Source organism: Boleophthalmus pectinirostris, unplaced genomic scaffold, assembly GCF_026225935.1.
Source record: "Boleophthalmus pectinirostris isolate CB_2022bp ecotype Guang Dong unplaced genomic scaffold, ASM2622593v1 HiC_scaffold_23, whole genome shotgun sequence".
Lineage (NCBI taxonomy): Eukaryota > Metazoa > Chordata > Actinopteri > Gobiiformes > Gobiidae > Boleophthalmus > Boleophthalmus pectinirostris.
In genome coordinates, this window is record NW_026571207.1 from 31,910,953 (window position 1) to 32,055,131 (window position 144,179).

Consider the following 144,179-nt stretch of genomic DNA (forward strand, 5'->3'; position numbering starts at 1 on the left):
ATTCCATTTATTCCAACAAAGTAACTGTAATCCAATTACCACTCACTGAAACAGTAACTGTAAGATAATACAGTTACTCATAATTTGTACTCTGATTATGTAACTCCGGTACATGTAATCTGTTACTCCCCACCACTGGAGTTAGTGCATACTTTTGATATGTCCTTAGGCAAGACACTTCACCTACATTGCTTTGTATGAATGTGGTGTCTGTCTTGCATCAGTAAGTCTGTCCCAGGGCAGATGTGTGCGAAATTAACTCTAGTGACTTTGAAGACATGTCATAATGTTGTTATCTCCTGAAAAACAGACCTGGAGTTGTGTTTTGTTTCCATCACACATGTTTGAGTAACTCTTTATTATTCCTTCGTCTACATCCGCAAGGCTCAAAATGCTCTGCCCCACCTTGTGATGTCATGAAGCGGTAGTTTTCAAGTTTTCAAGTTAAGTTCAAGTTTTTGTTTTTTGTTTTAAACGGAGCATTGACAAAAAGAGGGAATCAAGCCTCTGAATGTACGATGTATTTCAGAACATGTTTGTACAGAGCTAAACTACAGGGTTAGCAAAATGTATGGAGAAAACGACTTTGCTATTTTGTCGTTTGTAGAGTAAATTATGGTACTTCTAAAAAATTGCAGCCTTTGCGGTTTGCTAATTGCGTCCGTACATCCAAATTGCGTTTTTTTTATTCCATTACAATTCATCTTACAGGCCTAGTTCACAGTGTATGCCCATTACATCTTTACTGTTATTCACTCACTTCTTTAATCCATAATATTATTTACAGGTATAGATTTAGTTCATTTGATGGTACCTTGTGTGTGCCCATGACCTGAGGGATGTAAGTAACAGTGTAGGTTTTCTTCCCTTCGTTCAGCTCTGGCTTCAGCTAAAAACAAAACATATTTCTCAGTTAATCCTTCAAATGAATCAAGCACATTTGACCCCAGTGTAAAGCCCTTTTGCCCCCTCACCTCCTCCCTGGTGCCGTCTGGGTGGTGGAGGTAAACAGTCACATGACCCTGCCCGGCGCTGAACGTGTCCACAGTGAAGACGGCAGGACGCAGCACTCTGTTTCCAGTCGGCTCGATGCCTAAAAGAAGTTAGATTTAGAATTAAAAGGGCCCATATTACACTATTTTCTGATCTGTGTTATAATGTTGTTTCTTCATCAAAAACATACTTGGAGTTTGTTTTATTCACACATGTTTAACGCACAAATCCTGCATATTTAGGCTGAGTTCTGAAACTGAAAACACTCTGTTCCACCTTGTGATCTCATGCAGTAAATACAGAAAGTGCTTCATTTGCAGGAGTCTCTGCATCAGGAGCGGGGGTCGGCTGCGGCTGCCGGGGTCTGTCCTGTGGGCTCCTGGTGGAGGGTTGGTGCTCTTGGGCTTCATCTCTCCCCTGGACCCTGTGGTGGTTCCTGGTGGTGGTGGACGGCTCCTCTGATGGTGCTTTCTCAACCCGTTCGTCTGTATTCAGCCTCACATTCTACTTGGTGGAGTTTTGTGTATTTTACCATGTTAGTGTGTGTGTGCATGTGTGTGTTTGGGTTGTTTGGTTGTGTGGGGTCGGGCAGCTGTGGGGGTTGGGTTGGGCTGGTGGGTGGATGGAAATGTGGGATTGTTTTTTAATCACTGTAAAGCACTTTGGGTTACATTTTGTATGAGAAGCGCTTTATAAATAAAGTTTGATTTGATTTGATTTGTCACTTTTACATGAGAGTTTTAATTCTGACAAAAAATAATTTAATTCTTTATAAAAACTAATTCTGCCAACATAAACACTTAATTCCTAATGTAAATGATTATTCAGAATTAAAATGTATTCCAAAGTGGGTGGCGAGAAGAAAATTCAGTTTGTCGACTGGACAAAAGTTAGTTTGGTTCAAGAACTGTCAGTGTCAGAACTAAAGAAGCAGCTTGGATGAGCTGCGAAACGTCTTCAACCAAACTAACTTTTGTCCAGTCGACAAACTGAATTTTCTTCTCACCATGGATTCTACCTGGACGACTGAGGGATTCTTCACACATCTCTCCATAGTGGGTGGTTTATTCCAGTTTTAAAGATGAATTAATTTATTCCTCAATCATGTAAAAGTCTATTCTTAAAAATAATTCCACGCATGTTCGTTGGGTCGCCCTTCTGACGCAATCCGGGCGATCCGGCTCCAGCAGTCCTGGCTTCGGACTTTCATCCACAGCTTTTTGGATTTGTGAGCGGGATGTGGGAGTGGGCTGTGGTAGAGCAGCCTTTTGACTCATTTTGTCTTCTTCCTCCCTTCTCCGACACTCTTCCCTTCTCCTCCTCAGCTGACAGACGTAAAGTGTAATGATGTAATTCACGATTGCAAAAAAAGTTCGGATCATGTTTGGGTCCATGGCGTAACAACAAACTAAGATGACAAAAAAGCCGGTAGCAGCTGAAGTGTGTGGTTTCTTCTAGTCGATGTAAATACGTTCGTGTCTCTGTCCAATCAGAACCCTTCCCCACCCCACATGTTGAGCAGAATTAAATAAAGACAATTTAACCTGTTTTCCATGTAAACCTCAATTCAGAATTATTATTTCCATGTAAACTTGAAGAATATTTTACTTCTGAACTATTTAATTCAGAACAATTCATTACGAATTAAAAAGCATGATGTAAAATGTGGCTATTGTGTTTTTAAACTCAATGCACCTTCACTAGAATCATTTGGATAATTTCAGTCCTGGACTTGTTATTCGCTACTGAACTAAAAGGTAAAAAGACAAGACGTTAACTTGAAAACTGCCACCACATGACATCACAAGGTGGAACAGAGCATTTTGATCTTTGGAGATGAGGACAAACTAATTATAGTACTCAACCATGTGTGTATATCAATAATTATTTAGGCTTTAAAAGGAATTATTTAAAGTGCACTGTAACTTTTCTGGTGAACAGTCCATCACTTTCTTGTCTCTTGGAGATTTTTTTTTACTTTGCCTTTGATGTTTCACACCTTGGCATTAAACTCAATTACAGGTGTTGCCATAAACTCCAGAGCTGGCTTTGTATATATTTTTTTTCCCCCATGTGTTTGAGGAAAATAAGTCTTGCCCTAGTACAGATATATTGTATAAGCAGCTCTTGAGGTCAAAATAAGTCCGCTGAATGCTGTCTGGATATAATCATATAGTATGGCAGTTGTTGTTAGCATTACAGTGACGGCAAAACTCTGATCAGAAATGTTTAAGTTGTGAACAGCACTAATAAACTCAGTGGTGAATAATTAGGATGCACTGAAGGAATAAGGTAAGAGGCATAACAAACTTTAGTTAAAAAAAGTTAAAACTAAGTATAGTTTGGTTTTTCACCTGCCTGTCTCCATGGAAATATATAATGCTTTGTCTAAAATGTTCCATAGTATATATTAAACCTATCTATTATGAGGGAGACAAGCAGGTTACAGCACTACACACAGAAAGAATTATTGTATTTTTGAGCGATAGAAATACCTGTAATTAATAAATGCTAGATGGAAAAGGTTAAACTCATATCACGGAAAATTCCAGGCAAAGCAATAACATCTCCATGAAGACAAGCAGAGTGGAGTCTCCACAAGAAAAGCTGCACAGTGCACCTTTAACATAAGTTTTTTGTAACGCCCTGCTCAATATGATGCCACTGTGTTCGATTCTGTCAGGAGCTGACCTCTGCACACGGCCCTCTGCTCACTATTGTTCTCATTTCCTGCTTTTGTCACTAATGAACTTTCCAACAGGAAGCAAAAAACATCACACACCAATATTTCCTGAAAACTTGATCATTATTACACCTTTGGAAATGCGGACAGAGCAATAATAAACATTGACACTGAATCAGGAGTGCGTGATTTAGTATTGATCAGGGATGCACTCATCCAGCTTTCTCAGTCCTGATACGATATCAAGACATCTATTTATTTGGACTTTTATTTATGTACAATTTTATATTATTTATTAGTTTTAGTCTTAACTCATTCATTTATTTCCACTTTTATTTATTTTTGCACTTATTTATTTCCACATCTCTACTTTTCCACTTCTTTTTCTTGCTGAAATGCAAATGAGAGGGCGGAGCTTCCTCCTTGTGTAGCTGCTTTTATTTGGGACTCTACCTGGTCTTTCACACTCATCGGAACAGTCTTAGATTCATAGAGATAAAAGAAAGATGGTGCCGTGTTTGGCTGTTACCTGGCCCGTAAGCGCGTGCCTTCTTGGGGTTGAGTTTGGGTTTGAGAGGAGCTCCAGGTTTGAGTTTGGCTTTTGGAAACTGGGACAGGTAGGTCATCACAGACTGTTCGTCTACACTGGGGTCGATGATCTCCTCTGGAGCAATCACCTGAAAAACACACAATTATAACAATGTACAATGTTGTTGTAATTAAGAATAAATCATTATAATACTTATGACTAAAAGCTGTATTTGATTTGAACATGTTTACCTCGTGTCTGGGGACAGGTCAGTTTGACTAAAGCAGGCCTATTCTACAAAATCAACTTTCTACAGCTTTTAACCATGTTTTAGTTGTTTCCCCTCATTATTTACCCTCCTAGAGTTGTGATTTAAAATGTCCAAATTATAATAATGTACAGGTGTCCTACTTATAACTATATAGCAGACACAAGCACACTATGTCTCCTTTAAATATGAACTAAAAACGCATAGACTCCATATGTGAGACATGTCGCTCAGAAGCACATTTGCAGGTGTTGCAATACAGTCTTTGTAACAACGTAATGCTGAAATGAACAAACAAGAAAAGGAAGAGCTCAGGTTTACAGTGCGTATGTTAATACTATGGGGCACATCAGACTTCGGCTTAGCTCCTCTAAATGACCATACCACCACTTTAACGCAAGTTTTAAACATAAGGAAATAAACTGCAACTCCCAACTTCCTCTGCAGCAAAAACAGGAAACTCTGAACTATGACCTTTGACCTTTAGGTAAATTTTACAAATTACTGAGCGGAGCTTTTCCTTTTCCTGGTTGTACCTGTGCATTCTTAACACATTGTTCAGTGGCATATTTGGTTTTGCATTAGAACAGGTCCTAGTCACTTATTCACTATAACTGCCTCTGTGTGGGGCTGCGTTTGACTTTCCCTCTCAGGACAAAAACAAACAGGCCTGTTTTATCTCTCAATTGTTACAAGTCCTGAACAGTGAAGGCCAGTTCATACATTATAAGATGTTTGCTCTTACATCTGCATACTGGCCGAGCTGTGATCAGATGGATTTTCAAAGTGGGAGTGGCTTCTTGCAAATTTATTTGTCTTTTGTGAAATTAAGATACAAAATTCATCCATTGTGATGAAAGTGTATACTACGACAATCGCCACAGCAGCAACATAGGAACCGTTGTGGGGGAAAGGGAGCAGAACTGAACTGTATGAACTGGTGTTTAGAAGCACAGACCTGGGGGATGCCGAGCCAGTCGTCTGCCAGCTGCATGGCCTCTGTGGCGTTCTGCACTGGTTTCACTGAGTCCCAGGTCTCCCAGTCCGGACACAGGCCTGAAACAGGACACAGGACGAATGGAAAAGTTATAATAATGAAAGTGATAAAATACCACATACACAATACCATATCATTATAGCATTTACCATATCATCAGTTCAGTTCACGTCATTTCTGTAACTGTACAATTATTTCATTGCACAATTTCTGCTATTTTAAATGTTAATAAAAGTACAGGTCTATTAATGTTGTACAAATTATAAAGTAAAAATAGAAAGAATCAGATTTTTCTGAACAATTTTGCAATTAGACTTACAATGTGTTACTAAAAATCCTGATTAAATCACTATAAACATGTTCTGGGAACTAACAGACAACCAGCTCATTTCAGAATCTGTTTGTGGAGGACTAATATCATCAGGTTCGTACAGTAGACCCCTGACCCACAATGCATTTCTCAGTATATTTTACACATATGCGGAGGTTACCTGGAGCACAGCTGTCCACCAGAGCTCCCAGGGCCCTTCCATCTCTCCAGTCCTGACTGAAGTTGGTGATGGGGAGGTCGGGCACTTTGTTCTGGATCCAGCCCAAAAGACGCTGCTTTGGGGTCTTGGACTCAGACTGTGAATAAAACACAGACAGTTTACGATAAAGTGGTTTATAATGACCATGATGCAGGAGGATTAAAGGTGCACTCAATAGAAGGAATAAAATCACAAATATTGTTTTGGGGATATGGAAAATTAGAACCATCAAGACTATAATTAAAACTAGTTAAGATTTTAAGAAAAAGAGTCAAAGCCTAGTCTGATCTGTAAAAAGGTGTGGTGGCTCATTTTATGGTCCATTTGTGTTTTATTTTAGACTTAACCCTCAACCAAGACAAGCACAGGCACATTTCAGCTCATTGTTGTCTCTGAAGCCTGGGTGCACCAAATCACTTTTTGGTAGAAGGAACTACACCTTAGGACAAAGTTACTGCACCATTTTGGATCTCCCATAGTATGACAATAAAGTGGAATTTATTAAAAGGTGCATTGTGTAACTTTTCAGGTTTGGAGTCAGCCCCCCATTGCCTCGTTGCAGATCTCACCTGTAAACTGGCCTGGTGGCATCTGCTTGTCTTTATGGAGATTGATAAAGTTTAATGCCATACTTTGGAACACTGCAGGCAAAGCAATAACGTATCCATGGAAACAAGCAAATGGCAGGCCTCTACCAGAAAGTTTACATAATGCACCTTTAACCTTCAGGAGTGTTTGTTTAAAAAATACAATTGACAAGGCTCACATGTCCACAGATCTGACCTGTAACCTGACCTGCATTTCTCAAGAGAAAATGTACAAGATTAATGCTATACTGGGGGAAATTCTATGGCTATAAGCAAAGCAATAACATCTCTATGGGGACCAGAAAAGTTACACAGTGCACCTTTAGTAAAATGTAATAATGTGAGAGCACAGACCTCCTCCTCCCCCTCCCACACAGGCATAGAGATGGAATAGTGCAGGATCAGGGTCCAGACCAGACCCAGGATCAGCTTCAGGTTCCCATCCACGATGGCCTTCGAGTCTGAAACGCAAACGCAAAATATGAGGAAACAAGAAATTATGTTGTCCAACAGAACTTTTTTTTTTTTTTTTCAGTACTTCAAACCCCAGATACAAACAAAAAGGCACCACACAAAGATCACATCCAAACCTAGCAAAAAAACATCAAATCACAGTTGTGAAAAAAAAAAAAAAACATTCATGAAAGAACTATGGGGGCAAATTCTAAAGCATGTAATCAATGGAACAAATTGACATCGCCCCAAAAAGGATACAAGAAACCCGGCTTCTCTTTTTTGAATCAGGTTCAGTGAGTCAACAAAAATTCTTAGGTCATTTCTAAAGTGCGTTATATTTGGTTTTACCTTAAAAAATAAAATTAATTACATTTGTGAATAAAAAATTTACCTAAAATAAATTATTAATTCCAAATTCCTTCCCTGTCGTCCAACAGAACTAGAACTAAACTTTACATTTTTGTAATTTCATTTCTTACAATAAACAATATTTAAAGGGCCCATATTGCGCTATTTTCTGATCTATGTTCTAATGTTTTTCATCCCAAACAGACCTGGAGTTGTTTTTTGTTTCATTCACACAGGTTTAGCACACAAAACCTGCAGATTTAGGCTGAGTTCTTCTCTCAAATGTAAAACACTTTGTTCCACATTGTGATGTCATGTGGTAATGCAGGAAGTGTTGTGTTTTTAAACTCCATGCACCTTCACCTTGAATCATTTGGATAATTTCAGCCCTGGAATTGCCAATCTGTCAAAAAGTGGCTGTTAATTTGAACACTACCACTTAATGACATCACAAGGGGGAACAGAGCATTTTGAGCTTTGCAGATGTAGAAAGCCCAATCCAGGATTACTCAAACATGTGTGAATGAAACAAAACATAACTCCAAGAATGTTTTTGAGGAGGCTACATTATTCCAAACATGGCTTAAAGCTCACAAGAGTCATCTTTGTGTAATATAGGCCATTTCTAAACTTTCAGAGATGGATTTAAAATTGCATGTCTTATGGTCATTGCTGTTGAAGAAAGATTTCAAATTATTGTTTTTATTAAAACGATGCACAATGCAAGTTTACTGGTGGACTCTTTGTCACCCGCTTATCTCCATGGAAAATTTTAAACCTGTTACGCGTTTAAAGGTGCACTGTGAAACTTTTCTCGAGCATGGTTTGCCACCTGCTTGTCTCCACGGAGATGCTTTGCCTGGAATGTTCCATGGTATGACTTTAAACATTTCCATCTCGCATTTATTCATTATAGGTGTTTCTATTGCTCAAAAACACAATAATTCCTTTTGCGAGTAGGGGCGACTCTCCACAGATCTGAGCTGTAATGTAGTAGTGCTGTAACCTGCTCGTCTTGTGATAGATTTAAAGTTTAATTTGTACTGTGGAACATTCTAGACAAAGCAATGGCATTTCCATGGAGACGAGCTGGGGGCGGAAAGTCAATGAGAATTGTTACACAGTGCACCTTTAAAATGAGATCAGATTTTTAGATCAGCACATTTTTGCAAACTCCCAAACAGTGAGTAAAAAGACCAGTCCAGTACATTTGAATCCACCCCCAGATAACAGCCATTTGAAGAAAGAACACAGTGACACCATTAAAAAAAATAAAATAAAAATCACAAAATAACTAAAGTGTGGACTCACAAGACTACACCTGCACAAAAAACAACTATTTACACAGGAAAAGTACTTGTAAACAATGTATTTATATTAAGAGTTTAATCTGGCTTTTTTTACACACATATACCCAAAAAATTAATAATAATAATAAAGGACTGCGGCCCTGAGAATAAGACTGTAGGGTTGTCAAAAATACTGAGAAAAATAAATTAGATCGACACTAAAACTAGAATTAAAACTAGATACAAATTTGAGCAGGTATCGATACTAAAAAGTCTCATTTACAAGACAGAAATGAACTTTTCCTGAATAGCTTTAGAATGATCCTGTATTTTCCAGGCTATTGGGCACACTCTTAAGCCTCCAACCCCATCAAAAAACGAGTGTGCTCCCCACAATCCAGAGCACCCTGTACATGAATCCACTCGGGTGTCCCAGCACGACTTCAGTAAACTACAAAGCCGCACCACCCGCAGATCACGCAAACACACACGGAGCAGACAGCGACCGCACAGCGAAACACACCCACAGACACACTCATCACTCCACACCGACGAGGAACGGAACGGAGGAACGAACCGAAAAAGCGACTGCAATGTGCCACTTCTAGACACGACTGAACAACTGAGTCACTGCGAACACGCCGACAATCCAGCGGTCCCAGACAGCACCCTCCCTACACGCCACAACTGAACACAGCCCAGAGTCACCGTGAATGCGACAAAACTAAGTCCGACTGACCCATCCAACTGTTGTGTTTCGTTTAAAGTCCAGTGCAGTTTATTTGTGAAAAAAGTTCGAAAATAGACCATTCAATGACAGTGCGCCTTATAATCCAGAGCGCCTAATAGCCCGTAAAATATGGTACGTAGACTGGAATAATTCAACACACTTCAGCTGCTACCGGCTTTTTTGTCATCACGGTTTGTTGTTACACCACAGACACGAACATGATATGAACTTTTTTTGCAATCGTGAATTACATCACTACACTTTACGCCTGTCAGCTGAGGAGGAGAAGGGAAGAGTGTCGGAGAAGGGAGGAAGAAGACAAAATGAGTCAACTGCTGCTTTACCTCAGCCCACTCCCACATCCTGCTCACAAATCCAAAGAGACGTGGATGAAAGTCCGAAGCCAGGACCGGTGGAGCCGGATCGCCCAGATCGCGTCAACGAACATGCGCGGAATTATTTTTAAGAATAAAGTTTTACATCGAACACGCCAACAATCCAGCGGTCCCAGACAGCACCCTCAAAGTCAAAACAAAGTCACACTGACCCATCTAACTGTTATGTTTTGTTTAAAGTCTGGTGCGGTTTATGTGTGAAGTAAGTTCGAAAATAGACCATTCAATGACAGTGCGCCTTATAATCCAGTGCGTCTAATAGTGCAGAAAATACGGTATAAGAGCACATTGATTAGTATACACCCATGGACCACTATGGAACACAGATATGAGGCCACATGATAAAATAAAAGAATATACTATTATTTAATGAATAATAATCACATTCTATTGTCTAAATAAAGAGTGTTTTTATTATCATTGCAGTATCAGAATCAGTATTGAGTATCAAGTCTAGTACTTAGTATCAAAATAGAGTTATTATTAAATTATTAACACTGCAGAAACAGGATTTTATTTTTTTTTTTTTATTTTTTTTAAAGGTGCACTTTGTATCTTTCTGGCTGTACCTGTTTGTTTCTATGGAGATGTCCTGGCCTGAATGTTCCACAGCACAGGTGTCAAACATAAGGCCCGGGGGCCAGATCCGGCCCTCCAAGACCTTTAATCTGGCCCTCAGCTGATTTTCTACTAAAATATTGTAATTATATTTTCTATTAAAATCTTGTTAATTTTCTGTGGTGTTTATCACAGCAGCGTCTCCAGCGTCTCTGTACGTGGCCCCTCCCACCAGAGCAGCACAAATGAAGACTTGTCTCTTTCCAAACGCTCTTAAAGGACGATCGTTTTGACTGTTGACCGTGACACCCTCATCAGAAAAATGTCCAAAATGAGAAAAGTGGAGCCGAGTGCAGGATTTTACAAGAAAAACTGACTTATTCCTATTTACATACAAGTTCATGTTAAAACATTGTGTTGAAATTGTATTTTTCTTAAAGTTTCCGGTTGTTCATAATATTATAATATTTTGTAAAAGAGTTCATCAGTTAAAAAAGATTTCTGTAATAGATTTGTGTTTCTCTGCACAAATATTTAAACCTATTGTTATTTTTGGGGTTTATATGTCATGAGTTTTCTGATCCGGCCCCTTTGAGATCAAAGTAGGTTGGATACGGCCCCCGGACCAAAATGAGTTTGACACCCCTGTTCTACAGTATGGCATTAAACTGCTCTACACTGCAAAAATCAATATCTAGGCAAGTTAAACTGACTTAAATTAAGAACATTTTACTTTATTTGAGTCGATTCAGCTTGACAAGTAACATTATCTACCAAAGGAATAAATGTGTTTTTCTTAATTCAAGCAACATTCAATTTTGTTTCTTATATTAAGTGCAAAAAGTTGTTGTTTTTCTTATCTTAAGTGCAGCAAGATGTATTTTCATATTTTAAGTACAAAAAGTCTTGCCTTTCACCTTACATTTATTCAATTACAGCTGGTTTTATATCTCCAAAATACCTAGAAAAGCAGGTGTTCTGACTCTGGGCGGGGTTTGCCTCTCCACAGATCTGACCTGTAAGTAACTTGGTCTGGTTTGGTCTCCATGATGATAGAAAAGGTTGAATGCCATACTGTGAAACATTCCAGACAAAGCAATAACATGTCCATGGGGAAAAGCATTTGACAGACCCTCCCCCAGAAAAGTTACACAATGCACCTTTATCTTAACCTTGCAGTCCTATTACAAAAGTCACAGACCCTCTCTCCAGTCCGCATGAACGGGCCTAGAGCTTACGTAACGCACTCGGAGATGAGGGAGTGGTTGAAGTGTACTGTTGAGTGTAGATTTCCTCAAGTGTTTGTGTCAACCCCGTCTCCGTGGAAACCATTGTACCCTGAAGGTCAAAGGGCATTCCAGTGTTAGAAATACAAAAACATTTAATGATAAGAAAACTAAATTCCGCTAAGACCTGCAAGATTAATCTCAAATCTTGCAGGTCTCAAATGTAACTTTTTTTACAGGAGCCCACCATCTATTTGTTACCACGGAAAAGTCAGTGCTTCATCCGGAATGTTCCACAGTACTGCATTAAACTTCAACGAAACCATCTTGCATTAGTTCATATGATGTTTTTTTTGTTTGTTTGTTTGGTTTTTTTGTTTTGTCGTCGCCTCTCCGCAGGTCTGACCTCTAACCTGGCCAGGTGGCGTCACATGCTCGTCTCTATGGAGGTAGGTAAGTTTAATGCCATACTGTGGAATATTCCAGACACGGAGACAAGCAGGGGGCAGATCACAGTGATTTCAGGTCTTGTTTTTGATGAGGAAACAGCATTAAATCTAGGGCTGGGTATCATTTAGAAGTTGCCGATACGATACAGACCGCGATACATAGGCCACGACACGATACATATGCAATACAATGCACTTTCGATTCGATACGGTATATTTCAAATCAAGTCAATACGGTTTCCTTCCTCTACGTAAGCAACAAAACTACAGTGCTGTAAGAATATAATTTATTAAAATATACTAGGGGTTTAACGATATCCAAGTCTCACGATACAATATCGTCACGGTATGAACCTCACGGGACGATATTTATTGCGATATTGTGGGAAAGCTCACGATATGGTGGGGAGGCTCACGATTAGGGATGTAACAATATCCAAATCTCTCTGTACGATATTTTCACGATATACATCTCACAGTACGATATTTATTGCGATATTTTGTGAAGGCAAACAAAACTGCGAATATGCTACTTTTCTCCTCTTAAAATGCCTTGACAAGACTTAACCCAAAGAACTAAGACTTAAAAATGATTAAAACTGTTATTTCTTTATGAGGTCTGCACTGATTTGGAGCAAAGGATCATGGTCTATGTAGTTCTGTCTTTTTTTTTTCTTTTTTTTTTTAGCTTTTGCTGCACCATAACTCAATTTAAGCAAAGAGACTTGTAATTCGATACACTGTGATGGTCCACGATATTATTGTGAGAACTTTGACAATACGATATCACGATATTTCGGTTATTGTTAAATCCCTAAAATCTACCAAAACATACGATATATCGATACTTTGATATTTTTGCACACCCCTAATTAAAATATAGATCAGAAAACAAAGTAATATGGGCCCTTTAATCAATATTGTACATTTAGAATAGTTTTTAGAGATAATTCTGCTTTAAGGTTTGGTTTTAATGTTATATTTACTTCATAATGTGTGATCATGACAGAGAGAGGGAGAGGGAAAGAGGATCGGACAAAGAAAGGAGCTAGGAAAAAGACAGTGAGGAAAGGAAAGAGAGGGGGTAGATAAAGACTAATAGCCAAATAAATGTAAGTACAACAGTATTAAATATACACATTCGTACTTCATAATCTGTTATCACGGCAGACCTACAGTATGTTACCGTACTGAAATTGGTATCAAGTATCAAGCCTTCCTCATAACAAACCTTTTAGTATCAATACAACAGGGCTGGAAGATGAGTATTGTATTGAATCAGTCTTCAATACAGTATGTTATTAAAAAAATAATAATAAAGCTATCAGACTTTTATTTAATTTTTATTTAATTTTTTTTTTTTTTTTTATTTATTGTTATTTTTTTTATTATTTTTTATTATTTATTTTATTTTATTTTAAGGGCCTATAGTACACTGTTATTATGTTGTTTCCTCATCGCAAACAGACCTGGAGCTGTTTGTTTTGTTTCGCTCACTGTCGAAAACACTCTATTCCACCTTGTGACGTCATGTTGTAATACAGGAAGTGCTCCGCTGCGTTTTTAAAATCCACGCACCTTCACTAGAATCATTTTGATCATTTCAGACCTGCAATTTCCAATCTCTACTGACCTAAAGGTTACGGTTGGCGCCAGCTAGTGCCTCCGATCAATTTCATTTCTCTCCAGCAACTAGGTTAGGAATTGGAATACACTAGACGGTTCGTAAAAACCCAAGGAAGTGTGAGTTCAGGCACCAGCCAATCAGTGTATATCCAATGTTGTCAATGATTCCAGAGATCGAGGATTTAAAGCTGGAACAAAGACACTGTTTGGTGAATTTTATCAAGGGGAAAGACATTATTGCCCTTCTTCCTACGGGATTTGGGAAAAGCTTAAGTTAGCCCAGTTAGCGGCACATAACATACGTCATAACCAAATAGCAACGATTGGTTAAATGATAAAAAGTACCTGCCTACCGTCGAGCGAATTCTAACACTGTGAGGTCAGACGGTTTCTACGAAGTGAAACCAGTTGATGAATCAGGCTACCTAAAAGTAAGAGTAGCTGTTAACTTGAAAACTACAACTTCATGACATCACAAAGTAGAACAGAGCACTTTGAGCTTTGGAAATGTAGACAGACTAATAATAAAAGGTTACTCAAACATGTATGAATGAAACGGTATGTTTTTGACGAGGTAACAGCATTATAACAAGACAAAAAGCTCACAAGAGTCAATTTAGTGTAATTCAGGACCTGTTATTGCCATTTAACACAAAAATAGACACATTTCTGCCTTCAAAGTCTAAACTCATGCTTCAAACCACGTGTTTTTAATACAAAGGATTGATTGTAGATCCCTTAATTAAATAAACCTTAAACTGATCCTTGAAAATATGACTAAGTTGGATACACACCACACATGGGCTCTAATCACAAAATAGTATTAGCTCACTGTGGGCAACTCCCATAGAAAAAGGGAACAACCAAAATGTGAACAAAGGGTCATATATTTAAAGCTGCATTGCGTAACATTTCTAGGGGAGGGTCTGCCACCTTCTTGTCTTCTTGGAAACGCTATTGCTTCGTCTAGAATGTTCCACAGTATAGATTAAACCAATCAATCACAAGAGAGACAACAGTACAGATTACAGTTCTGATCTATTCACTGAAGGAATTCTTGTATTTTTGAGCAATAGAAAAAATGTATAAATGCTAGATGGAAATGTTTAATGTCATATCATGGAACATTTCAGGCAAAGCAATGACATCTCCATGGAGACAAGAAAAGTTACGCAGTACACCTACAACCTGCACATAATTATTAGATTTGTGACTCATGTCTATCAAATGTAGAAAGCGTAAAAAGCGTTGCGTAATGTAAGTTTAGACAGCTAGGCTCCAGGTGCATTGTGGGAGTGGTAGTCTTTCCGGGGGCGGGGCTGTTATTCAGCGGCAGGATGTTTGAGGAGCGGAGCAGATGAAAGAGAAGAGGGAAATGTGTTTAAACAACGACAGAAAGACCGAGCGCTAAAAAGGTAAATGGGCCGTGACAACGTAGTGAAGAAAGATACAGGTGGAGAGGAAGAGAGCGAGTGATAAGAGGAGGAGAGAGAGAAAGGGAGAGAAAAAGAGAGGGAGAGAGAGCGCGACAGAAAGAGAGGGAGAGGGAGAGAGGAGGGGCTGAGGGAGGAGAGTGGAAAACACAGAGGGAGAAGGAGAAAGAGAGAAAGAGGGGAAGGACTGAAGGAGAAAAATAGAGAGAATAAGAGAGAGTAGCCTAAGAGAAAAGGGTTGAGAGAGGGAGATAGAGGGAGAGAGAGAGACAGAGCAAAGAAAGGACCTTGGAAAAAAAGACAGTGGGAAAAGGAGTGAGAGGGGGGCAGATAAAGAATAATAACAAAGTAAAAGAAAGTACCACAGTATGGTATTAAACATATGTACTAGTATCTCCACTCATAGTAAGAACTCATGTTTTCAAGGTATTCTGATAGCAAAAAAAAACACCAATAAATATTACAATCTTCTCTCCAACACAGAACACTTTGTTGCTACGTTCAGACTGCAGCCTCAAGTGACCCAAATCCAATTTTTGGCCCCTATGCTCCTGTATCTGATCTTTTAATGACAGTCTGAACGACACAGATCCGATTTTTTCAAATGCGACCCAGGACACTTGGATATGTGCTCCTGAAACCGATACATATCCGATCTTTTGACATGCGACTTCAGTCTGAACGGCCAAAGTGCATTCATCCACCTACACGTTATCAACAAGCCACAAACGTCACTATTCTGCACTGAAGTAGGTGAAAATTGTTAATGAACTCCGTGTCACTGAAGCAAAGCACATCACCACTCACCACTCTTGGCTCCGTCTCCACATCCACACGTTCCTTTCAATGGACGTTGCTGCTGCTGTCCCACAAAACGCCACGACCAAAAACCTCGTCCTTCTCCTTCTCAATCGCTTCCTTAAAACAAGTAAGTTGTTCATGTTCTGGCTCCGGTACGAGAGGAACTTTAAAATCTCCAGGTGCTCAATGCTGCGTCAATGTTTGGACAACTTCCGTAAACACAGAGCACGCTCAGTGCGGTTGACATCGTCGTGTCCTCCAGTGTGAGACACTTTTGGGCCCTTTAATGTTCACACTGGAGATCACATACAAGTCGCATTTAATTGGAAATGTAAACAACCTCGCAAAAACTTCGGATTTCACAAAAAATTTTGAATTGAGCATTAAGCCCTGCAGTCTGAACGTAGCTTTAGAGCTGGAATTCATCGTCTCTATTGAAGGGAGATAAAAGGCAGCTGTTAACTTAAAAAACAGCCTTTCATGACATCACAAGGTGGAACAGGCATGTTTTTTGGTAGGTAATATCATTATAACATGACTTCAAGCTCACAAGAGTCAATTTTGTGTAATATAGGGCCTTTAAGCAGCCTTAGCTTCAATTATATCATTAACACAAATTGTCTCTTTTATATTGTGTTGAAAGTTTGATTATCCTGCCCTGCCCTATAACCCTGCTTTTCCAACCTACAGCCCCAAATTACTGAAATGTGGAGGTAAATTATCAAACAAATGTGTTTGCCTGTGTGTGTGTGTGCGTGTGTGTGTTTGTAAATTACACAGTGTTGAATGAAGCGGCGTGTTTCAACTGTTTAACATGAAGTCACTTTGGGCGAGGCCTGCTCCACCTACAACCAGGCCCAGGCAAGTCTAATGACAGGACTGAGCCAGAACTCAACCGGGACTCAACCGGGACTCAGCCGGGACTCAGCCGGGACTCAGCCGGGACTCAGCCGGGACTCAGCCGGGACTCAGCCGGGACTCAGCCGGGACTCAGCCGGGACTCAGCCGGGACTCAGCCGGGACTCAGCCGGGACCCAATTAGGACTGAAAAAATGACTAAAACAGGACTAAATAAAGACTGAAACAGGAGACAACTGACATTTGTGACAGCCCCATTATTGTACAGAAAAAGTCACAGTTGAGTGGCTGCATCTTCTTTTATCGTCCAGTGAAATCTGTTCAACTAATTCTGAGCTGACGCATGGTTTTCCCGACCATCACTGAGGCAACTGAGACAACAGCATGAAAAATAACAAGACCACTCCACATGAGATCACACGACCCGTGAACGTGTCAACAAAAGTACAAAGTTTAATATTGTCACAACAGTAATAGCCCATAGTTGTCCCCGTCTCTGTGCACCGTCCCCGTCTGCAGTCTGACCCCCTCGTCTGTGGGCTGTTCCTGTCTGTAGTTTAACCTCCTCCTCTGTAGTCCTCGTCATTTCACTTCTGGTTCAAAGCAGATCTGTTCCATTGTTACCTGTGCTATTCTTTCCGTTGCCATGGAGACACTAAACAACACAACATAAGGAGAGAGGAGGCGAGGAGAGAGCACCGTGCACGGGACAATACTTAAACGCTGTGTCACAAATCTCACGGCCAAAAATGATTAAAATAGACAGCTCAAAAATGTTACGGATTTTTTTTTGGGCTGCAGGTCTTTAGTTGTTTAGTAAATTAATCTGTTGATGGAGTCTTATAGTTAACCAAAATTTGTATTGGTTAACAAATTATTTATATTATGAGGATGAGACAACAGCAGAAAGGAGACGTAAATGAGTTTAAAAGTTCAGTATTACATGAAATTGACTCTTGTGCACTTTAAGTCATGTTATAATGTTGTTTCCTCCTCAAAAACAAACCTGGAGTTGTGTTTTGTTTCATTCACACACATTTGAATAACTCTTTATTATTAGTCTGTCTACATCAGGCTTCTCCAAACTACGGCCCATGGGCCAAATGCGGCCTTCAAACAAATTTTTCTTGGCCCTCAGGCTTCCAGGTGAACTGGCCCAAATTACCTTGCATCAATTTAAAATGTACTTTTTACTGCAAGTTTGTTGAAAATCTACCTTGATAAAGCTAATATTTAATATTTAGTTTGTGGTTTTAAGGATCTTGGCATGAATAAAGTCTGATAGCTCATTCTAATGTGATAAACTTGCACATATTTCAATTATTCACTGTATTGAGCACCAGTCTACGTCCCTCAATCAGCCCTCTGCTTCATCTATGTTTAGATATTTGGCCCTTGATAAAAAATTTTTGGACACTCCTGGTCTACATCTCCAAAGACCAAAATGCTCTGTTCCACCTTGTGATGTCATGTTGTAAAGACAGCTGTTAACTTGAAAAGCTATCTTTTAGTTTTTGCTCTGCAGAGATTGCTAATTCCAGGTCTGAAATCATTCAAGTGATTCAAGTGAAGGTGTATGGAGTTTAAAAACACAGCGGAGCCGTTCCTGTATTACCACATGACATCACAAGGTGTTTTCAGTTTGAGAAAAGAACTCGGCCTAAATATGCAGGGTGTGTGTTAAACATGTGTGAATGAAACAAAACAAACACAACTCCAGGTCTGTTTGTGGTGAGGAAACAACCTTATAACATTATATCACGGAAACAAGCAACTGGCGAGCTCTCAGAAAAGTTACACAGTGCACCTTTAAATCTGATCAGCTGAATTAATTGGAGGAAAGAGGAGAGGGAAGCAAAATACTGTTGAAACAAGCAGAATTGAAACTTAATCCAGATCAGAGCCGAGGTGTGGTCGAATCAAAAGTGAAACAAAAACAGAAGATGTTTGAAAACTGTTATGAGTGAAGAGTTTTGACAACAACAGTAACAATATCCATAACAGTCCACAGACCTGAATGCCAGTGTGCAGATAATGATTTTGAGAGTTATTCATTACACTATTTTCTGATCTACTATGTTATACTGTAATGTTGTTTCCTCATCACAAACAGACCTGGAGTTGTGTTTTGTTGCACCTTTACTAGAATCGTTTGGATGATTTCAGCGCTTGGAATTCCCGATCTCTACTGAACTAAAAGTAAAAAGATAGCTGTTAACTTGAAAACTACCACTACATGACATCACAAGGTGGTAAAGGGTTACTCAAACATGTGTGAATGAAACAAAACACAACTCTAGGTCTGGTTTAAACGAGGTAACAGCATTATCACATGACTTAAAGCTCGCAAGACGCAATTTTGTGTGATAAAGGGCCATGCGATTTGCAATTTTACTGACAAGCATCATGTCGGTGATTAGACTTGCAATTTATGTTTTGATAAAAGGATTCTGTTCAAAATTCACAGAAGAATTGACAGAAATACTGATACATACAACTAATACACAAATGGCACATGTTCGTAGAGCTCTAAAATACAGCGTTAGAACTTTTTATGCAGAATAAGATCAGAATATTTTGTTGTTGGTAGAGGAAATTACTTAAAATTTTGAGTCTTTGCAATGAATGTGTTTAAATGCACATCAGTATCCCGGTTATGATCGGGTTTTTTGAGTATCCCGGTTTCTAACATACATGAACATTCACACTAGGGATGGGCATTTGATTAAATTTTTTTAATCGATCATCGGGAATTAACAATCGATTATTGATTAATCATTAACTTTTTTTATATTAAAATTTATCATCATTATTATTACTATCTGCACTACCAATCTGCATAAATAAATTCAACTTTACGACATATAAACCGTAACGACTCTAGAGCCACATCAGCCCGTTTGACATTATAATGTGTTTAATGCAGATTTGTTCAACTCTCACAGAAAAAAACAGCTATTGTGCGCTGATGCGAAACGACTCAGGTGAATACAGGTTAGTGTGACCATATTTGCGTTTGTCAAAACCAGGACACCGTACGGGAGGAGGGAGGTGGGGACTCGTCATCGACATTGAGCGACTCTCACCTGGCAAAACTTTTCCCACTGGACACCGAAACATATGTGCTGCTTTGTACACTGTGCACATGACCTCCCACTTGTCTCAACCGCAACGGAAAGCGTGGAATTTCTCGTAAAAGTCATTGTTAAATAGGCATTTGTGCTTCGACACGTTGCAGGCTGACTGACTGTTTGTGTCTCGCTCCGTCTCAGTGCAGAGAGACACATGTACGGACCCCTGTTTGGTTACGTTACACACAGCAACCTGCATTCGGTTTGTCGATTAAAATTAACATAATCGTTGAAATTCTTAATGATCAATTATCGATTAATCGACTAATCATGCCCATCCCTAGTTCACACAGACAGTGGCTCCCTCTTTTCTGCTTCACTCGAGGAAAAACTAAAACTAAAACACAACACTACCCACGCCAGCTAATCTTTCCGCAATCCCGGTTATATGGCAGTATCCCGGTTATTAAAAACCACGTATACACACTCAATTTGTTATTTTTGTGTTTTTGGTAAGTTTTTGTCTTCTCTCTTGTCTCTCATTGAACACAGTAGAATAGTGCTGTCTAAAATGTGGAAAAATCAGATACCAGTCGATGCTAAAACTAGTATCAGAACTAGATCCTCATTTGAGCAGGTATAGATATTAAAAAGTTCACATTCACAAGACAGAAATGAACCTTTCCTGAATAGTTTTAGAATGATCTTGAGCTGTATCAGAGCAAGCATAAGAGCACATAGACTAGTTTACGCCCATGGACCACTATGGAACCTACTTGGACCACTGGAGAAAAGAAAGTACTATGATTTAATGTTGAAAATCACATTCTGTTGCCTAAAGAAAGAGTCTTTTTTATCATCATGGTATCAGAATCAGTATTGAGAATCGAGTCTATTCCTTAATATCAAAAGAGTTTGAAATTTTAGTGTCATAACCAAACTTCAATCCATCAGGAGCAGACAGGAGCAAACACGAGTCCCTTTATTACGACGGAAAGTCTATCAATCACATTCCTGAACAAACAATGCACATAATTCTGAGTTTGGCGTCAGTAAAAACATTGGCTACAGCTGACTGCCACCGCACAATCACTCCAGACGAGCCCTTAAGTACCTCTGGAACTCTAGATACAACAACTCTGCCTCGTTTTAGTAACAATTTACCTTTAAAGGAGCTGTACCTGATTTTTACTGTCTTACAAACGTGAAAACAGAACATTTCTGATCATTTTAAACAGTCTGCAGTGGTCCAGTTATTTGACTGATTCGTTATGCATTCTGAGCAACCCAATTATTCACCATGATGAGTTTATAAGTGATATTCAGAGTTTTCAGAGCAACTAGCATGCTAACTTAAACTTCCTGATTATATGATCAAATAAAGCTTAATGCAGACAGCACACAGCAGACTTATTTAGACCTCAAGAGCTGCTTATATAATACAGTATATCTGTACTGGGGCAAGATAAGAGCACATTTTGCTCAAATACTAGAGATAGACAGATATATTGATATTTAGGATTTTTTTTGTAATCAGCCATCGGCCAAAAGTCTCGTATTGACCAACTCGCAGCCTAAAAATTCACACAAAGCTTTATTTTAACACTTAACCACTTAACACTTTAACATGAAAATATAATTGCACAAAATGTGATTACTCGGCTTTTTTTAGGCTTAAAATTTCACTTCCTGATTGAAAATTATGACATCACAATAGGGAACTGTTGCCTAGCAAAGATCTTTTACGCTGGCACGAAAGTCCTCCAATGCAGACAGAAATTATTAGTTGACAAATAAAAACACCTTTGTTTTGTTGAAATCATGTTCAAAGTATCAGAAAAACATGTTTTTCCTGTAAATTATGACAAACTTTTGGACAGATTTTTTTTTTTACTTTTTCCACAAACTGCTTCTTGATTTGTGTAAAACTTTTATTTATATTTACAACAGGTAAAATCCCACCAAATTAGTCCAAACTAGAGAATCATTAAAACCATCACGCGCACTTTAAAGGTGCATTGTGCAACTTTTCTGATGGAGGTCCGTCAAATGCTTTGCTCCACATAGATGTTATTGCTTTGTCTGGAATGTTTCATAATATTGTATTAAACCTATTTTCATTTAGACCAAACCACACCAAGTTACAGGTCAGATCTGTGGAGAGGTGACCCCGCTCACAGTCAGAATGCCTGTTTTTTCAATTATTTTGAGCTATAAAACTACCTGCGATTGAACAAATGTAAGCTAGAGCTGTTTAATGCCATAATGTGGGACATTCAGGGCAGAGCAATAACATATCCATAGAAACAATCAGGCGATGGACCTGCAACCAAAAAGTTACACAGTGCACCTTTGACAAAACCCTTTTTGGCACAGGAGACCAGGCTTATCAAAAAAAAAAATCCCAAGCAAGTAATAATAAAAGTGTAACTGACAGGATCACGATTCAACCACAGTCAAAATAAATCATGACATGTAGCGGGTTGGGCTGGTGAGTTTTGGTTTTATCTGCTCCTCTGCTCTAGTTACAGATCTGCTGTTGACTGAGTGGATTCTTCTGTTATCACAAACACACCCAAATATTACACAACTCCACCTGCGCCCGCTGCACCATTACTCAACACATCAGCTCAGGCAGTTGGAAACACAGAGGAGGAGCTGGGTCCCCACTGCTCCCGACAGAACGGGTCAAATGCAGACGAACTGTGAAAGATTTAGATTTTAAAGGACCCATTTTAAGTTGTTTTCTAATCTACACTATGTTATAATGTTGTTTCCTCATCACAAACATACCCCAAGTTGTGCACAAACTCTGTTCTTCTCTCAAACTGAAAACACTCTGTTCCACTTTGTGATGTCATGTAATAATGCAGAAGTGCACCATTGTGTTTTTAAACTCCATACACCTTCACTAGAATCATTTGGGTATTTACAGCCCTGGAATTTCTATTGAACAAAAAGGAAGCGTTACTCAAACAAAACACAAGTCCAGGTCTGTTTGTGATGAGTAAACAACATTATAACATAGATCAGAAAATAGTGTTTATATGGGACATTTAAATTCAAATCAAATCACTTTTGCTAGTATTCTAAAGCTGATTTATTTTTAGTGACAAAAACATTACACTAGACGGCCAAATTGTTTGTTATAATTTGGTTGATGCTGAAATCCCGCTGCTTTAAACCTAAAAGAACTCTTTGATCTGAATCCTCACTAAACCTCAGCACCTGCTGCCAGTCATGAGTCAGTGCTAGTGCAGCCTCTGCAGCTCAGGGAGGGAATTCTGGAGGTTCTGAGCTTTCACATGAGACCTGTCCGTATACTGAGGAAAACTCTTGTATGCGTCCTCTATCTGCAGGTAAGACTCTGGCAAGCAGGTTCTTATTGTGGTACAGTTCTGAAAACGGTAAGAGTGCAGCCACACATGAGTTCACACTGATTTTGATACTACACTGCAAAAACTGGAGGGTTAAAATGTCAGGGTAAAATATTTCAGAGTTGTTTTTAACACAAAAAGTGTTATTTTAAATATTTGAAAGTTAAATGAGGATTCAAGTTGGGGTTATTTGCCAGAGTTGATATGGTTGCTGTTAATTCAACTTCCACTAGTGTTAATTCAACTTCCACTAGTGTTAATTCAACTTCCACTAGTGTTAATTCAACTTCCACTAGTGTTAATTCAACTTCCACTAGTGTTAATTCAACTTCCACTATGTGTTAATTCAATTTCCCTTAGTGCTAATTTGGCACCTGTCACCCACCACTCTAAATTCCCACAAGACAAGACCAGTTTGAACCAGTTTTGTATGTAATTTCATATTAAATTAAGTCAAATAAAGTGTTAAAATAAAACACTTCTGTGTGTTAAATCAGGATAACTCTACAAAGTGTTATCTGTTTACTCTCAAAATGTTAATATAACTCTTGATTTCGGGTTAAACAGGAACTTTGACCCAGTGTTACTTAATTAACATTTCCAAAAAATGTTAAATTAACTCTAGAACAGATTGGACTCATATAAACTCTGAGAAAATGTTAAAATTGATTCTGTCAGAGTTTTAACACTCCACTTTTTGCTGTGTATGGTTTTAAGTATTTGCCGATAGCGATATCAACAGATACCAGCACAGAGACTGAAAACAGCATTTATTTCATTTAAACTAAAATAAAATAAGACAGGAGTGATGAATTATGTACCTGTTATTTGATCTGAGACATGAAAAAAACAAATCTGATTGGATGATGGTGTCTGACCAGGTCTGAGACGCAGCGGAAGCCGTGGGAACCAGACTGATATCAATCTGGATAAAACACACACAGATCATTCTGGATTTGGCAAATGGTTTGAGTCACCAACCTCAGAGATAACCGCTGAGACTGAGACTGTGTGTATCTGTGTGTACGTGCGTGTGTGCTCGTCTGTGTGTACCGTGTGTGAGTGCGTGTGTGAGTGCGTGTGTGTGAGTAAACAGGTGTGTGGTGCCGCAGGTGGAGGCAGAGCCAGAACAGGAGAGGCCTGAGGCAGACTCCAGTCACACAGATCAGATCTGACTCACCACTGAGCAACTTCACTTACAGGTGTCAAAATGAAACCAGGAGCTGAAGCCATGACACGAAAAGGACCAAATCTGAGGAGGGGAGTCAGGACTGAACCAGAACCTACACCAGGACTTGAACCAGGACTAAACCACGACTTAATGATACCCAGTATTACTTGGTTTAAGACGTTGCAGATATGATACACACTAGGGCTGGGCGATATGGATCAAAAAATATATCTCGATATATTTTGCTATATCTCGATATACGATATATATCTTGATATATGTTCAAGAAAAAATAACCCCCTAAAACTGAAAACTGCAAAAACAAATCTGCCAAATTCCACAAGGTCCTTTTTTTTTTAATTGAAGTGTAAGAGGTCTACAGTTCATATAGGAACATTTAAGATTACAAAAAACCTAATTACATAAATAATAATTTAACTGTAAAATAAAAGAAATAATACATATTTCCTTCTTTTCATTCATAAATAAACCAACTCAACACAAGTTCATCTTTGTATTAACTCTGTTATCCAAACCAGAACCAGAACCATGAGCTCATTTAGCAGAAGAAGCTCAGGATGTTCCTTATTTCAATAGATCCAAGTTATTATCCAGTAGTAAGGAGCTCTGAGGTTTAATCCCACAATCCACTGCAGATCAAACCCAACGTTTCCAAACACTATTGTACAAGTGACACTGCAGCAGATTATTAATTAAAATCTTCTGCATAAATAAACTTTACATTACTAAACTTTACAATATATAAAGCATAACGACTCTAGAGCCACATCAGCCCGTTTGAGATAATAATGTGTTTAATGCAGTTTTGCGCACGTGTGTTTACATTTTACAGAAACGAAACTTAAGCGCATGACTCATTTGAATAAACAGCACTTCTCATGCAGCTCAGCTCGTTTAGCTTCTTTCGGGCTAAAGGACGCGACTCGGTGGAATATGAGGATGTGCTGCTGATGGTTTTGTCTGTAAATGGTGGAAAAGGTTCATGGTGCTTGAAGCTTTTCACTGGCACCAACTTTCGGCGTTCACGGCGATAGTGACGAGTGAAAGAGACACGAGCGAACAAAATCAGGGAGGCGGAGGCGACGAGAGAGAAGGTAAACAAGCGAAACAGCAAAATCAGAATTGAATATAAGCATTATATCGATATATACGATATGTCAGAATTCATATCGAGTTTAAAAACTATCTCGATATATTTAAAATATCGATATATCGCCCACCCCTAATACACACCTCAATACATGGGCCACGATATGACACATATCTCGATACAGTGAGCTTTTGATTCGATACGATTCGATACAATATATTTTAAATCAATTCAATAAAAAATAAAAGGCTAAATCCTGCCTGTGTTACTAAAGTGTCTGTTAAAGCACTTCCTGTGCAAAGTTCATAGGAAACACACCCATTTTAATCATCAAAACAGTGAAAATGTCAATTGTGTTGCATAAAAGAGTTTCCTTCCTCTGAAGAAGCAACAAAACTGTAGCTCTGTACCAAAATAATTACTATTAATAATAATAATAATAATAACAATTAGTAAAATATACCAAAAATACTCTTGGCGATATATTGATCAGTACATTAAGCGATACGATATATTGATATTTTGATATTTTTGCACACCCCTAACCAGGACTGAGCCAGGACTTAAACCAGAACCTAAACCAGGACTATTACAAGCCTGTAAAGTTCATTCTAAGTGTAAGGTATTAGGATTAATATAAAGGTATACTAGTAACTATATTTAAAGCTGCTATATATGGTGAATTTAAGCCAGGTTAGGCTTGTGTTGTTACCTCGTCAAAAACAAATCGAGACTTTACTAAAATGAGGATACAGCACCTATGTACTCGTGTGAATGACACAACTCTGAGTATGATTATTTGCATTTTAAAAGATTAAAAGCTCAAAATATTAAGTCTCATATTACACAAAACTGACTCTTGTGAGCTTTAAGTCATGTTATAATGCTGTTACCTCATCAAAAACATAATTGGAGTTATGTTTTGTTTCATTCACACATTTGAGTAATTCTTTATTATTAGTCTGTCTACATCTCCAAATCTCAAAATGCTCTGTTCCACCTTGTGATGTCATGAAGCCATAGTTTTCCAGTTTAGCAGCTACATTTTACATTCAGTTCAGTCGAGATTGGCAATTCCAGGTCTGAAATCATCCAAATGATTCCAGCAAAGGCATATGGAGTTTAAAAACACTGTGAACTTCCTATACTTCCTATATCGCCATTAAATACATGGGGTTTGTGTGTTAAATGAAACAAAACACAACTCCAGGTATGTTTTGGTTGAGGAAACAACATTAAAACAGATCAGAGAATAACGTAACATGAGCTCTTTAATCTCTCGTCATTCACACATACAGTAGATCACTTATGCCTCTATGGACGGAGTATAAGCTCGTGGGAAACTCTAAGATGATTTTCCACATGTGCGCTCCAATCCTGCGGCAGTTATCTTGTCCCATCCCACATAACTGCCGCCCTGCACGTCTGAGTCAACAGCTCAAAATGTTAATCCTTATAATCCGTACAAATACGCATGTGATGTTGTCCCTGAAATCTTTAAACTCAAGTGATTCCAGTGTTTAGGATGCTGAGGTCACACCGTGTAATTGCAAACTTCAGCCAAGGATTAAAGTGCTGGTTTGTAAATGACGTCACAACTTTACGAGCTCCTGTTTGGTTTCATGGAGATGGGGTCTTTAAAATCGCAGGGGAAAAACAGAAGCACTTGGATTAAAAGGGCCCATCTGTGTTATAATATCATTTTGTCGTCGCAAACTTACTTGGAGTTGTGTTTTGTTTCATTCACACATTTAACACACAAATCCTGCAGATTTAGACCGAGCTCTTCTCTCAAATGGGAAACCCTCTGTTTGACCTTGTGCTCCACTGTGTTTTTAAACTCCATACACTTTCACAAGAATCATTTGGTTGATTTCTTAGACTTAGACAAACTTTATTGAAGTAGCTCACAGATCATACTATATTATAATAACAAGAAGTAAAAAAAATATATATAAATGGTAATAATAAATTCTAAAGCAGCAATATAAGGCATAATTATATAAATGCATATGTTGAAGTCAAAATAAAATAGCAAAATAAGTAATAAAATATAAAATTTCAGCTATATCCAAGAAGTCACAGGAAGGCAGTGCAAAAATGATCAATTTCGGACCTGGATTCGCCAATCTCTACTGAACTAAAAGTAAAAGGAGCTGTTAACTTGAAAACAAAAACACACTTCATGACATCACGAGGTGGAACAGAGCATTTTGAACTTTGAGTAATCCTTTTATTATTAATCTGTCTACATCTCCAAACATGTGTGATTGAAACAGAACACAACTCCAGGTCTGTTTTTGATGAGCTATCAACATTATAACATGACTTAAAGTCCACAAGAGTCAGTTTTGCGTCATATAGGACCTTTAATCTATAATGTAACATCCTAGAGCAGAGGTCTTCAGCCTTTTTCCTCTGGTGAGCTCCCTCTACAAAATGTCAACCTGAGAGAGCTACTAATTTATCGATCAAAAGAAACTGAGTAAATTTAAAAGCTACAGCCTTAGATGTCTATAAAACATAAACCATTATTTATTAGGGCACAAAGTCAGGCATTAGAATGAGACAGTTACAATGGTAAATAAAATTTTACTCATTCAGGACAATATGTATGATTCAGAAATCCCTTGGCGAGTTACTTGGAAGCGGGTGAAGAGCTCCTGAGCTACAGGTTGAAGACCCATGTCCTGGAGCAGACATGTCAAACTCTCAATATCATATCAAATCTGTATTAGAGCTGCCCGCCGGCTACAGATAAACTATAGAGACATTATTTATTTAAAATGTTATTATTTTAGATTCTGTTTGTTCTGGATTCAATGTTGAAGCAAAACAATTATTAAATATTTATTTTAATAAGAAAAGGTTTAACATTACAAACTGCGAAAGAAGAGAAAACATGCAGATGTTGTTGAAATTTTTCAATAAATATTTAGTTTGGCCCAAGACTTAGTCCCAGTTTTTAAATTGTGGCCCTCTGTGAATTTGAGTTAGATTCCCCTGTTCTAGAGGAATGGTGAAAACAGTAAAACTGTGACCAAAACAGAACACATGAGCTGATCCAAATGGGACATATACTGAAAAATATATATTGCAAAATCAGAATATAAAGTAAATCACAGAAGGCTGTAAAATATGTGATATGTAAAGAAAAAAAAAAAAAAAGTTTCAGTGTAATCTTTCAAAATGCGATTTCTACATTTCATTCATTTATTAACCACTAACTCACCATTACTCAACAAAGGCGACGCACTTTTTAGCACATTTCTGAAAGACTGTCAAAACATTATCTTCATGAAGACAAACCACACCAAGTCAGATCTGTGGAGAGTCGAGTTTTTCTAGGCATTTTTGAGCTATAAAACCACCTGTAATTAAATAAATGTAAGGTAGAGCTGTTTAATGTCACACTGTGGAACATTCCAGGCAGTCTCCATAGAAACAGGTGACTGATCATTCACCAGGAAAGCTTCGCAATGCACCTTTCATCATTTTAAAAAACTATTCAAATCAAAATCTCCTTTTCAAGAGCTGGATGTGTGACATTTGGAGACGACATCCTTCTGGACCGTGTGCATTAGACGGATCGTGTTCCCGCTGAACTTTCCTCCGCTCCATTTACCCCAGTGTCTGTTAGCTGTTAGCGGTTCGCGGTCGGGTGCGCGGCGGTGATGTCACGGTAAACTGAGACACATGTAAACAGGAAGTGATCGGGCGAAAGGGGGCGGGGCCTGAGCTCAGAGCGAGAGAATGGGCCTCAGGTGAATGACATCATCAGACACCGACGGCATTACATCATCGAGAATGAATCAAGCCTGAGGAGAGAGAGAGGCCGAGGGTGTGTGATCAGGAACAAGGACTAGACTAAGCCAGGACTAAGCCAGGACCAGACTAAGCCAGGACCTAGACTAAGCCAGGACTAGACTAAGCCAGGACCAGACTAAGCCAGGACCAGACTAAGCCAGGACCAGACTAAGCCAGGACCAGACTAAGCCAGGACCAGACTAAGCCAGGACCAGACTAAGCCAGGACCAGACTAAGCCAGGACTAAGCCAGGACAAGACTAAACTAGGACTAGACTAAACCAGGACTAGACTAAACCAGGTCTAGACTAAACCGGGACTACACTAAACCAGGTCTAGACTAAGCCAAGACGAGACTAAACCAAGACTAGACTAAACCAAGACTAGACTAAGCCAGGACCAGACTAAGCCAAGACTAGACTAAACCAGGTCTAGACTAAACCAGGTCTAGACTAAACCAAGACTAGACTAAGCCAGGACTAGACTAAACCAGGACCAGACTAAGCCAAGACTAGACTAAACCAAGACTAGACTAAAGACTAGACTAAACCAGGACTAAGCCAGGACTAAAACTGGACTAAGACAGGAAGGATTAAATCAGGACTAAACTAGGATTAAACTTTGACTAAACCAGTTGTAAATTAGGACTAAACCAGGACTAAGGCAGGACTAAGGCAGAACTAAGGCAGGAATAAACCAGGACTGAGATTTGACTAAATCAGGAGTAAATTAGGACTAAACCAGGACTAAACCAAGACTAAGCCAGGACTAAGCCAGGACTAAGCCAGGACTAAGCCAGGACTAAGCCAGGACCAAGGCAGGACTAAACAGGACTAAACCGGGACTAAACCGGGACTAAACCAGGACTAAACCAGGACTAAACCAGGACTAAACTAGGATTAAGCCTTGACTAAACCAGAAGTGAGTTAGGACTAAACCAGGACTAAAACAATACTAAACCAGGACTAAACCAGGACCAAGCCAGGATTAAGCCAGGACTAAAATTGGACTAAACCAGTATTAAACCAGGACTAATCCAAGACTAGACCAGGACTAAACCAGTACTAATCCACCCAGACTAGACCAGGATACACTTGGACTACACCAGGACTTAGATTACTTTTCTCTCACTTTAATTAGAATTAAAACACCCAAACTAAACCCGAACTTCTGCATGATGAGAAATTAGGACTGTTGCCATAGCGATTACAAATGTACAACTAAATATTATATCTCTGGAACGTGAAAAAGCTCTCTGAATGTTGCATATAACAGAAAGCCAAAACCACACACAGTAAATATTTGGCAATGGAAAATCCCATACCAAATCCCTGATCCCTTTGTCCTGAGCGGAGCCGGAGCGGGGCCAGCGGAGGTTCTGTTTCAGGGAACAGCGCGAGTGTGACAGTAGCTCACAGACAGCTAAGACTCTGAACACGTCGCTAAGTACAGGACCATAAAATAAAATGAGACTAATTTAAAGGTTTGTGGAGTTAATAACAGGGAAGAGGGACACGTCACCCTCGGGTTCACTCCGCTCGAACTCACAACTCAAACGGAACAGAAACGCGATCAACAACGAGCAAATCTCAAACACATCACTTTTATCCAAACGTAATATAATGCACTGGTGTATTGTGTAACTTCTCTGGTGCTCTTCTTTATGGAGATGTTATTGAATGTTTCACAGTATGGCATTAAATCTTTTTATCTCCATGGAGACAAAACCAGACCAAATTAAACTAGTCTATTCCTGCGTGAATTCAAGCACAAGTTTAAAGGTCCTATATTACACAAAATTGTTTCCCGTGCGTTTTGAGGCATGTTAGGATGATGCCGACTCCTCAAAAACAGGGGCTGAAGTGGGTCTAAACCGAGGCTGAACGGGGGACTCGACCGGGGCCGAAGCGGGACTCGACCGGGGCCGAAGCGGGACTCGACCGGGGCCGAAGCGGGACTCGACCGGGGCCGAAGCGGGACTCGACCGGGGCCGAAGCAGGTCTGAAGCAGGACTGAAGCAGGACTAAACTAGGGCTGAACCGGGACTAAACCTGGTCTAAACCGGGTCTAAACCAGGACTGAAGTAGGACTGAAGCGGGACTGAAGCAGGTCTAAACCGAGGCTGAACCGGGACTCAACCAGGACAGAAGCGGGACTAAACCAGGGCTGAAGCAGGACACAACCAGGGCTGAACCAGGTCTAAACTGAGGCTGAACCAGGTCTAAACTGGGTCTGAAGCAGGACTAAAGCAGGACTAAAGCAGGACTAAACTAGGGCTGAACCGGGACTAAACCTGGTCTAAACCTGGTCTAAACCAGGACTCAACCGGGACTGAAGTGGGACTCAACCGGGACTGAAGTGGGACTGAAGCGGGACTGAAGCAGGTCTAAACCGAGGCTCAACCGGGACTCAACCAGGACTCAACCAGGACTCAACCAGGACTCAACCAGGACTCAACCAGGACTCAACCAGGACTCAACCAGGACTGAACCAGGACAAACTGTAATACAGTAACATCTGAGCTGTGACAGGTTAGATAAGTGATTGGCTAATAATTGACCAACAGCAGAAGATCATTTGTTGCTTCTCAGGCCTTTTAATGACCTTGTTTATTGAAATGGTTTACTAGGATTATCCTGTCTTGCTTTATTGTTATTGCGAGATACGTCTTCAAAAATGTCCAAACACTGACTATTAAAAAAGTGTGGTGTGTAACTTTTCTGGCAGAGGGTCCATCAGATGCTTTTCTTCATGCGGATGTTCTTTTATCTAAACGTAATATAATGCACTGGTGTATTGTGTAACTTTTCTGGTGCTCTTCTTTATGGAGATGTTCTTGCTTTGTCTGGAATGTTTCACAGTGTAGCATTAAACCTTTCTATCACCATGGAGACCAAACCAGACCAAATTAAACTAGTCTATTCCTGCATGAATTCAAGCAGGTCCTGTATTATTACACAAAATTGATTCCCGTGAGTTTTGAGGCATGTTAGGACGATGCCGACTCCTCAAAAACAGACCTGGATTTGTGTTTTGATATTAGTCCATTTACGTACATCTCCAAAGATCAAAAAGCTTTGTTCCACCTTCTGATGTCATGTAGTGGTAGTTTTCAAGTTAACAGCTACATTTACTGCTATCATGTCAGCGGCATAAAAGCAGTTTCAGATGTGCACATATAGAACGTACTAACAGGCCTGGCACGATAAAGAGTATAACGGATCATCCTTCAGTATATGATCGCTGGAACGGTGTATTTTCAATATTTATCATGTGTACAGCTTCAACAACTTACAGCTGAACCAGGACTGAACCAGGACTAAACCAGCCAGGACTGAACCTAGGCTAAACCAGGACTGAACCTAGGCTAAACCAGGACTGAACCTAGGCTAAACCAGGACTGAACCTAGGCTAAACCAGGACTGAAGCAGGACGGAAGCAGGACTGAACCGGGTCTAAACCAGGGCTAAAAAAGGGCTGAACCAGGGCTGAACCAGGGCTGAAGCAGGACCGAACCGGGTCTAAACCAGGACTGAACCGGGTATAAACCGGGTCTAAACCGGGACTAAACCAGGACTAAACCGGGACTAAACCAGGACTAAACCAGGACTGAAACCAGGACTGAACCAGGACTGAACCAGGACGGAACCAGGACGGAACCAGGGCTAAACCAGGTCTAAATCGAGTCTGTACCAGGACTGAAGCAGGGCCGAACCAGGTATAAACTGGGGCTGAAGCAGGACTGAAGCAGGACTAAATTAGGGCTGAACCAATTAGGGCTGAACCGGGACTAAACCGTGTCTAAACCGGGACTAACCCGTGTCTAAACCGGGACTGAAGCGGGACTGAAGCAGGTCTAAACAGAGGCTGAACCGGGACTCAACCGGGACTGAACCAGGACAAACTGTAATACCGTAACATCTGAGCTGTGACAGGTTAGATAAGTGATTGGCTACTAATTGACCAACAGCAGTAGATCATTTGTTGCATCTCAGGCCTTTTAATGATCTTGTTTATTGAAATGGAAACCAGGATTACCCTGTCTTGCTTTATTGTTATTGCGAGAAATGTTTTCAAAAATGTCCAAACATTGACTATTAAAAGGTGCGGTGTGTAACTTTTCCGTCAGATGCTTTCACAGTCAGAATGCTTGTATTTGTAGGTATTTTTGAGCTATAATAAAACCACCTGTAATTGAATAAACACGAGGTAGAGCTGTTTAATGCCATACTGTGGAACATTCCAGGCAGAGCAATGACGTAACCCTAGAAACAAAGAAGGTAGGAAGGAACCCCCAACCAAAAAGTGACACAGTGCACTTTTCAATTGTGATTTTTTTGTTGCAAACACTGGATGATAAATGAATCCTAAGAAAACGCCGGCTGATGTGACTCCACAAAACGTCCTGGTCCAGTGAGAGACGGCGGGCAGCGAGCGCGTGCGAGGTCTGCTCCAAATATTTTCAGAAAAAACATAAAACAAAAGTCTGCTAAATTTATCCATCGATTTGTCTCCACCAAAAACCGCCGAAGCCGAAGGAACAGAGGCAGATCACACAACTGTCAAGCAACATCTGCGGAGCATGAGACTCATGACATCACTCACCGCCGCACATCTGGAGAGGAGGAGGAGGGGGAGAGAGAAAAGGAGGGAGAAAAAGAGGAGGCTAGTGAGAGAGAAAGGGAGGGAGTGAGAGACAGAGGGAGAGAGAGACAGAGTTTGAGGAGGGGAGAAAGAAAGATGGCAGAATAGAGAGAGGGGAAAAGAGAAAGGGAGTGAGAGGAGAGTGAAAGAGGGTAAAGGGAGAGGGGGATAGTGAGAGAGAGAGAGGGAGAGGGAGAGAGAGAGCGAGGGAAAGAGAGAGGGGAGGGAGAGAGAGAGAGGGTTTGAGGGGGGAGAAAGAGCAGAATAGGGAGAAGGGAGTGAGAGGAGAGTGAAAGGGAGAGAGAGAAAGATTTGGGGAGGTACTGAGAGAGAGTGGGAGAGTGAAAGAGAGAAGAGAGAAAGAGAGAGAGAGTTGGGTGGGTAGTGAGAGAGAGCGGGAGAGTGGAAGAGGAGAGAGAGAGAGAGAGAGAGACGGAATGAGGGAGTGAGATAGAGAGGGAGGAGAGAGGGGGGAGAAAGAGGGTAGAGGAAAGGAAGAGAGAAGGGGAGTGAGAGAGGAGAGGGAGTTTGGGAGGGTAGAAGGAGAGGGGGATAGTGAGAGAGAAGGAGAGTGACAGAGAGAGAGAGAGAGAGTTGGGGGGCAGAGAGAAAGGGGAGAGAGCGCATAAGAGAGGGAGAGAGAAGAGTGGGAAAGAGAAAAAGAGAGACGGAACAAGGGAGTGAGGTAGAGGCAGGAGAAAAGGGAGGAGAGGGTAGGGAGAGAGGTGGTTAGTGAGAGGGAGTGAGTTGACGGAGGTAGAGAGTGAGGGGGATAGTGAGAGAGAAGGAGAGTGAAAGGGAGAGAGAGTTGGGGGGGCAGAGAGAGAAAGGAGAGAGAGCAAAAGAGAGGGAGAGAAGAGGGGCCAAGAGAAAGGGATGGAGTGACTGAGGGAGCGAGCTAGAGGGGGGGAGGAAAGAGGGTAGAGCGGGAGAAAGAGAGAGAGAGGAAATTTGGTGGGGTAGAGGGAGAGTTGGGGGGCAGAGAAAGCAAAAGAGAGGGAGAGAAGAGGGGGCAAGAGAGGAAAAAGAGACGGCATAAGGGAGCGAGATAGAGAGGGAGGAGAAAAAAAAGGTGCAGAGGGAGGGGGGAAGTGAAAGGAAGAGAGAAAAGAGGGAGCAAGAGAGAGGAAAAAGAGACGGAGAAAGGGAGGGAGACAGAGAGGGAGGAGAGAGACAGAGAGCAAGAGAGAGAGGGAGGAGAGAGAGGGGGAGACAAAGTGAGAGACAGAGAGGAAGAAAAGGACGGAGAGACAGGGAGAGAGAGAGTTAGAAAGAGAGAGCGGTAGAGCTGGAGAGAAGGAGAAAAGAGGAGGAGGAGAGAAAGAGATAGAGTGAGTGAGAAAGAGAGAAGGAGAGGAGGTGGAGGAGAGAGAGGAGGTGGTGTGTGTACAGATGTGGTCCACGGCGTTGAGTCTCATCCATCTCCGTCCTCCGCTCTCTCACTTTGAAGTGGGTTCGAGCTCATCGCGCTCAAATCCTTTCCACTACAAACAACTCACGACCACAAGATCTAAGCCAGCATCAAGAAGAGGTAAAGAGACACTGTGGAACTTTTCTGGTGATGGTGATAGGGGAAGTGGGGGGGGGGCTGCGTGTTCCAGAGTATAGCATTAAACTAATCTGTTCCTGCATGAATCCAAGTACAAACACAATATTGCCACAACAGTCCCCTGAAACACACGCATTCTTTCTTACTGCGAGAAGGGTTACCTCTCCACAGATCTGACTTGTAACGTGGTCGTCGCCATAGAGATAATCAACCTAGGCCCCATCCACACTAGTATGTATTCAAGTCGATTTCGTTGTGGATGCAGTGTTTGTTCACACTAATCCGACTGAAAACGGCTCCAGAGACGGAACGATCTGGTGCCAGCAGCTCCCACAAATTCATCCGAGTACAGGCACTGTGTGGACGCCTGAAAACATTGATACGCTGATGTAGGTCTATGCACCGCGAAGTAATTCACCGCCACAACACTAAGGCTAGAATATATGTCCATTCATATATACGGTCTGTGTGTACGACCTGCAGACGTATAATCTCTGAAAAGTTTCACATGAACCATCTCCAACGCGACAGAAGCACAGAACAGACTCACCATCAGCAGGACTCCCCTCTGTCAGTTTATGCAAAATAGCCATGTGGTTTTAAGTTTAGTTTCTGTAAACGTGAAATTGTTGGTTCCCTCTGGCAATGAAAGAAAAATCAACAATCATCACTGAAATAACTTGAAACTGATAAAAGCAATAATAAATAAAAATGTACTGAAAATTGTCCAACAAAAATCAAACATTGCTTTTCAACTGTGGTTCAAAAGAATTATTAGAAAAAACAAAATAATGAAACTGGCCTGAACAAAAATGATGGTACCCTTAACTTTATATTTTGTTACACAACCTTTTGCTTGTCTATAATTTTCTTTCTAGTCTCCTGACACAGTTCTCTTCTTCTCTTTCTCTGCTCCATGTTCAGTGTTGTATCCATCATGTCTCCAAACAGCACAACGACACATGTCGCCCTTTAAACAGACACAATGACTGAGGACAAGTTTGAAGACACCTGTGATGCAGATTAGAGACACACCTACGTTTAACATGTCCCTATTGTTCAGTTACTTACAATCTTTTCTAGAGGTACCATCATTTTTGTTCAGGCCAGCTTCATTAATTTGTTTTTTAAAATAATTCTTTTGAACAACAATTCAAAAACAGTGTCTGCTTTTCATTGGTTATTTGTCAGGAAAATTTTATTTATTATTGCTTTTCTCAGTTTCAAGTTATTTCAGTGATTATTGTTGATTTTTCTTTCATTTACCAGAGGGGTACCAACAATTTTATCCACGACTGTATATGCTCAAAGCTGTGTGGATAGGGAAGGCATGCAGGCGGAGAAACAACGTGTCTGGACGCAGATCATTTCCGATGCGGTGATACGATGATACGGTGATTCGTTTCAGTGTAAACGTAGCCCTACTTTAACGCCATACAGTGGAACATTCCAGAAAAAGCAATAGCATCTCCGTGGTACCAGAAACCTTTCCTTACTTGATCAAAAGCAGATTATTGGTCTATCAGCTACACCTCAGCCTTTTTGAGTTTAACTAATACAGTAATACAAACCATGTGCTTGAGATTCTCTTTTTGCCAGTTTCCAAAACTACCACTTTTCTCCCACTTCTCCCACAGTTTGATCTGTGCACATTCACACAGAAATTTCAAATTGCCCAATGTTAAAACTATCCGGAAAATGTCTGTCTGTATGTCGTGTAAAACTCTGGAACATTCTGGATACACATCTCAAACAACACCAGAATATCAATAAATTCAAGATGATCATATGGTCTGGTCACAGTATATATAGAGAGGGTCTTCATATTAGAACTAGGGATGGGCATGATTAGTCGATTAATCGATAATTGATCATTAAGAATTTCATCAATTAAGTTAATTTTAATCGACAAACCGAATGTAGATTGCTGTGCATAGTGTGACCAAACAGGTCTGTACATGTGTCTCTCTGCACTCAGAAGGAGCGAGACACAAACAGTCGGTCTGCAGCGTGCCGAAGAGCAAATGAGTATTTAATGATGACTTGTACAAGAAATTCCACGCTTTCTGTTGCGTTCGGGACAAGTGTGAGGCCATGTGCACAGTGAACAAAGCAGCACATATGTGTCGGTGTCCAGTGGGAAAAAGCTTTGCCAGGTGAGAGAAGCGCAATGTCGATGACGAGTCCCCACCTCCCTCCCCCCGTACGGTGTCCTGGTTTTGACAAATGCAAATATGGTCACACTAACCTGTATTCCACTGAGTCGTGCCCTTTAATCTGACAGAAATTGAATCGCATCAGTGCACAAGAGCTGTAGTTTTATCTTTGCTTAGTTTATGCAAATGAGCCATGTGGTTTTAAGTTTCGTTTCTGTGAGAGTTACGAAAAGCTGCATTAAACACATTATAATGTCAAACGGGCTGATGTGGCTCTAGAGTGGTTACGGTTTATGTCGTAAAGTTGAATTTATTTATGCAGATTGGTAGTGCAGATAGTAATAATAATGATGATAATTTTAATATAAAAACATTAATGATTAATCGATAATCGTTAATTCTCCCAACGATTGATTAAGAAAATTTTATCGAATGCCCATCCCTAATTAGAACATACTGCATTTGTAGTGCTGGTTTATGCTTGTCGTTTCCTTACCATTACTTGTATCTGCTGTCTGTTACCATTAGGGTTGGGTATCATTAAGAAGTTGCCGATACAATACATAGACCACGATACAAAACACATATCTCAATACAGTACACTTTCAATTCAATACGATATATTTCAAATCAATTTGATACGGCTCAGTAAAAATAAAGGCTAAATCATGGCTGTGATCCTAAAAGTAATCGTTAAACCACTACTTGTACAAAATGAATATGACACACAAACATTTGAATCATCGAAACATCAAAAATGTCAAATGTGTCGCATAAATGAGTTTCCTTCTGCTAAACAAGCAACAAAACTGTAGCTGTAACAAAAAATTCAACAATATACCAAAAAATACAGCAGCCCTAGATATCGATACTGTATCATCACATTAAACAATACGATACATTGATATTTTGATATTTTTGCACACCACTAGTGAGTGCATATTGTCCTCTCATGTTCATACGGTGTCAAGCAAAATGTCTGAAGAATGCAAAAAAAAGCTCATTATGTTAAATTAGAGGAGGGGGGTGGGAATAAGGTTTTCTTCTTTCCACTCCTTTTTGTTGTTGTTTTGTTTCGGTTCGAGTCCTGGTTCGAGTCCTGGTTCGAGTCCTGGTTCGAGTCCTGGTTCGAGTCCTGGTTCGAGTCCTGGTTCGAGTCCTGGCTCCACTCCTGGCTCCACTCCTGGCTCCACTCCTGGCTCCACTCCTGGCTCCACTCCTGGCTCCACTCCTGGCTCCACTCCTGGCTCCAGATTTGGTTCCAGTCCCTCGAGATCTGGTTCGAGATCTGGTTCGAGATCTGGTTCGAGATCTGGTTCGAGATCTGGTTCGAGATCTGGTTCGAGATCTGGTTCGAGTCCTGGTTTTGGCCCTGGTTCAGTCGGATTTGACACTGGTCTGATGACTCCTGAAGACTCCAGGAGAGAGACCAGAGTCGTCATCACAGACTGGCCCAAATGACAGCCTCCTCACTGCACCACAAACCCACAGAGACACTGATATCCCTCCATCGGTTTCATATGAGCTGCACAGGGCAAAATCTTACTGCAACATGTTAAAACTTAATATTCCATATTGTTTCTACGTTATATTTGGAGTGATCTGTGCATGTTTGAGTAATCTTTAAGTGCTTATTTTCAAGAAGCCATTTTGCCAATCAACTCCCGTTTTCACCACCACCAGTACACGCCCACTGCTCTGTACTTCATTAGTTCTTCAGTTGTTTTTTTTAAATGCTTTAAGTGCTCCATGTAGGATTCGTAGGTTGCGTAGTCATTTTGGTACAGATAAAAAAAAAGATCTGCTGCTCATTAGCTGGATGTGCAGCTATCCATCAAAGGTGCCGACTCTTTGTTGTGATGAGGTTTATGGCAACGTCACCTCTCCCCTAAACCAAGTCTAAACCAAGTCTAAACCAAGTCTAAACCAAGTCTAAACCAAGTCTAAACCAGGTCTAAACCAAGTCTAAACCAAGTCTAAACCAGGTCTCAACCAAGTCTCAACCAAGTCTCAACCAGGTCTAAACTAAGTCTAAACCAGGTCTAAACCAGGACTGAACCAGGACTAAACCAGGTCTAAACCAGGTCTAAACCAGGACTGAACTAGTTTAATCCAGGGTCAAACCAGATCCAAACAGAAGCTAAACTAGGTCTTAAGTCTATGATTTAAAGTTGCACTTGTGCTTTTGGGTTTTCTGGTGGAGGATCTGTCAACAGCTTGTCTCCATGGGGATATTCTAGCACTGCTTGGAATGTTCCACAGTATGGCATTAAAGAGCTGGAGACAACAGATGACACCTGGTGATGAAGTTACAGGACAGATCTGTGGAGAGGCGATCCAGCTCAACCTAAGAACACATCTTTACACCAACCAACATTAAACCAAGACTAAAATCAGTAGGGATGTGCAAAAATATCAAAACATCGATATATCGTATCTTTTAATGTCATGATTCACTATCAATATTGTGGGCTGCTGTATCGATATATCGCCAAGAGTATTTCTGGTATAATTTACAAATTTATTTTGTTACAGCGCTACAGTTTTGTTGCTTGTTTAAACGAAGGAAACTTGTTTATGCAACACATTTGACATATTTTGATGATTGAAATTGGTGTGTTTCATATTCACTTTGCACAAGAAGTAGTTTAACAAAGACTCACTAAATCACAGCCATGATTTAGTCTTAGTTTTTACTGAACCGTATTAAATCGATTTGAAATATATTCTTTCAAATTCAAAGCTCACTGTATCGAGATATGCATCGTACCGTGGCCTGTGTATTGAGGTATATACCATATCAGCAACTTCTTAACAATAAAAAAAAAAAAAAACAAGATCTAAAAATCTGAAAAGAGGGGGTATTTTACTTCTATGGGGTATTAACATATTTAAATCACCGTGTTACCTTTTATTGTTTTGAAAATGCTATATTCGTCAAAAAAAATGCATTAACATGTTTTAGTTTCACTTTGGTTTTCACAGTCTGAGTCTCTCCCTTTGCTCCTTGCTCTAAATCACTCCTCCTTCAGAGCGCCATCACAACACAGTCAGTGCGCATCCCACTAACGAAACTGCTGCACATCACATCAGGTTTGTCACGTCGCTGTGTACAGTATCATGTTTTTGTATATTTATGTTGAACTGTCGTATGGGAGTGTGGATGATGAAGGCTTGTGGGCGGAGCTTTGGACAGAATATTACAACTAACCATAAGGAGGATTTGAACAGGGCCTGGGAGAGCTCTCTAAATTACTCAAACATGCATGGATGAGATCTAAAACCGCTTCAGATATGTTTTTGATGAAGGAACAGCATTAGAACATGGTAGAAAGCCCCAGAAAGTTGATTTTGCATAACACCCCCTCTTTAATCAAACTAAACTGGGACTAAACCAGAACTTAACCAGGATTAAAACAGTTCTAAACCAGGCCTACAGCAGAACTAAACCAGGTCTATGTGAAAGAATGGTCGGCACTGCAGAGAGTGGAGGAGGAACCTGATCCAGATTCATTACATTTGAGTCAAAGCTTCTTTTGTTAACGCCAAGTTTCACTGAGACTCTGCAATCCTCTGCTCTGTACAAACCACTCACAATGTACACATTAAATGCACAAATGTAGGACAAAACGGGAGTTCATTAGCTAATATAAGGTCTTTATCTTAAACTTAATATCCCTGTGTGTCCACTGGGTCTTATTCTGTGTAAAAGCCACAAACGGGTTCTGAAAAGCATGGGGATTCTTCTATTCGTTTAGCAGTTCATATTTCAGGCTTATCTCAAATGTTAATGCTCCTGGAGGTGTTTAAAAGGTGGATTATGTAACTTTTCTCCACGGAGATGTCATTGCTTTACCTGGGAAGTTTCACAATGTCACGTTAAACCTATATCCACGGCAACCGGGCAAAGTTACACCCAAGATCTATGGAGAGGCGGCTCTGCTTACAGTAAGAATGAATGTTTTTGCTAATTATTTATGAGCAATAAAAAAAATAAAATAAAACAAAACTATTGAGCACACGTTATACTCTGCAGCTCATGTCCTCAACCCTCAACATTCCCTGGGGTTGTGGCGCTAACTGTAGGCACTGCTCTGTCATAAGATATTAGACTTTAATCTGAGTTTTAATTTAACACAATCTGACCAGAAAGAGCTCACATATTTTGTCCTTGAGTTTTCAGATCATCTTAAAACTTTCTGACAGTGTTTGCTAATGTGTGCATCGTGTCTCCATGGTAACTGATGAACATCCAACCATAGAGATACATGAAGAACATCTGCAGCGTGATATCACTGCAAAATATTAGTACAGACACATTTAATGTCATACTGAAGATTGCAGGAAAAGCAGCAACATCTTCATGGAAACGAGCAGCTGACAGACCCTCCACTAGAAAAAAGTCATGCACTTTAAAGGGCCCATCTCATGCAAAATAACTTTTTTCACATTGTATCTTCTGCACATAAACAAGCACAATTTGGTTTTTGGAACATCCATTACACAACAGTCACAGAGCAGGAACTATGAAAGGCCGACTACTACTCATCCCCCGCCCGTCCTGAGAAAGCACAGACTCCGCCCTCCAAATGTGACGTAGGCTCTGAGTGAGCCGCCCTTCCTCTGCCCATCTCAGGGAGGGAGGGGGAGACAGGTGTGCACCCTGACAGTGGTAGGAATAAACTTTTCATTCATCATGGCGATACAGCGCGTTCAGCCGCATGTGTTGGACCCGGAATCGGACGAGGACTTTGAGGTGCACGAAGCTCAAGCACCGCGTCCACATCAGCTGAACATTACTGATTGGTAAAGTATTAAGAAACACTAGTAGATAAACTTATTATATCATGTACACTGCAGTCGGGGTGGAGGCAGTGGAGCGGGGAGGGGGGTGGGGGAGAAGCGCTTTCTGTTACGTCAAGCGTGTCATAGGTGTAGCTGCCGTGTCATCGTTGTAGCAGCTTTAGTTCATTGTGACGTGGGAGGGTGGCAGAAATACACTGCAATTTGTTTAAAAAAAACACAGAATCAATCTAAAAACCACTTCAGCGACATATACAAGAACCACACATCACTCTTAGAAGGTAGAAAGCTCTGAAAAGTTGATTTTGCATGAGATGGGCCCTTTAAACTGTGCACTGAGAACTAGCGTAAATTAGGGCTGGCGATACGTATCTCGATACAGAGCACTTTTGGTTTGATATGACATATTTCAAATTGATTCGATGCAGTTCAATTCAGGCTGCGATAGTAAAAGTCTTTGTTAAGCCACTTCTGGTGCAAATTTAATATGAAACACAAACATTTTAATCATCAAAACAGTGAAAATGTCAAATGTGTCGCATCAACAACTTTCCTTCCTCTAAACTAGCAGCAAAACTATAGCACCGTAACAAAATAATTTAGTGAAATATACCAAAAAATACTCTTGGCGATATATCGATACAGCAGCCCCCTATATCAATATATATATCAATATTTCAATATTTTTGCACACCCCTAGTGTAAATCTTGAATACAGGATGGACCTTGGTGGCTGAAGAGGTGTCATGCCAAAAGACACAACATCAGGAATCACAGGAGGAAAGTGGGAACTGAACCACCAATGCTCTAGTTACAGGGCAAAATTCTCTACCCCCTGTGCCACTGTAGTTATAGTATTGTGCTAGTTTGATTAAAAATCTATTTAAAATGTGTCTCTTCAACTACGCTTCCTTCCTTTTCCTGTCTTGGGGTTTTGGTCAAAATAGATAACAAACACATTCTGGTCAAAAATAAATACATAACTAAAATAAGACTAACCAATCAATTAAAAAATGTATTTCCACTAACAAGTTCTAATTCTGCTTTTACATTGTAATAGTAAATATAATAATAAAGTTAAAATAATAAATATAATAACGTTTTTTTAAGCTACAGTATGAAACTCTTTAGCCAAAAATGAATAAAAATAGAGAAAAATAAAAGTATGTGTTTTCAATTTGGTTACTGCATCCGTGCTCTGAGCGGGATTGCATCTCCACAAACCTGACTCACCGTGAAACCTGATCCCCTGAGGCTCGTTTCCATGGAAATCTTGTTCCTTTAGCTATAATATTCCACAGTAGGGCATAAAACTTATCCCCATGGAGAATGTTCTGAAAGAAAGTTACATACTGTACCTTTAAATGTCAGTGCCTGAACTATTAGAATTAAACCAGGACTAAAACAGAAACTAAAAAAGACTTAAAGGCATTAAACATCTTATATTACACATTAGACAGATTTCTGAGCTACATATGGACAATCTTAGAAAGTATATTCCACATTTTCCAGATTAAAATAATGTATTACTTAAAGGTTGTATAGAGGATTTTTAAAGGGAAAAGAACACGTGAAGAACGCCTGACACCACCTTCCTCCTCCACAGCTCCATGGGTAGAAACATCTCCCCCCGCCTCTTTACTCTAAAAATCACGCTTGTTTACAGTCAGTTTGTGTTCAGAATTATTGTTGAAGTGACCTGTCTAGAAATAATTTAGCGACCCACACATCAGTTTTTAGACCCTTCATCTGCTTCATTCATGCAATCGCTGGAAGAAGATCTCCAAGAATCACCTCAGTTTGGTTTCGCTCCTTTTCCCCTTCTCTTCTTCTTTCAGCGACCTCAAAAGCGGACTTTCTTTTGCGGCGAACTGGTCGTCGATTCTTGTCCGCCATCGCAACAAACTTTGTGCAAACTGTGCGGAAGCTACAGTTTTAAAAAGCCTCTAAGAACCGTTGCATAAACCACATAATCCCTGCACGCCGTGAGTCAGTTACACTAGAAACGTAGGAGGTTTGATTGACAACCTAACAGCCAACAGAAAATGAGGTAGCCTCGTTTTCTATTGGCTGATGTTTATCTGGCCTAACTAGGTTCACAGTTGATAGATTTTCATTCTTTTTTTTTTTGGTCATCATAATTACAAGGCTGCTGCGTCTCTGTAATGGTATTTTAAACTTTCATTGACAATTTAAGACAAAAAAAAAAAATCCATACAACCTTTAAATTTAATTCAGTGCAAAGACTTGAGTAGTGATGACAAACAAAAATGCTGCTTTTTCATGTCAGCAATTAAAAGTACATTGTGCAACTTTGGAGTGTCCGCCACAACAGGGTCTGTGGAGAGGCGACCCCGCAGTAAGAACACATGTTATTCAAGGTTTTTAGCAATAAAAACGCCATAGCTGAATAAATGCAAGATGATGAATGATTAAAGCCATACTGTGGAGCACTCCAGGCAAGGCAGTAACATCTCCATGGAGACACGCAGACAGCCTACGCCCTAGCAGAAAAGTTACACAGAGAATCTTTAACCAATTTTTCATTTTCCCAGAGTGAAAGAGAGAAACAGGAAGCTGCTGTCAGGTCTGTGTCAATAAAGATCAGTGGTTTGTTTACGTTGGAGAGGGCGGGGCTTATACGAGACAACTGCACTTGAGGGTATATTGTCCTTTGACAAAACAAGACAGGTACAGATGAGGTCAAACTGGGGTCAAATTAAGAGAAATTTCAATAATAAATACACCAGATAAAGCTACAATATAATTTGAATATTTTATCATCTAGAAGAAATAGTTTAAAGGTCCTATATTATGTTATTTTCTATGTTATTATGTAGTTTCCTCATCACAAACCCTGCATATTGAAGCAGATTATGTACTCGAGTATAATAAATTACATCATGATATTTATTATTTATTGTCGGGGCAAAGTATAAGTAAATAATGAAAGTAGATAAAGAGAGTAAAAGTGTGCCCCGGGCAGGGTGATTACAGGGTCAATAAACCAAGAGAACCAAGCAGGACTACAGCAGGATTAAACCAGGACTACAGCAGGACTACAGCAGGACTACAGCAGGACTAAACAGGACTACAGCAAACTACAGCAAGACTACAACAGGACTACAGCAGGACTACAACAGGGCTACAGCAGGACTACAGCAGGACTAAACCAGGATTAAACCAGGATTAAACCAGGATTAAACCAGGACTACAGCAGGACTACAGCAGGACTAACAGGACTAAAGCAGGACTACAGCAGGACTACAACAGGGCTACAGCAGGACTAAACCAGATTAAACAGACTACAGCAAGACTACAGCAGGACTACAACAGGGCTACAGCAGGACTAAACCAGGATTAAACCAGGACTACAGCAGGACTAAACCAGGATTAAACCAGGACTACAGCAGGACTACAACAGGGCTACAGCAGGACTAAACCAGGATTAAACCAGGACTACAGCAGGACTAAACCAGGATTAAACAGGACTACAGCAGGACTAAACCAGGATTAAACCAGGACTACAGCAGGACTACAGCAAAACTACAGCAGGACTACAATAGGATTACAACAGGACTACAACAGGACTACAAAATGATTACAACAGGACTACAACAGGAGTACAGCAGGACTATACCAGGACTATATCAGGACTATAGCAGGGCTACAACAGGATTACAGCAGGACTAAACCAGGACTACAGCAGGACTACAACAGGACTATACCAGGACTACAGCAGAACTAAACCAGGACTACACCAGGACTACACCAGGACTACAACAGGACTACAGCAGGACTACAGCAGACTACAGGAACTAAACCAGGACTACAGCAGGACTACACCAGGACTACACCAGGACTAAACTAGGACCAAACCAGGACTGCAGCAGGGCTAAAATAGGACTACAGCAGGACTACAGCAGGACTACAGCAGGACTACAGCAGGACTACAGCAGGACTACAACAGGACTACAGCAGACTACAGCAGGACTACAGCAGGACTACAGCAGGACTACAGCAGGACTAGAACAGCACCAAAGCAGGAGTGAAAAATAAATGGTTTCTGATGAGAATAATGAGAACGACAATAACTGTTTTAAGTTATTGTTACACTAATATATTGTAAACGCAAAATAAGAATCAACTTTCACATCTTTCCCACTTTGTATTTTATTTATGTTTATTACATTTTATCAGCCCTGGAATTGCTAATCTCTACTGAACTAAAGGTAAAAAAGGTAGCTGCTTTATGACATCACAAGGTGGAAGAGAGCATTCTGACCTTGAGACATGTAGCCAGACTAATAATAAAGGATTACTCGTGTGTGAATGAAACAAAACACAACTCCAGGTCTGTTTTTGAGAAGGCAACAACATTATAACACGTCTTAAATCTCACAAGAGTCAGTTTTACGCAACACAGGATCTTTAAAGACAGGAAAAAAATCAGGTACAACGCCTTTAATGCTGACAGATTGACATATTGCTCAATCCTTGTCATAAAATCATTTGCTAAATCAATACATTTCCACACAGTGAAACTCCCTTTGCCATTTCCTGTGCGTCTTGTGTGATCCTGTTGATAACACAAGGTTCAGACCCAGCCCATGTCTCTGGCTCTGCTCCAAACAGGTACGCACTCACTCACCTACGCAATCGCTCACTGCTCAAACACGAACCATGAGACTCAAACGCAACCATGGGGCATTCAGGGGAACAAAATAATGATGGGCTACGGGAACGACGTGTCTGAGGCGATGCGTTTGTTTGAATAGGGCTTTACAGACACTAGTCATTTCACGGTACGTAGGATTTTGAGGTGTTGATTAAATTAAGAAGAAAAAAAAAAAAAAGTGATTACAGATACGATACTTGCGGTGATATCCTCCTGAGGGTGCTCAACATGTTACCATGGCGACACAATGCACATATTAGCAAACACGACCAAGTAAGTTTTAAGATCATGTGTAAAAAAAACAAAAAACTTAAAGAATACAAAACTTGTGATCAATACGATATTTAGGAGTTTGATTTTCAACAAAAAGGTGAGAGTGACTGATGTAAAAACTGTGGGTTAATGCTAAACAGCTTGCGACTGTAATTTTATTTGCTTAACAGCGCGAATCATCTCAACTGTGTAATTCCAACTAAGTCAGTTCTTAGTGGTGAGATTGTGTAAAAATAGAGATCCGGTTTGAATCGTGTTTTAAAAAATGCCTCAGACAGACCAGTGCTTACAGTTAGCATCACAACTCCAGGGATTTTTGATGATATCAGATGCAAAGTATCAACACAAGTCACAGTACAACTTAAACATTTACCATAGCAACAATATGGACATAAAAAAATAAAAATAAAAAGGACACAGTAAACCACAAACCAGCCACAAAAATTTAAAGGAGTGATTTCATAAGGCATCAGTTTTTGTTATTGTTTTTGTTTCATATTAAAATGTGTTAAGTGTACCCGCAACTAGGGGCGTACTGGAGTGTCCGCCACCTGCTCGCCTCAATAGAGAAGTTACTGCTTTGCTTGGGATGTTCCACAGTATGGCATTAAACCCATCTACTTCCAGTGTTGGGGAGTAACAGATTACATGTATCGGTGTTACGTAATCAGAGTACAAATTATGAGTAACTGTATTCAGTTACAGTTACTGTTTCAGTGAGTGGTAATTGGATTACATTTACTTTGTTGAAATAAATGGATTACAGGGCGGTTATTTTCCTGTTTTCAGATTTTGGGCTAAACCAGGTCTAAACCAGGTCTAAACCCAGGACTAAACCCAGAACTAAAACCAGCACTAAAACCAGCACTAAACCAGGACTAAACCAGTACTAAACCAGGTCTAAACCAGGTCTAAACCAGGTCTAAACCAAGTCTAAACCAGGTCTAAACCAGGTCTAAACCAGGTCTAAACCAGGTCTAAACCCAGGACTAAAACCAGGACTAAACCAGGACTAAACCAGGACTAAACCAGGACTAAACCAGGACTAAACCAGGACTAAACCAGGGCCAATTTGAAGAGAACAAAGAAAACAAAGAATTTTCAGGATGTGGTTGCTACATTCATGTATTTTTAAAAAACATGACAATACTAAGTAATCCAAAGTATTCAGACTACGTTACTCACTTTAAGTAATATAATGGATTGCGTTACAAACTACATTTTGGGGTATGTAATCTGTAATCTGTAGGGGATTACATTTTAAAAGTAACCTTCCCAACACTGTCTACTTCCTTGGCGATTGGAACGGGATCACCAGACAAAGTTACAGGTGTGGGGAGTAAGAATACGTATTTTCTGACTCGTAAATGGATAAACGCGTGATAGATATATTATTATTTATTATTATTAATGTCCTACTATGGAATATTTCAGACAAAATTATATTAAAAGCAACAATGAGCACCTTAAAATGACCTGCCTCTGTGAAACAAGTTACGCTTCCATGTGTGGTCAGTAACTCCACACTCAATTTGTTTAAATCACGTAGGCTTTATTTAAACAATTTAGAGTAATTTCAACTCTTCTCGCTGTTCAGTCCGCACGAAACAAATGGTCTCTGAAACATAAGGATCATTTTGTTTTGTATCTCAATTTTCATCTCATATCTTATCTTGTGTTGTTGTTTTTCTTAAGTCAAAGTTACGACTCCCACATCCTTCTCCTACCTGAAAAGCTACTGGCTGATAAAGTAAATATTTGTATTTTCTGGTTAATAAAGATGCAAAAGAACAGTAATTTTTTCAGTAAAACTCAAAAACAATTATCTTAGTCTTCATTAAAACGCACGCAGTCTATTTCGGACCTATGGGGACTCCTAAGAATCGAACTTGGGAGTGTTTTAATTCACCCACACAGATATAACTTCTTAGAGGAAATCACATTGGATTAAATCAGGACTAAACCTGGACTCGACCAGGATTAGACCAGGATTAGACCAGGATTCAACCAGGATTCGACCAGGATTAAACAATGCGTTAGTCACTCAGCAGCAGCATCAAATCTGGGCGTTACTTCCACCTGACCCTAGTCCAGGACCAACGAAGCGGTCTCTGGGTCGCGTTCACATTTGGTCCTGTTAGATTCGATTCGGTTGGGCCCTGTTCTAGTTCTGGTTTAGTTCAACATTTAATTCCAGTTTAGAACCACTTTTGGATGTAGTGATTTTGCAAAAGTAAACGCAGTCAAGGATGAAGCCAGGAAAATTTCGTACCATTTCAAGTTTGCATGCAATCTGTACGCGTTTACGCACTTTTACGCACGTTTACGCACAAGTTTACCCCCATAATTTTTAAAATATGAATGAACGGGACTGACCTATCGACACCAGCTTGATATTTTCTCGCTCCAGAAACTCCAGCGCCACGGACACGTTCTCCAGCTTCATCTGCCTGAACGTGGGGCGCGCGTGGTATTTGCGGTACATTTTCTTTTGGCTCAGGACCTCGAGCAGAGCCACGAGCCGCAGTCCGTCCCCGAGGTCCAGCTGCAGGTCGGCCACGCGCTTGTTCACGCATTTCAGGTGCTCGTTGATCCAGCGCGTGAACGTGTTCTGTTGGATCTTCTTCCACGGCGCGTCCTCGGCCAGGTCCTTCTCTGTGGCGGGCATGGTTCGGGTGGTTCGGTTACAGCCGCTGTCGGTTCCTGTTCGGGGATTTTCGGTTCCAACGGTTCCTCCCTGGGCTGGGTCCCTTCTCGCTGCTCTTTGTGTTGCGTGTGTGTCGTGTTGGTTGCTTTGAAAGGACTCGGTCAAACTCCACAAACTCTGCCCTCCTGCTGCCTTCACGGAACCTGGGGAAGTTTTGGCTTCAGGTAAAGTAGGACGGCACCTGAACGCAGTGGCGGTGGGCTGGACGCCACCTGTTGGTCACACAGACAACCCGCAGTACAATGGTCTGATTTTCAATTTGAGCGATTTCAGAGATTTGTATACACACTTACACTATTTAAATGTGTTCCAAGTTTTGCCAGGTTGCGACGTATATTATAATCTACTTTTGTACACAATCAAAATATTAAACACATATTAAATTACCCACATAAGAGTCTTGTTTATATTTATGAACACATCATTGTGATTAAGCAGTTTTTACCTCTAATTAATCTTCTGATAAAAAAAAACACAAACACAACAGATAGCTTATATGGAGTTTGAATTTTGTATAATTTTACACTATTGATATGGGTTCCAAATTTTGCCATGTTATCTATTTGACTTTTATACTGAATAAGTGTAAAAATAAAACAATATATACAATTTATATAACTTTTAAATTACCCAAATAAGAGTCTAAATTGTTGTCAAGGTAAACGATTTGTAAAAATGTTATTGATATTGACAAGTTTCCAAATATTGCCGATGACTTATTTTACCTCTTTAATTTATACCGAGTAGTAGTAGTAGTAGTAGTAGTAGTAGTAGTAGTAGTAGTAGTAGTAACAGTAGTAGTAACAGTAGTAGTAGTAGTAGTAGCAGTAGTAGTAGTAGTAACAGTAGCAGCAGTAGTAGTAGTAGTAATAGTAGTAGTAGTAACAGTAGTAGTAGAAGTAAAAGTAATAGTAGTAGTAGTAGTAGTGGTGGTGGTGGTGATAGTAGTAGTAGTAGTAGTTAAAAGCAAACTACTTGAGGGCATGTTTGTTTATTGTTAAATTATAGGGTTGTTCAAGTTTAAACGTTTTCAGTTTTACTTTATTTTCAAAGATAGTTTCATTTTTCCCAGGTTCATGAACGCACCTCGGCCTTGGCCCCGTCTCTTCCGGTGCCAGGGCGTTTCCATGGAGACGGCACAAACTTGAACAGATCCAGGTTTGTTTTAGATCTATGGCCAGCCCGGGACTTACAGACAGAGACCGAGCACCAAGTCTAAACGCACTGGAAAAGTAGTGACCTTTATTCAGTTTAAGATGAAAAAGTGGAACATTATCGTGACTGTGCTAATTTTACCCATTTGTTTGTCTGACAGGCACATGACCCCTAAGTAAAATGTGTTTCTTGGCCAGAGGAAAGTGCAGTTTTCTACGTTAAGCAGACACATACGAATAAGACCATAGTTGACAGTACTACATTTACTCGAGTACTAAAGTGACTTGGGTAACTTTTAATAAAATAGTACTTTTGGGGGTAGTTTTCAAACACATAACTTTTACTACTAGACCTAATACATTTCATAGTATCAACAGTAGCCTTTTCTTAATAAATTTACAAGTGACAAAAGCTTCATGTTAACAATATTCAGATTAGATTGTTTTATTACATTTTTCAGATTTTAGTAGTTTTTTTTTTTTTTATGTGTTTAAAGTTACAGTGCATAACTTTCTGGAGGTGGTGCTGTACGTGTATTTATACACACACACACACACACACACACACACAAAACTACAGTGATGCAAGGTCCATATAGTTAAAATACATACAGCTGAAAAAAGTGATTGATGAGGTCTTTAAAATCAATGTTCCAATGACTTTTGAAATGATGTGTCAGGGTATAATTGATATTCTGAATTTAAAAAGATGAGAAGATTATAAAATGTTAAGAATGATGTTGTTGGCTAGTAAAAAAGCAATTCCCAGGAGATGGCGAAGTGATCAGAGGCCTAAAATAGAAGAGTGGTTTGATATAATATTAAGTATTTATAAAATGGAAACTCTCACCACCTCACTTAGATTGGAAGGTCATGAATTTAAGACAATTTGGAAAGGATGGTTACATTATATTAAACAATATAGATCTGACTTTGTGTAGAACCTGTATGAGACTGAACTTACACCCCGGTTTAAAGCTACAATGTTATTTATTTATTTATTTTTTAATATAAATTACCTGTTCTTATGAAAGTTACATTACAGTTTGTGTAAGTAGAAATGAGAAATGTGGAAATGCCTAACTATGGACATTGGACATCCATATTTGACTTAATATGGACAATTTGTAAATTACTTTGATTGTCCTAATTATCATGTAAAAACACATTGTGAAGAGACAATAAAATACAAATAAAAACAAAAACATACAGCTGGCTCTTCCAATATTTCCAGATGCCAGAATAATATTGGGTGTCACTTTCCTTAATATCAGTCAAGCATGTTATAATTCCATTTCTTGATTCATTTAAGTTACACATAAATTTATACATGAGGTTCCTCATTAGAGCCTGGAATGTGAGAATATTTGCAGTCACAAACAAAGCACTAGCACTTTCCCTCCTTGGAGTCTTTAGCAGAATTCTGAGAGCATCATTATACGCCACCTTGAGTTTATTCATCTTTGCTTTGCTGTAATAGGTGAGCTGTGTACAGTGGGGCACAGTATGATCTAAAAAGAGTTGTTTTGACATCATTTGTACACATGTGGAATTTGCGTGCCAGCATATTCACTTGTGAATACAGTTTGCAACACTGATGCTGGATGTCATCATCATCATCATCATCACAGGAGTCATTTCTAATAATATGGCCCAAGTATTTTGTTTTTGTTACATTTGCCAGCCGATTCTCATTTAAATAAAAGGAGGGAGAGCTTAACTTTTGATCCTCCTTAGACCCGGTAATCATGACATTATTCTATTATCATTGTTGGGGAGTAACAGATTACATGAACCGGAGTTACGTAATCAGAGTACGAATTATGAGTCACTGTATTCAGTTACAGTTACTGTTTCAGTGAGTGGTAATTGGATTACAGTTACTTTGTTGAAATAAATGGATTACACGGTGGTATTTTCCTGTTTTTACATTTTGGGCTATATCCCCCACAATTTTTTCTGTAATTCCATTCATTGCCACTAAACCACTAAACCAGGTCTAAACCTGGACTAAACCAGGTCTAAAACCACATATAAACCAGGTCTAAACCAAGATTAAACCAGGACTAAACCAGGTCTAAACTAGCTCTAAACCAGAACTAAACCAGGACTAAACCCGGACTAAACTAGCTCTAAACCAGGTCTAAACTGGGACTAAACCAGGTCTAAACTGGGACTAAACCAGGTCTAAACCAGGTCTAAACCAGGACTAAAACAGGACTAAAACAGGACTAAACAGGACTAAACCAGGATTAAACCAGGTAAAAACTAGGTCTAAACTAGCTCTAAACCAGGACTAAACCAGGACTAAACTAGGTCTAAACCAGGTCTAAACTGGGACTAAACCAGGACTAAACTAGGTCTAAACCAGGTCTAAACTGGGACTAAACCAGGACTAAACCAGGTCTAAACTAGCTCTAAACCAGGACTAAACCAGGAGTAAACCAGGACTAAAACCAGGACTAAACCAGGTCTAAACCAGGATTGAACAGGACTAAACCAGGTCTAAACCAGGATTGAACAGGACTAAACCAGGTCTAAACCAGGACTGAACAGGACTAAACCATGCCACGCGGACCGTGTCTCCTCTTCTTCTATCAATAATATTTTTAATACGGTTAAGGAAAATCTGGGCTTTTTATTGTCTTTCAGCAGACAAAAACTTCTTATGCGAAAATATCTTAGTCTTTGCTTCTCTACAGCAAATCAAGTAATCCAAAGTATTCAGATTACGTTACTCACTTTAAGTACCTCAATGGATTCTGTTACACACTACATTTTGGAGTATGTAATCTGTAATCTGTAGGGGAATACATTTTAAAAGTTACCTTCCCAACACTGTTTATTATGAAAACAGAAAGTTAAAACCACACTTTGGAACATTCTCCATGGAGGGAGAGAAACATGTTTTATGCCATACGGTGCAAGATAATATTGTCAAAGGAACGTATCCATGGAAACAAGCAGGAGGAGACCAACTACGAGTCAGGTTTATGGAGAAGCAAGCTCACTCACAGTAACGGATGCAAGTTTTTCAGTGCAATAAACACTAACAAAATAAATAACATAACAAAGCAAAAAAAGTGTTTTTATGTTTTTATTATGTCTATTTTGGGGGCTAAATGTTACATACTGTGGCTTTAAAATTACATTTACTTACAAATCAGATATTAAGATAGTTTGTACTTCACTTTACTGGAGTGATATTATTTTTGAAGTTACAGTAAGTCTGCTCTTTCCTAAACGTGCATTGTGTAAGTTTTCGGGAGGAGGGTTCGTCGCCTACTGGTCGCCATGGAGATGTTATGCTTTGTTTACAATGCTCCACAGTATTGCATTAAAATAGTTTATCTTGCGTTTATTCCACGACGGCTGGTTTTATTTCTCTAAAAATCCCTCGGAAAAACTAAACTAATTGTAACTGTGAGCAGGGTCGTCTCTACACAGATCTGACCCGTAACTTGGCCTTATTGTGGTGCCGTCTGTTTGTTTCCATGGAGATGTGGAATCACTGTGGAATATTCCAGGCAAAGCAATAACATCTCTATGCAAACAAACAAGCAGATAAGGGACCCTCCAGAAAAGTTTCACAACGCACCTTTAAGCAGTGGTGGAAGGGAACGAAGTACAAAAGTAAAAGTCTGCATTTGTACTTTACTTAAGTACATTTTACAGTGGATACTTTTTATTTTCGCTTCACATTTTAAATCCTGTAGCAGTACTTTCTACTCCACTACATTTGAGATCTGGACTGAAAAGTAAAAAGTACTTTTCTTTACGTGTGAAACCTGCTGAAATGGCTGAAACTAATTTTTTAGCACATTTCATTGGAGTTTCCATCCCAACTTTGAGCAAACCAAATACACAAATGCACACAAACAGCTAGAAAAATGAAGAAATCAAAATAATAACTTAAAATCAGCCAAATTCTTTATCAAAATCCGCCGTCAAAATTAAAATCCAGTCAAAATTGTTCCTATTTCCACGGGACAGGCCCAGTTTTGATCCCTGTGTCCCCTGTCCCAGCAGATTTATCCAAAACCACTGATTTGTCCCAGTTTTATACGAGAAATATCCCCGGTGTCCCTATTTTTGACCAATTTGATACCTGACAACAGTAAAGAGTGACATACATTGTCATTTGTTAAAGTAAAGTACAGAAAAGCTGCTTAAAAATGACAAAAACAGAAAGAAAATGTGACTATATTGACTCACATATAAGTCATGAATGGTGTCTGAATAACAGTTTTCCTTTATTACGCTTTTTTCACTATTTTATTATTACCAACCACCAAAAACACAGGGATGTCCCAGTTTTTTATTTTGAAAATCTGGTCACCCTAACTTTAATTTTTTTTTTTTCCATGTGGTACTTTTACTTTACTCGAGTAACATTTTGCCTCTGTATCTGTTTCAAAACTGAGTACCTCCATCACTACTACTGGTTTTTGGCTCCTCCAGGACTAAACCAAGTCTAAACCAAGTCTAAACCAGGACTAAACCAGGACTAAACCAGGTCTAAACCAGGACTAAACCAGGACTAAACCAGGACTAAACCAGGTCTAAACCAGGACTAAACCAGGTCTAAACCAGGTCTAAACCAGGTCTAAACCAGGACTAAACCAGGTCTAAACCAGGACTAAACCAGGTCTAAACCAGTCTAAACCAGGACTAAACCAGGACTAAACCAGGTCTAAACCAGGACTAAACCAGGTCTAAACCAGGTCTAAACCAGGTCTAAACCAGGTCTAACAAATCTAAACCAAGCTCTAAACCAGAACTAAACCAGGACTAAACCAGGTCTAAACCAAGTCGAAACCAAGGTCTAAACCACTACTAAACCAGGACTAAACCAGGTCTAAACCAGGACTAAACCAGGTCTAAACAAGATCTAAACCAGTCTAAACAAGCTCTAAACCAGAACTAAACCAGGTCTAAACCAGGTCTAAACCAGGACTAAACCAGGTCCAAAACAAGCTCTAAACCAGATCTAAACTAGGACTAAACCAGGACTAAACCAGGACTAAACCAGGTCTAAACCAGGACTAAACCAGGTCTAAACCAGGTCTAAACCAGGACTAAACCAGGTCTAAACCAGGTCTAAACCAGGTCTAAACAAGGTCTAAACCAGGTCTAAACCAGGTCTAAACAGGGGCCAATCTGAAGAGAACAAACAAGAATTTTCAGGATGTGGTTGGTACATTCATGTAGTTTTTAAAAGCATGACAATATCAAGTAATCCAAAGTATTCAGATTACATTACTCACCTTAAATAATTTAATAGATTATGTTAAAAACTACATTTTGGTGTATGTAATCTGTAATCTGTAGGGGAATACATTTTTAAAGTAACCTTCCCAACACTGCCCGTGACCGTGTCCTTCCCCCCTGTCGTCACCGGGTTCAGCTCTGGACTTAACCTGGATTCATTTTGATGAGTTCATTCATGCGCTCACATCTCACTCTGCTGCTGTCGTATTTATGACTCAGTGTCTTCTTCACCCTCTCATTTCCACATTCAAACCACACACTGTACAATCTAAACACGATCATTATTGGGAGCCGTGATTCCTGAGGGCTGCCGTAACGTCTCCAGAGCCGAAGAGGAGCGGACGCCATCTCGGGCAGGTCCGTGCATGACCGTGAATCATCGCTGTTACCGGATCGTCTCACACAATGGAAAAAAAAACACAAAAAAAAGTCCACGACAAAAGCAGCACTTAGCGAGATGGCTCCAGCTCCCATTAAATTGGTCGTTGTCAGATTAAAACACTTGATGTTGATGGTGTCCAGGCACGTTTCGGTTCTCTAGGCTACACGTTGTTCACTAAATTACAGCTGTTTCAGAGATAAATCATAAGTAGCTTTACTTTTTGCTGAGGTTTGGTCGATCTGTCACCTGCTTGTTTCTATGCGTATGCCATCGTTCTGCTTGGAATGTTCCACAGTGTGACATTAAACAGCTCGACTTTTATATTTATTCAATCACAGGTGGTTTTAGAGCTTGAAAAATACTTACAAAAACAAGCATTCAGGCTGTGAGCGGGGTCGCCTCTCCACAGATCTGTCCTGTAACTTGGTCTGGTTTGGTTTCCATGAAGAGTTTTAATACCGTATTTTCCACACTATAGGGCGCACTCTTAAGCCTCCGAACCCATCAAAAAACGAACCGCAATCCAGAGGGCCCCATACACGAATCCACTCGGGTGTCCCCGCACGACTTCTGTAAACTACAAAGCCGCACCACCCGCAGAACACATGTAAACACACACGGAGCAGACAGCGACCGCACAGAGAAACAACACCCACAGACACACTCATCACTCCACGCGGACGAGGAACGGAACGGAGGAACGAACCGAAAAAGCGAGTGCAATGTGCCACTTCTAGACACAACTGAACAACTGAGTCACTGCGAACACGCCGACAATCCATTGGTCCCAGACAGCACCCTCCCTACACGCCACAACTGAACAAAGCCCAGAGTCACCGTGAACGCTGCAAACAAAGTCCCACTGACCCATCTTAGTGTAACGTGTGGTAGTGGTCCGGCGGAGAGTGCTAGCTATAGCCCTTAACATGTGCTCTGGGATAGCTGAGAGAAGAGCGAGACTTACTGATTTCCACTGATACTTGGTTTATTACACATTTAGAAACCATACTATGCCAGGTCTCCACGACGCTAAGTCTGAATCATACATGAAATTGGAAATAGTCCGTTGAACACCGGTACCGCACATTACTTGAGTTGGAGAGCACAGAGGTGTGTGAACATTACATTAAACAGCACCGCAACAAGCGAGTGACCTGTGACCTGTGACCTTACAGTATAATAATAAAAAAATAAAAGGGGCGCCACCTGATGGCGCAATCAAGTATTACAGTATCAATAGTACTATAAATGTAATACTGACTGTTACATTAGGCTATGTTCAGACTGCAGGGCTTAATGCTCAATTCCGATTTTTTTTGGTGAAATCCGATGTTTTTGCGAGGTCGTTCATATTTCCAATTAAATGCGACTTGTATGTGATCTCCAGTGTGAACATTAAACAGCCCGAAAGTGTCCTGCATGTGCACTGGAGACACGACGATGTCAACCGCAGCGAGCGTGCTCTGTGTTTACGGAAGTTGTCCAAACATGGACGCAGCATTCGAGCACCTGGTGATTTTAAAGTTCCTCTCGTACCGGAGCCAGAACATGAACAACTTACTTGTTTTAAGGAGGAGATTGAGAAGGAGAAGGACGAGGTTTTTGGCCGTGGTGTTTTGTGGGACAGCGGCAGCGACGTCCGTTGAAAGGAACGTGTGGATGTGGAGACGGAGCCAAGAGTGGTGAGTGGTGATGTGCTTCACTTCAGTGACATGGAGTTCATTAACAATTTTCACCTACTTCAGCGCAGAATAGTGACGTTTGTGGCTTGTTGATAACGTGTAGGTCAGATGAATGCACTTTGGCCGTTCAGACTGAAGTCGCATGTCAAAAGATCAGATATGTATCGGTTTCAGGAGCACATGTGGCCTGGGTCACATTTGAAAAAATCGGATCTATGTCGTTCAGTCTGTCTTTAAAAGATCAGATACAGGTCACATAGGGGCCAAAAAAATCTGATTTGGGTCACTTCAGGCTGCAATCTGAAAGTAGCCTAACTGTTGTGTTTCGTTTAAAGTCCGGTGCGGTTTATTTGTGAAAAAACATTTGAAAATAGACCAGACATATAATCCAGAGCGCCCTATAGTGCAGAAAATCCGGTACTATACTGTGAAACATTCCAGACAAAGCAATAACATCTCCATGGATATAAGCATTTGACATACTCTGACAAAGTGGGCCCTCACATTTGTGTAATTTAGCATTTTGTCATTCTCAATACCCAAGAGTTACAATAATTCCATAAGACATTGTTCATTTAAATATACTTTATCTGTCAATTCATTTCAGTTTCCACTCATCATACTTACCTGCAGCTCCACATGGTCCAGACAAAAGAGGAGGACGAGGTCGTGGGCTGGACCATGTGGAGGAGTAAACTGGTTTAAGCTCTGTTTCATTATTTTTTGTGTATTTGGTTTATAGTTATTTTGATTTTAAAAGGGGACTTGGGCTCAGGAAAAGACATCTTTGCTTTGAAACGTGACCTGAAACCAATCCTCACCTGGGGGACGTACTTCCAGCTGGGCCGATATTTGCACTTTAGTTGGCGTTAACCCCAGAAGTTTGTTTTAAAATAAATATTGTCTGGCAAAAGGCACTTTTTTTTTTTGTCGTCTGCCTCCTACATTGACCACGTCGGGCCAGTTTCCATCCATCAGAAGTTACACAATGCACCTTTACCGTTATTTCTTGGGTTTCATAAATCATAAGTAGCTTTATTGTGGAACCTTTTCTTACGTTTTGTGGAGTATTAGTATTTGAGCTGTGTAGCAAATGTTCCCTTGTGCCATTGTGTATTTCTTTCTTCATGATCCGAACAGCCCCCACAGTTGAGTTTTAAATCTCGTTTTAAGACCCACTTTTATTCTCTGGCTTTTAACACCGCGTGAGTTGTGTGGTCCTCGGTGTTTTTTTATTTTATTATTTTATTTTTAATGTATTTTTATTGGTTTTATTTATTGCTATTCTATGATTTTATTTGATTTTATTTTACTCATTTTATTATTTTAAGACTAGTTTATTTTATTATTGTAGTTATTATTATGTATTTGTGCAGCACTTTGGAAACTGTTTGTGAAATGTGCTACAGAAATAAAGTGGACTGGACTGGATGATCTGATCTGATATCTGACTCGAGATAAAGTATGTAACTTTCTCAAGGCGCCACATCACCTGAATGATTCAATGGAAAAAGAAAGTTACTTAAACCATATTTTGGAACATTCTCCATGGAGACGTTTTATGTGGAGGAAAGGAACATTTCCATGGAGACGAGCAGAAGGCCCTCACAGGCCCTTGTGTTTATTGTTTATTATAAGTTTTTCAGTGCAATAAACACAAGAGAAATTTAAATTAAAAAACTGCTTTTATTTTAATCTAATGTCCCACTAAAAAGATACATACTGTGGCTTTAAAGGGTTCATATCACGCTATTTTCTGATCTATAATATTGTTTCCTTATCACAAATATACCCAGAATTGTGTTTTGTTTCATTCCCACACGTTTAACTCACAAACCCGGCAGATTTAGGCCGAGTCTTCCTCTCAAACAGAAAAAAAAAAACATCATTTGTTACACTTTTGGTTTGACTTCATGACATCGTAAGGTGGAACAGAACATACTGGGCGTTGGACTAATCATGACATGTGCAAATGAACTCTTGAGGACGTTTTTATAACATGGCTGAAAGCTCGCAAGCGCCAATTTTACACATGGGCCCGGTCAAGCAGAAGTTTACAGCAAGGCCCAAAAATTCAAGTTAATGCATCTGATATAAAAAATGTATTCAACAGATACATATGTACTCTAGTTTATGAAACTGTTTACCTTTTTTCTGTACCATTTTTGGTTCTAAAGTTACATACGTTTTAAACAGACCATGTATGAAACATGGAACAAAAATTATTTCCCAAATTTCAAAGACCTGCAAATCATGTCAATAAATGGATGTATTTCATCATATCTTGTGTTATTCGACCTTTGAACTGTTGATGAAAGTACATGATTAAAAAAAAAAAGGATTTAAAATGATAAAAATTTGCTTGGAAGGACTGACATATTTTATAGAAATAGTTTCCTTTCATTTTGAAGTAATATTAAAGTATTCGGAAGAAAAAAAGCGACAAATTATGTAAAATCATGCACCTTCTACTTGTTTGCACAATTTTCCCTGTTACTTTTCCCTCCGTTACCATGACCTTTGTTAATAAAAAATGTCATTAGTCAAAAAGTAAGAGGTTTTTCAACCTAATCTTGTACCATATGGTAGAAAACTATATGAAGCAAATATTCAAACCAGTTTGTTAAGGATATGTAAGTGAGAACCAAGAGTTATCACTGTTTGGATTTATTGCCCAAAAAGTGCTGCATATTTCATTCCCTCCGTTACCAACATATTTTAATTTTTTGTCAACAACTTGAAAGAATATCACAGGTTTAACTTGACCCTGTTGGAGTGTAACTCTTTCCTACATTCTGATACTTTACTTATTTCAATAGTCCCTCTAGTTTGTGAATAAGAGCTATTTGAATGTAAAAAATCTGCCCCTGTTTCCCTCCGTTACCACTTGACCGGGTCCACAATAGGACCTTTAATAAACCAGTATAATACTTATTTATGATATTATTATATTTTATTATATCTTCCGTAGTAATGAATTATTCTGACCAGTCTAATGTTGTCCCCTTTTCACTTGGGAGCAGGAAACATAATTTCATGATCAATTATAGAGTAAGTGTTTACAGTAAAAACATGCCTATACTGGGACTTGATTCACTCATATCTTAATCTTTTACATGTATTAGTACAACAATATAACAGACTGGGTTTGAGTGAGAGATGGAATAAGATTTTAAAGGGACAGTCTGGAATTTTGGACATTGGCTCACTAGGAAATGAGGCCCTGAGTGTTGGAGACGTGTGGAGACACTTTTTTAAATCCATCCAGTCCTTGTATTTGCAGAGGTCACTGGTGCTAGACTAGTGCATGTCAATGGTCATAGTTCGACTGCTGCTAAAACCGGTCTTACCCACTCCACAAAAACACCCGAAACAAATCTATTACTTCAGACTGTCCATGTAAATATCTGTGTTGATAGAATAATGTTTGAAATAAAACTAACCTTGCATCGTATGAATCGTTGCACGTTGAGGGACTATTTTCCCATATATCAGTCCGCCACTGCCAAGCTTTTTATCAGGAAGTACAACTCGCTGCTGCTGCTCAGACATAAATCCTTTAAATGCAAGGTTGGTTTTACTTGTAAAATTATTCTATCGACAGACATTTAGATCGACAATCTGGAGTAATAATAGATTTGCTTCGGGTGTTTTGTGGAGTGGGTAAGACTGTTTTTAGTGTCAGGATAACTATGACCATTGACATGCACTAGTCTAACACTGGATGGAATATTTTAAAAAGTGTCTCCACACGCCTCCAACACTCTGGCTCACGAGGAAATGAGGTTCTATGTCCACAGTTCAGAAGTGTCCCTTTAAATGTCCATCCATCCATTTTCTTCCACTTATCTGGGGCCGGGTTACGGGGGCAACAGTCTGAGCCGTGACTCCCAGACTTCCCTCTCCACACACACTTCCTCCAGCTCCAGCGGAGGGATCCCGAGGTGTTCCCAGGCCCGCTGAGACATATGCCCTCCAGGGTGTCTTCCTCAATGCCTCCTCCCAGTGGGACGTGCCCGGAACACCTCTCCAGGGAGGCGTCCAGGAGGCATCCCTTTAAATGTATCAATCAAAATTTGGCTTTGAGTACGTTTCAAAAATTTTTTAAATTGCACTTTTGTTATATTTGTAAGCATTAAACAACTTGGAGGCATGCAGTGCAGTTTTAAGTTGCAGTGGAGTGGTGTTCCTCTACGAAGTGCGTTCAAACTGCAGAACGCACGTCTCAGAGTTGTTTAATGTGCTTATATATTGTGCTTCTATAAACTGAAATCTCTCAACTTTGAATGTGGAAAAACCTGTCCACAGTCTGTAAATGTCTCAAATATCAGTTATATCAGTGTTTTAAATTAAATGAATCCCTACATTTTACTCACAGCGTTTGAGAATGTGTGTACCCGTTGCTATGGCGATGTTTAATGGTGGACAATGAAAACTCGCAAGACATGTTGGTGGGTCAGCTTGCTACAACTTTTATTCCAAACACCTGCATATTTTCAGTACATCTTCCTCTTCTTTATAATACTCTGCTCTACAGCTCTCTCTAAACAAAATAATCTACACACGTTTCCGCTCAATACACCTATTTTACAATTCTCTGTAGTGTTTCTCTTATATTTGTTCGTAGTTTAAATTCTTCAGAACACGAAGACGACAAGACAGAGATTTTACACGGACAAAGTGTGGATAATGGACACGAAATTCTCACGCACTGAAAAAAATGTGACATTTAGTGACAAAAATAACATAAAAAACGACTCGGGAGACGCCGCGCAATCGGACGCCATGTTTAAAAAGAACTAGTGGAGGTTTAACTTCGTGCTTGTCTCCGTGGTGATGTCGTTTCTCTGCCTGGAATGTTCCTTGGTATGACTAAACGTATCCCTCTAGCGTTTATTCATTACGGGTGTTTCTATTGCTCAAAAACACATGAATCCCTTCTGCGAATAGGGGCGCCTCTCCACAGATCCGACCTGTAATGCAGCGTAGTGCCGTGACCTGCTTGTCTCCCGCGTGACAGGCGGGTTTAATCTATGCTGTGGAACATTCTAGACAAAGCAATAACGTTTCCACGGAGCCGAGCAGATGGAAATGTTACGCAGTGCACCTTTAAGATGTAGTTGTGGGTTAGATTTGAACTCATTTGTTTAAGAGCATTTCAAATAGATTAAACTACACAACAGTTCTGAACAATTGAATTCAATCATTTCTTTAGATGTATTACAAAGCAAGTATCCAAACTGCCCTTTCTAAATATTCACTCATTAGCTTTAAATTTTTCGTGATAATCTGTCAAGTCGTCTAGTATTAAAACAGTACACCAGATGCCCTCCCTGTAATAACCAAACCCGGATACAGTGACTGACTAGAGTGGCGTGCTGTATCTGGGCGACGTGTCTTGCCAAGAGACACCACGACAGAAGTGTGCGCCAGCCAGGTTTGTGCCAGTGACCTTCTGGTAGATGGCAAACGTTAAACCCAATATGCCACCATCGCTAGGGGGAGGACTTTAACAGTTAACATGAAAATGAATATTAAATCCCCTGAACTCTAAAGATTTCTTCAACCAAATTATAATTAAAAAGTGCTTTTAGTTTTGGTAGTAAAAACCGTTACTACAATAGTTTAGATACGATACTGGTCAAAAGAAATTCTGGTAATTCTTGTCAAAATTTGATTGTAGCTTATTAATTTTAAAGGTGCACTGTGTAACTTTTCTGGTGGAGGTTCTGTCCAATGCTTTTCTCTTGTATTTAACATCTTCATGGAGACCAAACCAGACCAAGTTACAGGTCAGATCTGTGGAGAGGCGACCCCCCTCTCAGTCAGATTTTTTGTTTTTCAAGGTATTTTTGCGCAATAAAATAAAACCTGTAATTGAATAAATGTAAGGCAGAGCTGTTTAATGTCACACTGTGGCACATTCTAGGCAGAGCCGTGACATCTCCATAGAAACAAACAGGTGACAGACCTCCCCAAACAAGAAGTTACACAGTGCACCTTTAAGTTGTCAAAAACATGGCGTCTGATTCCGCTGCGACTCTGACTGAAACAAACTTTTGGTGAAATAATCTCATTCAGAAAAAAGTGATTTTTTTTTATGGTGTTAGTTACATGAGAGGCACTTCCACCCCCTTCTCTGTGCGCGCCGCAAAATTAATCAAAAAAAAAAAAAAAAAAAAAAAAAAAAAAAGGCAGGGAAAAAAAAAAAAAAAAAAAAAAAAAATCAAACTTTATTATTTATTCAATCATTAATTTGGCTTCAAGTCTTAGCATCGCCCCCCAAAACAAAACTACCACTTAAAAACAGGAACGCGTTGAGTAGAAACAAGAACTGAGCGTCCACAAACTCTGCCTGAAAAATCAATGCTTTCCAAATGTTCAGTTTTTAAAGTGAGTATGACAGGAGTTTATGGTTCTCTAATTTTGATCTAATTTGGTGGGGTAATACTTGCTGCAAATATAAATTATGGTTTTACACTGATCAAGAGGAAGTTTGTGAAGAAAAGTTGAAAAATATGTTGAAAATGATGCAGGAAGTAGAGAGTTTTATTCTGGAGGGTTCCACGTCACACTACAGAGGATTCTGTCTAAAAGTTCAGCACAGTTCACCCCGGAATATTTTAAACATTATTTCAACAAAATAGGTGTTTTCTTAATTTTTTTTATTAATCAACTATTATTTTATTCTATTACTACATTATTCAAATATTTCTGTGTAATATTAGAGGAGGTTTTGGCCCAGTGCACTACATGGTTGCTAGGTAACAGTTACAGAAATCCATAGTGTAAAGTCATGAATTCCAACCAAGAAGTAAAATTTGAAAACTAAAAAATTGGGAACAGACTTATTATTATTATTTAATTTTTAGAAAAATCTTAAATATAATGATCTGAACTGCATTTTTGTGAAATGCGTAATCCAATCTGTCATAGGCACTTTAAGGTTTTAAAGGTTGTATGGAGGATTTTTTTTTTGTTTCAAATTGTCAATGAAAGTTTAAAATACCATTACAGAGACACAGCAGCCTTGTAATTATGATAATAAAAAAATAATAATAATAATGAAAATCTATCAACTGTGGACGTAGTGAGGCCAGATAAACATCAGCCAATAGATAACAAGGCTCCCTCATTTTCTATTGGCTGTTAGGTTGTCAATCAAACTCCCTACGTTTCTAGTGTAACTGACTCGCGGCATGTGGGGATTACGTGGTTTATGCAGCGGTTCTTAGAGGCTTTCTTAAACTGTAGCTTCCTCGCAAGTCGCACAAAGTTTGTGGAGATGGTGGATGAGAATCCACGACCAGTTCGCCACAAAGTCCATTTTTGAGGTCACTGAAAGAAGAAGAAAAGGGGAAAAGGAGCGAAACCAAACTGAGGTGATTCTTGGAGATCTCTTCCAGCGATTGCACGAATGAAGCAGAAGAAGGGTCTAAAAACTGACGTGTGGGTCGCTAAATTATTTCTAGACAGGTCACTTCAACAGTAATTCTGAACACGAACTGACTGTAAACAAGCGTGATTTTTAGAGTAAAGAGGCGGGAGGAGGTGTTTCTACTGAGGGAGTTGTGGAGGAGGAAGGTGGTGTCACGCAGGCACAAGATTTGAAAAAGGACTGTCGCTGTATTTCTCTTCCCTTAAAAAATCCTCTATACAAAATTTAAGTCAATTCAAGTCAATGTATTTACAACTTTGTGCGCCAATTAGCTTAAATAAGAAATAAGTTCAAGATTGTTGCATTTTTTTGTCAATAAAAATATTTTTTAAATGACGTTTTTCATAGTTTATTTTACAAAATATTTATTTGACTAAATGTTTTGGTCAATTTTTTTATTTATTTTTTAATAATCTGATGCACTGCCAAACAGCTGAATTTAGTTATTTGAAATGTTTTTTGTTCATTTTGTTTATTTTTTACAAAGGCAGGAACGGTTCAGATTTCTACTCTGACTATTTTGGACAATAATTGAGCCGATAATAAAAAGGAGTTAATTTGCTAATAAATTAAAGTAGGTATGTCTTTTGCGGCACTCAAGTTACAGAACAAAAACATCCAAACTAAAAAAGGAACTGAAACAAAGTAAAATTATGTACTGTGATTCAGCAGTTGGAAAGCATTGATTTTAAAAACTTTTACGGTGTAATTTTAGGCAGTTTCCAAGAACATTTGTGACGCTGGTTGAATAATTCAGCAGTGAGACAAACCCAGGAAGCCCCCACCAGAATGAGAGAGCCCAGAATAAAAACAAAAGTAAAATAACGCAAAAATCTGCTTCTCCATACAAACCACAACCTTATATCCCTCTACAATTATGTACAATTTGACTTTTTACAAGTAAAGCTCTCCACAGCGCCCCCAACGTTACACGATATTTAGACTTGTTTTATGTGTCCGCTCCCTATGTGGAGTTTTCATTACGTTTTTGTGTTTATTTTGACGTTGTCTTGTAGTTCCGCCTCCCGTCCCTAGGTGGCGCTGCTCTTGGAGAGGTTGGGGTAAAGAATGGCGGCTGTCACGGCGACCATCACTGCGACGACCGGCATCCAGGGGCTCCAGCCGCTCTGCGAAAAATACAGCGACAAAGGACAGGATGGGTTAGAGCGAGCAGGTTTGACGATGCTTTTGGAGAGAAGAGAGTCAAGCAAAACCAAGACCACAACAGACCACGTCCACAATTGAAGAAATTTAATCTGGAAATTTGATTTAAAAACCAAAATAAATTACATCTTTGCAAATAATAACATTTTATTTGAACTGAGATTCATCTGAAAAATTGTGTCAATCATGTATTTAAATAATTGAATATTATGTGAACTTTACAGTCTAAGACAACGGCCAAAATAAGTTTTATAAACAAATACAGCTGCTTTGAATGCAATTTTTAGTTGTATGCTGTAACTGTAATGCTGTTTTCGTATTTGTTATAATGTAGTTTCCTCATCACAAACATACCTGGAGTTGTGTTTTGTTAGTGTCATTCACACACGTCAAACAGAAAAACTCAGTTCCACCTTGTGATGTCGTGTGCTCCACCACGTTTCTAAAATCCGTACATCTTCACTGGCATAATTTTTCTGATTTCAAACTTGGAATTGCCAATCTGTATTGAACAAAATGTAAAAGGTAGCCGTTACCTTGAAAACTACCACTTCATGACATCACAAGGTGGAACAGAGCATTTTAAGCTTTGGAGATGTAGACAGACTAATAATAAAGTGCTACTCAAACATGTGTGAATGAAACAAAGCACAACTCCAGGTTTGTTTTTGAGGAGGTAACAACATTCTAACATGACTTAAAGCTCACAAGAGTAGGTTTTGTGTAATGTACGACCTGTAATTTAAACAAAAAAATAGATCTAGGATAAAAATCTTAATTTTATTGCCAGTTCTACCAGAAACATGCATTTGTCTGAAATCTTCTTTGATTTGTTAACTATTTAAAACATGAATTCACCCACTTATGTGTCAGTATTATAAGTGTTTATCAAAATGTAGATTCTAAATGTATGTCATAGTTTTGTTTTGTTTTCTCCATATATAAATTTTTTGTGGACGAGGTCGGTCTTTACAGTCACATGAAGCCCTTTTGTTTCCACAGAGTTTGCAGCAATTCGCTTTGAAAACAACAGATTAAATTCAACCTTTTCCTAAAAAAATAAATAAATTAATAAATTAATTAAAAAATCTATAAAGTCGGGATTTGTTCAATAATAATTCTGTTTATATTTTGTAATTTGGGGGAAAGCCAAGACAATTTAGCCATGGTTTTAAAGCTGCTACAAATAAGAAGCCAGCATTTAACTTAAAAAAAGCAAAAATATTATCAAATGAAACAATGCAAACTTGAGTCAACTGAGAGGCTTCACGTGAAAATACAAAATGAACAGCAAAGAAACCAATTCAAGCTTCAAACAAAAAAAACAACTTTCCTCAAACCAGCGGAAAGTTCAGAAACAAGCGACAAAATGCGTAAAATGGACAGAACTTAAAGCTGAAAACAAAAAAAGTAATGTTTAAAGATGATGAAAACAAACCTGAAATTTTAAATAACATGGAATGAGCAGAAATGGTCATGCAAAGAAATACAAATACTGAGAAACAAAAGAATGATGCAAAAGATGAGAATGAGTCTGGCTTTTTAAAGGAAGATCTGACTGGACTAGTTACAAAAGCTGTACTGTCTTGTTTTCTTTTGCAATATTTATAAATTTGATGATGCTACGACAAAGAAATAAAGGGAAGGCCTTGAAATCTTAAGTGTCAGTCTACACTTTTTCAGTCTTAAATATGTTTATGGAATAATATCAGAATATACCTGTGATGGAAATCTGGGGGGGGAAAAAACTACAACTAAAATCCAAAAGACAGAAACTTAAGTGTGTCCTTTAAAAAGCAGCAGACGGAGCAGAAGCGTCGAGAGCGGAGACCCACCACCAGTGAGTCAGACGTGAGAAAAGACATGTTTAAGACGGGAGACGTGGATGAAACGGAGACAGAGAGAGACAGAAAAACAGAGACAGACCAAGAGAGAGAAAGACAGAGAAAGAGGCAAAGAGAGAGGCAGAGAAACAGAGAGAGAGAAAGACGTAAGAGAGTGAGAGAGAGAGAGAGATGCAGAGACTGAATAAGAAAAACAGAGACAGAAAGAGAGACAGAGAAAGAGATGCAGAGAGAGATGAAGAGAGAGAGAGAGAAAGGGACAGAGAAAGAAGCAGAGAAACAGAGAGAGACGGAAGCAGAGTGAGAGAGACAGACTGAGAGACAGAGAAAAAGACAGAAGCAGAGACAGAGAGCGAGAAAGACAGAGAAAGAGAAAAAGACAGAAAAAAAGAGACAAAAAGAGAGATAGAGAGAAAAAACAGAGCACGAGGGGTAGAGAAAGAGAGAGAAAGAGGCACAGAGGGAGTCAGAGAAACAGAGAGAGAAACATAAGCAGAGAGTGACAGAGAGAGACAGACAGAGAAAAAGAGAGAGCGTGAGAAAGACAGACAGAGCAAGAAAGACGGAGAACGAGAAAGAGAGACAGAAAGAGATAGAGAGAGAAGCAGTGAGAGATGGAGAGAGAGAGAAACAGAGAGAAAGAGGGGTAGAGAAAGACAAAGAATAGGTACAGAGAGAGGCAGAGAAACAGAAAGAGATAGAAGCAGAGAGTGAGAGAGACAAGAGACAGAGAGAGCGAGAAAGACAAAGTGAGACAGAAAGACAGAGACAGCGAGAAAGAGACACAGAGAGAGAGAAGCAGAGAGTGAAGAGAGGCAGAGACAGAGAAAGAGAGAGAGACAGAGAGAGCGAGAAAGACAGAGTCAGAGAGAGGAGGAGACAGAGAGAGGAGACAGAGAGAGGAGGAGACAGGCGCAAGGAGGATCAACTCTGGGTCACTGTATAAATAACCACTTCTAAACCAGAAGCATCCCGTTTACAAATGTACAAATCTAATTGTTCTATGGAGATTTTAACAGCGTTGTGCTAAAAACAATAAATACTGACAGAAAAGGTCCTGTAGTACACAAAATTGACTTGCCATGCTGTTACCTCTTCAAAGACAGACCTAGAGTTGTTTTTTGAGTTGAGGAAATTACATTAGAAAATAGATCAGAAAATCACGTAATGTGGGCCCTTTAAATACATTTCTGTTTTTATTGATGTTAGCACAACTCTGCAAAAAAAAAAAAAAAAACTGAGAATGAAACAGAAATCTCACTATTTTTGACCCAGAATCTGACTCCAGGACATAGCCTCCTCCTTTCTCGTGGTTTTACACAGATTCTTTCACAGCTGATACCTTCTACCACAACTGTCCGAAACACCAGTACAGCACAGCCAGCACCAGGCCCATGAGAACAGCTGGGACGGGCTGTAGGAGGGAGGGCTAAGAGAGGGACAAATCAGGGGGCAAAATCAGGGGCAAAAATCAGGTGCAAAATCAACTGAAAACAGCACAAACGATGGGAGCAACAGCGCAGGATGCAGCCGAGTGGAGCCTGGAACGCCATTATTACAACTGGAGACAGGAGAGTTAAGGTCGGTTGGGTTTATGATGAGTCTGATCTCGACTTGGTTCATGTCTCTTTATTAAATGTTAGGTGATGTAAGATGTAAGATAATTTACTAGGTTAAAAAAACTAGGCATACAGACTATTCACACTTGAATTTATAGACATATTTTAGCACATTTCTATTGGACTGATACACTCAAAAAATATAGAGGTATTCATTTTGGTCAATATTGTCCACTTCTGGATCCAATAAACTGGTTTAGCTCCAGTTTAAGTCCTGATTTGCTCTTATTTTTTGCAGTGTTGTGAACTTTTCTGGTGGTGATTCCATCACCTGCTTGTTTCTATGGATATGTCATTGTTCTGCCTGGAATGTTCCACAGTATGACATTAAACGGCTCTAGTTTACATTTATTCAATTGGAGGTGGTTTTGTAGCCTTTGATACCTAGAAAGACAAGTAGACTGACAGTGAGCGGGGTGTCCTCTCCACAGATCTGACCTATCACTTGGTCTGGTTTGGTCTCCATTAAAATGGAAAGTTTAATACCATACCGTGAAACAGACAAAGCAATAACATCATCATGGGAGAAAAGTACTTTGTAGACCCTCCACCGGAAAAGTTACACAATGCACCTTTAAGCAACAGTTTGAGTCCCCGGTTGAGTCCCCGGTTGAGTCCCCGGTTGAGTCCCCGGTTGAGTCCCCGGTTGAGTCCCCGGTTGAGTCCCCAGTTGAGTCCCCAGTTGAGTCCCCTGCGTTAGCTCCATGTCCAGTTATAATAATGTAAATACAACAGCCACATTCACAACGACACCGGTTTACACAAACAATTACATTAACATAAACAATTACAGATTTGATTTCAACATTATGTTTCAAACTGATTATGCATTTAAAATGTGACTTTATTTAGAAAAGTGTTTATACTTGTATATAGTCAACTTAAAGGCAAACTGAATAAATTAACATAGCACTTAAGTGATGTTAAAGCAACAAACGTTTAGATTAATTTTATAACATGAGGTAGAAAAGGGGTTGAATGTAGTCATCTGATTTTAAACTTTATTATTGATACTTTGCAGTAGCATCGCACTGGGGGTGTTCTACATGTATGACCATGATGGAATGTTCAGCAGTTACTATGGTGCTTTAAATAAGACATTTTCAGGAGCCTGTGATCAATAGTGTTCATGTGTCCTGTTTAAGTGTTTGATTTTCAACAAAAAGGTGAGAGTGACAAATTGAAAAACTGCTGGCTAATGCTAGCTTGTGACTGTAATGTTATCTGAGATTTTATCTGAGACTTGTTTACCAGCACACATCAGCTCACCTGTTGAAGTCCCAACTAAACCAGTTCTTTCAGGTCAGATTGTTAAACTTTAATCTGAGCTTTATTTGAACACAAAGACAGAGCAGCGCCTACAGTTAGCACCACACCCACTGCAATGTGGATGACATCAGCTGCAAAGTATCAACAGCACTCACAGTTACCCCGGTCACAAGTATGTCACTCACAGTTGTCATAGTTACATGTATGTCACTCACAGTTGTCATAGTTACATGTATGTCACTCACAGTTGCCCTATTTACATGCATGTTACTTGCAGTTGCCATAGTTACGTGTATGTTACTCACAGAGGTGGTCTTGTCCTGCAGGAGCTTGAGGCTGCTCTTGCACTGCTCCAGCTCCTTGTGGATGTTCAGTTTCTCTCTCTCCGTTCGCTCGTATCTCTGACGCAGGTCCGACAGCTGTGACTGTGTGTCCTCGTACTGAAAACACAAACGCAAACAAATGAGGGAAGGGGTACGAAAAGCTATGCTAAATTAATATTTCTGGATTTCAGATGAAGTGACAAAAACATGTAAGACTTTTGCCCAAATCCAGATTTTGGTTTGGTTTTTGTTTGCGAAATCCCTCAGTAGTCCAGGCAGGAGAAATTCAATTCTGTCAACTTTTGTCCAGTTGACAAAATTGACATTTTCTCCTTTGCCAAGTCTAAAATTATGTTTGTAAGAGTGAAAATAACAAACTAGCCATTTATAACTGCATTAGATTTTAATTATGATCTATTTCTCAGTCTACAATTTTTTCTTTAGTTTTTCCAACATTGTCCAGCCCAATAACTAGGACATAGTAACCAGCTCCATCCCAGTAAAACACCATACACCCACAGAATTCAAAAGTCATTTCATTAGTATACGTGCAGCTGTGTATTATGTAGTGTATATGTAGCATGCTGACTTTTTACATTTAAATGTCTCGTACTGCTATGTTCAACACTTTAGAAAAGGTCTTGTTTATAAAATGTGCTTTACAAATAAAGCTGGATTGGATAAGTCACTTGGCGTCATCATTTATGCACTTGCATTTAACGCATTTGGGTCATGAAGACATATCCCACTCACTAATGTTCATTTAGCATCATAACTTATTTTATCACACAGTGATAAACTTTTTTTTACTTTGTTTTAGTGCTGACAACAGTGCTAGCTAACACTGCAACATCATGTTAAGAGCACAGACAGCGGCGCTTTCTGCACTCAGACTGCGCGCGCATCCGCTGTGTTGATAAACAAATAATCCCTGTGCAGATGTTGTGTGTCTGTGTGCACCTCTCTCTGTAGCGTGCTGGTGCGCTCCTGGGCCTGGTGCAGTTGGGTCTTCAGGCTGCTGGCGTCCTGGAGGTGCTGGTTTTCTAAAGAGCCCAATTTGTCCTGAAGAACCTCCTCACGTTTCTCCAGAGACTCCAGACTGCTGCTCAGGACCTGGCTCTGCTGCCGAGAGCTGGGGCACACCAAACACAGAGGATCGATATTGCATCAACTGTAAGGATGTTTGTATATTTCTACAACAACTGTTCAATTCATTAAAAAATAATTAATAATTATTGGTCAAGACATTATGTTTAAGCTTCAAAAGATGTAAAAACTGACACGTCTGAACCTCTTATGGGATGCCATAATATATATTGGAGTATTGAAAACGCCTCAAAGTACAGCAAACGTTATGACCTTTGTGGGTCAGTTGTTTCAATAAAAGAATACATTTAAATTCTCATTTTTATTTTTTTTTTTAAAGCAGGTGCTAGAGCAGCCTCCAGTGTTTTTGGAGGTGGTTTGATTTCTGCTGAAATTGACCAAACGTTTAGTGATGTTCTGTCTCTGTCTGATGAGACATGTCCCATTTTCAGCTGAGGTCTCTGATTAGCTCAGACAGCTGTCAATCATCTGTCAGTCTCCTCCTCTTCCTCTGATTCAGCTTCTGCTCAAATCAGCAACACTAAAAATTTTAAGTTTGTTTAGCCACTTTTCTCAATTTATGGGGGTGGCAGGATGGTGATGTACCTGCTGAGCTCATCTTCCAGGTGGCGCAGTCTGTCAGTCAGAGTGGTGCGTTCAGCTCTGAGCGCGTCACAGTCCTGCTGCAAACTCACACACTTCTGCTGCAACGCCACACACTCGGCTGGGAACAGAGAGGAGGGGCTGTTACAACTACAGACACAAGAAATACAGACTTCTGTCATGATTTAATGAGTTCATAAATTAGTGCAAGTATAAAAATACTGTATACGAATTGGTATGACTGTATCTTGCACTCCTCTCTAAGGGGGTGGGCCACAGTAGCTCTATTGGTAGAGTGTCCAGTGACCCACAGGTTGGTGGTTTGATTCCAGCTCCCACAGATGAATGTTGTTGTTGTTTTGTCTTCATCCACCTCACCCCCAGTGTCTGCGTATGTATGTATGGTGTATGAATGTGTGTGTTAAAGGGTGAATGATTCCTTGGTGTAAAGTGCTTTGAGTGCTTTAAAGGTGGAAAAGATGATTTACCTCTGCTGTGTAGGCCAAGTAACATGTCCATTCATCATTCTTAATTATCTTTAGTTGCAATGTTCTGAAGAGAGCACCTTGTTTTGTGTTTTATCTTGTTTCTTTTAACCACAAACATACTCCTCCATTTGAAACAACAGATGCATGTGTATATCTGTTAAGAAGACTTTGATTTTTTTTCCTGACATTTAGTCACATGTGCACTGATCATTATTTTTCACATTTTGTTATTTGTAAACCACAGTATTTATTCTAAAGCACTTAACAGAAACAAACAGGTCCATGGAGTCAGTGGGTCCTGCTCTGTGGGTGCTGTCTGTACCTTGTATTTGGCTGTGGGTGCTGGTCTGCTGCTGGCTGAAGACCTCTTGCAGATGGCTGATTTCTTTCTCGTATTTTGTGGCTGTGTTTCTCCACTGCTCCAGCTCCGATCGCACAGACGCCAGGTCAGACTGAAGAGCACAGATCTCCCTCTCTCTCTCTGAGGAGGCAGAGTCGAGTGCGTGACGAAGGACGAGAATCTGAGGCAAAAGAGAAAGAGTTTAGACAAGGTACAGATCAGGGCCGTAGGTCTTTAGCTGTTGAATCAATAAATTAGTCGACCACAAGTGGTATTTGTTTATTTCTCTCTTGTAGACAAGCATTTTACATTAATCACTGAGCATATGACTCTCTCTCTTCTCTTTTTATGTTAATTTTATGATGATTATTTATGTTTTGATTTGTTTGTGTTGTGATTTTTATTTATTTCTTATTCTGTAAAGCACTTTGAATTACTTTGTGTACGAATTGTGCTTCTCAATGTCTCAAACTTCTCACTGTTTAAATCCCTTCCTCTACTCCGCTCTGTCCGCCAGTCAGAAAAAAATGAAAATGAAAAACGGTCGTCTAATCATTTCATTTAGATCAGTCATTTCTCACGTGTAGGTTGTATGGAGTCCCCAGAAATTTTTACAAGAGAGGTCCAGACTAGATGTATAAATAGTACACATTTTAATAAAGGAAAGGCATGGGAACTGCTTCTGTAGGGTCAGTTTATAATCATTATTTTTCAATAACATCTTTATTGACCCGAAATTTATATATTATTCCTTATAAGACCATAGCTCATCAGGTAGGAGAATGATGTGGGGTTTACATATCCACAAGGAGAGGATATGGATAGGAGAAAAAGGCCGGGAACTATTGTTTTAGATTATTAGTATTTATATGGAACCGCAGCAGAAAGGAGAAGTGAGGAAGCTTTTGTGTGTAAATACATAATTTCCTAGTATTTTTTTTTTCTGCATAAATAGTTGTTTTTACATGAACTTCTGTGCAGTTGTAATCCTGAATGCAGTTTGGGTCAGATACAAAGAGGCACATAATGGAGAGAGCTGTAATATAAGGCATTACCTCCTCCTGCGCAGAGTACAGTTCCTCTCTGGTGCTGCAGATGGCGCTCTCCCTCTGTTCTCTTAGAGCCTCCATATCTGCCTGAAGCTTCAACAGCTGACCTGCGACATACATGAGCACAAACAAAGAGATAAGACAATTAAACTAAACTGTTATCCCTTTAGTGATCATGTGAAACAGAAGCACGCAACCTCAAACCTCAAAGGATAGATTTTTCTTCACATGAACTCAATTTTACTCTATTGTGCTCTGGTATTTTTGCACTGGAAAAGATTGAAAACCAAATAATAAACAAAAAAATGAAATGGATCATTGGTGTGACAGTAGTAGAGTGTTTGGTAGAGCAATATCTGTCTGCACTGGTGTATCAATGTGTGTGAATGGGTGAGCTTTGAATGCCCTGAGAGTGAAAAGGTATAGCTGTAAAAAAATGCAATATAAAGTAATGCAACAAAACTGTTAAAACAGGTGGAACAATCTTATTTACACTTTAAAAGGGAGACAAATAGAGGAAGAAAGAATGAGGAGCAGGTTAAAAACAGGGATGACAAGCAGATACATTTCTACAGTCCACAACTGTGTGCACAAATTTGAGTTGTTTTATTAATTGTTATGAATGCCATTTGTAGGACTTTTGATCACTAAAAGGAATATTTTGCTTGTCTATGTCTTAATTTTCTATCACTTGAACCTCATATGCCTATGGAGATAGAAGAGGATGATGTTTAACAACTGTAACTGCAGATATACAGTGGCCTCACCGCACTAAGCAGTTATATAAATTGAGAGTATGTAGTATATTTAGTGTATTTCTTGTATTCATGGATAGTGTCTCAGGTGCACTCACTCTGCAGGTACTGGATCTGTTTGGTGGACTCTTCTGTAAGCTGGAGGTTGCTCCTGCGCTCCTCCTCCAGAAGAGCTAAACCACATTTATGAAACAAAGTAAATATTAACATTAACACAAAATAAGTATCACTGTATGTAGTAGGGACACACTGATTCTGATACTTCAGCTTTAAGTATCTGCTGATACCAGTATCAACCAATATCATTGCACAGACTAAAAACAGCATTTATTAAGTTTCAACTAAAATAAAACAAGACAAAACTGATCCAATGTGCCATGTGGCTGTTACTAATCTCTCATGTTTTACATCAATTTGTATGTCCAAATATTGGCTGATATCCAGCTGATTTTCCAGTATTGGCGCATCCCTAGTATGTAGTATGTAGTATGAGTCCATGTACCCTGGAGCTGTTGGCACTTGTGCTTGCCAGCGTTGGCTCTCTCCTGGGCCCCGAGCAGCTCAATACACAGGTGAACAGGTGGTGAATCACCTGATTACTTTGTACCTGTCTGAGAATGCAGATACTTTTTTCACAAATACCTGCGAACATAGTAAGATGTCATTACTTGATAAATATACAACTCCATTTTGATCAGAATTAGCTCAAAACATGTTTAAAGTAAAAGTACCTTTAAGCCGATCGGGGCTGCCCAGGTTATCGTCCTCAGATGTTTGATTGTTCTGGAGGTGAGCGTCCATCACTTCTACAAAAAACAAATGAAAGAAATAAGTAGGAAAGGAACTAAAAGCAAAACATGATTCATAAAAAAGCTGTAAAACTGAGATCTAAACTTGTTCTAAACTTACCGTCAAAGTTGGCAATTTTGTGAAGAGCTGAACTGACAGACTGTTTGACCGCTGTGAGACAAGAAAAGATGACAGAATTAGATATAAAACAGTATATAAAATAAAAGTTCTTAGCTAGTGAAGAAACAAAAACATAGTCCAGAGCAATGAGACGAAATCCTCAAAATGAACAAGCAAAACAATGACACAAGACAAAGCATCAGACATGATAAATAATACTGATGAGGCATAACAATATGAGCACCTGACCAATTTTAATATAGAGGGACTAAAATTCGCTCAAGTTCTTCAGTAATTTGAGCTATAGTAGAAGTCTGTTGGACGTGACCACGCTGTTCCTTCCATGGTCATATTTAGAGTTAAGGAAAACGAGCTGCAGTTAAACAACACTATACCAGGACTAATCCAAGACTTAAACAGGGACTAAAACATGGACTAAACCAGGGACTGAATTCTGATTAAACCAGGACTAAACCAGGTCTATTTCAGCCCTTGTAGATATCAACAAATGTATCCCTTGAAGACTCCACATGAGCTGGACTAAACTAAGAGAAACGAGGACTAAACAAGGACTAAACCAGAACCCAATCAGAACTAAATTAGGACTAATCTAGAACTAAACCAAGATTAAATCAGGATTATACCAGGACTATACCTGGGCTACACCAGGACTATATCAGGTCTTTTGCATCTCCAGTAGATACCAACAAGTGTACACCATGAACACCCAACAGGAGGTGGACAGACTGATCTAAGAGAAACCAGGACTTTGGTAAACCAAAACTACACCAGGACTAAAACCAGGATTAAATCAGGAATGAACCAGGACTAAAACCTGGATTGAACCAGGGCTACTCCAGGGCTACTCCAGGATTGAACCAGGACTGACCAGGACTGAACCACAATAAAACCACGACAAACCCAGGACTACACCAGGACTGAGCTAAGACAAAACCAGGACAAAACCAGGACAAAACCAGGACTAAAACCAGAACTACACTAGGATTGAACTAAGACAAAACCAAGACAAAACCAAGACAAAACCAAGACTAAAACCAGGACTAAAACCAGGACTAAAACCAGGACTAAAACCAGGACAAAACCAGGACTAATGCACCCTCAGAAGATACCAAACTCTTACTGAGCAGAAATCTCCAATAGCTACAGTTCTGGAAATACTTAAACCCAATGTAGTTATTAACAAAATCAATCAAAATCATTAACTTTAAAGATTTCTAATACAGAGGAAAAAACAATTCCCTCATTACTACCCATTAATACACACTGATCATGCTGTTATGCCTGATTGGTTTAAAACAAAATAAAAATAAATAAAAATAACAATAACAGAAACGTCAAAATTCCCTGGTGCTTTGAAGTACTCACGCGGACATTCTATTAGCTGCTGTATTCGAGTAGAGTCTCCTCCGCTGTTGTTTAGGTGACAGTTATCTATTAGAAACAAGAATCGTCCATTACCGAAGATTTTTATTTAGGATTTTAACGACGGACAAAGAAGGTACAGTAAGCGACAAAAACAAACAAACAAACAAAGAGAAAAGAAATGGCACAGGAGAAAAACACGTAGAAGCAGATGGTAATGCGAGAAGAGATAAAGGAAGTTGAAATATGAATGTTCAATAGAAAAGGAAAGGAGGTCTTGAATTTCTACAACGCAGAACAATGACCAAGCTAACAAGACTCAAAGTTACCTTTTAGCTAAATTTGTAACTGTTGTGGCATTTTAACTGGCAACTTTCTAAACAAAATACTCAAAATCAAACAATTTATCGACCAAATGGAGGGACTTTCAAGAGTTTCTAAAATTAAAATTAAAGCCACAGTATGTTTTTATATTATTTTAAAAAGGTACACTGAGCAACTATTCTGGTGGAGAGTCTGCTGCTTACTTGTCTCCAAGTAGATGTTATCACTTTCAGTGGAATGTTCCATGGTATGACATTAGACATAGTCATGTAGCATTTATTGATCATGGTTGTTTCTATTGCTCAAGACTTCCTTCTGTGAATAGGGGTGCCTCTCCACAGATCTGAATTGTAATGTAGCATAGTGCTGTAACCTGCTTGTCTCCCTCAAGATAAATGGGTTTATTCGATATTGCAGACCATTCCAGACAAAGAAATAATATTTCCATGGAGATATGCAAGTTATGGACTCTCTACTGGAAATATTACGCAGTGTACCTTTAAATAAAAGCTTTTTTTTCTCATTTTGGTTGTGTTTATTGCACATGGAAACACTGCTGTTATGCCTGATTTCCATGGAAATGTTGTTCCTGTGGCTATAATTATCCTTTGGCATAAAACTTATCCACCTCCATAAGAATGTTCCAAAGTATGTTTTTAAAGGGCCCACATTACACTATTTTCTGATCTCTGTTACTGTATAATGTTGTCACCTCTTCAAAGACATACCTGAAACTATGTTTTTCTTCATTCACACACGTTTAGCACAGGAAACAATCTGTTCCAAAATGTTACTCAAACATATGTGAATAAAACAAAACAAGTCCACGTATGTTTTTTAAGAGGGTAACAACATTATAACACGGCTAAAAGCTCCTTAAGAGGAAATCATGCAAGTGATATGACACCTCCAGAAAGTTACACACTGTAAGAAAGAGGTCTGGAGCGTGTACACATTTAAATGTTAAATACTCACTCTTATAACCTAAAACGTTATTAAAACCTTAAATACTGCAGTAGAATCAGAGACAGTGCATTACAGCTTTTGTTCGTAAATCTACCATTATCTTCCTCCCCATCTGTGTCTGTGTCCTCGTCCTCTTCCTCGTGCAGTGACCCCTCTTGCTTCTTTTTGTCCTCTCCGGGCTCCTGTACTGCGGTGATGAGCTCAGAGTGAATGTCCCCAACATTCACTACTTCTGTAGACTCACTGTCCTCCTCCGCCTCTGGAGACAGTTCTCCTTCTCTCTTTTGGTCCTTTTTGTCCTCTTCGGGCTCCCCTACTGGGCCGCAAGTTTCTATATCCACATCTGACCACAGCGGAGATAGGTTTGCGATCATGAAAATTCCAGTATGGCAGTGAGAAAGTTCAGCCAAAGATGTGAAAATAAAACAGTGATTTGATTCCCGTTTTGCCCAGTTTTTCAGTGCATCACCAGGTCGAAAGATGGGGTGGATTTTAGCCAAAAACGCACCAAAAATCACCACAGAACCAAATCACCATATACAGAGAATGACCGATAATAAAATCCTAAAAAATGTGTAAATCACCACACTATTCCCGTATTTCCTTCTTGATACCTTCCCATGCCAACTTTTACAATCTGTTATATTTCTATGATTTAACTTTAGTCCAAATCTCCAAACCCACGTGAAACGATTTATCAAAAGTGAAAATTCAGAAAGAACAAATAAAAAGAAGAATGAACGAATGATGATGAACAGAACAGCATTGAAAAGAGATGAACCACAGCCATGCAGGGAGTTCATACATTTGTTAGGGACTCAGTAGATTCTAGGCATTTTGTGTTGGCATTGGCATGATAAATATTAGAAGAAACAAACTACAAATTGAAGAATTCTACATATAAAAATGATTGGGCACTCTTTATTTTAATTAATTTTAATTTTAATTAGTTGTTTATTTTATGTTTTACTATTTTAATGAAAGTGACTTTGCCTGGAATGTCCCACAGTTAGGTATAAATGTATCTTTCTTCATTACAGCCGTTTTTTTATTGAGAAGAAAATACTTTGGTGGAGTCTCCTATTTGTTTCCATGGAGATTGGCAAGTTTTATACCATTTTGTTGAACATTTCAGGCAAAAATATATCTCTATGCACAAAAAAACAAAACAAACACCACTTAAAAACTACTGCTCCTTTAAGCTGGCAAAAAAACTCTTACTTCACAAACTGGCTAAAGTAGTTATGGTTAAGCTAAGAAAAGGTAAGAGGTCGGGCTAATGTATTCTGTGTTATTTGAACATGAACTTTCTTCTACAAGGCAGGAGAGATAGGCCTCCCTGACCGAAATGCCTAGAACTGAGAGAGCCCCATGCTTGTTTGTTTGTTAGTGGATGAAGTCGATGAGGAGGAGGGGTTAGGACGCAGAGAGCAACTGTGACTGGACGACGGGAAGCGGTCACATGACTCACCCAAACTGTTGTTTTCTTTTATGCTTTTCTCTTGAAGCTGCTCTAACCGCACTGTGAACGGCAAACCCATAAAAGGAAACAGGAAGCAGAGGGGGTGTGGTCAGTAGAGGGGCGTGTGATTGGTTAGTTTAATTAAGTCAAGCATCATGGGATAATTATGCTATTTTTGTGTCAAGCAAGAAGTATACCATGTTATTTTCCAAAATATATATAAACATAAACTCTGTTAATTACGCCTTGATTTACTATAGCTTCCTGAAAACTTCGGAAACAAAGTATTTATTTATCTATCTATATCTATATCGATATCGATATCGATATCTATATCTATATCTATATCTATATCTATATCTATATCTATAGGACTATGTTTAAATCTAGCCTCAAAAAGTTTTAGCTGCATATGACGTTTGTATTGAGAAACTGAACAAGTGTGGTTATTTAGTATTTTTACGTGAGTTTTCAGATCTTAAAACATGTTTTTCTTTGTTTGCTAATATATGTATTGTGTCACTATGGAAAATGCTGAACATTCCGCCATAGACATACAGAGAGAACACCCCCAGCATGAAAAAAATGCTTTGGAACTGCATGTTCTTAATGTACATTTAAACTGTACAATAAAACATTTCTAAACTAAATATCCAACTATAAAGCAATAATCAGTACTATTCATCATTTATTAGCATTTTCCTCTGATTTCACAGCCCAGTTGGGTATGAAAAATAAGATACTAATCCATATTAAAACGAGAATTGATACTGAAAAATGACAAAATTTTACCTTTTCAGAGTAATTTTAGACTTTATCAGCACCAGTTTAGAGCCAAATGGTAACTTAAAAAAACACATTATTACTTTGTGCTGAAAATTACATTCCAATTTCTCTCTTTTTTCCATCATTCCAGTATTAAAGGTGCACTATGTAACTTTTTGGATGAGAGTCTGTGACCTGCTTGTTTTTTTATTGTTTCGATGGGTATGTCATTGCTCTGCCTGGAATGTTCCACTATGGGCATTAAACAGCTCTAATTTACATTTATTCAATTACAAGTAGTTTTATAGCACAAAATACACAGAAAAAAGGTATTCTGACTGTGGGTGGGGTCGCCTCTCTACAGATCAGACTTGTAATTTGGTTTGGTTTGGTCTCCATGAAGATAGAAACGTATAAAACCATACTGTAAAACATTCCAGGCAACGCATTAACATCTCCATGAAGAAAAGCATTTGACGGATCCTCTACCAGAAAAGTTACACAATGCACCTTTAAAATTGGCATTGATTATTGAGCCTTTCCCTTAACATCGAAAAGGAGTATTTCAGTATCATGACTACAGCTTACAGGCACTGCACTATAGCCCCGGTAGCAGCGCCACTTGTGGCCCATACCTTGCAACGCGGCCAGCCTCTCGTTGGTGAAGTCATTGTCCGCCTGCAGAGCCTCGATCCGGGCCTGAAGAACCTGCTCCTTCTCCTCCATCTCCTCCACCTTCAGCTCCAGCTCTCTGCGCTCAGACACGCCCCTCTGTGTCTGCTCCTGGTATTGCACCTCTGCAGCCTAAAGACAATCACACGGATCTCTCAGAATGTTGAGTTTATGTTGTTTGTTGTGTATGTTTATTAGACATTTTATGCCTGTATTAGTTTTGTTTAATATGGATGCTACAATAAAATGTATATTTTAGCAGCCAATAACCAATAAGGCTGGTTCATCAATTGCAGCTAATATGGGGCAGATTGTGATAATTTCCCTAAATACACAACACAATGTGTATTTACTATAAATCTAAATATTGTTTATGGCACTACTGTACAAAGAAAATATAGGAAAAATAAGTGTACTGATTTTTTAATATAAACATTGCAAATCATAACAAATATCTACAAGAAAAGAAAAACTATGAATTTCCCCTCAAATTATTCATCCCTCCATGCATTAAGCACTTTCATAACTACTGCTGTACCACTGTAACTGCCTTTTTAGTCTGTTTTTATGCTAAGGGTTCTTAAGTATTTAGATTTTTTTTTTTTACTTTAATTGCATTTAACATGCCGTGTCTGTATCCTCCTTATTGTGTTGTGTGTTTTCTGCAGATATTCAGCTCTTCTTGCACAGTAAATTTTAAACATATTTGATTGAGTGAACTTTCCCCAGTGTGTCTCACCTTGATTTTGTCCGTGAGCTCTTTGATCTCATTCACGGCGGCGTTGTATTTATTGGCTAGCTCCCTCAGCTCGTCCTGACTCCGCTCAGACATCTCCTTCAGGTGAGTGCACTCGTCCTCTGTGTTACTCAAGGAACGCTGCACACAAAGCAATACATGTAAAGATGCTTGCTTCTATGGATATGTCATCGCACTGCCTGGAATGTTTCACAGTATGACATAAGACAGCTCTACCTTACATTTATTAAATTGCAGGCCGTTTTATAGCTCAAAAATACCTCAAAACTGGCATTCTGCCTGTGAGCAGAGAATCTGACCTATAATTTGGTCTGGTTCGGTCTCCACAAAGATAGAAGAGTTTAATACCATACTGTGAAACACTCCAGACAAAGCAATAACATCTCAGTGAAGAAAAGCATTATATGGGAGCTTAAAAGATTTGTTAGAATCAATGATACAGCAGATGTGGTTCTTTTTTTCAACAGCTATAGAGCTCAACAGTCAAAACTAACAAACGACAGAGGCTAACCAGCTCTGTGGCAAATTAATGTCCACAACATCAATATTTTTAATCCAATATCAAAACCTAGAAATCCATTAAATGTTAAACGTTGTAATAACTTTAAATTCTGTATGTTTTTAATGGGATGAATGGGGACCCAAGAGGTGGACAGGATCGTAAAGCTTCAAAGCGAAGTGGAAGTGTTGCAGCACAATCTAGTGGCTATACATGGAAATACACATTTTATGTTTTAAATAAATTAACCCTATTTTAAGTACACAAACCAAAAACAGCTGCCATCACTATAAATAAAGCAGATGACCAGTGCAGCCTGTGGAGGGACAGTGGTACACAGAGTAGAGATAGTTTCATTTCAGTTATTTATTTTTATTCTGAATACATTGCCAGAGCTCAAAATGCTGTTCCAACTTCCACCTGATGATGTCATGTAGTCTTCAAGTGAACAGCTACCTTTTACATTGGGTTCAGTAGAAATCAGCAATTCCAGGGCTGAAATCAATCCTTCAAATGATTCTAGAGAAGGTGTATGGAGTTTAAGAACACCGTGGCACACTTCCTGTCTTACCGCATGACATCACAAGGTGGATTTGAGTGTTTTCTGTTTGAGAGAAGAACTCAGCCTAAATATGTAGGATTTGTGTGTTAAACGTATGTGAATAAAACAAAAACACAACTCCACATATGTTGGTGATGAGGAAACATTATAACATACAGTAGATCAGATAACAGAGTAAAATGGGCCCTTTTAAATACAGTTGTTCAGTCCCAGGGCATTGGTGCCAGTGTCTCACCTCGACCTCAGACAGTTTCCGTACGACCTCAATCTTCTCCTGCAGAACTCGCCTCAGAGACTCTTTGGCCGTGGTCTCGTAGTTGTGTTTGTCCTCCTGCAGCGCCAGCAGCTCTTTACGGATGCCCTCCTCTGTCTGCGACTGCGCACAGAAGAAAGTCAGTTAGCGATTGGTTGATTCATACCATACTCCCTGCAACTGTACAACTCACCCTTATGTAGCTGATAATACTCCCTACAACTGTACAACAACTCACCCTTATGTAGCTGATAATACTCCCTGCAACTGTACAACTCACCCTTATGTAGCTGATAATACTCCCTACAACTGTACAACAACTCACCCTTATGTAGCTGATAATACTCCCTACAACTGTACAACTCACCCTTATGTAGCTGATAATACTCCCTACAACTGTACAACTCACATTTATGTAGCTGATAATACTCCCTACAACTGTACAACAACTCACCCTTATGTAGCTGATAATACTCCCTACAACTGTACAACAACTCACCCTTATGTAGCTGATAATACTCCCTACAACTATACAACAACTCACCCTTATGTAGCTGATAATACTCCCTACAACTGTACAACAACTCACATTTATGTAGCTGATAATACTCCCTACAACTGTACAACAACTCACCCTTATGTAGCTGATAATACTCCCTACAACTGTACAACTCACCTTATGTAGCTGATAATACTCCCTACAACTGTACAACAACTCACCCTTATGTAGCTGATAATACTCCCTACAACTGTACAACAACTCACCCTTATGTAGCTGATAATACTCCCTACAACTGTAACAAACTCACCATTTATGTAGCTGATAATACTCCCTACAACTGTACAACTTCACCTGTATGTAGCTGATAATACTCCCTACAACTGTACAACAACTCACCCTTATGTAGCTGATAATATTCCCTACAACTGTACAACTCACGTTTATGTAGCTGATAATACTCCCTACAACCGTACAACAAAACAAATGTCCTGTCAATCATTATATCATCTTTGCACTGTTTTTCCTTACAACCTCTTGTATATAGCTGAAATATATTTTTATTATATATTATACTTATTTAGAATGTATTATATCATTCATATTTTTGCTCTTTGTTATTATATTATATTGTGATGTCTGAGCTTCTGTGTCTGAGTAATTTCCCTTGTCGATCAATAAAGTTTGTCTGAGTCTAAGTCTAATAAAGTGTATCTAGTTGTATTATATGTGTGTATTCTGTTGTATAATGTTTCTCACCTTGGAATAGGCCTGGAGCTGGCTGCCCATCACCTCCAGCCGAGAGAGCAGCCGGTCCTCATCGATCAAGGCCTGAAGGAAACAACACAACTTTAAAGTCACTGCTGCACAACCTCAACCCCTCTGAGGTGGTCATGTAAAAATAGATTTTGTGAAGAAAGTCTGTTGTGTTTGTGACAAAGCGGGGAGCAATGTACAACTAATGTTTTGACAAAATATTATGTTGTTTCTGTTTATTATAAAAGTTCTATATTGTGCAAAATAGGCTCTTGTGAAATTTAAGTCATGTTATAATGTTGTTACCTTAAAAACAGACCTGGAGATGTGTTTTGTTTCAATCACACATGTTTGAGTAATGCTTTATTATTTGTCTGTCTGTCTGTCTGTACACCTCCAAAGATCAAAACACTCTGTTCCACCTTGTGATATCATGAAGCGCTAGTTCTCAAGTTAACAGCTACCTTTTACCTTTTGTTCACTAGAGATGGGCAATTCCAGGGTTGAAATGCTCCATATGATTGTAGAGATGGTGTACGTTTTAAAACACAGTGGAGCACTTCCTGTATTACCACATGGCATCACAAAGTTGAAAGCTTGTTTTCTGTTTGAGAGAACAACTCAGTCTAAATATGCAAAGTTGGTGTCTTAAAAATGTATGAATGAAACAAAACACCACTCCAGGTATGTTTTTTGATGAGGAAACAACATTTTAACATAGATCAGAAAACCGCATAATATGGGCACTTTATATTGTAATGTGTGAGCTACAAAGTCCAACTGATTTCCCTTGTTGATCAATAAAATTTGCCCAAATGTAAGTCAGTCTTGACCTCTATTTGAATACCATATTTTCCACACTATAGGGCGCGCTTAAAAGCCTTTAATTTCATCAAAAAAAGACTGCGCGCCTTATAATCCAGAGCGCCTTACATATGGATTTATTGTGGTGTCATAGTACGACTTTAGTAAACTATAAAGCTGCACCACTTGCAGCATTACGGCTCCTGTACTCAGGAGCATCGCGGAATAATACATACTGTGATTCCTTTTAATATCAAAATATCACCTGTCAAGAGACACGCTTACAACACCCACTTTAAACTCAAGGCTATTATAAAGTTAAAGTGCGAGCTGCGTGGGAGCAGTGGATGAGAGAAGGCGAGCACACATTCACTAAGACAGAGAGACAGCGCCTAGCGACTTAAGCCATGATCTGCCAAAGGATCGTGGACGCCTGGGCTAAGGATCAGTATCAACTGTGGTCCGAGCTTTCACCAAGACCAGAATCATCACTGAACTGCCAGGGAACAGTAACCACACTGACTGGGATAAGGACGAGAGGGATGTGGACGTGCTGGACGCCGTAATTGCCCAACTGTTTGAACAATCATGACTTATTGTGAATACGCAAACAATTTAGCATCTCAGACAGTATTTTCTTTAAGTGTTACAATTGAACAAAGCTGAGAGTTATTGTGAATGCGCTAAATAAAGTTTGACTCACTGTTGTATTTCGTTTAATGTGCCTTATAGTCTGGTGCGGTTTATATGTGAAAAAAGTTCGAAAATAGACCATTCACTGACAGTGCGCCTTATAATCCAGAGTGCCCTGTAGTGCTGAAAATACGGTAAATAAAAACATTTAAAACACAGGAGTCTTTACCTGCCAGCTGCTCTCTGAAGCCTCTTGTGTCGTCGCTAAGAGTCTCTGAAGAGTGGCCAGTTTCTGCTCCAACATCTGCTCTCGGTGTAAGGCCTCCTGAGGAAACGCACAAAACAAATCAGGACCACTATGACACATCTCTTTGACATAGGGCTGCACCATTTTAGAAAATTGTTTGATTGGAATTTTTCTGACAACTCTTGCGATTAGATTCAAGATATACATCAAAAAAGTAGGATTCTGTTCCGATTGCACATTTTAAACAAGAATAACATTTGAGAAAAGACTGAAATATGGCTGCTAAACTAATACAAGAATCCCATGCATTTCAAAACATGTTTGTAGAGGTAGAGATACAAGATTTTCCTATAAAAACAGGATATTTTGATCTTTAAAGAGGACATTCTATTATCTACATCAGACTGGAGGTCAATACCATGAATCATAAAAAAAATAAAAATAAATGAATAACAGCTTTTCCTTCCTAATTCAGAGGTCTGTCTCACGTCAAAATGTTTTGTTATTTAACGGACAATGGTAGAATATTTAAAGATAGCAGTAAAATGTACTTCCCAAGATAATGTGGGACTATTCAGCGGGCCATAGTTTGGACACTCCTGACCTAAATAATCGCCTTTGTAATATGATATTTGCGTTAACTCAAAGAGCGATTTTGATTCACTTTCATTAATAGTGCAGTGGTAATATGAGATCTATCTGTTATTAACCCTTTAAGAAAGAGGTACCTGTAGATACTGGGAGAGCTGGAACAGTTCCTGAGAGTACATACTGGGAGTGTTGGCGGACACCTGAAAGAAAGAGAAAACATGTGAATACAGCAAAAGACTCACATCAGAGGAACAGCTGATGAGTCCAACACAGTACATTTTGTTAACTTTTTCAACGAGGAGTGATGAGACGCAAAACGCAAAATATCAGATTCTTCCTGAAAGCGGCCAGACATGTTCACATCCCCGAGTCATCATAAAAAACTCACTTGGTACAAAGGAGACTGTGAATATATGGCACAGAGGAGGATGTCAGTTTAGTATTCTCCTTGAATAGTTTCAGTGATCCTCTTGAGAATGGACTATTAGTGCTGTTACTGTTTTCAATTATGTTCAACAGAAAGAGTTCACATGTTTACATCTCAAAACATAGATGCAGCTTTTTCACCTAAGAGCTGAGCTGCAACTTTCAGACATCCACTTGAACGAGATAATGATTAATTTGCTTACGGAGAACTAGAATCAATTTTGATGCAGCACAACTGGGTGCAATGTGCCACTTCTAGCCACAACTGAGTCACTGCGAACACGTCAACAATCCAGCGGTCCCAGACAGCACCCTCCCTACCACCCAGAAATGAACAAAGCCGAGAGTCACTGTGAACGCGCCAAACAAAGTCCAACTGACCCATCTAACTGTTGTGTTTTGTTTAAAGTCCAGTGAGGTTTATTTGTGAAAAAAGTTTGAAAATAGACCATTCTATGACAGTGCACCTTATAATCCAGAGCGCCTAATAGTGCGGAAAATACGGTATTTTAAGCAGACACTGTTACTGATGAAATGTTGTTAGGGTCTAATGTAAATAGCTTTCTTAATGTATTTTGTAACCCCAAGAACTGCAGATGGAAAACAGCATATTTTCTCTGAGATTGTTTTAAATAAATAAAATAAAAAACTATTAAAGGCCGTATATTACATAAAATCGTGAGCTTTAATCCATGTTACAATGTTGTTGCCTTACCAAAAACATACCCGTAGTTGTGTTTTGTTTTGTTTTTTTCAATCACACATGTTTATTATTAGTCTGTCTACATCTCCAAAGCTCCAAATACCCCATACACTCCAATGTTCCACCTTGTGATGTCATGATGTTTTAGTTTTCAGCTACATTTTACCTTTAGATCAGTTGAGATTGGCAATTCAAGAGCTGATGAATTGCCAGCCTGTATTACCACATGACATTAGAAGGTAGAACTGCTTGAGAGAAGAACTCAGCCTAAATACGCAGGGTGTTTTTTGTTAAACATGTGTGAATGAAATAAATTACAACTTTGCGTCTGTTGTGATGAGGAAACAACATTAGATCAGAAAATAGCGTAATATGGGACCTTTAAAAAAACTAGATAAAACCATAAATACAGACATATTACCCAACAGGCAGCATACATTAAAACATGAAAATAATTACTGCTAATGTTTCGTAATGTAAAAATAATGAAGCTTTAGTTTTACCTTGTCTACGGGCAGCGGCAGTGGAGTCTGGATGACACTGAAACAGAAGACATACAGGTGTTACTACGACGACAGCAGGGATACGGTAACCACGGCGACATGTTTCTGAAGGTCACATGACTCTACACATCACTTGCGTTTTGACTTTACCGAGTCTCGAGACGACAGCGGGATTTGAGAATGAAATTCAAAAAGTCTTATTTAGTAAACTATTTGTCAGTAAACAGATGAGATTTAGATTTGCCCAAAAAGCAAAAATAATGTTGATTTAAAGTGTTATGTCATGTTAAAATTATGTATTATATTTAAAAAGGGGGCTGATGTATAGCAACCGCAAAACAAACTTACACATACATTGTACAAGCATATACATACACATACATGTGTTACTGACATTTTCCTTTTCCTTTTCAGATAACCGTATATTATTCTATTTTACAGTTTCTTGTGTCCAACAGCTGAGCAGACTACTCCATAGAAATTATATCCAAAAACTAATTTTTACCAATTGTCTATGTCAACGCAGTTATATTACGTTGTTTTTTTGTTTGTTTTTTTTGTATGTGCGTTAGTCTTATATTTTGTTATGTCTTATGTTTATTTTGTTATTACTGTGCTGGGTATGTATCTCAAAATGACAAAAATTATATATAAAAAATACATAAATAAAGTATTATATTAAAATTAGGTCATGTCTTTATTTACTGTATATTTAAAGGTCCTCTTTTACACAAAATGGATTCTAAGTGATCTTTAATGTTATGTTGTTATTACCTCATCAAAAACAGACCTGGAGTTGTGTTTTGTTTCATTCAGTAACCCTTTATTATTAGTCTGTCTTCATCTCCATAGCTCCAAATGGTCTGTTCCACCTTGTGATGTCATGAAGCGGTATTTTTCAAGTTAACAGCTACCTTTACCTTTTTGGTAAATAATTCTAGTGAAGGTGTCTGGAGTTTAAAAACAAAAAAGCTAAATTCTGTACAAAAAAAAACACTTTCTGTATTACCACGTGACATCCCGAGTTGAAGAACTCATGTGAATGAAGCAAAAAACAACTCCAGGTACGTTTGTGATGAGGATACATTATAATAAATCAGAAAATTGTGTAATATGGCCACTTAAATATTAAATGTTTAATTCCTTGCTCTTTCCCTAGGGTCCATTTAGTCCATCAGGCAACGGACAACAGATGAAAAGTAGCTGTCTTATTATACAGTTGTTGAAGGTCTAATAAATAAATAAATAAATACCAACCGTTTCTTTCTTAACAAATACAAAAATTATTAATAAAATTAATACAATTTATGCTTTCTGCTTTTGCACCAAAGCTGCATGGCCAAAAACAGCTCACCTGTAGTTCCAGCAAAATCAGGTCTTTATGGTCAGAGTGGGTCGGAAAAAAACAAAAAAACAACAGACTCAGACTTAAATCTATCTTCAGTAACAAAGCTTCAGACAGAGCAGTGCCTTTAGTTAGCAGCATCACCCCCCAGGGAATGTTGAGGATATCAGCCGTGACCACAATAATATTTATCAAAACAGGTTTCTTCTGCCTTTAACCGTAACAATAAAGACCAAAGGTTGACAATGAGAAGGAGTGGAGGGAGAAAGAGAGAGAGAGGAGGAATGAGAGTAAACAGGTGAAACCTCTGAGTTAATGTATAACTCAACAAGAGCTGTGAGAAAAACACACAAACTTAAATTAAACCAACAGCTACTCATAACGCCTTTGAGTCTTTGAGGACAGCATTAAAGACCTTCACAAGTGGAATACATGTGGGGAAATTATTATTCAACTCTCCAAAATTACTTCTGACTTGTCTTCAAAATACTGTATGAACAAAATGAACATGTTTTGGTTGAATTGTTATTTTTGTATTTTTATTTGTGTTAAAATGGCACCATTGAAAAAGATGGCATGACTCTCTGGTTTCCCCTGTATAGATAAAGAAAAAAAACAAACAAAAAAAAACATATTTAAGAATGTGTGTATGTATGTAATGTATGTATTTTGTTTCATTTATTGAGATTCAGATTATTCAAAGTTATAATATTCTTTTTTAAATTGTTAATCACTACGGTAAATGCTCTAATATTCATTTATCATTCTGGGACCTATGGATACGACGACTACCAAACAAAAATTTCAGCAGGACTAAATCAGAGCTAAACTAGGTATGAGATTGAGGTCTAAAAAGGAATAAACAAAAGACTAAACAAGGACCAAACCAGGAATAAACCAATACTAAAACGGGACTACACCAGGATCTAACAAGGACTAAGTTAGGACTAAGCCAGGACTAAAATCACAATGCCTAAGTAAGCACCAGTAATTTAGACAAGCCAAATCCCATTTCAAAACTGCTTTAAATCAGGACTGGTTAGTGGTACACGAAAGTACCGGCAAACTCCAATTGAAATCAAGACTAAGTTGTAAATGATTAGCCAAATAATAAATCAGTTACCTTTATTTGAGTCATGGGACAAAGTTCACTTTAGGGTCTCATTCAGAGAGTGGGAAATCAGAGCGCTCCCAAAAACAACGTGTCCCACAAACCGCTGATTCACCGTCTGTGCTCCGGCTCAGTCCAAACCAACCCCTGCCACTTTCCTTTCTGCCGTTCCTTCCTTAAAGCTATACCTGATATACCTGTGTCTTGTCCCTTAGCTCCACCCCTGCCGGCTGTCCCTGCCCGCGAACAAACGCCTCACAGCTGCAGATCTGGTTCAGTGTTGCGTTCACTGCTATGGCATTCAAATGGAGCTTTGTAGAACTGGTCTGGGTTTATAGTTTAGTAGTGCCTGATATAGGGCTGGGCAATGTGATTAAAAAGGTATCACATAGTTTTCCCTTCAAATTTGACTCTTTTAAATATATAGTTATTTATTGCAGCAGTAGTTTATTATTTGTAGGGCTGTAACAATATGCACATTTCTCTGTACAATATTTTCACGATATGCATCTCACCTCAGTATGATATTTATTCCAATATTTTGTACTTGAGATTCCATATTGCTCACAATATTATTGAGAGACTTTTGACGATACGATCTCACGATTTTTCTGTTATTGTTACATCTCTATTTATTTGGTCATTTGCAACACTTCAAGTATACAGACTAGGGATGGGCATGATTAGTCGATTAATCGATAATTGATCATTAAGAATTTCATTGACTACGTTAATTTTAATCGACAAACCGAATGTAGGTTGCTGTGCGTAGTGTGACCACACAGGGGTCCGTACATGTAGATCTCTACACTCAGAAGGAGCGAGACACAAACAGTTGGTCATCTACAACATGCCGAAGCGCAAATGCGTATTTAACGATGACTTGTACAAGAAATTCCACATTTTCCATTGCGTTCGGGACAAGTGGGAGGCCATGTGCACAGTGTACAAAGCAGTACATGTTTCGGTGTCCAGTGGGAAAAAGTTTTGCCAGGTGAGAGTAGCGCAATGTCGATGACGAGTCCCAACCTCTCACCCCCCTGTACGGTGTCCTGGTTTTGACAAACACAAATATGGTCACATTAACCTGTATTCCATTGACTTGTGTGGCATCAGCGCACAAGAGCCGTTTTTTTTCTTCGCTTAATTTATGCAAATTAGCCATGAGGTTTTAAGTTTTGTTTCTGTGAGAGTTGCGCAAAGCTGCATTAAACAAATTATAATGTCAAACGGGCTGATGTGGCTCTAGAGTGGTTATGGTTTATATGTCGTAAAGTTGAATTTATTTTTACAGATTAGTAGTGCAGATAGTAATAATAATGATGATAAATTTTAATATAAAAAACATTAATGATTAATAGAAAATCGACCGTTAAATCTCCCGATGATCGATTAAGAAAATTTAATCGAATGCCCATCCCTAATACAGACTACAACTCCAATTGGATCATGACTTGAGAGTTTAAGATGAAGCTGAAGTACATTTAATGCCTAACCCTGGTAAACAGTGACAGAAAAAATAAAATAAAACAAACTAAATTGAATGCAAGTATCATTTCAGAGCTCCATAGTTAAAAAAAAAAAAAAACACTTCATACCACTTTTTAAAGACTTGTATGCTATTGGAGTTTTCATGTCTTCCATACACTAACCCCTCAAACAGAAATACTAGTCTTATATTTTTAAAGGGTGCACTGTGTAACTTGTCTGGTCGAGGGTCCATCATTTGCTTATCTCCATGACGATGTGACTAGAATGTTCCACAGTATGGCCATAAATTTATGAATCTCCATGGAAACTTGCAACCCAAATTACAGGTTAAGGTTTGTGGAGAGGCAAAGAATCACCTTAAGAATGAATGTTTTTACAATATTTTGAGCACTTAAACACCTGTAGCTGAATAAATACAAGACAGATTAGTTTCATGCCATATTGTGGACAATTTAAATCAAAGCATTAACATCTCCATGGAGACAAACTGATTGAAGGCCCATTGAGAAAAGTTTCACAGTGCACCTTTAAATATGCCTATTCTTCTAAGCTTATGCTGACTCTTCTAGCTCAAATAACTCCTGTATAAAAGGAGGGAGCATATGATTATAGGATATAGGATTATATTTTTTATTTTTAACTTTTTCTTCTCAAAATTAAAATAAAAACAGCTTTCAGTACTGATTTAATGAACATAAGACAGACTTTTATTGACTAAACTAGACTTCAAAGGTGAACTATAATATTATATTATATATAACGTTTTGGTTGGGGATCCATCACTTGCTTGTTTCTATGTTATAAGCGGGGTGGCCTCTCCCCAGATCAGACCTGTAACTTGGTCTGGTTTGGTCTCCATGATACCATACTGTGAAACATTCCAGACAAAGCAATAACATCTCCATGGAGAAAATCATTTGACGGACCTTCCACCAGAAAAGTTACACAAATCACCTTTAATCAACACAAATATCGACTAATTTCTCCCTTCACTGCTTGCTTTTACAGACAGAAGATTGGCTGTGGACCTCTCAATTAAAAAATACCCAACCGTATCATTAACTATTAACAGAGTATCACTTAAAAACATGATTAACTGCCCAACCCCGCCCTGTTCCACCCAGTGCATAGTTGTTGTGCTGTATCCTGAAATCAGCTGTCCTGTAAATTGAATGTGGCATGTGAGATTGGTTGGGGTCGTAGAGGTCGATATAACACAAATCATCATCTATCTGTTTTATAGGGACGATCGGGATGATGGCCTAATATTAAATAGCATGATTAAACTCCCAAAAGGCCAAGTTAGATTAAAGATCTCATATTACACAAAATAGGTCTTTAGAGCTTTAAGCCATGTTACAATGTCGTTACCTCCTCAAAAACATAGCTGGAGTTGTGTTTTGTTTCATTCACATGTTTGCGTAATCCTTTATTAATAGTCTGTCTACATCTCCAAAGTCAAAGTCATCATGTAGTGGTAGTTTTCAAGTGAACAACTACCTTTTACTTCAGTAGATATTGGCAATTCCAGGTCTGAAATCATCCAAATTATTCTAGTGAAGATGTATGGAGTTTAAAAACACAGTGGCACACTTCTTATATTACCAAGCACCGAGCATCTTTTTTTCTTTTGTGCTACAAGCCAACCCTTTTGGTCTGAAATGCAACACTGGATGAATTCCCTATTTCCTTCCTTACCAGTCTTGTTAAACTGAGATGCTATCATTTTGGTGTACTACTACAAAATAAAAAAGAAGAACTCTGAGTGAACTTAATATTATGTCTTGCCAAATTTTACATCCACAAATGTAAAGTTGAGAGATGTCCCCCTAACTTTGATTGTTTTAAAAAATGAACTCAAATTATATATAAAAGATCTGAAATATATGAATGGACCTAAACCTCAAAAAGTGTACTCTTACATGTGTGAAATACCCTTGGACTTTATGAACTCAGGCTGAATCAACTCTATTACCCTTGCTATTATCCTTTTCTCTTCCTAAATTCACATTTTATTGTTACTGTATAATATGTTGTGTTTGTGTTCCCTGATCCCAACATGTTGACGACACAGCTATGTTTGTTGTATCAAGTTGATGCACCCAGTTGTGTGCATAAAAAAAAAAAAAAAATAGGATTCAGGCATTCATGAACTACAAAATGCCATTGGGCCAAAAGGCAATTCAAATGTTTTGGAAATAAAAATTAAAAAAATATATTTATAAAAATATTAAAAAATATCCTATATGGCCTTCCACATGACATCAAAATAGAGCATTTTTCTAAACTCAGTCTAAATATACAGGGTTTGTGTGAATGAACTGAGTGAATGAAACAAAACAACTCCAGGGATGTTTGTGATGAGGAAACAACATTACAACAAAATAGTGTCATACGGGCCCTTTAACTATAATAATGTCTGGTTTCTTCTTTAGTTTTGGGTTCACAGTTTCATCATAAAGTTGTTATAAACAGCCTCTTACTCGCTGCGGCGGCGAGCCTCCATCCCGTCTGGAAGGAACAGTTTGATGGTGGACACGATGCAGCCATGAGTCACTGAAACAGGACAGAAAGAAGAGTCAGTTTTCTGTTAGTTAAATGCCCTGTGCCCTTCTACACTTGTATTAGAGAAAAATGCATTTTGCCTGTAAAGAAGTGGACTAAAAGAATGTGAAGTCACCTATAGTGTTCAGCTCCAGCCAAACAAAGATCACCGTGGCTTGCAGTTATGGCGCCAATTTAGAGACGAGTTTCACATTAAGAATAGGAAGTGATTTAGAGACAAAACAGGTAAATAATAAACACCAGGATCATGTAGAGCGAGTTAATACGAACATTTTAAGACCGAAATGAGGAGCCTGACAGCAGCAGTTACAAAGAGAGGGGCGACTGTTTTTCAAAACAAAGTGAATTCGAGCCTGGAGTTGATGGCGTTGTGAAATACACTTATCAACTCAATGTGGGGAATAATTAGGATGCTCTGATCACATAAGTTACATGAGGAATAACTTTGGACCACTGCAAACTGTTTAAAATTAACTAGTTCTGTTTTTCATGTTTTTAAGACAGTAAAAATCAGGTACAGCTCCTTTCAGAAAAATAAGTCTGTTCCAGGGACCGTACCTTTCCTGGTGTTCTCAGTCACGTCGACCCCAAACTGGATGATGTCACCGGACAGGACTTCACACGGGGGGCTCTCCTCGGACCCCCGGCTCAGGCGCTGGCTGTTGATGAAGGTCCCATTGCTGCTCTTAGTGTCCTGGAGGTAGAACTGCAACAAACAAAAATAGACCAGGTGAACAGGGCTGCAGAGTAACTGCAGTGACATCTAAATTTGAGCTGCAATTGTGTGTGTGAATTATCAAATCAGGCTGTATTGTTTAGATCAGTGGCTCTGAAACTTTTCACACGAAATACCACCAAAGCTTTCCGAGTAAACCAGGTCTATAACGGGACTTTTTCCAGGTCTAATCTAGGGCTTAACCAGATCTAAAAGTGGACTACATCATTATCACTGCAGTTCTAAACAAGAAATTATCTAAAGGAGGACAAAAAGTGGATAAAATGAACCCTAAATCAGGCAAACCCACAAACTGAAAGGCAGTCCAAGTACCACCTGAACACCGATACAGATCAGAGAATGTCATTTGCAAAGAGAAATATAGAGGGACAGAGGAGCTCCACCCAAACAGTGAGAGATACAGGACCATATTCATTCCATACTACATAATAACTGTACAACAACTCACCCTTATGTAACAGATAATACTCCCTACAACTGTGCCACCAACTCACCCTTATGTAACAGATAATACTCCCTACAACTGTACAACTCACCCTTATGTAACAGATAATACTCCCTACAACTGTACAACAACTCATCCTTATGTAACAGATAAGCCTTTGTTTCTGGCAATCATCACAGTTTCCTTATTTATATAACTGATATACTGTATTTATGTTCCGATATTTGTTTTTTACTGTACATACATTTATATAATTTAAATCTTATTTGACATCCGTCTCTTTGCTGTTCTTTACTGCTACTTATTTATAGGTTTATTACCATTTTTTATATATATGTTTTTATTTACTCTGTTATTGTAATGTAATGTGGTGTGTGAGCCACTGTGTCCAAGTAATTTCTCTTGTGAATCAACAACGCCTGTCTAAGTCCAAGTCTAAGCAAGTCTGAGCAAAGAACAAATATCCTGTCTTTTAAAGGTCCTATATTACGCAAAATTGACTCTTGTGAGCTTTAAGCAATGTTAGAATGCTGCTGGCTCATCAAAAACATGCCTAGAGTTATGGTTTGTTTCATTCACACATGTTTGAGTAATCTTGTATTATTAGTCTGTCTACATCTCCAAAGCTCAAAATGTTTTGTTCCACCTTGTGATGTCATAGTGATAGTTTTCAAGTTAAAGGCTACCTTTTTAACCTTTTGTTCTGAAATTATCCAAATGATTCCAGTGAAGGTGTACTGAGTTTAAAAACACAGTGGAGCACTTCCTGTATTACCTGTATTGTTTGAGAGAAAAACACAGCCTAAATATGCAGGATTTGTATGTTTAACAAGTGTGAGTGAAACAAAACACAACTTCAGGTCTGTTTGTGATACGAAACAACATGATAACATAGATCAGAAAACAGCCTAATATGGGCCCTTTAATAAACCAAAAAATCTTATGGTACCTGTAGCTTAAACGTCTACAAACTGAAGTACACAAGGTTGTATTAATTTAGAAGTTCACAATTGCGTTCTCTCAAATGTTAACGCATCCAATAAACAAACTTTATATTGAGTAATGAAGACTGTAGTTAGTTTAAAGCTTCCAGACTGGGAAATATAACTTTTTATTACACACAAACTTTGCTGCATCAACAGTAAACTGCCGCCTCACTCCACTGCCAACTGTCTATCAACTTTGCTGCTTCCATCACAAATTCAAACTTAAAAATAACAAAAACATGTAGCTCAATCTGTCCATTTTCAGCATTATTTACCACATCGCAGCTGTACGCCTTTGTTAGCCAGAGTTATAAACAAGGGAACATATCGTACAAAGTGAGTCGAGAGTTCAAGTCAGGACATAACCAGGTCCCGGCATCTCTCTGTCCCATCATTCCAGCTCCCTCCTCCTCCAAAACATTTAGCAAAAATTCCAAATATATAACAATCAAGTAAACCTACCAGTAACCTTTGTAGTAATTGTCATATTTTCGTATTATTTATCATTGTCAACATAGTTCCAGCGTAAGTCTCTATGAAGAAGCAATGTCAACAAACAGCGGTAGTCGATGTCATCCAAAAAACACAGATTAAAACATCATAAACTTGCGGAAAAATGTTAAAATCCAGTTGGGAGTAAAATAGCAATATCCGGTTTCAAATCTACAGACAGAAAACATAGCACAGGTCCACACAGGGGCAGAGAGTTTTTTTTTTTACGACGAGCCGACTCTGCAGACCTGAGGATGCTGAGGCTGACGTTGCCATGGAAACCTGCTCCGGACGTAACCACGGTGACTTTACCCCGGCAACAACACACACACACACACAAGCATGACGTCATCCTGAACTTTATTTCATTCATAGATTCAGAAATGTTATAATGTCTTGATCACTAAATACAACGATACAAGGATGAAACGATATTCTATAAAAATGTATTTATTTAAGATTTATTTATTTATTGTACTGCCTGATACGAATTTCCTTCAGGATAATTAAGTATTTCTAATTTAATCTAATCATTTGTACTTTGATAATTGTAATCATTATCTGGACTACACAGTCTAAGTCACAAATGAAATCACCTTTTTTTATAGCAAAGACAGTGTCATTATTGAAAGGTGCAGCACTGTGTAACTTTTTGGTCACCTTCTTGTTTCTACGGATATTTCATGGCTTTGCTTAGAATCTTCCGCAATGCGATATTAAACACGTCTACTTTACATTCATTCAATAACAGGTGGTTTTATAACAATTAGGGATGGGCATGATTAGTCGATTAATCGATAACTGATCATTAAGAATTTCATCAATTACGTTCATTTTAATCGACAAACCAAATGTAGATTGCTGTGAGTAGCGTTCGTACATGTGTCTCTCTGCACTCAGAAGGAGCGAGACACAAACAGTCAGTCAGCCTGCAACGTGTCGAAGCTTAAATGCGTATTTAACGATGACTTGTACAAGAAAGTCCATGCTTTCCATTGTGTTCGGGACAAGTGTGAGGCCATGTGCACAGTGTACAAAGCAGACACATATGTGTCGGTGTCCAGTGGGAAAAAGTTTTGCCAGGTGAGAGTCGCTCAATGTCGTTGACGAGTCCCCACCTCCCACCTCCCGTACGGTGTCCTGGTTTTGACAAACGCAAATATGGTCACACTAACCTGTATTCCACTGAGTCATGTCTTTTAATCCAACAGAAGTTGACCGCATCAGCGACACAAGAGCTATATTTTTATTTTCGCTTAGTTTATGCAAATTAGTGATGTGGTTTTAAGTTTTGTTTCTGTGAGAGTTGCGCAAAACTGAATTAAACACATTATAATGTCAAACGGGCTGATGTGGCTCTAGAGTGGTTATGGTTTCTATGTCGTAAAGTTGAGTTTATTTATGCAGATTAGTAGTGCAGATAGTAATAATAATGATGATCATTTTTATATAAAAACGTTAATGATTAATCAATAATCGATCGTTAATTCTTCCGACGATCGATTAAGAAAGTCGCCTTTCCACAAATCTGACCTGAAGCGCGGTCTGGTTTGGTCCCCATGATCTTAGAAAAGTTTAATGCCATACTGTGAAACATTCTGGACAAAGCAATAACATCTCCATGGAGAAAAGTATTTTACAGGCCCTCCACCAGAAAAGTTACACAGTGCACCTTTATATCAAAATGTCAAAAACAAATAAACTATTTCAGATTTTCAACCATAAGTAAACATATAAACTTTTAAACATAGTAAAGTAGTAAGGTAAGTAAGCTCTATAAATCTTCAGTCACCATATTTCAGCTTTTATTTGGTTGTCAATCTGTAATGAAAGAGGGAGTATTTTACTTCTATCGGGTATTAATTGGTAACACATAACATTTAGATCACCATGTTATCATTTACTCTCTCCCATCCCTTTGCTCTCCGTGCTAAGTCACTCCCCCTTCAGAGAGCTATCACAACACAATCAGCGTGCATCCTGCCAATGAAACTACTGCACATCTCATCAGGTTTATAAAGTTTGTAGCATAATTCTATCATGTTTTTGTGTATTTATAGAGAGTTGTCGTGTGGGAGCATGGGTGACATAGGCTTGTGGGCGGAGCACTGCCCAAAATCATACAACTAACTGTAAGGACAATTCTAAACAGGGCTTGGGAGAGATTGCCAAATTATCCAAACATGCATGGATGACATCTAAAACCTCTTCAGATATGTTTTTGGATGAGGGAATAACCTTATAACACAGTAGAAAGCTCCAAAAAGTTGATTTCGTGTGATACTTCAGTGTCCGAAATAAGCACTTGACTAGTCAGCGTTTAATTTTCCGATAAATCATCAGGGAAATCAGCTGGAAAATCCCCCTGCCTGGAAGGTCCCCAAGCTGGACAGTCCCCCTGAAATGTATCATTTATGAAACTAAGGCCTCGTCCACACTAGTACGTACGAGTCGTTTTCGTTGTGGATGCAATGTTCGTCCACACTCATCAAATTGAAAACTGCTCCAGAGACAGAATGATCTGGTGTTGTCAGCTCCCATGAATTAATTTGAGCATGGATCTGATCCGGCACTGTGTGGATGCCTGAAAATACTGATACACTGATGTAGGTCTATGCGCAGAGAAGTAATTCACCACCAAAACCCAAAGAGACTAGAATATATGTACATTCATATATACGGTCTATGTGTACGACCTGCAGACGTATCGTCTCTGAAAAGTTTCACGTGAACCATCTCCAATGATCGAAGCATAGAACAGACTCACCATCAGCAGAACACCCCTCTGTCACAGAAAAAACACATAATCCACTGAGTCATGTCCTTTTGTCCGACAGAAGCTGAATCGCATCAGCGCAGAAAAGCAAACTGTTTTTTGAGCGCTCAGTTTATGCAAATTAGCCGTACAGTTTTAAGTTTCATTTCTGTAAAACATAAACAAATATGCTCAAAGCTGTGTGGATAGGGAAGGCTTGCAGACACAGAAACGTGTCTGGGCGCCAATCGTTTCTGATACCGTGATACAGTGATTCGTTTCAGTGTAAACGTATCCCAAATTAGTTAATCTATATACATATACATTTTAAAAATGTATTAATTACATTATAATTATTAATTGCCAAGATAAGGGGGTGCCCAGAGGGAGGAGGGGGATATTCCCGCCGAGAGAATGGGATGTTCGAGCTGGGACTTTCAAGCCACGGCACGCTCAAGCTGGTATTCATAATCAGGGTGAATTAAAGTGAATTCAGGTCAAGAATCATGGTTAATTGTAAAATGTGACGCTTCTACTCACAATCCTAACACACTGTGCACCTCCTGATATTATGATTTAAAAAATGCACATAATCAATTGGCAGAGTGGTTAGCCCTGCTCCTGATGTCAAACCACCAATGAACCGCCACCTTCTTCTTCTCCTGCATTTGCTCAGTTCAGATCTCGTGTTGTTGTATAAATGCAGAACTTTTGTGGTCCATAACTGGCCAAAACCTCAAGTCTCCAGATGTCCATGTGTTTAATAAAATGACAAACACAAAAGCAGTCAGCTGAGAGGCACAGTGGTTGGGGCTCGTGCCTCTGAGCAAACAGGTTGTGAGTTTAATTCCTGGACAGACAAGCAAAGCAATGTTTTATCGCAATTCATCTCACCAGAACTTTTCGATCCGTGTCTGTTCTCCCTCCATCTTACCACCCTCCCCCTCGCTCTTCCATACCATTTCTCCTCCTGCGTCCAACTTATCCACCCCCTTTCTCCCTCTCCCTATTCATCCATCCTCTCTTTTGCCCTTCCTCTCCCTCTCTTTACTCTTTCCTCCTCTTCAATCACCATCCTTCCTCTACAATCTCTCTCCCATCCCCTCTCCATAGCTCCCCCTTTGTCCCTCTTCCTATCCCTCTCTTCTCTCTCCCTCTTTCTTTACTTTCTCCACACCTCCCTCTCTCCTCCTCTCTTTCTCTGTCTCTCTCTGTCCTCTCCCTCTCCCCTCCCCTGCTCCCTCCCTGTCTCTCCACCCTTCATTTCTCTCTCTCTCCTTCTCCCCCTCTCTCCTTCTGTCTCCTCCCTCCTCACTCCCTCTCATGTTCTCTCTCTCCCCTGCTCACACTTTCTCGGTTCGCTCTCTCTCCCCCTGCTCTCTCCCTCCTCCCTCCCTCTCCTGTTCTCTCTCTCTCCCCTGCTCACTCTTCTCGGTTCTATCTCTCTCTCTCCCTCCTCACTCCCTCTCATGTTCTCTCTCTCTCCCCCTGCTCACACTTTCTCTGTTCTCTCTCTCTCTCTCCCCCCGCTCTCTCTCTCTCCCCTGCTCACTCTTTCTCAGTTCTATCTCTCTCTCTCCCCCCTGCCCTCTCCCTCCTCACTCCCTCTCATGTTCTCTCTCCCTCTCTCCCTTGCTCTCTCCCTCCTCACTCCCTCTCCCCTGCTCCCTCCCTCCCTCTCTGTCTTGCGTGTGTAGTCTGCTCTTCAATACAGTGTGGCTTGTGTCCCAGCTGCTCTCAGCTGTTTGTCTGCTCCATCAGTCGCTGCAGAAATAACTCCAAACCACATGAAGCTCAAAGACACTGGGCCACACGCAGCACTCTACGATTGATACTCTGCAGTGACATCACGCTGGGGGTGTTCTACATGGACCTCTAATGGTGGAATGTTTTGGAGTTACCATGGTGACACAACACACACATTGGCAAACACTGACAAAGTTTTAAGATTGTCAAAAACAAAATGGATTTAAACAGCACATGTCAGGACTGTGATCAGTCTGAGTGCTCATGATCCTGTTTAGGAGCTTGATTTTCAGTAAAAGGTGAGGGACTAACTCAAAAACTGCTGGCTAATGCTCCCTAACATGGGAATGTAAATATATGTAGGAGATTTGTTTCACAACACAAATCAGATCACCTGCTCTAGTTCAGTTCTTTCTGGTCAGATTGATCAGGTTAAATTAAAGCACAGACTAAAGTGTAAGAAGGTCTTAGACAGAGCAGAGCCTACAGTTAGCATCACACCCCCAGGGAATGTTGATGACTTCTGATGCAAACCAATATACTTATTTATTTATGATACTTAAATGTATTTATACTATCAAATCTCAATTGTGTAGCAGCACACTTAGTAGTAGAAGTAGCTGAAGCAGTCTTAGTAGCAGTAGTAGAAGTAACAGTAGTCTTAGCAGTAGCAGTAGTAGTAGTAGTAGTAGTAGTAGTAGTAGTAGTAGCAGTAGTAGTAGCAGTAGTAGTAGTAGTAGTAGTAGTAGTAGTAGTAGTAGTAGTAGTAGCAGTAGTAGTAGTAGCAGCAGCAACAACAGTCTTAGTATTAGTAGTAGTAGTCTTAGAAGTAGTGGTGGTAGTGGTGGTAGTAGTGGTGGTAGTGGTGGTAGTGGTGGTAGTGGTGGTAGTGTTGGCAGTGGTAGTAAGTGGTAATAGTAGTAGTGGTAGTAGTAGTAGTAGTAGTAGTAGTAGTAGTAACAGCAGGAGTAGTAGTAGCACCAGTCTTGGTAGTGTAGTAGTAGTAGTAGTAGTAGTAGTAGTAGTAGTAGTAGTAGCAGTAGCAGTAGCAGTAGCAGCAGTAGTCGTAGTCGTAGTAGTAGCAGCAGCAGTCTTGGTAGTGGTAGTAGTAGTAGTAGTAGTAGTTGCTACTACTTTTTCAGCCAAAAACACACAGAAACAGGCAGCTGACCAGAATCCATTTTTGGGGCAGATTTTACAACCAGAGCCTCCTGCTGTCTGTGTTTGAACTGAGGAAGAGAAAGAGGACAGAGGAATAACGGAGGAGAAATGGAGAGGGAAGAGAGGGATATAAAAGAGAGGGGGGGAGATAGGCAGACTGTGGAGTGAACACGTTTTGGGAGCCCAGCCTGGAGATGGTTCAAACTCGCAGAATTAATAAAATATATTCAGAAATAGCAGCACAAACTGGAAAAGCTGGCCTCTGATCAAATACAAACTTGGATGACTCAGTGGACACACACATTGAACCAGCAGCGCTCAGTTTAAGAGGAGATGGATTAAGAACATTTACTGGGCGGTACAACAGTCAAACACAGCATTATGGTGGAGGATCCCTCAAATGCTTTTCTCCATATAAATGTTATTGCTTTGTCTGGAATGTTTTCACAGTATGTTCTGTGATATCACAAAGTGGTAGTTTTCAAGTTAACATCCTTTAGTTCAGTAGAGATAGGTAATTCCAGGTCTCAAGTCATCCAAATTATTCAAGTGAAGGTGTACTGAGTTTAAAAACACAGTGTAGCACTTCCTGTATTACCACATGGCATCACAAAGTCAAACAGAGTGAACAAACTTGCTGTATAAGTTGAGTTAAGTTGATGCTGTAATGTCTGTGTTTGGTCCTGGGGGTTTTCTGTGATTTTACGCCCCACATGTCCACACTCGCTCAGATTTTTCCACTGATTTCGACTCACGGAGCTCCTCTTTTGAGTCTATCCCATTTCATCTGCCCCTATGTGAGGTCTGCGTGTGCTGTCTGCATGTAATGTTCAATCGTTCAGATTGTTTTGACCCCAGCACCTCACACAGGAAGCGGTACGGTCTAAAAGGTCGACCAATCAGAGACGCTCTAGTCCCCGTGGACGACTAAACCGGCCAATCACGCGAGTTTAAGCATCTCCCACTTGACCCCTAGTGAGGATGGGAACTTACTCACGTCAATATCCTCTCACTGGGAAACTTAAGCCATTCAAGTTTCACGACTGCTGTCACGATGCAAAGGAATAGACTCAATACCAATGATAAAAAGAATCCAAAATTAAATATCTTGGGCATATCATCATTGCAGACATGGCAGATGATGCAGTTATGTATAGACAATGTACGATGCTCTTATAAATACTCTTATGCATAAGTTTGGCAACTGTAAAAATGGTGTACAGTTGTTAGTGTTTAAACCAAATCATCAATTAGTCGTCTAAAAAACAGGCCTGGTGAAAACTTTCAAAACTATAGGGTCATTCCACCTCAATTCACCCCCCCATGGTACCGTATGATTGATAATTTTTCACAACTTGGACTCTGTGTGTATAAATGTATAGCCGTATATGAATTTGGAATGTCTTAAGATGGGGTAAGTTAAATTCTAAGTAAATTTATGTAAAAATAAAAAAAGAAAACCCCTCCAGATTTTTTATATGTTGTAGTACACATATAGGGCTACATTTTTTCTGTTGGTGTCATTGAGGTCGGGCATGTCCCTTATTGTCAATTTCAGGGTCAAAATATAGGTCAAAGGTAGTTAATCTCAAAAGTACTTAGATGTATAGGACCAGTAGTCACTGATTTAATACAATGTGAAATTCGGCGACCACGCAAAAAAGTGAAAAATTTTAATTGTGATATATCTCAGAAATCGTTGGTCCAATCAAACTAAAATTTGAAATTTTGGCTTTTCTGGCGATGATTTACCTATAAACATATATAAATGTCATCAAAATTTCAAAGTCGGGTTTAACTCATTGTGTGTGACCTGAGGTGGACTGACCCTATAACATATGTCTATGTATCTGACCCAAACTGCACTCACAAAATTACACCTGCATGAGATTTTATGTGGAAAAAAAAACAAAACACATATTGTAAGGAAACAATGCATTTTATGGTATATAGACAGGTTAAAACTTGTGAGCATAATCTTCCTTTTTACTTAGAAAAATTCTAAATCTTCACTTAACTTTCTTGCTCACCAACTTCTCCTTTTTGTTGTTGTCAAATATAAATTATCAAAATAAAATAATTAGTCAACTAACACAGATTTTGGACGAGTAGGTCTCCATCAACAGGTTAAATAAAGGTCAAATAAATAATTGAAGGACTACAGCCCTAGTTTCTTCTTTATTTCTATGATTATTTATATTGTAGATTCATCAAAACTGAATGGACACATGAAAATGTGACATGTATGAAATGTAGCAAACAAAAACACACTCAAAATAACTTAAGACTTGTTCTTCTGATTGTTTAAAAATAACCACTTTGCTTTGACAATTACTTTGCACTCTTGACATTTCTTGTTAACCCTGAGGCCCAGCTGTGACGTGAAAACCGTTTCAGGAGACTTCATCAAAAACCTCATTGAGAGAAGACCAAGGGTCTGTAGAGCTGTCTACAAAACACAGGGTGGATACTTTTGCTACATAATTCCATGTATCTGTCTTCATATATTTGATGTCTCTTGTATGCATATAAAAGTATTACATCAAGAAAAAAAACAGTGAATAAGACGGTGTGTCCAAACTTTGGACTGCTTATGCATATCAAGACATGAAAAATTACTCAGGGGAAGTCCAAATTTATCTTATGTGATTTTATTCTTGTTCAAATGAGCATCTAGTTTCAATACTAATTTTAGTTTCTTTTTTTTAACAGCCCTACATTCCGCTGAGAGCAAGTGGACGATTCACCTTTAGAGGTCAAGCTAAGAAGAGCCACAAGATGCAAGCAACAGGATAATAACGATGATAAGGTGTAGATGTAGATGACGATGATAAGTTATAGAGAGAGAGTGGGAGAAGCTACTGCACGGACACAGACATGTAACGCAGAGTAAGTAGAATCTGACTCAGAAGGAAAAGAAACAATCTAAAGAAATCATCAAATCATGATCCAGAAAATGAGCCTGACAGTGTAATTCTCCTGGAAGCCTACGTTAAAAGTATATTATAAAAATAGTTCTCTTAAAAATCAAAATACTTATTTTCACTGAATAAAATCAATAAACCAAATAAATTAAAACACTTCACATATAAACTACTAGAGTACAATAGTGTAATATTTTAAAATGTGGTGTCTCGTTACTATTACAGTGTTACTATATTGTTCTCATTTGCAAAAAAAAAAAAAATGCATACGACTGTTTTCCTCACCACATCTTAAAAAATCAAATCATTATCGTGACCTGTGATACAATTCACATCAAACCATGGGAAAACTGTATTGTTGCATCCCTAATACCGTCCCTGTTGAATTACCCAGAAAAAGCCGTGAGAGCTGGTGAACTCTGACAGAGGTTTGAGGAAGTGAGTGTGACATAAGAGGTTTGGAAACCGAGGGAAGCCGCTTGGTGACTCAATCCTCAAATCTACGGGGAATTACAGGCTCCAAATGTGCAAGGTTATTGTCAGACTGATCAATTAATCTGTCAGTATAGTCATTGTTGTCATAATCAGCCTTTCTATTAATATGCTAGTATATAAAGATTTAGATTTTCTTGGAACCACACTTTTTATTTCATCACAACTGAAGCACACTTCTATCTTTTTACAGACGTTTGGGGCTGCAACATTAATCACAATTGAAACAAAAACATAATTAGAATGGACACAAAGCAAATCACAAATGGCACAGTTTAGATCTGTACAATATGTTCTGATGTCATTCTGATGTTACTCTGTGTTCTGGATGCTTTTCAAATGTGAACTTCACTAATACTGCAGTAAGGCTGAATCTTCGTGGCCAAAAACGTCACTTATTCATGTTTTGAGACATTGACACCGATATATTGTAAACATAAAAGTGCACATTCTGTTTAGTCCATTTTGTTGTTCTGCCCAAATGTTGTGCATTTTCAGAGCCTTTTTTCCGGATATGCATCATATCATGAGCTACTTATACACAGCCCTAAGAAACATAAAAAAAAAACATTTGAAAAAAAAAGGTTCAAGGTTTTTCTCTTTTAGCCATTTCTATGTATTGAAATGTATTGATGCTTGTTGATATAGATCTCTACATACTAGTATTAATTAGTATACGAGTATTAATATGTTGCAGCTCATGTCATTAACATTCCCTGAGGGTGTGCTAACTTTAGGCACTGCTCTGTCTGAAGCTGTGTTAGACTTTAATCTGAGCTTTGTTTTAACACAATCTGATCAGAAAGAGCTGACTTAGATGCACACTGCACAGAAACACTTCACTGTGTTTAGATGATTACTGCTGAACATTCTGCCAATGCACATATATGTAGAACGCCCCCACTGCGATGTCACTGCAAAGTATCCACAGTGTTTTTGAAAACCCAAAAATTTCTGTTTAACTTTTAGAATAATTCCACTTTAACAGAATATAAAGTTAAGTGTGTTATGAAAAAGGAAAACCATATTGCTTAACGTTACTTGTCATTTTGGTTGACAGCTCATTTCCTCTGCAGCGTTGGTGTCACAGTGAAAATGGCGTTGGATTATTTAAAGCGTTGTTATCCTCAGACTTAATCAGCTCTGTCTCTCGCTCATAAAGTGTCAACAGTCTGCTCCATCGGGCCGAGAGATTAATCGCAATCGAATCGAAATCTGAATGAACGCAATTAGCAAATCGCACAGGATGCAGGTTTTGAAGTACCATAATTTCCTCCACAAACAAAATGTCCCACTTATTCTGCATAAAAACTGCTAACCCTGTAGTTTAGATCTGCACAAACCTGCTCTGAAATGTGATTCTTGTTTTGCTTTTCTGTTCATAATCCACTCATTTTGTCAAGTCTCTGGGACACTTTTAAAGTCAACTTTCAACAGAAATCTATTGATACTTTGCAGATGACATCTTCAGCATTCCCTGGGGTGTGATGCCAATTGTATGCACTGCCCTGTCTGAAGCTCTCAGACTTTAATAAGAGCTTTGAAAGGTCCTATATTAAATCAAATTGCCTCTTGTGATCTTAAAGACATGTTAGAATGTTGTTAAATTATCAAGAACATAACTGGAGTTATGTTTGAGGAATCCTTTATTATTAGACTATCTACATCAGTTGTCTCCAACCTGTAGCTCGGGAGCTACCAGTAGCTCTCCACCCCCTTCCAAATAGCTTCCCAAGGGATTTCTGGATTATACGTATTGCACTGAATAATTTAAATTTGATTAAATGCCTATTTCCTTTGTAAATGTATCATTTTGATGTATAATTTAGTGCACTGATAACTGGATAATGGGTTCTGTTTTATAAGCATCTCAGTGCACCTCATTTTCAGCTTGCCATGGCTCTTATATTTACTACCACAGAAATTAGTAGCTCTCTGGAGGAAAAAGGTTGGAGACCCCTGATCTACATCTACAAAACTCAAAATGCTCTGTTCCACCTTGTGATGTCATGAAGCAGTAGTTTTCAAATTAACAGCCACCTTTTGCTTTTTGTTCAGTAGATTGGCAATTCCAGATCTTAAATTATCCAAATAATTCTAGTGAAGCTGTAAAGAATTTAAACAAAGTGGAGCACTTCCTCTATTACCACATGACATCACAAGGTGAAACAGAGTATCTTCTATTTTACAGAAGAATTCAGCCTAAATATGCAGAGTTTGTGTATAAAACACGTGTGAATAAAACAAAACAACTCCAGGCATGTTTGTGATGAGGAAACATAAGAAAAAAGCATTATACTGGACTTTTAATATTATCTGAACTGAAAGAATTCATTTATCTGGAACTACATCAGCTGATTTGTACTGCTAAACAATTCTGTCAGACATCAAATTAAAGTCACAGGCTAGCAAGCATTAGCCAACAGTTATTCAGTTACACACTCTGACCTTCTTTGTTTAAATCCATTTGTAAATGTTTCTTGAATTTTCAGATCTTAAAACCTTTGAGGCCGTGTTTGCTAATATGTGCATTGTCTCACTATGGTAAGAAACATTCCACCATAGAAACCCATGTAGAACACCACCAGTATGATGTCACTGCAAAGTATCAATTGGTGGTTTTCAGACAGTAGAATGTGACGATGTCAGACTGTGAGATGGGGCCAGAGCCAGCGTTCCTATTGATTACATTGTACTTTGCCATGTTGAGCCGGATCATTTCTACTATAGACCAGACCAAAGGACACACTGTACCACAACCAAAATTTGCATTTTAACAATAGTCATTTTAGCTGCCCCCTGTCCGTATTACAGGTGCACTGTGTACTTTTCAGGTGGAGAGTGTGCACCTGCATGTCTCCCTATAGATATTGCTTTGCCCAGAATTTTCCACAGCATGGTATTTAATTTATCTCCATGGAGACAAGCAGGTAGGGCTGGGAAAAACATTTGTTCTGTTTGAGTTTTGTTTCTTTCACACATGTTTAACACACAAACCCTGCATATTTAGGCTGAGTCCTTCTCTCAGACAAAAGACACTCCGTTCCACCTTCTGATGTCATGTGGTAATTAGAGAAAAGGCTCCACAATGTTTTTAAACTCCATACACTTTCACTAAAATCATTCAGATCATTTCACCCATGGAATTGCCAATCTCTGCTGAACTAAAGGTGAAGCTGTAAAGAAGTAAAGGAGCTGATAACATGAAAATTGCCGCAACATGACATCACAAGGTGGAACAGAGCATTTTGAGGTTTGGAGATGTAGACAAACTAATAATAAAGGATTAGTCAAACATGTGATTGAAACAACACAAGTGTAGGTATGTTTTTGATGAGGTAACAGCATTATAACTTGGCTTAAAGCTCACAAGTAAATTCTGTGTAATATAGGACCTTTGCACGGGGACAGTCATGACACAGCACTCTGGCCTCAGTCTCTGAATAACTGGAACACACCTGCTCAAACACAACCGATTATTAATGATGGACGGAACTTTGGACTAGAACAAGTCTGTAAAGTTATATTTAGGATACTTTCAGCTTGAGAACAGTACTGTGTGTGGATAGAGGTGTCACTCTTTCAGTGCACTGCAACATCTACTTAAAATCTGTTTTCAATGGTTAGAGCCATGGATGCGTCGAAATGGATTTTCCAATATGTGACCTGCTGCTGTGGCAGATAACCCTAACCGATACTGCCAATACCAATATTTTGCTTTTAAAATCCATTGCAAAGTAATGATCACAGATTCACTTTTCACTTTCGTAAAAATTTCTGGGATGCAAAATAATTAGTTAATGTACACAATACTACACATACAGCCATATATCTGTCTTCTGTTTCAATTTTCAGTCATTACTGTCAATGCAAAAAAGCAAAACAAAAATATATCAAAGAAGCTGCGTCTATCAGCCAATACTCATACTAGAACTGATATAGGGCTCACCCCTAGTTCGAACACTTGCCCACAAAACTTAAAAATCAGAGATTCATTTCTAAAGCTGATCAAGACCTGTTATTGTGTCCTTAGGCAAGACACTTCACCTTGCTTAATATGACTGTAGTATGTGAATGAGGGGATTGGTGATGGTCACAGAACAAAAGCAGATGCAAGGTTTTTAATTATAGTAAGGTCCACAAATTGAGGCAAAGTTGTCAAAAAGTCTCTTAGTCAATTACATTTTGTGTCACGTTGTCACGACGAGAATGTTTGCGATTTATTAACAATAACATTACAATCATTATTTAAATTGCTGATGGTTTCAAAATGCTATGGAAATATACTATAATTACAACTAATTACAACATACCCTCATGTACTTAAATTAAAAAGACATATAAGAAATTATTATAATGAAAAGGTTGACTTAAAGGTTCTATATTACACAAAATGAACTCTTGTGAGCTTTAAGCCATGTTATAATGCTGTTACCTCATCAACAACAGACCTGGAGGTTTGTTTTGTGTCATTCACACATGTTTGAGTAATCCTTTGTTATTAGTCTGTCTACGTCTCCAAAGCTCATAATGCTCTGTTCCACCTTGTGATGTCATGAAGCAGTAGTTTTCAAGTTAACAATTCCAGGGCTGAATTTATCCAACTCTAGTGAAAGTGTGTGGAGTTTAAAAACACAGTGAAGCATTTTCTGTATGTATGAATGAAACAAAACACAACTCCATGTATGTTTGTGTAGAGTAAATCACGTTATAACATGGATCAGAAAATAGCGTAATATGTCATCCTTTTTATCCCGATTCCTTTCACTCTTTCCTACCTCTTCCCCAGCGGCCTCTTGCACTACAGCTGTTGAAATAGTGAATAGAGTGGAGACTCTGAGAGTCACAGGGATAAGCTCGCTCCAGTCAGACCTGTTCTTTTGAATGAGTCTGATTCAGTCTCCGTCTCTGGCACAAACACTGACACTGGCAGACGCCCGCTTCATTCATGCCACTGTCTGTGACTCTGGGGGCAATAGCGACTCAGTGATCCACATACAAGGAGCTGAGGCCAGGGCAATTAATCATGTTTATTTGTGTTTACCACTCGAAAACAATTACAAACATATATGTATATATATATATGTTTGTATAAATACTTGTAAAATACAGACTGAGGCTATGTTCTATTCCCTCCCCCACTCCACCTTTAGGTCAGCCTCTGTTACGCTCTGAGTGAGTGACAGGTGGATTTGACTAATCACAGTGAAGTAAGAGGAAGATCCCAATAACAGCTTTTAATGCTGTAAAAACACAGGAACAAAATAAGATGTTAGTGTGATTGCCACATCACAGATCTGACTTGTAATATGGGCTGGAAGAGTTTGACTGCTTAATGCCATACTGTGGAACAATCAAAGCAAAAACATCTCCTAGAAGAAAATCAGGTGGTACACACTCACCAGAAAAGTTACGTGGAGCGGCTTTAAATTGATAAAGACAGCATAGATTGGATAAAGAAGTGGACATCAGCCATTCAAATGAAGCTCACTGAGGCCGGCAGTTATAGAAGCAAATTTGGAGCCAGTTCCACATTAGGAAAAGGAATTGACTTACGCAAAAAATAGTGAAATAAACACACCAGGATCAGGATGAGGGGTGACAATTTTTCTGTGTAAAATTAATTGTGTCACGTGTCACTGTTTGTGTGTCTTGGTGTGTATGTACAGGTGTGTGTGCATATGCTCCTCTTACCTTGCCGGTCTTGTGGTCGAACCAGACGAGCGCGTGGTTCCGGGACAACACTTTGCAGTCGAAAGTGGCGTTGTTCTGGGCGGGTCGGCAGCGGGCCACAGAGCGCCCGATCTTGACGGGTTCGTCCAGGTAAACATGGCGCTCCTGGAACGGGTGCGAGTTTGGTCGGCACGTGAACACAGCCAGCGCAGACGGCATCGGTTTGGGCTTCAGCGTGTTGCTCCAACCAGACACCAACGAGAGGCCGTCCTGCTCCAGAGTGGCTGATGCTGCTTGGTCTCTCCACAAGAAAAAAAATATCTGAATCCCACTCCACCGGGTCCCCTTCCTCGAGTTTAGTGTCCAGTAAATCCTTCAGGCACTAACTAATGCGCATTGTCCACCGTTCGGAGCAGTACATTCCTTGGATTCAGCCACAAACTGGACCTACTTGCTACTCATTGATTGAAAAGGTCTGATTTTTAGTTCCAAACTCACAAACAAAATTACGGAAAGTGTTTCATTTATTCTACCACCACAGCAAATTACTTACTAAACCTAACTAGCACCTTGTTAGAACACTGGGGTACTTGAGAAGCTTAATTAATTTGGTCAAATGGAGAAGGAGGGTAATTATCTGGGGATTAATAGAGTACTAGGACTCCAGGTTTAAGTCCAAGGCTTACAATTTTAGCGCCACTAAAGCTACATACCTAAACCTTTAAGCAGCAATACAAGACTAGGCACTATGTACAGACCGCGGTGCCATGTGTCAAGACATACATGACTGAGGATAGCACTGACAGCCCTCCACGTCCATCAAATCTAACGCTACCGTCCCGTACAACTCACCATAGAGTAATAATGCCAAGTAAAGCTATTAGAAATACAATCGATTTATGCTTCAACGCTTCTTGCACGTCGTTTCGCGCTTAGTCTCTGGAGTTAACACGCTTTGAATGAAACAAACCCAATCTTCATGTCAGTAATAATGTGCTCCAGCAGTGGTAATACACGGAATATTAGCTCATGTCACCACTCCCTCATATCAACACCTTAATTTAAACAGGCAACCCTGAGAAATTGACGCTGACTGAGGCTAAAACAATCTATTCCCACGTTTCAAATCTGTGTTATCCACTCGAGTGTCGTGCAAAGACTTGGCCAGACTGGTTTGAAGTGTGTCGATGCGGCTAAATGCTAATGGGAGCTGTAGGCTGGGGTGAGAAGGGGAGTTAGCGCCTGGTTTTGGCGTAGTACCAGCGGCAGGCTAGGCTAGGCTAATGACAAACTTATCACCATTAACTCCAAATGTTTTCCCTGGGCCCTTCTCAATCAGTTCGCTAACCAGCTGAAGCCGACATGCCATCCCTGTCGCCCGGTGTCAATAATTCATGAGGGAGATCCCAGGTATTTGCCGCAACGGAGCCGAGGAAGCGAGCGCAGGTTAGCTTAGCCTTAGCGGTGAGATGGGCTAACTAGCCCCGGCTAACTGCCACTAAATCAGGGGAGTTTCTGGACTTAACTGCGGCTCCACTCGCATCGCACCAGCCGCAGTTACCCGGCCGTGAGTCCCCCAGGGCGGGCCGCAGACCTCCGTGCCTCGGTCCTCGATCCTCGTCAGTGTGGCTGGTGTTTTTTGACCGCGCGTAAGCTATAAATCCACCGCCTTTACACAGTTTTCTGGAAGGAATCTGGGAGAAGTTGACGTGCTCCAGCCGCGGCCGCCATACTGTTACTGTGGTGCGTTCAAGGTCCTCTCCATACTGTGACGGAGATGCGTTCACGGTTCTACTCACTGTTACTGTTTATGCATAAAAAAATACTCGAGTCCTCCAATGACACCTTTTAGTTTGTTAGTATTTTTTTGTTTTTTTTTTAGTTTAGTCTTTATTTAAATGCTCTTTCCTGAAAAAAACATACTCGGAGTTGTGTTTTGTTTTATTCACACATGTTTTGCTCAAAATGTTCTGTTCCACCTTGTGATGTAATTTAGTGGCAGTTTTCAAGCTTTTCAGCCACCTTTTACCTTTAGTTCAGTAGAGACTGGCAATTCCAGGTCTGAAATGATCCAAATGATTCAAGTCAAGCTGTTCAAGTCAACACAATGGAGAATTTCCTAATATTTCCTATTATCACATGACATCACAAGGTGGAACAAGTATTTCCTGTTTGAGAGTAGAACTCATCCTAAATATGCAGGGTTTGTGTGTTAAACATGTGTGAATGAAACAAAACACAACTCAATGTATGTTTGTGGTGAGGAAACAACATTAGAACATAGATCAGAAAATGGCGTAATATGGGCTTTAAAAGAAAAGCAGCTGGAGCTTTAGCCTGATCAGACAGCACCTGCAGGGAAGAAGAATTTACTAAGAACATGCAAACAAGTCCACACAGAAATCTACATTGTTTAGGAATTAAATTTTAGACCTTCTTGTTGTGAATAAGTGATATATATATATATATATATATTTTTTTTTTTATTAAAGGGCATATTACACTATTTTCTGATCTACGTTACAATGCTGTTTCCTCATCAAAAACATACCTGGGGTTGTGTTTTGTCTCATTCACACATGTTTAACGCACAGACCCGGCATATTTAGGATAGTTCTGCTGTCAAACAGTAAACACTCCACACTTCCACCTTGTGATGTTCTGTGTTTTTAAACTCCATACACCTTCTCTGGAATCATTTAGATAATTTCATCACTGGGATTGCCAGTCTCTACTGAACTAAAGGTCAAAGGTAGCTGTTAACTTGAAAACTACCACCTCATGACATACAAAGAAAACGCAACTCCAGGTATGTTTTTGAGGAGGTAAGAACATTCTAACATGGCTCAGTGCTTACGAGAGTCATTTTTGCATAATATACTAGAACCTTTAAATCTACCACCTTTAGCATTTGAACCTGTGTTATTTCATTTGATTACACAACGCATAAAGATCATGCATTGTCCCTTTTTCATCAGTGACACTCAAAACCTCCACGCACAGCCTTCTTCCTGAAGATTTGACCCGTGCATCTTTCTTGGATCTCTTCATTTACTGTAACCCAGTCTCTCTCTGCATTGATTCTCTCTCATCTGTCCTTCTGCGCTGGCTCTAAGGAACAGGCTGAATCTGATCCGACCCACCACCTCCTCTGCTCAAGTCTGGGGAAGTGTACAGGGTGTTTTTCACTGGCAAAAATGTAAATGGTCACAATGATATAAGAGCTGGTTTATCTGGAATGCATCTTTGTCTCTTATGGACACTATACAAACATAGGAAAATTATCTCTTGACATTTTTGGGGTTGTGGTGAGTTAAATTTTTTGAAAAGCAGTAGTTCCAAAAAGCACTGATACAACAACAGCAAAAATGTAAAAATGTAAATGTAAAATAAAGTTAATTTTAAAAAGCAGAAAAACAATATATAATAGAAAAGGGAATGTCTCGTGGGGACAAGTCTGCACATTTAATGCACTATAACATTTATTAATAACCATTGGTATTAAAGGTCCTATTACACAAAATTGAGTCTTGTGAGCTTTAAGACAGGTTATAATGTTGTTACCGCCTCACAAACAGACATGGAGTTGTGTTTTGTTTCATTCACACATGTTTGAGTAATCCTGCACTATTAGTCTATTTTATATCACTAAAGCTCAGAATGCTCTGTTCCACCTTGTGATGTCATGTAGTGCCAAGTTAATACCTATCTTTTACTTACCACTTTTTCAGGAGAGATTGGCAATTCCAGTGTTGCAATTATCCAAATGATTCTAGTGAATGCTTGGTGTTTAAAAACGCAGTGGAGCACTTCCTGTATTACAGCATGACATCACAAGGTGGAACTCCATGTATGTTTTTGATGTGTAAACATGATATCATAAATCAGAAATAGTATAATATGTGTCCAAGATAGATTGATCTTTTTTCTGCTCCTTTTCATCATTTTTTCACATTTTATTATATTTTATGAATGAAATTAACTAAATAATTGAATAAATAAAAGGCTAATTTGCATTGGGTTAAGTAAAAGCTTTTGTTCCATAACTGTTTTTATACTGTTTAGTTTTATAATTATTCTCTTTGCTCCTTGTATCAAAACTATTATTATAATATATATTTGAGTGTTGTTTAAAGAGCGTCTGACAGGTTTTTAAGATTCTCAAATTTTGAGTTCATATGGTCAGATAATACTTGTTGTAAATGTAAATTATAGTTTTACACTGATCAAGAAGCAATTTGTGAAGAAAAGTTGAAAAATATATTGAAAATTACAGGAAGTATAGAGTTCTATTCTAGAGATTCTATCTGAAAGTCATGTACTATTTTTACACAAGAAATACATTTGTTCTGATACTAAAACTGTTATTTAAACAAGATAACAGTGTTTTGTATATTTTTATTCGTTAAATACTCATTTTTGTGTACATTGGAGGAGTTTTGGCCTGGTGTACATTATGGAGGAAAGAGTTATGGAATTCTCTAATGTGATGTTATGATTTCCAACCAGGAAGTACAATTTTAAACATAAAAAACAAAATTCTTTAAGTAAAATCTTCATTGTAATGATCTTAATTGTGTTTTAGTGAAATGAATAGTTCAACTTGTCTTGGTACTTTAAGTAATTTCCCAAGTCTAACTAAAGTATAAAAGAAAGTCTTCATCTGAACAGTAATCTCTTTTTTTCAACATAGATAAGTTAAAGTTAAGTTAAAGAGAGTTGCTGACTTTTTCTTTGTGCGTATGTATTTGGTTCAGATATGTGCAGGGAGCAGAGGACTTGAACCCTGCAGGCTCAGAGTGCAGTCGATAAGATAAGCTTTATTTAACTTACAGCTCAAAGCCAGCCCATAGACTCTGTATGCTACTTTGACAGAAATGTTAAATGTTCCTTTCTGGAGCTTTTAAGGCGCACAGTGTAACTTGTCTACAGAGGGTCTGTCACCTGTTTGTCTCCATGGAGATGTGCCTAGAATGTTCCACAGTATGCCCATAAACATATGAATCTCCGTAGAGACTTGTAAGCCAAATTACAGGTTAGATTTGTGGAGAGGCAACCCCACTCACAGAAAAAATAAATGTTTTTTGAGCTTTTTTGACATTTTTGAGCAATAAATAACACCTGTAGTTGAATAAATGTAGGATAGATTAGTTAATTAATAGTTTTACACTGATCAAGAATCAATTTATGAAGAAAAGTAGAAAAATATATTACAGGAAGTAGAGAGTTCTTTCTATTTTAGAGAGTCCCATATTGAAGAATCACACTGTAGGGAGAATTCTGTCCAAAGGTTCGGCACAATTTACACAAGAAACAAATTTTTTCAGCCCTGGAATTGCCAATCTCATCTGAACTAAAGGTAGAAGGTAGCTGTTAATGTCAAAACTATTGCTCCATGACATCAGAAAGTGGAACAGAGCATTCTGAGCTTTGAAGATGTAAACCGAATAAAACATATGAATGAAACAAAACACAATTCCAGGAATATTTCTGAGGAGGTAACAATATAACATGGCTAAAACCTCAGAGTTGATTTTGTGTAATATAGGACCTTTAAAGGTGTCTTTATTTGTACCCTTGGGTAAATTTGATTTACAGTGATTAAGAAGTGTCAAACATACATCTGTATATGCACACAATTAATAATATAGACAAAATGGATAAAAAGTTGCACCGGGTGACTGCATGGACAAAAGAGTGTCTATATCTTTTGGTCTTGTGTACTCAATAAAGTTGTCTTATGTAGTAGCAGGTGGACCATCTTAACCACAATCACTTTAATATAAAAGATTTAGGGTGTCCTTTTGAGCCAGGGTTAATCTGTTTTGCACACTTGCTTATTGATCCCATTAGTAAGCAAGTAGATGCTAAATAATTAAGTTTAATGATAGTTAATTTAATAGTCACTTTTCCGGTTTCCAGATTCCGACTTTATAAATTACACTTCACTTTGTTACTTAAATTTAAGATAGTTACTTTTGACTGCACAATAGGATTATTTTCTCCATGTAGGGAGTCTCTGTTTTGTATGTGTTGGAATAGGTGGTGGATTTTGCCTGGATACAAAGCCTATTTAGATGCACTCTAATTAGACTATTGAAACGATTAACACTTAACAAATTTTGGAATATTCTGTGACTAAAACTGAGGACTTTCTTCATTATAATATAATGTGATGTGTGAACTACTGTGTCCGTGTAATTGCGGATCAATAAAGTCAAAGTCTAATCTTGTAAAACTGGCAGACCATTATTACTGTTTTGTTTTTCTTCTTTCAGTTTGTAAATGTTCAATATGGACCCATTGGACTCTGAAATAAAGTCTGATTGACTGATTGGTAGGCCGTTTTTTCTTTTACTTTCTTTCTTTACTTTTCTTTCTTTTTTTATGAATGTGTGTGTGTGTGTACGCTGGGTTATATATGAATGTAGTGTATTGTGGGTGTGTGTCTATCTGTGTACTGCTTGGTCTGTAAATAAAGTTATATTTTAAAGTTTCTCTCTGCACAAAAATGTAATATTAAGAGTAATATGACATGAACGCTTAAAATACAACATAAATACATCGGACAAAAAAATAAATCAATAAAAAAATAATTAAAAACTTGTGACTGAAGGCTGCGTGATTACGTAGACCTTGTACGTGTGACGTAGCCCGGTTTTACGCTGAGCGCTAGCTGCTCTTGCCTCTTCTCTTTTTGTTGTGGCGAGAAAACAGCGCAAACTGTGCGAAAAAAACTCCACAAACTCCTCGGATCCGTCGCCCGGAGGTTGAAGAAACTTTCCCCCAGCCTGAGTCGACTGTGGGGCCGGCCTCATGGCTCTCCAAGGCCCGGAGGAGCTGCTGGAGGAGCCGGAGGACTTGGACGAGGACGCTAGCATCTCCCCGGCGGAGGAGATAACGCTGCCCGTGGGCCCCGGAGCGGAGGACGAGCCGCTGGAGGCCGTGCTGCTCCCGTGGGACCGTTTCTCCGCCTGGCTCCACTGCATCTGCGTGGTGGGCTTCGACCTGGAGCTGGGGCAGGCCGTGGAGGTGAGGCCGACCCCGGGGATGAGCTTCTGTCACGGGGTGAACAGGACCACTGCTCCTACTGAACCTGTGGCTTTGTCTGGGGTCACAACTCCAGTCCCCACGGGGTTTATACTGAACTTACTATTGTATTAAACTCTTAAGTGCTAACTGTTCATTTAAACTTCTAAATGCATAAGATTGGACTTAGCTTTCACTTAGCGCCACAATTCCCTCTCTTATGGTTCAGAACTAAAACTGTCACACAAAACTGCCTTGAGTAAATGTGTTTGAAGACATCTGGCTAATGTAGCGGAACAAGCGTGAAAGAAGTGAAACTGGGTCATAAGCTAAGGACCCTTAAAAGTTGTAATTTATCAATAATCTTTCCACTGTGATGCATGTAATAACTGGAACAATTTAAAGGTGCACTTTTGCTGTGGAGGGTCCGTCACATGCTTTTCTCCATGGAGTTGTTTTTGCTTTGTCTGGAATGTTTCACAATGTCGTTAAATCATATCTATCATAAACCTTTCTATCTTCATGGAGATCAAACCAGACCAATTACAAGTCAGATCTGTGGAGAGGCGACCCCGCTCACAGTCAGAATGCCTGTTTTTCCTGGTATTTTTGAGCTATGAAACCACCTGTACCAGTAATTGAATACATGTGAGGTAGAGCTGTTTAATGTCACACTGTGGAACATTCCAGGGAGAGCAAGAGACAGCGACAAACCTCCAACCAAACAGTTAAACACCGCACCTTTAAATTGTCCTATTTGTAATCCATCTGTCATAAATGTGGATAGTATTTATTTGTCCCCAATGTTGCCAGTATTACACTTAATAATAGCAGCAGAAAAACTAGCTGATTTGCACCAATCAGGGAACATTTACTTGGGTCAGACTCCTCTTTTTTAGCAAACGGTGTTCTAAAATGCTTTGTATTATTATGTCTTTACTGAGAGGTATGATGAATGAAAAATGTGTGGGACAGATCAGTTACAGACAAAAGATCTAATTCATGGTCTTGGATTCTGCAGTGATCACAGCTCTGGTTTTGGCTATTACAAATTGGGAAAGACAGCATTCACTATTAACCAGATATCTTAAGACTTTTTATTAGGTCTGTCATGATATGATTTTTTTGAAGTGTGATATATCAGTGAAGAAAATACAGACAATAAATGGTAATATTGAAACAAATTTATGCCACTGACACAAAAATTGTAAAGCAGAATTTTACTCAAAAACTATTCTATAAACATGAGCTGCAATAAAAAACAGCAGAATGAGACTCCTTAGTCGTTAGATTGTTTCTATAATTAGTCAGAAAAGTTATTTATTTAACCCTCTAAAGATCAAATTAATTTTGACCATAGTACAAGTACAAGTATTACGTATATTTTTTAATATATTTATATTATTTTCTTTAATTTCTTAAAATTTTCTAACTAGGTCTTTAATTTCATATCTTAATGTGACCATCTTTTAATCTTTAGTTAACCATGCAGTTTGTTTCAGTGGTAAAGAGAAAATGAACAGAGGTTTTGTGGTTACCAACTGTTGTATTTATTTAATCTACTTGTGGATCTTATGGTTTGCAATCAAAAGTGATGAAGTTTTTCTACTCAATAGTTGCTCCACATTTTTTACAACAAACACCATCTACTGATAATCTCAGTATATTTGAAGCTGTTGGCAACATAGTTTTATTTATTTAATAAATGGCCCCTTGAGAATGTGTCAGGAGACAGACTTTAAACTAGGGCTAGGTAATTCATCAAATTATTTTGATTAATTCAGGTTTTTAATAATGGAGATTTTTTTTTTAAATTGCAAAATCGTGAAAATCAAGGATTATTATGAAACACATTTATTGTGCAATTACATTGAGATATCTATATAAATACAATGTAAGGCAGTTTACAATTTCTCAAATAATAGGCTATGATAAGAATGAAAATGTAAAGACGAGCTGTCCCTGCTCTGACTTTGATTAAAATCAATTACAATTATAGTTGTCCAGTTTGTGCAAAAAAAAAAGGTTTGCTGCACAACCCTGCCTTAAATAAATGTGACCTTATTTATCTTTGTAGGTGATCTACCCTCATCACTCCAAACTGTCAGAGAAAGAGGTGAGTACTGCACTTTTACAACCAAAACAAACTGAAACCATATTTTAATTGACTCCTTTTTAAACCCACAGAAAACGAGTATCTGCTACCTGTCATTTCCAGACTCAAACTCAGGTGAGACACCCATAATTCCTACTCTCCTTTTGCCCTTAAACACACCTTGAGTCAGAACTGTTGAGTGAAGGTTACACTCCAAAATGTACAATGAACTTCCTCCTTCCTTCTTCTGCAATTTCCTGTTTTTAGGAAAACTGTAAAGCATTTGAATGATTCATCTGAGATTAAGAATTATTGTAAAAGTAAAGAATATATATATATATATATTTTTTTTTTTTACTGTTTTAAGATGTAGTTAATTTTGTATGAAACTATGTAAATCTTTGTCCTGGCTTAGTCCTTAGATTTCCTGTTAAATACCAATACCATTTTATTAGAAAGTATCAGTATCAGTCAATATCAACAATAATAATTAATCATTTCAGATGAAGAGTGGTGCATATAATACTGTAAACTTGGACAACAAATCCGCATTCTGACAGTGTATGCAGATGTTTGTGATGGTTGCCGCAGTAACCGTATCCCTTACATCACCATCTCCGCAGGTTGCCTCGGCGACACACAGTTCTGTTTCCGTTTCCGTCAGGGCTCCAACAGGAAGTCCTCTATGGGCTGCTTCCTGGAGAATGCAGACCGCGACGCACCACCGTGTCTCAAGGTTTGGATGTGGATAATAATAATTATTTAAAAAAAATAAAATAATAATAGTAATAATAATAATAATGTCTCAGTCCCTCAGTCCCAAAACATTGCCTTGTCACAGCACTAACTGGATATTGTATCATTTGTATTAAACTCATTTAATAGGTGAAAATGTTTAAAGCTGTTTTTATGCTTTTGTTTTGTGTGTTCCAGAGGGAACAGGGCCACTATTATGGTTACGTTTACTTCAGACAAGTTCGAGACAAGTCTCTGAAGAGAGGATACTTCCAGAAGGTGAGGCAGGCACTTTGGTGTTCAGGTGCTTTAAAGATATTGTGTAAAGACTTGTTGAGCTTTAACCACCCTGTGCCCACTTGGTAATATTGGCACAGAAATTAGTTATGTTTTTGATGCGTATAGAAATGATAAAGCAGCTATGCTTGCAATGTGTCAGAAAATGAGCCATAATGATTCATAATATTGGTCCTTTTAAAACCAAAAACACATTTAAAACCTAATAATTATTGTATATTTCCTATTTCAGTCTCTGGTGCTGATCTCTAAGCTCCCGTATGTCACCTTCTTCCACTCTCTGCTGAAGATCTTGGCCCCAGAGTATTTTGAGAAGCAGGAGCCCTGTCTGGAGGCCGGTCAGTGCTTTCAACTGTTCTGCTAAATATTGGGATTTGTCTTGGGACAATTTTACAAATAATATCAAATTGTGAATTTCTTACTTATGTCAAGTGTTAGCAAAAACACATGTCCTCTTTTCATCCAGGCTTTTACTTTTCATGTTAACTCACAATAACAAGAAAAGTGAAAAGGACAAGATAGTCCAACTCCCTCCCCATGGATTTTAAAAGCTAAAAGCAGTGAAATTGTCCTATGTTCTGAACACTGAGGGGTCTTGAACTTTTAACATTCTTTAGCACTTCTGTGTAGAAAAAGATAAGAAAAAATATCCAAGCAAACTTAAAATGTGTTTTTATGCTTTATATATATTCTTTAACATCTATTGTTCTTATTTTCAGCGTGTAATGACATCGACCGCTGGCCCACACCTCACCCTGGCCGAGTCCTTACCCTCCCCATCATGGGAGTCGTCATTAAGGTGCTGACTTTTCCCAGACCTGTCCCAGCACGTGAACGCCTCATCCATCTCTGGATGAGTCACTCAGAATCAAAGAATGCTTCGTTCCTCAGATTTCTCTTTTGGGTTTGTGTCTTTTCCAGGTTCGAATCCCAACGTGTTATGACAAACCAGGGACCTCACAGCTCGTCCAGTCTGCACAGGTAAAAGATTTAAATATATGATGAGTAGGATCTGAAGAGCTGGAGTGGGATTTGTGTTTAGAGGAGTTTTTTTTAATTGTCTGAGTCTGTGATACTTTGATGATGATGAAAAATCAGAACATTATTATTTATTTATACAGTCTTCTTTGTTTTGTTTCAGAGTGACAGTTCTGTTTCTATTGTTCTCCCGACCATTCATGAAGTGGACCTTTTCAGGTTGGGCTCATATCATTTGTCACAGTTGATATCTTATAAATAAACATAGACTTAAAGTACCCACTTTCGAGTTAATTTTCCTTTTAAAGCAAATACAACCCTACATTCAAAGTTTACCAACTTAAGGACAACACACATGTGTAGCCTGTACTATTTAACATGACACATCTTAATCTGTAGCACAGAAATTCAATTCTGTCAACTGGACAGAATTTAATTTTTTTAAATCTAATACATTTCACAGCTCATCTAAGCTGCTTCTTCCGTTCTGGTCAGATCCTGGTGGACACTGTCTTATATCTGCCTGAAGGGAGGAGCTAACTACAGTGAAACTACTCTGAATCTAACACACCTACATGTTTACAGTTTCTGTTTGTTAGCTAGGCCTGTTCGACTGTACTGAGTGGGAACTGTGCCTGAGTCAATCATTATTCAGGCCCCTGACGGGTGCTTAATCTGCCAAATCAAAATTTTTCTCCAAAAAATATATAATTACTATTACAATATTACTGTACTATTCTGTTAGTGCATGCTTTTGCTTGGCTGACTGGACCACGTACAGCGGGCCTGGGATGTAAACAATAATAGGTCTGCTTTAAGAAACAATTTCACTTAAAGCATTTTGACGAACAACCCACTGCTCTGTACTTCATTCTATAATTTTAGCGTCTTTGGTACAAATGCTCACTAGTGTGAACTGCTACTATCCATTGGAGGTGCTGACTCTTTGTTTTAATGACATTTATGGTGATGTCGGTTCCCAAATTTTCAATGCAGAAATCAGCGGACTTGTTTCTTTTATTAAGTCATTTTAGGTGAATATTAAGATATTAAAATATGTTAAAATGTACAAACTATCTGGTGTCACAGATTATAGCTGTATAGCAGACACGCACATTATGTCTTCTTTAATGCTTAAATTCTTTTACAGATGTTTCTACCCCGTGTTTTTCCACATCCAGATGTTATGGGAGCTGGTTCTTCTTGGGGAAGCGTTAGTGGTGATGGCTCCATCTCCGGCTGAGTCCTCAGACACAGTTTTGGCTCTGGTCAGGTCTGTAGTTCAACATTAACACAGAATATTATTATGCATTATTATATAGTGAGCGCATATTAAACTGTTAAACTGTCCCTCTTGTCTGTGTGTGCAGCTGTATCTCTCCTCTCAGATACTGCAGTGACTTCAGGCCCTACTTCACCATCCACGACAGCGAGTTTAAAGAGTACACCACCAGGACACAGGCGCCGTGAGTTTGGCTCATGACTGGCACCAAACCAGCACTAAACCAGAACTAACCCCACACAGGATAATTATGAGATTTGTGCAGCATATATGTCTAATGCTCTAGTGGTCACAATCCTATCAAGACAAAACTACACACTCTTACAATACTTTACTTTACAATACTTTACATGAGACATTTAGTTTGTTTTGTTAGACTTAGACTTAAACTTAGACAAACTTTATTGATCCACAATCGAAATTATTTGAAATTATTTAGTTTGGAGTATATCTGATTCTGACTGGCATGATTGACAGGGAGAGGAACGTGTCTTCTGTTTGTGTGGCCACTTAAAACACTTTTCACTCAAAATTCCTGTAGTATGTGGCAGGCTTTATGTTTTATTTGAGTAATATTAAGTTTTTTAAAAGTACGGAAATGGAACGGAACGAAGGAATGAACCGAAAAAGCGAGTGCAATGTGCCTTTCTGAGCCACAACTGAACAACTGAGTCACTGCGAACACGCCAACAATCCAGCAGTCCCAGACAACACCCTCCATACACGCCACAACTGAACAAAGTCCAGAGTCACGATCCAAACAAAGTCCCACTGACCCATCCAACTGTTGTGTTTCTTTTAAAGTCCGGTGTGTTTTATTTGTGAAAAAAGGTAGAAAATTGACCATTTAATGACAGTGCATCTTATAATCCAGAGCGCCTAATAGCCTGTAAAATATGGTAACTGCCAAACTGCAGCACAAAAATAAGCCAAAATTAGTCTTTTTCATTTCCGTCCCTTCTTGTATTTTCAGTCCGTCTGTGATTCTGGGAGTCACAAATCCGTTCTTCGCCAAAACTCTACAGCACTGGCCTCACATCATCCGGATTGGCGACATGAAACAAGCAGGTACAGACTAGTGCTGTTGCCATACTAAAATATCAAACTCCATTTTGATACTAAGCAATAGATTTGATACTCAATACCAAATGTATGGGGATGTAAAGGTATTCAAATCTCCCGGTATGATATTTTCACGATATCCAACTCATGATATGATATTTATTATGATATTTTGTGGAGGCTAACAAGCCATAGCTAATAAGCCTTTAGTGCTGTTCTATTACGAAGAATTAAAGATTTAAAAGTGCTTAATAACAGTTATTTCTTCATGTAGTCTGCACTGAAATTGCAAAGGATCATGGTTTATGTAGTTCCCTCTATTGCTGCACTGAAAGAATGAATTGAAGCAAAAAGACTTGTTATTCGATATAATGTGACGGCCCACGAGATTAATGCAAGACTTTTGGTGGTTCAGTATCATGATTTTTCAGTTATTGTTACATCCCTAAATACAATACCAGGATAATAATGACACTCTTATAGACCTAATTAATTTGTAGCATTTTCCGTGTAGTTTTATATCTACATTATTCAGTCAACATGTCAAAAAAGTATAAACAATTTCTGATTTTAATGAATAATAATAATAATATAATAATAATAATACTTAATTGCTGCGCTATGACATGGTACACACATTTTCTTTTCACTACTTGTAGACTAGAGTTGTCAAAAGTATCGGAAACCAGATGCTAACAGATACTAAAACTAGTATCAAAACTATATCCTCATTTGAGCATGTATCGATACTAAAAAAAATTCAATACTAAACGAGTATATGCCCATGTTTCACTATGGAACCTACCTGGACCACTGAGGGACACACATATAAAACCACATGATAAAATAAAAGAAAGTACTACCATTTAATGTTGAAAATCACATTCTCTTGTCTTTTATTATTATTGTGGTATTGGAATTTGTATTGAGTATCAAGTCCTTTTCCTTAGTATCAAAATCAAGATTGAAATTTTTGAATCATGACTACAATACTTGCAGCTCACCTTAAGCTGTGTGTTGTGTTGAAGGTGAAATGGCCAAACAAATGAAAGTGAAGAAACTGAAGAATCTCAAAACTCTGGACTCTAAACCCGGTAAATATATATAAAAAAAACATATCTTATTTACAGCACTATTTCAGTTCCTGGTAGTTCTCCATCGCTCCACTAGAGGGTGCTGCTTGGCCTCTAACTGTATTGTATATCCTGGTCTGATGCAGGAGTGTACACTGCGTATAAACCCTACCTGAACAAGGATGAAGAGATCATCAAGCAGCTTCAGAAGGTGAACTTTTTATTTTTAGTTTTTTTAAAGGGTCTGTACCAGATTTAAAAGGAGCATTACGTAGCTTTCTGGTGGAGTGTCCATTAAAGGTTGTATGGAGGATTTTTTGTTTTTGTTTCAAATTGTCAGTGAAAGTTTAAAATACCATTAGAGATGCAGCAGCCCTGTAATTATGATGACCAAAAAAAAAAGAAAATTTATCAACTGTGGACGTAGTGAGGCCAGATAAACATCAGCCAATAGACAATGAGGCTCCCTCATTTTCTATTGGCTGTTAGGTTGTCAATCAAACTCCCTACGTTTCTAGTGTAACTGACTCGCCAGTGTGCAGGGATTACGTGGTTTATGCAGCGGTTCTTAGAGGCTTTTTCAAACTGTCGCTTCCTCGCAATTCGCACAAAGTTGCGATGGCGGATAAGAATCCACGACCAGTTCGCCTCAAAAGAAAGTCCTTTTTTGAGGTCGCTGAAAGAAGAAGAGAAGGGGAAAAGGAGCAAAGACAAACTGAGGGGATTCTTGGAGATTCCTTCCAGCGACGGCGCAAATGAAGCAGACAAAGGGTCTAAAAACTGACGCTTCGGCCGCAAAATTATTATTATTATTATTATTAGCTAGAGTATTATTATTATTATCTAGAGTAAGGAGGCGGGAGGAGATGGTTCTACTGAGGGAGCTGTGGAGGAGGAAGGTGGTGTCAGGCATGCACAACATTTGAAAAAGGACTGTCGCTGTATTTCACGTCCCTAAAAAAATCCTCTATACAATTTTTAAACGCTTTTCTGCATTAAGTTGTTGCTGATAATCATCACGCTAGATTTCTATATATCGTCCCAGGCCTAGTAAAGTGTTTTTGTTTTCAGGGTGTGAACCAGAAGAGACCATCGGCAGCTCAGAATGCCATTCTCAGACGATATTTCCTGGAGCTGACACAGAGCTTCATCATCCCCCTGGTAAAAACTGTCACATGGGTTTATAAACGGAGGTCAGTGGGTGAGACTAGGGATGGGCATGATTAGTCGATTAATCGATAATTGATCATTAAGAATTTCATCGATTACGTTCATTTTAATCGACAAACCGAATGTGCGTAGCGTAGCGTGCCCAAACATGAGTCCGTACTAGAGGTAAGATCTTAAGACCGAGCCCAAGCCCGAGCCCGACCCGACCCGAATTTCGGGCCTAAAATGTCAGTCATTACTTCGGGTCGGGTCGGGCTCAGGCTTCTCTCTCGCTGACTTTTTTTCAAATAAATATATGTTTATAAAATGTATACTAAAACGATGTGTGGATACTAAACTAAGGAATACTTGTTATAAAATTAATAATTTGGATAAAACAGAGAAGTAATGTAATGTAATTGCTATTTAACTACTAAACAGGAGCCGCAGAGCCAGAGCTCTGCGCACGTGAACGCCCCCTCTTAATTTAATAATCTTCCCCTCCGCAAGTCTGCATCTATTTTGACCTGGTATCCCCAATATGGAGGAGCAAGAAGTTAAGGATAAACTAACGGCAGGAGAACTGAAAAGACAAACACGCACCGGTAAGAGTGAGGTGTGGAAAAGCTTCAAATTGATTGTTGAAAATGCTACAGAAACTTGCGTTGGCTTCGCTGAATGTAGTCAATGTGGCGCTTTGCTTTCATACGAGAGCAAAAAGACTGGCACCTCGACGCTGAGCAGGCATTTAAACAGCTGTACTGGCAAAAGTGATGATCGTCAAACATCTATATTATCATTTGTTTCAAAGACCGCCCCTTCTCTTCGCGCTAAGCAGGCCATCACAGACAAGTGCGTGGACTTTTGCTGTCAGGACCTTAGACCATTTTCAGTAGTTAGTGGCGAAGGTTTCAAAAGTCTGGCCCAAGAACTGATCAATGTTGGGTCAACTTTTGGCCGCGTACCTGTCGACTCAGTCCTGCCCCACTACACCACAGTGTCAAAGGCGTGCACCGAGAAGGCTGAGGTAAAAAGGAGCTTGTTAATTGAGCGGGTAAAGAAATCTCTGGCAAGTGGCTGTGACGTGGCCATGAGTACCGATATGTGGACGGATGATTATAGAAAGATGAGTTATATTGCAATAACTTGTCACTTTACTGAAACGGAATTCAACTTGGTTGGAAAAACCCTCACCACTGCTGTATTTCCAGCAGAAGACGCCAAAACGGGGAAGAATATAAGAAGAGAACTGGTCCAGCTTCTGGTGAATAGATTTGGTTTAGAACCTTCATCTTTATCCAGAATAGTGTGGGTTACAGATCAGGGCAGTAACATCGTGAAAGCTTTGGAGCCTTACAAGCGCCTCTCCTGCCTTGACCATGCGATCAACACTGTACTTCACCGTGGGCTGGACAAGGACGCACTGTCTGCAAACGCCCCAGACATTGGAGAAACCATTAGTGCAGCCAAGAGTGTTGTCCGTTTCATCAAGCAATCTGGTTTGGCAGCACAACTATCAAAAACAGTGCTCCAGATGGGCGAAACCAGATTCAGCACAGTTTATTTGACGCTCAAGTCTGCGCGAGATATATAGTGAGTTGTGTGAGAAGCTGCAGTCACGCGGAGAGGAGGAGCGCATGGACAACATTGCGCCAGATCTGTTAGATTTTTTGATCTCCTTTCTAGAGCCTTTCTATGCAGCACAACGAGAATTGGAAGGAGATAAATATACCACACTGAATCTAGTTTGCCTCTGGAATGAGAAGGTAAAAAAGCACTGCCAACCCAGTTCTACGGATAATCCTCAGCAGGCGTTTGTGCGCCACAGGCATTCTGAACTTTTGGAGCAAAAAATCAAAATACATATGTTGCACAAAGTTGCACTGTTCCTGTGGCCTACCTTCAACAAACTCAAAATGATGACACCGACAGAGGTGTCAGAGGTGCATGCACATGTCTGCACACTCCTGGAAGAAGATGAAGGAGGAGAAGTCACCACTACATCTTTTGAAAACGAGGAGGACGAGGCGCACACCAGCACCCTTTCTCAACCTGCATCAAAACGAAGAAGAAGTTCTTTTTTCGCAGAGTGGGAAAACGCGGATGATGACAATGATGCTCCTGTTCGAGATGAGGTTAACATGTACATTAGTCAAAGGCATGCCATGGCTGATGACCGAGATTTGCTTGGCTGGTGGAGAATAAACTCCAGTATATACCCGAAGCTAGCCAAGTTAGCAAGATCAGTGTTGTGCATACCCGCAAGCAGCAGCAGCAGTGAGCGAGTTTTTAGCGCAGCTGGCCGCACGATAGATCAGCGGAGAACTTCACTGAAACCTGGCACAGTGGACGCAATCTTATTCCTGCATGACGACCACAAAATATAAACAATGCAATAAAATCCTGCTGTTCAAATTGCCTTTTTAATTTTTATCTGTGGCTATAATTATTTCCCTTATTTCACAGGAGTAAAGAGCAGGACACGAGGCCGCAATTTGCAGACTATAGGCAAGGCCAGGCAGCATCTTAAACTCTGTTATTCTGTTTATGTTTTGCACAATTTGTAACGTATATTTGTTTGTTCATGTTTGACATTTATTGTATTATACATTCACTAAGCTTTTGCATTTTATTTAAACATGATAGTGTTTTTCTTGTTTTTTTTCTTGTTTGAGTTATTTGTAATTATTAGTAGGCTTATTTTTGCACATGTTTAACTTTGTTTGGTTCTTTATTTTTTTAATAATGGTCTTCACACATTATTTTTGTTCTTATTTATTTAAATTAGTAACGTATTTTATCTAGCTTATTTATTTATATATTATGTTAAATTAGTCTTTACAGCAGGCCTGTTCTTACGTTAGGGGCCTATAGTGTGATTTTTTTTTTTAATTAAAAAACCGTGTTCCTGAAAATGTTCCTATTTATAAATCACCCTCCTCCTCCCGAGTCCTCACAAATAAAATATGACATTTCGGGTTTGCTTCGGGCTCGGGCCTGCAAATCAAGTTAATTGGTCGGGCTCGGGCCGGGCCGGGTCGGGTTTTAATACCCGCGGGCCGGGTCGGGTCGGGCTGGATTTTTTAGGCTCGATCTCACCTCTAGTCCGTACATGTGTCTCTCTGCATCAGAAGGATCGAGACACAAACAGTCGGTCAGTCTGCAACTTACTGAAGTGCAAATGCGAACGATGTGCAACGATGACTTGTACAAAAAAAAAAAAAATTCCACGCTTTCCGTTCGGGACAAGTGTGAGTCCATGTGCACAGTGTATAAAGCAGCACATATGTTTCGGTGTCCAGTGGGAAAAAGCTTTGCCAGGTGAGAGTCGCGCAATGTCGATGACGAGTCCCCACCTCCGACCCCCCGTACGGTGTCCTGGTTTTAACTAATGCAAATCTGGTCACACTAACCTGTATTCACCTGAGTTGTGTCTTTTAATCCGACAGAAGTTGACCGCATCTGCGCACAAGAGCTGTATTTTTATCTTCGCTTAGTTTATGCAAATTAGCGATGCGGTTTTAAGTTTCGTTTCTGTGAGAGTTGCGCAAAACTGATTTAAAGGCAAGGCAAGGCAAGTTTATTTGTATAGCACAATTCGTACACAAAGTAATTCAAAGTGCTTTACAGAATAAGAAATACATTAAAATCATAATAAAAACAAATCAAAACATAAATAATCATGAAGAATAAAATTAAAAAAGAGAGACATAAATTGGAGAGAAGAGTGCGGAATGAAAACCTTTCAGTTATATGCACAGTTAAACAGAAATGTTTTGAGTCTGGATTTAAACAGCGTCACAGAAGAGGTCTGTCTCACATGTTCAGGAAGACTGTTCCAGGTTTTAGCTGCATGAACCTGAAACGCTGACTCCCCTTGTTTAGTTCTGACTCTGGGCACCAGCAGGAGGCCGGTCCCTGAGGTCCTCAGAGTGCGAGATGGTTCATATGACACTAACATGTCACAGATGTACTTTGGTGCTCGGCCATGGAGAGACTTGTACACAAGCAGAGCTGCTTTAAAGTCTATTCTCTGAGGCACAGGAAGCCAGTGCAGAGACCTGAGCACAGGACTTATGTGCTCGTACTTCCTAGTTCGAGTAAGGACCCGAGCTGCAGCATTCTGGATGTTCTGCAGCTGTCTCACAGCTCGTTTGGAGAGACCAGTGAGCAGACCATTACAGTAGTCTAACCTACTGGAGACAAATGCATGGATAAGTTTCTCCAAGTCTGCTTTAGACAGTAAACCTTTGATTTTTGCTATGTTTTTTAGATGGTAAAAGGCTGCAGATGTTATTGATTTTATGTGACTGTTAAAGTTCAAGTCTGAGTCCATTATTACCCCTAGATTTCTTGCCTGATTTGAAGGTTTTAGAGCGAGAGATTTAAACACAATACAATCTAAAACGGATTGATGTGGCTCTAGAGTCGTTACGGTTTATATGTCGTAAAGTTGAATTTATTTATGCAGATTACTTGTGTAGATAGTAATAATAATGATGATCATTTTAATATAAAAACGTTAATGATTAATCGATAATCGATCGTTAATTCTTCCGACGATCGATTAAGAAAATTTCGTCGAATGCCCATCCCTAGGTGAGACTATTCTTCCATTTCAGCATTTAGCCTGGAATAAAAATAATTTTATAGCGTATTTCTCAAAATGATCTCTAGAGGTGAACCAGAGTATTACTTTTCAATTATATGCACCCTATAATTTAAGTACCATAGTATGATGTGATTTGTAAACTCTACTCCAGGCATGAAGGAACCTTTGATGAAGGAAGCTCATTATAACATACCTCCTTCTTAAAGCAGACCTATTATTCATAATCAGCTTCAAAGATTTTAACCATGTTGCAGTTGTTTCCCCTTCTCAGTTACCCTCTCAAAGTTGTATTTAGAGTTATTTATGCATATTTGAGCAATCTTTAATCGCTTCTTTTAAAGACTCTATATTGCCGTTTAGTCCCTGTTGTTACAGCCATCGCCACACACCCACTGCTCTGTACTTACTCCATTCTCCAATTTTCTTTTCTTAATCGGTGACACAAGGTGACGCATTTCCTGAATCAAAATTATTCTACATTTTCTTGATGATTGTAAACAGGAGCGGTACGTGGCATCACTGATGCCTCTGCAGAAGTCCATCAGTCCGTGGAAAAGCCCCCCACAGCTCAGACCCTTCGTTCAGCAGGACTTCATGAAGACCCTAGAGAAGGCCGGACCCCAGCTCACCTCCAGGACCAAGGGGGACTGGATCGGCCTATACAGGTGGGATAGACACACAATTAAAGGTGTACTATGTAACCTTTTGGCCACCTCCTTGTCTCCTTGGAGGTGTTACCAGGTGTTGCCATACTCTATACAACTTTACAACAACTAAGCCTGATGTGAGATAATACTCCCTACAAGGCAAGGCAAGGCAAGTTTATTTGTATAGCACAATTCGTACACAAAGTGTAATTCAAAGTGCTTTACAGAATAAGAAATACATTAAAATCATAATAAAAACAAATCAAAACATAAATAATCATGAAGATTAAAATTAAAAAAGAGAGACATAAATTGGAGAGAAGAGTGCGGAATGAAAACCTTTCAGTTATATGCACAGTTAAACAGAAATGTTTTGAGCCTGGATTTAAATAGCGTCACAGAAGAGTCTGTCTCACATGTTCAGGAAGACTGTTCCAGGTTTTAGCTGCATGAACCTGAAACGCTGACTCCCCTTGTTTAGTCCTGACTCTGGGCACCAGCAGGAGGCCGGTCTCAGAGTGCGAGATGGTTCATATGACACTAACATGTCACAGATGGACTTTGGTGCTCAGCCATGGAGAGACTTGTACAAGCAGAGCTGCTTTAAAGTCTATTCTCTGAGGTACAGGAGCGAGTGCAGAGATCTGAGCACAGGACTTATGTGCTCGTACTTCCTAGTTCGAGTAAGGACCCGAGCTGCAGTGTTCTGGATGTTCTGCAGCGTCTCACAGCTCGTTTGGAGAGACCAGTGAGCAGACCATTACAGTATCTAACCTACTGGAGACAAACGCATGGATAAGTTTCTCCAAGTCTGATTTAGACAGAAAACCTTTGATTTTTGCTATGTTTTTTAGATGGTAAAAGGCTGCAGATGTTATTGATTTGATGTGGCTGTTAAAGTTCAAGTCTGAGTCCATTATTACCCCTAGATTTCTTGCCTGATTTGAAGGTTTTAGAGAGAGAGACTGGAGGTGACTGCTGACACTGTCCCTTTGTTTCTGTATAATAACTCACTCTTATGTAACAGATTATTAAGTCTAGAGTTTCAGTACTTAAGTATTTTTTTATGTATATATTTTTTTCCTTTCAGACATTTCCTGAAGTCCCCAAACTTTGACGGTTGGTTCAGGAGTCGGAGGAGAGAGATGATGCAGAAACTAGAGGCTCTTCATTTGGAGGCGCTCTGTGAGGAGGTACAGTGACCCCTGTTGGCAAAGAAATGAAACTGTAACCAAATAACCCAGTATGCTTTTCTTCAGAAATGCCCATGTTCTGAGACAAAGGATCATAATGTTATTATAGTATTATATTTTTTCAAGATAAAACAATACATTAGGCCATAATATAATGACATTGCATTCAAGTTCTGTCAGAAACCTTGTAAAAAAAGTGTAGCTCAAACATGTTTGGCCAAGTCTTATAAATCTGGACAAAATCTTTTTAGTTTTTAAGTACCACTCAAGAGCAACTTTTGTGGGGGAGTTTTTTGGCTTAATGTCAAACATGTTGAAACTGTCCAACATGCACTCGAAAGCAGCATAAGATGTACTGAAATGCTGAAGCTCAGTGGTTACAAACAGGAACTGAAACGAGCCGTAGACTGTGAAAAAAATCTGCTTCTGTTTTATTGACTAAAATACACCAATGTAAAAATATATTTAATGTATGTATGTTGTTCAGGATCTGCAGCAGAGGATTCAGAAACACACAGAGGTGGAGGCTGTGGACCTAGTCTTAAAACTCAAAGAGAAACTGGTGAGGAAAATGCACCATACTGTAGCTTTAAAGACACACCACTGTACAACACCATTCAACTCTTTCAAGTAATGTTTATTTACTGCATATTTTCAAAAATAATTTTATCCTAAATGGCTGACCACTTATGCTACTTATTTAGAATTTATTATTACCTTTAATATTTTTTCTTTGTTATTATAATATTGTGATCAGTACTTTGTCAAAGTCTAAACTTGAAGCCTGAAAATTTCTGGGTTTCAGACGATGTCCCAACATTCTATAGTCCAGTAATATTAAATACAGATGAGGGAAGCTAAAATAAATATTGTTAAAATGTAATTGTAACTATAATTTAATGTGTAAGAGACTTGTTTAAGAGGCCAGTCAGGTCACATGTTGTAGTTCCAGCCAAGTCAGGTCTTTCTGATTGGACTGTATTAAACTAAAGCTCAGATTAAATTCTAACAAAGCCTGAGACAGAGCAGTGCCTACAGTTAGCACCACACCCCCAGGGAATGTTGAAGATAAAGTACCAGTATGTGTGTTTTTTTTGTTTGTCAGACTCAGGCGGAAAAGGAGCAGCTGCCTGTGCGACCAGGGACTCTGTCCAAACTGAGGTCCCACATCGAGGCGGTGATCCTGGCCTTACCCGAGGACCTCCAGGGCATCCTACACAAACCTGAGACGCCTTGACCCTTGACCCTTGACCCTCAGACTCCTCTGTGGATTATTTAAGCAAGAAGCCTATGGACTTCAAACTCTAGCATTTCACTATTTTAAAGACTGGAGCTGAACCGTATAAAACTTGAAAGGACATTTTAAAAAACGGTTCATAATTTTCCAAATGAATATAATTTTGTTTTTTTTCCCAAGAGACTTTTTAAAAACATCGACAGATAGGTTTAAGATAGGAAAAGGTAATTGTTTGTCTTTTTGGAGACATGCTAACAGATCTGCAGCTAATTTTTTAACTAAAGTTTCCAAATGTTTTTAAGGTGTTTTTATACTAAGTGCACTTCATACTAACTCACATTTATGCAACAGATGGAATTTGGCCTGAGCAGTGCTGTAGAAACACAAGTCCATTTTAAAGGTGCATTGTGTGACTTTTCTGTGTCCTCCAGTTGATCGTTTCCATGGAGATGTTATTGATCTGCCTTCAATGTTACACAATACTGCAAGCACAAGGCCAAAGTTACAGGTCAGATTTGTGGTGGAGACAACCCTGCTCACACTTAGAGTATATTCAGAGTCTTTCACGATGTTTTTAGTAATATAAAACACCTGTAATTGAAAAAATGCAAGATGGATCTAATGTCATACTATGGAACATTTCAGGCAAAGCGATAATATCTCCATGGAAACAAGCAGGTGACGCATCATAAGTTACATAATGCACTTCAGTTCTCTTTTACTTTATCACAAAAAAGACATTGATCATTTCATCTCTAGTTAAGATGAGATAATTTGAACATTGGTGCTACACAGTTCATTTTTAAATAGTTTGCAGTGCTCCAGAGTTATTCCTCACTTACCTTCTGCATTCAGAGCATCATTTTTTGTTCATTTATTCACCACAGTGAGTTTATAAGTGCTTTTTGGAGTTTTGACCTCTAAAGCTCCTTATACAATATGTCTGTGCTGACAAATTTTGCTCAGATATATACGAAAAATATAAAATGAAAATTCTCAAAACTAAACCACTAAACTATAGACCGCTTTAAAAGCATTGTAAATTCCAGAATGGAGCCAACTGGAGGCAAAAGTGAAGTGGAACATGATGTGATTTCAATGGGAAAACTGATATTAATCACAGGATATCTCAAAATATAGAAATACAAAGGAAGATCGGCAAATGAAAACCACTCAGATACATGTTCAAGTGGTTTGAGCCCAGTTTAAAAACATTTACAATTGTGTTTTACTGATGAGACATTATGATAAAAACTTTGCATTTCTGACAAAGGAAAACTCCAGAATCTTCATATTTTACTGGATAAATTCTAGATAAACCCACTACTGTTTGCCCCTTCATCTACAAATATATTACCGTATTTTCCGGGCTATTAGACGCGCTCTTAAGCCTCTAACCGCATCAAAAAACGACCGCGCGCCCCACAATCCAGAGCGCCCTATACACAACTCCACGTTCCAGCACGACTTCAGTAAACTACAAAGCCGCACCGCCCACAGCGCACGCAAACACGCACGGAGCAGACAGCAACCGCACAGCGAAACACACCTGCAGCCACACTCATCACTCCACACCGACGAGGAACGGAACGAAGGAATGAACCGAAAAAGCGAGTGCAATGTGCCTTTCTGAGCCACAACTGAACAACTGAGTCATTGCGAACACGCCGACAATCCAGCGGTCCCAGACAGCACCCTCCCTACACGCCACAACTGAACAAAGCCCAGAGACAAAGTCCCACTGATCCATCCAACTGTTGTGTTTCGTTTAAAGTCCAATGCTGTTTATTTGTGGAAAAAGTTCGAAAATAGACCATTCCATGACAGTGCGTCTTATAATCCAGAGCGCCTAATAGCCTTTAAAATACGGTACACATTTCACCATAAATTATATTGAAGCTGAAATACAATTTTGAGGTTCAGACGCCATCCTTCTTAACAGACCAGCAAATTAACTCTAATATTTGTACCGTGGAAATTCAAAATTGCTGTTTATTTTGTGTTATAATGTCGTAAAACTGTTTGCATTTAGACCAGTTTATTATTGAAAATGTTATAGCTGCTTCGCTTTGCCTCCAGTCACCTCCATTTCAGAATTTTGAACATTCTGATGATGCAGGATTTTAAAGGGTCTATATCTTCGTTAATAGTTTACGCAGAAGATGGTGACAAAAATAAAATAAATGAATAAAAGTTTTGACAGATTTAACTTTTTTTTTTTTTCAAATTATAACATATTTGTCATTTATTAATTGGAGCAGTGCCTCTCTAGAGTGGACATGGAGTGCTTTTAAGTTTAGAGTTATCCAATTTTCGCAGTATTTTTCATCCTGAAGTCCAGTAGCCAATCAGTGTTCAGCGTCTGAATCACATGACCTGCTGTTTCCAAATATGGGTTTTAACTGACGCGCTGCTCAGGACAAATTGTAAAACTTTGAATATTCTGTGTATAATTTTTTTTTTTTCTCCACAAATCACCTTTAAAATCAGCAATATTGTTAGACTAAAGCACCGGAGTACAGGGATTCAGTAGGACAGGAGGTTTTCAGAAAAATTCACTATGTTTTATTTTGAAAGAGACATTGTTTGGATTAAAGGTGCATCGTGTAACCCAGCAAATGCTTGTCTCCATGGTGATGTTATTGCTTTGTCTGGAATGTTTCACTGTATGATATTAAACCTTAAGTTACAGGTCAGATCTGTGGAGAGAGGTAACCTCGCTCAGAATGCCAGTTTTTTTTATTTTTGTTTTTTTTTCTGAGCAATAAAACCACCTGTAACTGAATAAATATAAGGTAGAGCTGTTTAATGTCATACTGTGGAACATTCCAGGCAAAGCAATGACACAGAAATCCACAGAAACAAGCAGGCGACGAAGGCTCCACCAGAAAAGTTACGTAATGTACCTTTAAAGTAAGTTGAATAAGCAATATGAGAAATGAGAAAGCAGAACTGGTGGTTAACCTGTGGAGATGGCCGATGGGCAGCCTATAAATATATAATTATATAAATGTATAGATTTGTAGCAGAGATCTATTCTGATAATCCCCAAGAAATCTTTGCCGCTGATGTCGTTAACATTCCCTGGGGGTGTGATGCTAACTTGAGGCACTGCTCTGTCTGAGGCTTTGTTAGACTTTAATCTGAGCTTTATTTAACAAAATCTGACCAGAAAGAATTGACTTACAGTGACAACACATGAGCTGATTTGTGCTGGTAAACAAGTGTCTCACAAATAACATAATAACAGCCGCAAGCTCTGTAACATTAGCCAACAGTTTTGCTCGTTTTGATCACAGGCCTAAAAATGTTTCGTTTAAATCCATGTTTTGTTTTTTTTCTTGAGTTTTCAGACTATCTAAACACTTTTTGGTAGATATTGCGAATGTGTGCATTGTGTCACCAACTGATAAACAATCCGTCAATATTTGCATCATGCTGGGGTGGGGGTGTTCTGCATGCATACCTATGATAAAATGTTCAGAAGCTACCATAGAGACACAATGCACACATTAGGAAACCCTGTCAGAATGTTTTATGATCTAGTCTGAAAACTCAAGAAAAAATACAACATAGACATTTTCAGGCCTGTGATCAATACGAGTGTTCATGGTTCTGTTTAGGAATTTGATTCTCAACAAAAAGCTGAGAGCAGCGAATTGACTAACTTTTGACTGTACTTGTATGTGACAGACAAATCAGTTCACCTGTTGTAGTTCCAACTATTGGCAAGTAAACTCTTTCTGGTCAGATTGAGTTAAAATAAAGATCAGATTAAATATAACTTGAGTAACAGAGCTTCAGACAGAGCAGAGCCTCCAGTTAGCATCACAGCCCCGGGTATGTTGATGACATCAGCTGTAAAGTATCAATATAACTCTACTGGACATTCACTGTTTTTGAATGAAATATACAAAATTTTGAACTTAATTGTTATTTGTTAAGGACTGGCTCTTTTTTTTTTTTTAACAAACAAATCATACAGGCCTATAAATGTATACATACGTTTTTGTTGACGAGCAGTCTTTATAAAACAAAAAATAAAAAATATAAAACAGAGAAATCCATCTCATCCAAATTTACACTTGTGTATAGAATTTCATAATACTGTGTCCAAATTTGATTTCCTTGAAATGTAATGATATTATGGCCAAATTATTATATTGTCCCAGATATAGAAACATCCTCAGAAAAAATTCAGAAATACATGAGAAGAAAAGATATTCATCAGATTCTTATGAAATGTTCTGATATCCTATGAACCTATTAAATACTTCTCTACATATTTAAGAACACAATGGAATAATAAAGAACCCAGGTGCCAGATGTGAGAATGAAACATGTTTGTGTAAAGAGTCACATGACCACTGCAGGTCTGAATTAAAAAGGTTTATGACAGTATCTTTTCTGTGCCTTAAAATAACACCAGGGGATTTTTATACAAGTGACAGAAGTACTGTGTGGTAAAAATCTGCAGATAGATTTTTCTCAGTATATGGACCGATATGGAGCTCTTGTGAAAAGCTCAGAACCAACACTCAGAGGCTGCACTAGCACTGACCCATAAGTGCATGGCTGCAGGTGCTGGGGTTTAGGTAGTGTGGATTTAAATCAGAGAGAGGCATTTTAGGCTCAGATCAACTTGATTTTAGCTTTGAAACTGGCAACCCAAATAAGAAACTCATGTGAGACATATTCTACTTTGTGATTGAATAAACATCTTGAGAATCAAGACACCAAATTATAACATAAATAAATGGGACATCATGTCCCATGTTTACATATCCAAATATAAATCAGCATTAGAAATATTGTCAGGAAAAGCAATATTTGATCTGTGTGTTTATGTGTCTGGGGACACACAGATCAAGTTTATGAAAAACTAAATTTTACATACTGTTCCATACTGAGTTTTACAATTTAATTCTTAAAACGCATGTGTTTTTATTTATTTTTTAGAATAAACACATGGAAATTATAGTTATTATAGTACAATACTGATTTGAATCTGTGTAATAATAGAAGTGGGTCCATTGACTTACTGTTCAAAACTGATATGTTCTTTATGAGGTATGAGAAGGACAGAATACTTAAATAGCTCCAAAATATTAGGCTAATATGGGCAGGTGTTTAGTCTGAAGCAGAAGCGGTAGATTTCGCTTCTGTATAAATGAACAGAAAATGGAAAGTGAAAGTAAACTCCTGTCACGTGACCAGCCAGCGATAAAACCGCTGCTGAGTCTTTATAAAGCTTCTGCCTGTGCAACTGTGCTTCACTTGAGTACTGTCTGTGAACTCTGGAGTAGTAGTAGTTGCAGTACTAGTAGAAGTCGTAATAGTCCAAACATGAGGTTGCTGTTCTGCGTGTTCATCGTGAGCGCTCCTCTGGTGCTTTGTGAGGAGGATTGGTACTGGACCACCCGTTACCCTTACACCACAGGCAAGACCAAAGAAAATACCTATTCTTTTGACTAACTATTCCGGCACAGTTACTTTTTCATTTAGTGGTATTTATTTGGTACTTGATCACGCAATTTGCTTCAATTTGCGTCTGTTTTTTTTCTGTAATTAGTGAAAAAATTAAACAAGCAGTGCTACAAACATAAAATTGTTTTAATCCTATGTTTGTTTTTATATTATCATTTAAATGTAACTCGATGTGAAAGTATTTTAAGTACTCAGAATATGTTACCAACAGAGTTGGGAAGGTGACTTTTAAAATGTATTCCCCTACAGATTACAGATTACATACCCCAAAATGTAGTTTGTAACGTAATCCATTAAATTACTTATAGTGAGTAACGTAATCTGAATACTTTGGATTACTTGATATTGTCTTGGTTTTTAAAACTACATGAATGTACCAACCACATCCTGCAAATTCTTGTTAGTTCTCTTCAAATTGGCTGTTGAGCCCAAGTCTCCATGAAGAGGCAGTTGTTTGCTGTAGAGAAGCAAAGATGAGGATCTTAACATGAGATGTTTTGTCTGCTAAAAGACAATCAAAAGCCCAGTCTTTATTTAACCAGATTAAAAATATTATTGATAGAGATATTATTTTTATATGAAATCACTGCTGCCTTAAAGTATGTTCACCTACTGTTAGGTGACATATTGTTTAGACCTGGTTTAGTCCTGGTTTTAGTTCTATTTAGTCCTGGTTTAGTCCTGGTTTTAGTCCTGCTTTTAGACCTGGTTTAGCCCAAAATGTGAAAACAGGAACATACCGCCCTGTAATCCATTTATTTCAGCAAAGTAACTGTAATCCAATTACCAGTCATTGAAACAGTAACTATAACTGAAAACAGTTACTCATAATTTGTACCTTGATTACGTAACGTCAGTACACGTAATCTGTTACTCCCCAACACTGGTTACAAAATACATTTTCATGGTTTAGACCTGGTGCAGACTGGATGCGTCCTGGTAGGACAGGACCAGTTCTAAACCAAGATCTTTGTCAGGACAACTTAGATTAAAGATGCATAATGTAACTTTTCTGGCTGAGCTTCCGCCACATGCCTATTCCATTCAATATGTTATTGTCTTGTCTACAATGTCCCATGATATATAAAAGTGACTAAG

General features: G+C 38.9%; 4 protein-coding genes across 4 annotated transcripts in view; 2 read left to right on the forward strand and 2 right to left on the reverse strand.

Annotated features, from left to right (window-relative positions):
- LOC110157711 (filamin-B) overlaps positions 1-50,377 on the reverse strand; it is a 115,378-nt gene extending 65,001 nt beyond the window's left edge. The window contains 7 exon segments of the mRNA XM_055159537.1: positions 815-889; positions 975-1,093; positions 4,206-4,353; positions 5,432-5,529; positions 5,962-6,097; positions 6,942-7,048; positions 49,772-50,377. Coding sequence (XP_055015512.1) covers positions 815-889; positions 975-1,093; positions 4,206-4,353; positions 5,432-5,529; positions 5,962-6,097; positions 6,942-7,048; positions 49,772-50,063 — 975 coding nt within the window. The 5' untranslated portion in view covers positions 50,064-50,377.
- Positions 50,378-63,039: 12,662 nt separating this feature from the next.
- On the reverse strand, positions 63,040-115,970 carry slmapa (sarcolemma associated protein a). Its single transcript, XM_055159080.1, has 24 exons — positions 114,227-115,970; positions 97,354-97,501; positions 96,714-96,786; positions 90,284-90,320; positions 88,789-88,851; positions 88,043-88,138; positions 86,380-86,451; positions 85,104-85,244; positions 83,790-83,927; positions 83,014-83,182; positions 81,623-81,673; positions 80,246-80,494; positions 78,865-78,930; positions 77,479-77,529; positions 77,301-77,375; positions 77,177-77,211; positions 77,072-77,129; positions 76,668-76,742; positions 75,821-75,921; positions 74,748-74,946; positions 73,941-74,058; positions 73,209-73,380; positions 72,231-72,365; positions 63,040-67,156 (listed from the first exon to the last, which is right to left on the reverse strand). The coding sequence occupies exons 1-24, from the start codon at positions 114,422-114,424 to the stop codon at positions 67,061-67,063; spliced, it is 2,616 nt and encodes an 871-aa protein (XP_055015055.1). The 5' UTR covers positions 114,425-115,970; the 3' UTR covers positions 63,040-67,060.
- Positions 115,971-120,874: 4,904 nt separating this feature from the next.
- On the forward strand, positions 120,875-137,890 carry dennd6aa (DENN/MADD domain containing 6Aa). Its single transcript, XM_055158977.1, has 19 exons — positions 120,875-121,237; positions 123,312-123,350; positions 123,422-123,464; positions 123,953-124,065; positions 124,263-124,343; positions 124,594-124,699; positions 125,081-125,160; positions 125,283-125,342; positions 125,503-125,558; positions 126,490-126,612; positions 126,710-126,805; positions 127,595-127,689; positions 128,712-128,777; positions 128,903-128,967; positions 129,828-129,917; positions 135,019-135,182; positions 136,255-136,357; positions 136,845-136,919; positions 137,463-137,890. Exons 1-19 carry the CDS (start codon positions 121,022-121,024, stop codon positions 137,592-137,594), a joined length of 1,803 nt encoding a protein of 600 aa, XP_055014952.1. The 5' UTR covers positions 120,875-121,021; the 3' UTR covers positions 137,595-137,890.
- A 4,951-nt stretch (positions 137,891-142,841) lies between these two features.
- Positions 142,842-144,179, forward strand: part of LOC110157719 (uncharacterized) — a 5,105-nt gene continuing 3,767 nt past the window's right edge. The window contains exon 1 of the mRNA XM_055158978.1: positions 142,842-143,034. Coding sequence (XP_055014953.1) covers positions 142,941-143,034 — 94 coding nt within the window. The 5' untranslated portion in view covers positions 142,842-142,940. The remainder of the gene's footprint in view (positions 143,035-144,179) is intronic.

Excerpts from the sequence above, each read along its gene's own strand:
- slmapa (XM_055159080.1), bottom strand. The coding sequence starts at position 114,424 with ATGCCGTCTGCGCTGGCTGTGTTCACGTGCCGACCAAACTCGCACCCG. Across the intron at positions 88,852-90,283 it reads TGCCGCTGCCCGTAGACAAG|GTGTCCGCCAACACTCCCAG; the intron begins GTAAAACTAAAG and ends TCTTTCTTTCAG. Across the intron at positions 67,157-72,230 it reads TGCAGGACAAGACCACCTCT|AGCGGCTGGAGCCCCTGGAT; the intron begins GTGAGTAACATA and ends TATTTTTCGCAG.
- dennd6aa (XM_055158977.1), top strand. The coding sequence starts at position 121,022 with ATGGCTCTCCAAGGCCCGGAGGAGCTGCTGGAGGAGCCGGAGGACTTG. Across the intron at positions 123,351-123,421 it reads CCAAACTGTCAGAGAAAGAG|AAAACGAGTATCTGCTACCT; the intron begins GTGAGTACTGCA and ends TTAAACCCACAG. Across the intron at positions 124,066-124,262 it reads ACGCACCACCGTGTCTCAAG|AGGGAACAGGGCCACTATTA; the intron begins GTTTGGATGTGG and ends TGTGTGTTCCAG.